The sequence below is a fragment of the Meriones unguiculatus genome (assembly GCF_030254825.1).
Source record: "Meriones unguiculatus strain TT.TT164.6M chromosome 13 unlocalized genomic scaffold, Bangor_MerUng_6.1 Chr13, whole genome shotgun sequence".
NCBI classification, from domain to species: domain Eukaryota; kingdom Metazoa; phylum Chordata; class Mammalia; order Rodentia; family Muridae; genus Meriones; species Meriones unguiculatus.
The window spans coordinates 2,288,400-2,416,503 of NW_026843580.1; the positions used below are offsets into that span (position 1 = coordinate 2,288,400).

At 38.1% G+C, this 128,104-nt stretch overlaps 3 protein-coding genes and 3 non-coding genes across 6 annotated transcripts; all 6 read right to left on the reverse strand.

The window, feature by feature from the left end:
• Positions 1-18,515: 18,515 nt before the first annotated feature.
• LOC132650512 (U6 spliceosomal RNA) lies at positions 18,516-18,622 on the reverse strand. Its single transcript, XR_009588862.1, has one exon. It is a non-coding gene; the product is annotated as a U6 spliceosomal RNA (small nuclear RNA).
• A 149-nt stretch (positions 18,623-18,771) lies between these two features.
• On the reverse strand, positions 18,772-45,539 carry LOC110566936 (vomeronasal type-2 receptor 116-like). Its single transcript, XM_021664856.2, has 6 exons — positions 45,331-45,539; positions 37,756-38,047; positions 36,598-37,404; positions 35,266-35,493; positions 32,721-32,844; positions 18,772-19,710 (listed from the first exon to the last, which is right to left on the reverse strand). Exons 1-6 carry the CDS (start codon positions 45,537-45,539, stop codon positions 18,779-18,781), a joined length of 2,592 nt encoding a protein of 863 aa, XP_021520531.1. The 3' UTR covers positions 18,772-18,778.
• A 7,152-nt stretch (positions 45,540-52,691) lies between these two features.
• LOC132650510 (U6 spliceosomal RNA) lies at positions 52,692-52,798 on the reverse strand. The gene has a single exon (XR_009588860.1). It is a non-coding gene; the product is annotated as a U6 spliceosomal RNA (small nuclear RNA).
• Positions 52,799-52,902: 104 nt separating this feature from the next.
• LOC110566937 (vomeronasal type-2 receptor 116-like) lies at positions 52,903-62,290 on the reverse strand (the record flags this gene model as incomplete). Its single annotated transcript, XM_021664857.2, is given in 7 exon segments — positions 52,903-52,938; positions 52,940-53,856; positions 54,978-55,101; positions 56,741-56,968; positions 60,817-61,103; positions 61,106-61,619; positions 62,000-62,290. Coding segments are annotated over 7 exon segments (2,397 nt in total), but the record flags the coding sequence as incomplete, so codon positions are not given.
• A 23,063-nt stretch (positions 62,291-85,353) lies between these two features.
• Positions 85,354-85,459, reverse strand: LOC132650507 (U6 spliceosomal RNA). The gene has a single exon (XR_009588857.1). It is a non-coding gene; the product is annotated as a U6 spliceosomal RNA (small nuclear RNA).
• Positions 85,460-85,615: 156 nt separating this feature from the next.
• On the reverse strand, positions 85,616-118,871 carry LOC110566938 (vomeronasal type-2 receptor 116-like). Its single transcript, XM_021664858.1, has 6 exons — positions 118,648-118,871; positions 105,989-106,280; positions 104,825-105,631; positions 103,916-104,143; positions 101,080-101,203; positions 85,616-86,547 (listed from the first exon to the last, which is right to left on the reverse strand). The coding sequence occupies exons 1-6, from the start codon at positions 118,869-118,871 to the stop codon at positions 85,616-85,618; spliced, it is 2,607 nt and encodes an 868-aa protein (XP_021520533.1).
• Between the last annotated feature and the right edge of the window lie 9,233 nt (positions 118,872-128,104).

Below are 128,104 nucleotides of genomic sequence, written 5' to 3' on the forward strand. Positions count from 1 at the left end.
AAGCAGATACTAAGACTCCTAAGCAAACCTTTCGCAGAGTGCAGGGGATTATATGAAAGAAGGGGAAGTTAGTATGATGTGGAAAATATAGGAGCTCCACAAGGACCAAATACATCTGGGCACAGGGGTCTTTTCTGAGACTGACACTCCACCAGGAACCATGTATTGTTATCCTCTAGAACCTCTGCTTGCTCAGTAACCAATTGATTTCCCATAGTAAGGGGAACAGGGACTATTTCTGACAGGAACTCAATGGCACACTCTTTGATCTCCTTACCTCCCAAGTAAGGAGCAGACCTCCTAGGCCTGAGGAGGAGGAGGACTTTGCAGCCAGTCCTGAAGTTACCTGATAAAACAGGGTCAGATAATAGTGGAGGAGGTCCTTCCCAATCAGTGGACTCGGAAAGGGGCAGGGAGAAGATGAGTGACAGAAGGAGGGATTGGGAAGGAATGAGGGAGTGGGATACAGTTGGGATACAGAGTTAATAAAATGTAATTAATAATAAAAAATAAAATAAAATAATAAAGTACAATTAGCTCTTTCTACAAGTGTTCTGTAGGACTGTGTGGTATACCAGTAATGTGCATCAGATTATAATATGCAAAAATTTCTTCATCTTACTGGACACATATGTGGATGCACTATCAGCCTTAATTTGTGTAGGTAGTCCCATAATTGCCATTATTTCCAATAATTGTTCAATTACACAATCAGCCTTTTCATAACTTAAAGGAGTTGCCTATGGAAACCCTGGGTGGGTATCAATGGTCTGATGTACATACCTTGTTTTCTAATTCTGCAAAATGAAACACATCCATCTGCCGGATTTCATTTCTTTGGTACCTTCAGGGTTACTTCCAATAGGTAATTGAGTTTGGTTATAGAGAGAACACATGGGGCATTTTTTATCACTTGGCAACAAGTAACGAAATTTTTTCTTTAAACCTTTACTGTTAACATGATATTTTTCATGAAAATTTCAGGCTTTAACACACTTCCTATTAGTAATTGCTCAATTTCCTCATTTTCTTGTGCCAATTGACCTGACAAGAGTTTATGAGACCAAATATGAGTAGTATAAACTGGACAGTTGTTACCTCTGATGGCTTGTAGCAATTGCATAAATAACAAAGTCAATTTTGAGTTATCAGGAATAAATCCAGCGGTTTCTATATGCAAAACAATTCTTTCTACATATTGAGAGGCAGTAATTATATTAAGAGATTCAGGAAAATCTAATAATACCATAAGGATTGCATAGAATTCTGTTTTTTGAACCGAGGTATATGGGCTTTTTGATCACCTTGCTTAATTTGACATATATGCGTCATTGCTATCTTGTTTGCATCATTATAGAATATGCTGCAGGTGTGGGTGTTGCTTTTACAATATGTGGAAGAATCCAATTAGTTCTTTTTATAAACTGTAGATGTTTGCTTTTAGGATATTTGTTATTAATTCTCTTTAGTAGTTATTGCAGCCTATATTTGGCAATCTATATTTATAATCCACAATGGTATAATGTGAGCATTAGTAAAAGGAACTACAATTTCAGCCATGTCTGTCCCTGACAATGGATGTGGTCTTCTTCTACCTTTTATATTTCAGAAACTTTTTCTATGTGCGTCTTAAATTTTCACTTTGTTTTTTATATATTAATTTATATTTTTATATTAATCACAGGTTATTTACTTTGCATCCCAGCCTTAGACCTCTCCCTCCTTCCCTCCCAATCTCACCTTCCCTCTCCCATCTCCTCCCTGCCCCTCTCCAAGTCCACTGATAGGGGAGGTCCTCCTCCCCTTCCATCTGACCCCAACACATTAGGTATCCTCAGGACTGGCTGCAATGTCCTCCTCTGTGACCTCTTCCCTTTGCATAATGAGTCCAGTAGGAGAATTAATTGAAGCAAAATGACTAAAATACAATCAAGATTAGGATAACATTCATTGATCCCATATTCATCTTGCAGCCTTTGTTTTACAAGAATTAACTTTTTTATCTGCTTCAGTTGTTAAATATCTTCGACTGTTTAAATCTGAATCTCCTTGTAATCTCTGAAACAAATTACTTAATTCTTAAGTACTTAATCCAATTGTAGGCCTCAGCCATTTAATATCTCACAATAATTTTTGAAATGGGAGGAGCATGCATGCAGAAAGGGGAGAAAGGGTGGAATAAGGAGGGGAGAAGGGAGGGGCTTATGGAGGATACAAAATGAATAAAATGTAATTAATAATAAAAATTTTTTAAAAAGAGAGTTTAAAATTTGTCCATAAGAGACTGTACTTTTCGTGATCGAATTTTTGTTGACTCATTTTATAATTGAAATAGCCAAGTGAATCTCTTCTTGGTATTTTTTTCTGGAGCAATCTGTAACCTTGAGTATGGAAGAATTCTTTGTGGTGTTTCCTTAAACATTTTCTCTAAAATACCTGCATTAGAATCAGCCCAAAAAATATCATCCATGTAATGATAAATGATAGAGTGAGAAAATCAGTTATGAATTATTTCTAGCGGTCATCACAGAAAATAGTGACACAAAGTTGGACTGAGAAATGGGACCATCCCAATTTAGAAAGAAAAACAACTGGACCTTGAATAAGGGCCAGCTAAAAAGAAAGAGCAAGTCAGGCAATTTAGGGGAGGACTGTCCTTGAAGCTGTAAGCGGCCTGCTACAGAACGGAGAGATGGGAGAAGAGGGGAGGACTGTCCTTGGAGCTGTGAGTTCCCCACTACAGCTGCCAACCGCATAACTGCTATCTTTTCTGCTGACTAATCAATGTAAAGGCCTGATTTTTTAGGAATAAAAACTCTGTGCTTTGTATGCTCGGGGTCGTCTCCTGCTTTGAAGGGACGACCCCCATCGCGATCGGAATAAACTGCCTCTTGCTTTTGCATAGAACCATGGTCTGTGAGTCACTTTGGGGGAGGGAGCGGTACGGACCCTGCACCGGGAGTGCAGGTTTTGCAGGACTATTTAATATTCCCCACAGAAGTACTCTCCACTGCTGGTAGACTCTGCTATATGTTGAGCCTCTTTTACCAGTTGTCAAAGTGTGTGCAATTTTTCTTTCGTTATGGGCCACTGCTCTTGCCACACAGAGACCTGTGTGACTTGTTTAGCCACTTCAGGGGTAGGGCTATTGGTATTCCAGCAGTGGCCCCTTTTATAAACTTGAAAACTCAATCCCTATGATGTCCTGTGCTTGGAGAGTGGACATAGCTTGAGATTGTTCTTGATTACACACATCAATACCTTCCCCAGGAGCATCTAACATTTCACCCTTAATTTCATCATTTGTTGTCTCTGGGATTACAGAAATATTAATTTGAGCACACCATTGTTGTAAAAGATTCCTTCCCCATGAAATTATGGGTATGTGAGCCACAGAAGGTCTCAACTTCTATGTTTGCCCTTGTGGTCCCACACATTAAATGCATCATACACTGGGTCTTATTGAGATAATTTACCAATTCCTATAAACTGTGTATAAACCTTCTGAAGGAACCAATCTGGACTCCAAGACTTTAGCAAAGTATACTGACATCAGTTCCTGTATCTTCCAAACCTTTTATTTCAACACCATTTATTTGTAATGTTAATTTGGGTTTCTGATCTTTAACCACTGTTTGCCAGAACAGACATTTTCCACTACTCCTAAATGCCCCTGTTATTTCTCTTAGAGCAGATTTACCCTTGATGTAGGTAACAGCTGAGCAATTCTATTGCCTCATTAATTTGCATCTCTTTCTCTCTCTTTCTCATATGCCATGATTGTAATTTCTTTTTTTTTGAATTTTATTTTTTTCTTATCAGTTACATTTTATTAACTCTGTGTCCCAGCCGTGTCCTGATCCCTCATTCCCTCCCAGTCCCTCCCTCCCTCCCTCATCTCCACTGTGCCCCTTTCTAAGTCTACTGATAGGGGGTTGGGACCTCCTCCCCATTCATCTGATCCTGTTTTATCAGGTATCTTCAGGACTGGCTGCAAAGCCCTCCTATGTGGCCTAACAGGACTGTTCCTCCCTTCGGGGGTGGGGAGGCCAAAGAGCCAGTCATTGAGTTCCTGTTAGAAATAGTTCTTGTTCCCCTCACTTTGGGAAACCAATTGGCTACTGAGCTAGCACAGGCTACATCTGAGCAGATATCTACCTTACAATCCCCATTTATATTCCTGGATGCACAATAAATCCTTGAGAAGTTAATCCACTTCTTACCAAGATCATTCATACTCCCCTTGAAGATAAAGGACCATAAACATGAGTTGTTGTTTTGTAATATTCAACTTTTGGAAATTGTGTAAGAGGTTTATATGTGGCCAGATCCAAAGCTGCACTGCCTTCAGTAGTGTGCATGAGATCAGCAATACTTAGTTTCAGTTTTCCTTCCTGTCTTTTACCTCCTGGCTGACCGAAGAAAAACAGCTCATAGTTTCCCTGACAGGCCCAATTGTTAATTTTTTTAAATATATTTTATTTATTTATTTATTTATTCATTCATTCATTCATTCATTCACTTTGCATCCCCTCTGTAGCCTCCTCCCTCATTCCCTCCCAATCCCACTCTCCCTCCCAGTCCCACCCTCGCTCACTTACTTCTCCTATGCCCTTTCCCTAGTCCACTAATAGGTGAGGACTATGTGTGAGTCTTTGTTTAGGAAAGACTTCAGTGGTGTATAGAATGATTGATAGAGGTAACATTTTGTGACTAGAATATAAAAGAAAGGAGACTAAAGAAAAGCCATATTACATTTTAAAGCTCTATGTCCAAGAGGATAGACAGGAGTTGGTAAAGGGTTTAAAAAATGAACATTAGGAACACTTCCTGCTTTGAAGATTAATGTGGGGCTTCTGCGTTTTGATTTTAATGTGGTCTTTATAGTATGGTAGAAAGTGTGCAGCAACTTTCATTCCCCTCAATTATCTGAATTTTCTTTTAATTATACTTTACAGAATTACCTTTAAAATTGCTGATATATTACATTTTCTATATTTTTCTCTTAATTTTATAACATGAAGCATCGTCATATATTATGACAAAATTACATTGTTACTGGCACATTCAATACAAGCAAAGCTGAGTTGTATTAGTTATAATATTGTTCATTACTTGTGCTACTCTCAAATCTGTTGTTAATTTTAGATGCTGTTATCATACTGTTGTCAGATATTCTCTTAACATTTTTCCTCTAGAGTAGAGAAAAAAACACCTGGTTCCAGAAGTAAAAAACTAATTTCATTATGCAAATGGTTACTTAGGTATATGTATACATTGCTTGTTACTGGATAGTATCTGCCAAGAATATCATGGTTTCATTATGCAATTCATAGGAAGACTTAGAGAACATTATTTATAAAGTGACTTTAGTAGGTCCATGATGAGTTATAAATGATATGAATTATTAACATTTTATATTTTTAAAAGTGTGACAGTTACTTGGCTCTATCTGGCTAATAATGAATAAAAATGGGGGATATAGACAAACAGGTGTGGGCTTATAGGAAATATTATGAGAAGCCTTAACCCCTCGTTGGAACATCCTGCGTCAGTTCTAGAACTAGCAGTGGTGGTGTCCGAGGTCTGAGTAGGTTCAGGAGACCATTGCCCCCAGGGGCGAGACGTGCTCCATGCCAATTGACTAACTCCATGTTTTCCTCCAATTTTGAAAGTCATTTAAGGTTCTTAAATTATTTTTTTCCCTTTTTTCTTAAATTTTTCATCAATTACACTTTATTCATTCTGCATCCCCCCATAATCCCCTCCCTCCTCTCCTCCCAATCCCACCCTCCCTCCTCCCTCTGCTTACATGCCACTCCCCAAGTCCACTAATAGGGGAGGTTCTCCTCTCCTTTCTGATCTTAGTCTGTCAGTTCACATCAAAAGTGGCTGTATTGTCCTCTACTGTGGCCTGGTAAGGCTGCCCCCCCCCCCCCAGAGGGAGGTGATCAAAGAGCAGGCCAATCAGATTATGTCAGAGGCAGTCCCTCTTCACATTACTATGTAACCCAATTGGACTCTGAACTGCCCTGGGCTACATCTGTGCAGGGGTTCTAGGTTATCTCCATGAATAGTCCTTGGTTGGAGTATGAGTCTCTGGGAAGTTCCCTATGTTCAAATTTTCTTGTTCTGTTGCTCTCCTTGTGGAGACCCTGTCCTCTCCAGCTCTTACAATTTAGGTATGCCCTGGTTACTCGCATGCCTCACTGGGTGCCTGTGCCCATTGATGCCCCTCATGCTATGACTCTCTTCAGACAGAAAAGGGATCTTGGAACTACAGCCACCATTGTTACTACCATCTCATTGACGGCTGTTGGAGCTACCACCAGGGCATTAGCCATGAGTCATACTGGGCAGACTGCTCAGACCCTGAATAATCATTTAGCCAATGTAGCTCATGCCTTAGTTGTACATAAAGGAATTAATGCTCAACTAAAAGGAAGCTTGATGGTGTTCAATCAGAGGATTGACCTCTTGCAGGAGCAAATTGATAACCTATGGCAAATCGCTCAACCTGGCTGTCAATGAAAGTATGCTGGACTTTGTGTCACTAGCATACAACATGAGAATTTTTCCTGTGCTGCAAATCTGTCTAAACAATTGTCAAGCTATATTTTAGGTAATTGGACTGGAGAATTCGATACTACGATGGAGCAGCTGAGAGTGGCCATTGTCACAGTAAATTCTACCAGAGTGGACGCAGGACTAGCCACAGGATTATCAACATGGATTGCTGCAGCCATGAATCATCTGAAGGAATGGGTGGGCATGGGAGTGTTAGCAGGCCTTCTGGTGTTGGTCTCCTTGGTTTGCCTGTGGTATATATGCAAGATTATAGTCTCACAACAGTGTGATGCAGCCATGATCATTCAGGCCTTTATAGCCATTGAAGCAGGACATTCTCCCCAAGCATGGTTGGATACCATAAAAAGCTAAAATGATACGCTCAGGATGTGAGGCTAAGCACTGCACTCAGGGTCAGCCGCTTTGGACCCAGAGAAGAGCATGTCTGATTGCATGCGGGTTGATGCCCCAGGTCCCGCCTCTGAGAAAAAGGTATCAGAAGGGTCTGATGCTCTTTGGGTGGATGATACCTAAATGAACATCTGTACAAAGTCCCAATTTATTTCTAATATCAGAGATCAGACCTCTACTCTTGCCTGATGCGTCTAAAACAAAAAGGGGGAACTGTAGAGAGCTGCGGAATGCTATGCCTTAAAGATGGAGCTGGTTTCCGCCTTCCACCTTCCCGATGGTGAGTGCTCTCTGTCACGAACAACTCCACATTTGGCTAAGGCCGAGGATCGGGCTTGCTTCCATGTATGTGGACCTATCTGCATTGCCCCCGTGGCACGCCTGGGTTGGCTACCCAGAGGCTATTTAAGCTGTGGGCTGGCTTTCCCCGGGGTCCGAGGATTGTTCAATGTTCCTGAATAAACTGCATTGAAAAAAAATTTTTTTTAAATGTTAAAAAAAAAAAGTGTGACAGTAGTGATATTCATTATAATAAATCTATTTCCATTGCATATTATATCACAGAAAGACAGTCATATTTATTAAATATCTTTTGACTGGTAACAACAGGATCAGATGAAAGGGGAGGGTGTCCTCCCCAATCAGTGGTCTTGGAAAGGGGCAGAGAGGAGATGAGGGAGAGAGGGAGGGTTTGGGAGAGAATGAGGGAGCAGATACAGCTGGATACAGAGTTAATAAAATGCAACTAATAATAAAAAAATTAAAAAAGTTTATATACAGCCCCAAAAGAATCCTAGTCCATGAGGAAATGAGTCTAAACTAACTACAAGGATTAATTTGAAAACAAAACCACAGTATGTCACAGCTAAGGCCTTTAAAAAAAAAGATGATGTTTTGCTTAATTTAACACAATAACTATATGTAAATAATTACATTCATATAAAATTCATAGCCATGTCTTCATACTTTTAAAGCGAGGCTTGCTTAAAAATCTGCCTTCTCCCCTAGCTAAGTTCTTACAAAAAAAATACGAGTATCCAAACATCTCACATGATTCTTTGATTCAAGCAGAAAGTTTGAACTATAGACAACTTGCAGAAACACTTTTAAGCATCTCTTACATACTCATACTATCTTGTATTAAACTAGTAGTTTAGGATAATCCTATGAAAATGAAAATTCTAATGAAATGAACTTAGTTTTAAATTTTCAATTATATGTAAGTTATCCCAACTCATGTTACCATTCAAAGATATTTAATAAATTATGTTACAGGTCAGTTGTTCATTTCTTGATGGCAAGAGTTATCTTGTGTGTCTCTCCTGACCTGCAATGCCTAGACCACTATTTTCCCTTTTCTCAGTGGCTACAACACCCTAGAAGCCTTGGCATTCCATTGTAGCCAGGAAATGCTTGTACTCATCTACAAATACTGTGTTTTTGGTTAATGGACCTGCTCTTTTGAGCTATGAAGCTTTTCACCTAGTAAGTTCTTTGTAAATGGCCAACTTCACCACAATTGAAGCACTGAGTATGTTGATATATGAGACCTCTCCCTATGACCTTTCCTATATTACTGGAATGATGCTCCTGAGAGCAAATATCATTTGTGTCTCTTATCCACTTGTCTATTGGGGCTGCTCATGCTTTCAATAGTCTACTTACTCTCTTACAGTCACTATTTGCATTCCCAAATGCCAATGTTTCTTTCAACACCTGTCTGGCGTCATTAACAGCTTTATTAACAGCTGAAGCCAATCTCTGTATGGACTCTGTGAAAGATTCTCCAGGGCCTTGTAGCATCTTAGTAAATGAAGTAAAATTTCCCAGGCTCCTCAAACATATCCCAAGCTCTTAAAGCTGCAAAATGATATTGTTGTATAACCTCATCATCAGATCAAACTTTTCTCGTAGGTCAACATAATCCCCTTCCACAGCAACTGATCTTTAAAAACCTTAGAAAACACCTTACTATATTTTGTTGTTCTATAGTGGCCTCATCCTTCCACCATGATAACTATTGTTATTATTGACCAGCTTCTAGCACAGATGACAACAATCTCTTCCAATCTTGGTGAATAATTCTATTTTTTAATAGCTCAGTTACTTAATATTTTTTAATGAATGGAGAATGCATTCTATAGGAAACAATACACTGTTTAAAATGCTTTAGATCTAACATTTCTGTTGGAAGCCATGTTACCTCATCATAATCATGATTAACATCATTAGCAGGGATATGCTGCACAATTACTGGGAAAGCTGATGGTACCTGTGCAGTCCTAAGCAACTTCTCTGGTGGTGCATATGGCTCAAGATTAACCGCCCTTCAAACCCGACCTTAGTAGAAAGGAAAGGTTAATTAGGGCAGGGGATATAGACCCTGCATTTAGTTTCTTTGGGGGTACTCCGTTCTTCTTTCTCAGGATTCCAACAGGGCAGCAAATAGCAGTGGCACAAATAGCAGCAGCCTCCTTGAAGCATTCTCTGAAACATTTCAGGAGCATTCTTTCTGTCTCTGTCCCTGTACCTATCGCTGTCTCTGTCTCTCTGTCTCAGTCTCTGCTACTATTTATATTCTTCCAGATTCTGCACAAGATTGTTTTTCAGCTGACAAAACTCATGGCCTCAGCACTAGGCAGTTTCCTGCTGACAAAGATCACACACCCTCTCACAAGACTGCTCTCAGCTTCGGATAAACTAAAAGAATTCCCACATTACACACCTGTGATTACCACAAAAACATATTTACATAGCATACCTAAGCTAAAAAAAAAAAATCTTCCTCTATAGACTGTGTCTTAGATGAAAAAGCATTTAAAAGCATTCCAGATTGTATGGAACTCATAGGCTGAATGAATTTATTGCTTGATCTCAGATGTGTTAACATCTCCTGTTTTTTAGTTTAGTTTAGTTTTGTTTTGTTTTTTTGTTTTTGTAAATGACAAATTCAGGAGAATTCCAAGAGTTGGTGGACTCTTCTATGTTGTTCCTCCAGCTGCTGTTGTACTAGTTCTTTGAATACCTGTAAGTTTTCTTTGGTCACGAGCCATAACTCTACCCAAATTGGCTTCTCAGTTAATCATTTTCGTGGTAGGGCAGAGTGTTTGATCAGCAATGACTCCCCCATATTAATTTGAATAGCCAACTCTGCTGTGTCCCGATTGTGGACAACCTGGACATAACTATCTTTGATAACATCTTTTAATATCCTTATTAGGAATGTTTTCTTTCTTTATGGCTTGTCTTTGAGTAATGCTAATTTGTAATGGAGTAATGCTAATTTGTGCTTTCCACTGTTTCAATAGCCATGAATTTTTATGGCTATATTAGTCACATATGGCCTTAATTTTCCCATATGTTCTTCTGGTCCTATGCATGTAATCCATTTTGTTACCCAAGACAATTTCTCTTTTTTAGGAGCTGTGTAGATACTCTTTAAAGTGGTCAATCTGGATTCTAGGAACCTTGTGAAATGATTGTACATCTACTTCTTTTATCCACTAAGCCTTCAATCTCAAGTTCATCCAACTGCAATTTTAATTTTGTCCTCTTATTATTTACAGTAGTTTACAAAACATTTGTTTTGGTATTTTTAGATTCTCTTGTTTTATCCTAGGGGCTGTTCTATCTGTGTTAAATGGTTTACTTAAGTTTTGAGCAGCTCTGTTTGTCCTATCAGGCTTTATTTTTGTCTTTTTCTTTTTCTTTTCTTTTCTTTTTTTTTTTTTTTTTTTTTTTTTTTTGGTAAAGAGCAACTTTATTACTAGGAAAAGATGACAAACTCCAAGTAAATAACAAAACTGCAGGAGGATCAGAGATCTTTGATGTTTGTTCCATTCACACACACAGCTCATGGTTTCCTCATGGTTTCCTCAGACCTCACTTAGCTGGGATTTTTCTAGATGCTTCCCAGAAGAGTTTTTCTTGGCTGACAGGAATGAAATGGCTCTTAAAGATTTTGCCAGGCTCTGAGCTAGATCTTTAATTATTTTTCTGACATTAAGGAATTCCCTTTTTTTTTTTTTTTTTACCTACATTCATAAGCTCTGTGTCTGTACCTTCCACATCTTCTACATTTCATAGAGAACTTTCTCCCTGAATTACTGCTAGAAAATATATTATCTTTAAATACAGTTTTAAAGTATGGCTTGATCTTTCACAGGAAAGGGCATTCTGAGTTTTACATCTTTTGTAATTGTTTGTCCAACCACAACTAATTTGTGAGCATGAGATTAAATATCTGCAGGAGTTTTAATCCATTTATAAATAGGTACAAATGTCTGATAATAGTTTTGAATTTAGCATTAGCATTTCCAAAAGCTAAAGATTCAATTAAAATTTCTCGAGCTCTGATGTTACTCTATTTAGAGCTGTAGTTAATCTTTGTAAAAAGTCAAAGAAAGATTCATTTGAACCCTGGGTTATATTTTTAAATGATTCAGATCGTCCCTATTGTTCAACCTTGTCCCAAGTGTTTAAAGCTGTTGTATGACATTGTTCTAAGATGGTTTCATGAAGCATAATCTGGTATCTTAATTCAGAATTTGTACCTTCGTCTAGTTTCTGATTCATGACAATATCAATGCTTCTAGGTGTATTTCATTGCTTCATAACTGGAGACTCATCATTCCACCATGTTAGCCACTGTAGTTGAAGGCCAAGTTCTAGGATGGCTGTCATCCATTCTTTTCAGTATTTTGGAATTCTATGATTTTCAGTGGCCTCGTTATTAAGTATCTGTTTTACCCATGATGAGTGTAAGCCATAGGTCATTACAACTTTTTAAAATCTCTTCAAGTCTTGTGCCTCCATTGGGTCTCTACTATAATTCTTCATAACCTTGTGGACTCTGTTCATCTGGTGCAAATTTCTTTATCATAGCTTGAAACATTATTTTAGGCTTTTTAATGGATTTGAACTGCAATTTGGAGACTCATAACAAGGTAGTGCTGTAGAATTTAGATTGGAGGAGCTGGAGAGATGGCTTAGTGGTTAAGAGCAGTGGCTGCTTTTCCAAAGGTCCTGAGTTCCATTTCCAGCAACCATATGGTGACTCACAACCATCTATAGTGAGATCTTGTGCCCTCCTCTGGCATGCAGGTGTATATGCAGGCACAACACTGCATACATAATAAACAATAAAATTTTAAAAAAGAATTTAGATTGGAATCTTTTGATAAATCTTTAGATTCAAAGCATTGCCTAATTTTTGTTCTATTGTTTATAACTTAGCATGGATTTTTAAACATCTTTTCTTATTTAATTATGTTTTAGTATTATCTCTCTTTAAAAGGATGTATAAAATTTCAATCATTACCAAAATATAACGATTTGTATGCTGATTAAAAAAATTAAACAGGATCCAAAGAGCCGCCATCATTGTGTTTTTCAATTTTTTAACACAGAAAAAAATATTTTTTTAAAAGTTATAATTCTTTTTTTTCTTCAGAAACTTAATTTGATTATTTACAAACAATTATTTATTTATTCGGTATATTTGTACCGAGTTTCCTTTCTTTCTCTAACACTTAAGCACAATTCCAAACATACTGGAAATGCTGTGCTCAGGCCTTCAGCTTTTCAACACGAGCTAGGATTTCTTCTGCAGCTCAGCTCAACCTGTGTTGGTGGCTTCTGGCTCTGCTTCCCTTGGGCCAGTTCAACTCTGCTCAATTCTGAATGCAGACTAGGAGGTTTGTGCCCTGCAATGCTAGGCTGTGCCAGTGCCTCTGGGTGTTACATGTGCAGAACTCCTATCTTCTTTCCCTACTGCATTTTAAGAGACCAAGCCTGCTGTGCCTAAGGCTCCACCTTGCTTGCTCTACAAGGGTCAAGCCTAAGTCATGGTGCCAGCAGCTGGGCACCATTCAGTCTTCTCCTGCTGCCCTGACTCTGGGCTGCAGTGTGCCTCAGACCTCTCTCTGCTTACGGAGTGTAGGACCTTGTGTAGCCCACCAGCTAATAGAATGGGTTGATCCATTGCATTACACTTGGGAGAACTTGTAACACCTTTGCACTGAGGCTGTGTTCTGCTTTTTCTTAAAAGATCCAAGCATCCAGCCATAGTAGCATCAGAGCAATGAGCTATTACTAGGCAAACATTTTCCCTGCTTTACAGCTGGAAATTTACTCAGGTAAGAAGCCTGGATATGACCCAATATATAGTGGACCAATTAAAAATGTTTGGTGGCAAATATAAGCAGATTTCTTGGACTGCCAGCTACCAATAATTACATGGAGAACTTTAATACTTCTTATATGATTAAGAACTATAGCTGGGTAGATTCTCAGCTATGCTAACCTAACAATACTGGCCTGACCTAAGTCCCAGCAGGTGGACCTTTACCTGTTCTCTGTACCTCAGTTCTGGCACCTTTTCCTTCTCTTGTGTCTGGCTGGCAATGTCTCCTGTGTCTGATTCTTTCCCAGAGTTGCTTTCCCTTCCTGAAAGTAACGCTTTCCTTTCCTGCCCCTTAGGTCATTTTGTTTCTTATTACAGCAATGAGAAAGTGTTGGAGGGAGTATTTAGAAAATATGATACAGCTAATAAACAACAATGCCAAAGTCCATCCTGTAATCAGATCCCCGCTGACACAGAAACTAGCATTTGAATTAATTTGAATATAATTTTTACAAAGGACACAAAACAAATCATCCCAACAATAGGTACCCATTTTTCCAATGGAGAATGTCTGTCCCTGCTTTTATCAAAGAAGAACAAAATAAGTACACCATATCAGGACATGATGATACATTTTCAGCAATTATGGGGCTAAAGCAAAATAAATAAATACATAGTAAGATTCTGTTACAGAAAAAGTATGACATAAATCTCATGCAGCCAATAAAAATGATTACAGTAGAAAGATACTTTGATAAAATTATTTAATTTTCTTTGAAATTCATTCACATTATATCCCAATTATAGCCCTACTACTTCATCTTCTCCAGGTCCTACCATCACTCCCTCTACTCCCTTATCCCCGCCTCTATCTCTCAGAAAGGGGGAGAACTCCTCCCTTATCGAGACCCATTGGGATTGCTTCCAACCTCTTCCTCTCTGACCTGGCAGTGCCCCCTACCACCAGGGGGAAGTGATCAAAGAGCAGACAACAGAGTCCATGTCTGAGATAGCCCCTCTTACTAGAAGACCCACATGGAGACTGTGCTGCCTGTCTGCTGCATCTAAGCAGGTGCCCTAGGTCCTCTCCATGCATGGTTCTTGGTCAATGCATCAGTCACTGCAGGCTCCCTTGGGCCCAGATTTGTAGGCTTTGTTGGTCTTCTCATGGAGCTCCTGTCAATTCCTGGTCTTTCTATTTGCTCCACCCTTCCATAAGACTCCATGTGCTCTGCCCAAACTTTCACTGTGAGTCTCAGCACCTGCTTCGATCTCCTGTTGGCTGGAGTCTTTAAAAGGAAATCTATGGGCAACTCTAGTCCTGTTCCCTCTCTTCAATCACTTCTGATGTCTATTCTATTTGTCTTTCCTAATGAGAATTAAGTATTCTCCCCAGGGTCCTCCTTGTTACTTAGCTTTAAGTTTGTGGATATTAGTATGGTTATTGTATATTTAATGGCTAATATCTGCTTAAGTAAGTATATACCTTGCGTGTCTTTCTACTTCTAGGTTACCTTACTCACGACGATCTTTTATAGTTCCATCATTTCTTTTACAAATTTCTTGATGTTCTTTTTATAATTAATTAATTTTTATTGATTACAGTTTATCCACTTTGTATCCTAGCTATAAACCCTCCCTCATCTCTTCCCTACCCCATCCTCTCTCCCTCATCTCCTCCCATGCCTCTTTCCAAGTCCATTGAGAGGAGAGTTACTCCTCCCCTTCCTGCTGACCCTAGCATATCAGGTCTCATCAGGACTGACTGCATTGTCTTCCTCTGTGGCCTGGTAATGCTACTTCTCCATAATGGGGAGGTGATCAAAGAACCAGTCACGGAGCTCATGTCAGAGACTGTCCCTGTTCCCTTTATTAGGGAACACACTTGGAGAATGAGCTGGGATGGGCTATATTTGTGCATGGGTTCTAGGTTATCTCTATGCATGGTCCTTGGTTGGAGTATCAGTCTCAGAAAAGTCCCCTTTGCCAAGATTTTTTGGTTCAGTTGTTCTCCTTTTGGAGCTCCTGACCCCTCCAGGTCTTTCTGTCGTCACCTTTTTTTCATAAGTTTCCCTGCACTCTGCCCAAAGTTTGGTTATGAGTCTTAGCTTCTACTTTGATACCCTGCTGGGTGGAGTCTTTCAGAAGCCCTCTGTGGTACTCTCCTGTCCTGTTCCCCATTTTCTCCTTCTTCCGATGTCCATCCAGTTTGCCTTTCTGAGTGAAGATTCATCATCTTACCCAGGGTCCTCATTCTTGCTTAGCTTCCTTAGGTTTACAGATTTTAGTATGTTTATCCTATTTTATATGTCTAGTATCCACCTCTAAATGAATATATACTCTGTGAGTCTTTCTGTATCTGGGATACCTCACTCAGGTTGATCTTTTCTAGTTCCCACCATTTGCTTACAAACTTTATGATTTCCTTATTTTTAATTGCTGAGTAGTATTCCATTGTGTAAATGTAGCATGATTTCTGTATCCATTCCTCTGTTGAAGGATATCTGAGTTGTTTCCAGGTTCTGGCTATTATGAATAAAGCTGCTATAAACATGGTTGAACAAATGTCTTTGTTGTATACTTGAACATAGTTTGGATAAAAGCCTAGGAGTGGTATGGCTGGATCTTGAGGAAGCGTTATTCTTAATCGTCTGAGAAAGTGCCAGAACCATTTGCAAAGTGGTTATACAACTTTACATTCCCACTAGCAATGAAGGAGGGTTCCTCTTTCTTTAGAATGTGTTGTCACTTGAGTTTTTGATCTTAGCTATTCTGATGGGTGTAAGGTGAAATCTCAGGGTCATTTTGATTTGCATTTTCCTAATGACTAAGGATGTTGAATATTTCTTTAAGTGTTTCTTTTAAGCCATTCAACAATCCTCTATTGAGAATTTTCTGTTTGGCTCTGTACCCCATTTTTAAAATTGGATTACTTGACTTGATTTGTTGCTTTTTATTTTCATTTTTTAATTTATTTTATATTTATAGATTTGTTGCTTTTAATTTTGTGACTTATTTATATATTCTGGATATAAGCCCTCTGTCAGATGTAGGATTGGTGAAGATCTTTTCCCAGTGTGCAGGCTGTCATTTTTTTTTTCTGTTGACAATGTCCTTTGCTTTACAGAAGCTTTTCAGTTTCATGAGATCCTACTTATTAATTGTTGACGTTAGAGCCTGAGCTCTTGGTGTTCTGTTCAGGAAGTTGTCTCCTGTGCCAATGAGTACAGGGATTTTCCCTATTTTTTCTTCTAATAGATTCGATGTGGTCTGGTGTTATCTTGGGGTCTTTGATCCATCTGGACTTGAGTTTGTGTAGCTTGATTGATAAGAATATATCTGCATTTTCTGCATGTAGACATCCAGTTAGACCAGGACTGTTTGTTGAAGATGCTTTATTTTTTCCACTGTATGGTTTTGGCACTTCTGTCAAAAATCAGGTGACAGTAGGTGTGTAGGTTTATATTTGGGTCTTTGATTAGATTCCATTGATCAGGCAGTCTGATTCCATGCCACTAAAATCAGAAACAAGAAAAGGCTACCCACTCTCTCCATATCTTTTTAATATACTACTAGAAGTCCTAGAGAAATAAGACAAGTAAAAGAGATCAAGAAGATACAAATTATTCATAGATGATATTATAGTATACACGAGTGAACCCCAAAATTCTACCAGGGATATCCTACAGCCAACAAACACTCTTCTCAAAATTACCTTAAAAATATCACTAGACAGTTTTTTAGTACTATTACTCTGTAGTACAGCTGAAATCAGGGATGGAGATCCTTTACTGTACAGGATTGTTTTACCTATTCTGTGTTTTTCTGTATGAAGTTGAGAATTTTTCTTTCAAATCTTAAATAATTTGTGTTGGTATTTTGATGAGAATTGCATTGAATGTGTAGATTGCTTTTGGTAAGATGGCCATTTTTACCATGTTAATACTACCAATCCATGAGAATGAGTGATCTTTTCATCTTCTGATATCCTCTTCAATTTCATTCTTCAGAAACTTGACAGTCCTGTCATGCAGGTCTTTTACTTTCTTGGTTATAGTTACACCAAGTTACTTCAATTCTTTTGTGGACATTCTGAAAGGTGTTATTTCCCTAATTTCTTCCTCAGCCTGGTTGCTGTTTGCATATAGGAGGTTTACTTCCTTAGGTGTTATTGGACTGTATAAACCATTCACCTGCTCTTGATTTAGATTTGGTAAGTAAAATTTATCAAGAAAATCATGCACTTTCTTTAGGTTTTCCAATTTCATGGGATACAGGCTTTGAAGTAAGACCTAATGATTCTGTGGATTTCCTCAGGGTCTGTTGTTATGCCCCACGTTTCATTTCTGATTTTGATAATTTGAGTATTCTCCCTCTGCTTTGTAGTTAGTTTGGGTAGGGATTTTTGTCTACTTTGTTGATTTTCTCAAACAACCAGCTCTTGTTTACTTGATTATTGGTCTTGCTCTCTCTGTTTCTAAGCTATTGACTTCAGTACTGAGTTTAATTATTTCCTGCCATCTACTCCTCTTGGGTTTGTTTGCTTCTTATTATTCTAGAGCTTTTAGGTGTGGTTTTAAATTGCTAGCATAAGAACTTTTGGGTTGTCTTATGACAGTCCTTGGTGTTATGAACTTTCTTCTTAGCAATACCTTTAATGTGTCCCATAAGTTTGGGGAAGTTGAGCCTTTTATTTTATAGAATCCTGGAAAGTTTTTAAGTTCTTTCCTTATTTCTTTCCTGATCAAGTGGTCATTGAGTAGGGAGTGTTCAGGTTCCATGAGTTTGTAGACTTTCTGTTGTTTCTGAGTTCCAGCATTAATCCATGATGGTCTGATAAGATACAAGGGGTTATTTCAATCTTTTTATATCTCTTGAGGATTGCTTTGTGACTGAGTATATGGTCAATTTTGGAGAAGATTCTGTGAGGTACTGAGAAGAATGTATATTCTTTTGTGTTGGATGAAATGTTCTATTGAAAATTGTTAGGTCCATTTGATTTAGGATGTCTGTTTCATTATTTCTCTGTTTGGTTTCTGTATTGACCATCTGTCCATTGATGAGAGTGGGATGATGAAGTCTCCCACTATTAACTTGTTGGGTTTGATGTGTGATTTACATTAGTAATATTTATTATATGAATATGGGTGCCCTTGTATTTGGGGCATATGTATTCAAAATTGAGATATAAAGTTGGTATACTTTCTTTTGATGACAATGAAGTGTCCTTCCCCACCTCTTTTCATTAATTTTTGTTGAAAGTCTATTTTACTAGTTACCAGATAGCTACTCCAGCTTTCTTCTTGTTTTTGTTTTTTGTTTTTCTTTTTCCTAGAAAATCTTTTTCCAGTCCTTTACTCTGAGGTAATGTCTATCATTCCTGTATCCAGCAGATTGAAGGATCCTGTTTTCAAAAAATATGGGATGCTTCACAAATTTACAAACCTTCCTTGTAGATGGGGCATACAAATCTTCTGTGTATTATTTCAATTTTAGTATACGTGCTGCCAAAGCTAGCACACTTTATTGAAATTAAATGAAGAATTATGAACCAACAAAATCACATCTTAGTATAAGAGATAAAGACATGGTGTGACACTGAAGAAGAGATTAAGCATGTTGGGACACTTGCTTCATCCATTGTATTGAATTTACTAACACAGAATAATTTAATTTTTAATTACATTTGAAATGAATATTTCTTTTTGAGGGGTTTTTGTGCCTGATGTCAAGAAAACAGTTCTTTTCTGGCCTTATCAAAATGATGTAGCATTTGGGGGCAAAGATCAAACCAAGGAGTGCTGAACTGGAAGCCAAGACAGAGAAGACTTCCATAGCCACCATGACCTTTCCCTTTGTGCTGTGGTAGACAGGGAGGAAAGTGATCCACACACAGAAGAATACCTGCATGCTGAATGACAGAAACTTGGCTTCATTGAATGTGTCAGGCAGATTCCTGGACAAGAAGGCCATGGTGTAGCTTCCAAGTGCCAAGGAGCAGAGGTATCCCAGGACACAGTGGAAAGCAACTGCTGAACCCTTGTTGCATACAATTATGATGTGGGCATGTTCTGCATGAGCATCTTGATCAACGAAGGGTGGAGAGATAAACAACCAGACTCCACAGAGAATAAATTGGATCAGTGTGCAGAAAGGAATGATGAAATTAGGGGCTCTTGATACCATTAACCACCTCACCAATCTAGCTGGAACAGTGACCTTGAATGCAATAACCACTGTGATAGCTTTGGCCAACACTGTGGAGAGAGCCACAGTGAACAAAATCCCAAACGCTGTCTGCTGCATGATGCAGGTGGCTGTGTCGGGCTTTCCAATAAAGAGCAAGGTACTGAGGAAACAGAGGATGAGTGTCAAGAGCAGCGTGTAGCTGAGAGCCCGATTATTGGCCTTGACAATGGCTGTATCCCTGTGTTTCACAAAGACCACTAGGACCGCAGCTGTGAGTGCAGAGAAGCACAGTGCTGTGGTGGTGAGAGCCATCCCCAAGGGGTCTTCATAGGCCAAAAAGCTCACAGTTTTCTCGAGACAGTGGTTCTTCTTTGGGTCTGCATAGTGACTTTCTGGACACTTCACACACTGGTCCATATCTGTTCAGAAATGAAGTGTCTGTGATTCAATCCTCAGGTACTCCCCTTCCCCCTAAGCTGTTACTCAAACTTGGCTCATTGAAATGTTTCTTGACTCACCCTCCTTTATTGTTTCAGAAACATATATTTAAATACTCTATGAATCGTTTCAAATCTATAAAACCATCTTTACCTATGGTGAGAAAAATCAAAGAAGCTCAATGCTATTCCTCTGTGTAGGTTGTATCTGTATTATAAGTCATAAGATTACCGAATTATAGTGTATAATTCTAATTGGATTCTTACAAACTCTTGTAAAAATAATCTCTAAATCTGGTCATGTATCTTGTACAATATGGTCAACAGTGTTTGTAATTAATTAACAAAATTAATTAACAAAAATGTTCTCAAATATGAGACTCACATTTACTTATTTTCTCATAATCCAATAATAGTCTAGTTTGTTTCATACTCTTAGTCATTTTATCATAAAACATACCATTTTTTCTTAAAGCTTAAATTCTATACTACTAATATGTTGTTATATTTAGCTACAGAAAATTTTAACATATGGTGAGAGAATTTTTGTAATATTTCTAGTCATTCAAAAAGAAAATCTGAATACTTTGCTCCTAAACATTTGTGTCTTTTTTTCTTGACTTAAAAACATATACACCTCTGTTTTTAATGCCATATTTCTATTACATACATCAAACCTTTGTGAATTTCTGACAACCAAGACCACATCAATGGATTTTCTCACGTTTAATATTTCAGTTAAATATTTATCAAGTGTATTTTCAGGACAATAAAATCTCTGTTTTATTCTCTTGTTCGTTTTTCTTTTCTCAAGATATTTTCTCAACTGTTTTCAAAATTCACAGCTTATTTGTTTGCTTCTGTTATGAGTGATTTCTTGTTGATTTTCTATATGTACAATGTATGCTTTAGGCATAGAATTCTATCTCTTACTTAAGCTACATGATATGTGATTATTAACTAATTCATATAAAATAGCACTTCTTTCTAAAATAGGCTTTTCTTATTCTTTAATAATGAATCAGTGAATCTTTGAATTTTTATTTTTATCATGTGTTTACCATACTTTGATTTATGTATTGTTTCAAAATATAGTCATTAAGAGAAAACTGTGAATGATTTAGTATATTCATAACTGAAGTGCTCCTACTTTGTGCATATTGAATATATTTATGGACACACAATGTAGCTAAAATGCACAGGAGGAATATTTATCAAAGAGTATTTCATTCCTGGTACTATAAGCCCACATGAAATTTCATGATTGGGGGGACAGAGGTAATATCATATAAGGAGGAACTCGATGCTGCTATTCAGCTTACTTTACTTATTGTCAAACAATCTTCTATTTTTTTGTGTTTACACACATTGCAAAGTAACACTCTCCTTCTTACTCAAAGAAGCCTTTTCACAGTGATCTGTGCTGACTGCCAAGAAGTGGGAGTGTGGATTTTCCTGAGTAGTTTTGCTTTAATCCCCATTAAGAAACAAGGACTTCTAAAGCATCTGCTCCAACACTCAAGAAAAGTTATGGAAATGAATGTAAAATGGACATAAAGTGAAGACAGTGAATTGCCTGCTTCCAGGCTACACATGTATTGCATTAACAATTATATCGACAAATAAGGATAAGTTTGCTGGTTGGTTCGGTTAAGTATGAGCTGAAGAAAAGGGATTGTCTTCCTTTCCCTGTTATATTATGTCCTGCAAAGACACCCAAATAAATGACAAGTTAAAAATTTTACTTGTGTAACAGTTGATGAGTACACTATCTTCCAAGGTATAATCTGAATTAAATGGTCATGCAGATGACCATGATGAAACCTAATAAAAAATATGAAACTGTTAAAGGGACAGTTAAGGATGAATGTTGACAAGTGTTGATAGGGGGAGCATACCTGCAATGTATTGAATACATCTGGAAAATTGTAAAGGAGTAAACTTGACACAATAAGCCAAATGGAAGCCATGCCTGCCAGAAAACCAGATGGACTGCCTGCAACATTCTTCTCTCTTGTTCCTCCAGACCCCATTCCTCAATCACATCCTTAGTGGTTCAACAGAACACCTGCTGCAAACTCTCTTGCTCCCTGTCCACATTTTCTCTGGATTCCACAGACATCCTTGTCCTATTTTACTTCTCCCCACTCTTAGCTGTATCCTAGCATCCAACTCCAACAGGAAGATCTTGGGAAAGCAGTGGTCATTCCCTCCAGAAAACCAGCTAGGCTGCCCACAGACTTCTCTTCTTTCTTTGAATTCCCATGCTCCAAAGCAGACCAGCCTTGGCAGCTTTCCATGCACCTCTTATCTCCTGTGGTTTACACAAATCTTCCCCCACTATCCTTTCTCTCCTTGCTTTTTGTTATATCTCAGATCCCATCTCAGTCAGGTAGGGCAATAAGAAGTCTAAAGCAAACCTATGTTTTTTAAAGAATAAGAGAGGGAGGACTCTTGCTAAAATGCTCAATTCCTACCCAGAAAGGCAAAGAGGCTGGACATCAGAAGAAGGAGAAAAGAGGGAACAAGTCAGAAGCCTGACACAGAGGACCTCTAAAAGTTCTGCCCTGCAGACCATCAATGTAGATGGTGAGACTTATGGACAATGTTTGGGCAGAGGGCAGGGAATCTTAGGAAAGAAGTGGGAAACAATAAGATCTGGAGAGGACAGGAACTCCATAAGGAGAGCAAAAGAACCAAAATGTCTAAGCACAGGGGTCTTTCCTGAGACTGATATTCCAACCAAGGGCTGTGCATGGAGATAACCTAAGACCCCTGCACAGATATAGCCCATGGTAGTTCAGTATCCAATTGGGTTCCATTGTAATAGGAACAGGGACTGACTCTGACATGAGCTGATTAGCCTGCTCTTTAATTACCTCCCCCTGAGGGGGAAGCAGCATTACCAGGCCACAGAGGAAGACAATGCAGCCACTCCTGATGAGACCTAATTGACTAGGATCAGAAGGAAGGAAAAGAAGTCTTCCCTATCAGTGGATTTGGGGAGGGGCATGCATGTAGAGGGTGGAGGAAGGGAGAGATTGGAATGGGAGGAGGGAGAGAACCATGGGGGGGATACAAAGTGAATAAAGTGTAATTTATAAAGAAAAAAAGAATATTTTAAATCACAAAAATAAATTATTACTACTAATAATGAAAAATGCAATCAATTCAATTTTACCAATAAAGAGGAGCCATATGCTGTTGAAATCCTTTCAGTTCAGGGAAGCAGAGACAGTACCCAGCTGACCTTTCTACACAGCCTACATTCCAGATGGAAACTAACCTTTCATACTCAGCTCATGTGCCAAAAGAAGCCCCTTATCCATTCTGTTTTTGCCTTTTCATGAAAGGATGCCATTTTCTGCTTTATTTATCTATCTATTTATTTATTTATTTATTTATTTATTTATTTATTTATTTTTCACCATACGTTCTTGTAATCCTATCATTTCTCCCCTCCCAGTTCCTCCCTTCCTCTCTTCCCCTTTCCCTACCCTTTTTCTCAAAAACAGAAATTTCTCCTTCCTCCCCTCACAGCTCATCAAACTGTATCAGGACTGAGCATGTCCTCTTCCACTGAAGCCTGGCAAGTCTGTCCTGCAAAGTGATCAAAATGGTGGCAAGTGAGTCCATGTTCAATGGCATCTCCATTTTCCTTAATAGAGGACCCACATGAGGCCTAAGCTGCATATCTACTACATCTTTGTAGGGAGCCAAGGTCCAGTTATTGCATGTTTTTTTGTTTTTTTTTTTTTTTTTTTTGATTGAAGCTTCTTCTCAGCAGGCAACTCTGGGCCCTGGTTTTTCAGCTCTGTTTGTCTTCTTGTGGCGCTCCTGTCACTCTCAGGCCCTTTTTTCTTTCTTCTCACTTTCCCCCAAGACTTCATACACATTGCCCTACGTTTGGTTGTGAGTATTGACATCTGTTTGGAGATGCTGCTAGGCAGAGCCTGTCAGAGGACAACTCTGTCAGGCTGTGGTCTCCAAGTTTATCAGAGCTTCCTTCATAGTGTCAGGGTTTGGCACTCTCTGATAGGATGAGTCTGGTTGGGCCAGGCATTGGATAGGCATTCCCTCAAACTCTGCTCTATTGTTATCCCTGCAAATCTTGTAAGGGATGGGGTGAAATTTTGGGTCACAAATTTTGTGCATGGGTTGATGTTCTCCTCCCCAAATGGAATTCTACTACTCAGTTATTAAAACCAAAGAAATAATGAAATTTGCAGGCAAATGGATGCAACTAAAAAAGAACATCCTGAGTGAGGTAACCCAGACACAGAAAGACACATATAGTATGTTCTCACTTATAAGTAGATTTTAGCCATAGTACACAGAAACTATACTATGTGGCACAGACCCAAAGACAATAAGGAGCATTGAGGACTCACAGGTGGATGCAAAAATCTCACTCAGAAGGGAGATAGAACAGACATAGAGAATGTTTGAAGACAGGGAACAATGTAGGAGACAGACAAAAAGAGTTAAGAGGGTAGAGATTAGACTTGGGGAGAACGAGAGTGAGAAGACAGAATGCTGGTAGACAAAATAGAAAAGAGGGTAGGTGTTTCTCTGTGACAAGCTGGAGTTCTAAAACTGTGTAGGCTCTTTGGAGGATATGGTATGTACTCAAACAAAAACTCCTAGTAGTACAGCTCATAGAGACAGAAGAGGACACCTACTAACTGGTCTAGTCTCTTCTCCATTCTTAAATATCCTACAACTTGAAGTCCTTTTTTTGTGTTTAATCCCCGTCAGCTGGTTTCTTTTTCTACCTCTTGACCTAGGGTTAACTTTATATAATCCTGTTTACAAAAAGCTCCTGGAATAAAATGTATGTGCTAAGGCTGAACCGCACTAGAAGTACTTTTACAGTACACAGAAAGCTCTAGCGTCAAAAATTGAGCCACATTTAAAAACAGATTTTGTTTTTCATATTTCTGAAACTTAGCATTCATGATTGGATTCAATATCCTGCAACACAGACCCACACACTGCCACTTCTTAGGACATCTAATTCCCCCCAGTCTCATTTCCAGTGGTATACCAGACATTGTTCCCCATTCTTCTCTGACTCCATCCATTACAGATCACAAGGACTTTCTCCTCCAAATTTCCTTCCCCCTACTCATTCTAGAATGGCATCCCCATAATCAGGAGGCATTCCCTGTGAACACACCAGTTGAGCAAGCAAGTAAAACGGGCAATACACAGCCCCTACACTCTCTAAAATCCAAAGAGACAACAAAAGCCAAGGAACAAAACAGTCACTTAACATAGACAAGTATCTAGAAATCCTTTCCTAGACATATAAGCACCCCATACCAAGATGCCTAGATGATGGCATAACAACAAAATCAATAACAACCAAGGCAACATGTCTACACTACCACTCAGGTATGCTAAAACAGTAGACACTGAACATTCCAACATAGCTGATACACCAGTAAAAGACCTTAATATGAACTTTGTAACGATGGTAGAGGTCCTTAAAGAGAAATAGAATAAATCCCATGAAACAATCAATGCAAACACAAACAAAAAGTTGGAGAAAATGGCCAAATCTCTCAAAGAAAGCCAAGAAATCTCAAACAGCTGAAGAAAACAAAAGTGTAAAAGAACTGAAAATGCTTTTTCGGCATCTAAGGAGATGATCATGTGTTTTTTCTCCTTCAGTTTGTTTATGTAGTGGATTACATTGATGGATTTCCGTATGTTGAACCACCCTTGCATGCCTGGGATGAAGCCTACTTGGTCATGGTGGATGATATCTTTGATGTGTTCTTGGATTCGGTTTGCAAGTATTTTATTGAGTATTTTTGCGTCAATGTTCATAAGAGAGATAGGCCTAAAGTTCTCTTTTTTTGTTGGGTCTTTGTGTGGTTTAGGTATTAAGGTGACTGTGGCTTCATAGAATGAGTTTGGTAGTGTTCCTTCTGTTTCTATTTTGTGGAATAGCTTGAGGAGAATTGGAGTTAGCACTTCTTTGAAGGTCTTGTAGAATTCTGCGCTGAAGCCATCTGGTCCAGGGCTTTTTTTGGAGGGGAGACTGTTAATGACTGCTTCGATTTCCTTGGGAGATATAGGGCTATTCAGTCTTTCTACCTGATCTTGACTTAGTTTTGGTAGATGGAATCTTTCAAGAAAATTATCCATTTCATTTAGATTCTCAAATTTTGTGGCATATAGGCTTTTGTAGTATGACCTAATAATTGTTTGGATTTCCTCAATGTCTGTGGTTATGTCCCCATTTTCATTTCTGATTTTGCTGATCTGGATAGTTTCTCTCTGCATTTTAGTTAGTTTGGCTAAGGGTTTGTCTATCTTGTTGATTTTCTCAAAGAACCAGCTTTTTGTTTCATTGATTCTTTGGATAGTTTTATTTGTTTCTAGTTGATTGATTTCAGCCCTTAGTTTGATTATCTCCAGCCATCTGCTCCTCTTGGGTGTATCTGCTTCTTTTTTTTCTAGGGTTTTCAGTTGGGCCATTAAGTTGTTTGTATGTGATGTTACGAATTTCTTCTTGCCGGCACTTAGTGCTATAAATTTTCCTCTGAGCACTGCTTTCAATGTGTCCCATAAATTTGGGTATGTTGTGCCTTCCTTTTCATTGAATTCTAGGAAGACTTTAATTTCTTCAACACCCATTCATGTTTAAAGTCTCGGACAGATCAGGGATACAAGGCACATACCTAAATATAGTAAAGGCAATATATAGCAAGCCTATAGCTAACATCAAACTCAATGGAGAGAAACTTAAATCAATCCCACTGAAATCAGGGACAAGACAAGGCTGCCCATTGTCTCCAATATCTCTTCAACATAGTACTTGAAGTCCTAGCCAGAGCAATAAGACAACTAAAGGAGATCAAGGGGATACAAATCGGAAAGGAAGAGGTCAAAGTATCACTATTTGCAGATGATATGATAGTATACATGAGCGACCCCAAAAATTCAACCAGAGAACTCCTTCAGCTGATAAACACCTTCAGCAAAGTGGCAGGATACAAAATCAACTCAAAAAAAATCAGAAGCCCTCCTATATACCAAAGACAAAAAGGCTGAGAAAGAAATTAGGGAAACAACACCCTTCACAATAGCCACTAATAACATAAAGTACCTTGGGGTGACTCTAACCAAGTAAGTGAAAGACCTGTTTGAGAAAAACTTCAAGTCTCTGAAGAAAGAAATCGAAGAAGATATCAGAAGATGGAAAGATCTCCCGTGCTCATGGATTGGTAGGATTAACATTGTGAAAATGGCCATACTGCCAAAAGCAATCTACAGATTCAATGCAATTCCCATCAAAATACCAACTCAATTCTTTACAGACCTTGAAAAAAAGATTCTCAGCTTCATATGGAGAAACAAAAAACCCAGAATCTCCAAAACGATCCTGTACGACAACAGATCATCTGGAGGTATCTCCATTCCTGATGTCAAGCTGTACTACAGGGCAATAGTAATAAAAACTGCATGGTATTGGCATAGAAACAGAAAGGAGGATCAATGGAACCGCATAAAAGACCCAGAAATAAATCCACACACCTATGAATACTCGATATTCGACAAAGAAGCCAATTCCATTCAATGGAAAAAAGACAGCATCTTCAACAAATGGTGCTGGACCAACTGGATGTCTACATGCAGAAAAATGAAAATAGATCCATATTTATCACCCTGCACAAAACTAAAGTCAAAGTGGATCAAGGACCTCAACATAAAACCAGATACCCTAAATCAATTGGAAAAAAAAGTGGGGAACAGCCTAGAACTCATTGGCACAGGAGACAACTTCCTGAACAGAACACCAACAGCACAGGCTCTAAGAGCAATAATCAATAAATGGGACCTCATGAAACTGAAAAGTTTCTGTAAAGCAAAGGATACTGTCATCAAAACAAAACGACTGCCTACAGATTGGGAAAGAATCTTCACTAACCCTTTATCTGACAGAGGACTAATATCCAGTATATACAAAGAACTAAAGAAGCTGAAAAGCAGCAATCCAAGTAATCCAATTAAAAAATGGGGAACAGAGCTAAACAGAGAATTCTCGACATAGGAATATCGAATGGCAGAAAAACACTTAAAGAAATGCTCATCCTCATTAGCCATCAGGGAAATGCAAATCAAAACGACCCTGAGATATCACCTTACACCCATCAGAATGGCCAAGATGAAAAACTCAAGCGATAACACATGCTGGAGAGGTTGTGGAGAAAGGGGAACCCTCCTCCACTGCTGGTGGGAATGTAAACTGGTACAACCACTCTGGAAAACTATCTGGCACTTCCTAAGACAAATAGGAATAGTGATTCCTCCAGACCCAGCTATACCACTGCTAGGCATATACCCAAAGTTTGTTCAAGTACACAAAAAGGACACTTGCTCAACCATGTTTATAGCAGCTCTATTTGTAATAGCCAGAACCTGGAAACAACCCAGATGTCCATCAACGCTGGAATGGGTACAGAAATTGTGGTATTTTTATACAATGGAATACTACTCAGCAATCAAAAAGGAGGAAATCATGTAATTTGCAGGCAAATGGTGGGATCTAGAAAAGATCATTCTGAGTGAAATATCCCAGAAGGAGAAAGACAAACATGGGATATACTCACTTATATAGACCTATAAGATATGATAAACATAATGAAATCTATACACCTAAAAAAGATAATCAATTGAGTGGACATGGGGTAAGATGATCAATCCTCATTTAGAAAGACAGATGGGATGTGCATTGAACGTATGACAGGAGTCTACTGAGCGCATCTGAAAGACTCTTACTAGCAGTGTTTTCAAAGCAAAGACTCATGACCAAACCTTTGGCAGAGTACAGAGAATCATAAGAAAGAAGGGGAGTTAGTCTGATGGGGAAAGGATAGGAGCTCCACAAGGACCAAATATATCTGGGCACAGGGTCTTTTCTGAGACTGACATTCAACCAAGGACCATGTATGGATATAACCTAGAACCTCCACTCAGATGTACCCTGTGGTAGCTCAGTAACCAATTGGTTTCCCAAAGTGAGGGGAACAGGGACTATTTCTAACAGGAACTCAATGACTGGCTCTTTGGTCTCCCCACCCCCGAAGGGAGGAGCAGTCCTGTTAGGCCACAGAGGAGGGCTTTGCAGCCAGTCCTGAAGATACCTGATAAAACAGGATCAGATGAATGGGGAGGAGGTCCCCCCTATCAGTGGACTTGGAAAGGGGCACGGTGGAGATGAGGGAGGGAGGGAGGGACTGGGAGGGAATGAGGGATCGGGACACGGCTGGGATACAGAGTTAATAAAATGTAACTGATAAAAAAAATAAAAAATAAAAAATAAAAAAAATAAAAAAACAACTGAAAAAAAAAAGAACTGAAAATGGAAATAAAATCAATAAAGGGAATATAAATGGAGGAAATTCTGGGAACAAGAAACAGAGGAAGAGGAAACTACAATTAAGATATCTTGTATGAAAAACAATTGTTTTCAATAAAAATCAAAATAGTCAATAAAGTTGAAACAAATTAATGAAGTGTTTATGGAATGACTGGAGAGGAGAAAAAATAACAATGGGATTATAAAATTGTAGTATAAACTTTAAAAGAAGAAATAGCAAAAATGAAAAAAAACACATTATTTGAGCAGAAGCAGAGGTCCAAAATGAGCACCAGATTACACAAAGAGATATATCTAGATGTGAAACTCCCAAGAACTTAAAAGAAACTCCACAGATCTAAAATCACAAGTCTACCTTAGTACAGTAATAATGATTGACTTCATTGCAGCACTTCTAACAAAAAGGGCCCTAGAGAACTCCCAACAACTTAGGCTATTGCCAAAGATATTTGTTGCTCTCCACAAACAGAGGATAGGCGAAATTCTGACATCCCATTTTTCATCTTTAAGAATGCTTAAGAACAAAAATATATTTATCTGCTCATAATGGCAAGGATGTAGAGTAGGAACTCTCCTTCCTTACTGGTAGGATGGAAAACTGGTACGAGGAGCACATTGTAATCTATGAGCTATTTTTCTCAGAATGATTCATCTTTACCACTCTTGGGAATATACACAAAGGATGCTTCATCCTACCACAGGGTCGCTTTATTAACCATGTTCACTGCTGCGCTATTCACAAATCCAGAAACTAGAAACAACCTAGATGTCCCTCAACAGAAGAATGAATAAAGCTTATATGATACATTCTTATATGATGGCCTCTAAATAAGCTGTTTAAAAATGACACTGTGAAATTTTCAGGCAAATGGATGGAGATAGAAAAGATTATCTGGAGTGAGGTTAGCCTAATGAAGTCCTATTGAAATCTCCTAATGAAGTCTCCAAATAGTGGGGGGACAGAAACCCAACTGGCCATCTCTTGTCAAATAATGCAGTTTCAAGTACCAGGATGGGTTCCATGATCTTGCACTGTTGCCTAAAAAGATGAAATGGAAATCCCAAGAAAACTAGGCTGCTGCCAAGACAAGAGGTTTTCCTGAATAACCTGACATCAAGGCCCTACAGTGGAAGACAATACAACAAAGCAACTCATTAAACATGAAGAGGTTAAAATGGTGCTATGTAGAACCTTCACTCTCCAGGTTCTAACTGTTTATTACAGAGAATGGTACTTTTAAGTTGCAAACAGATGTGTGTTTACACCAACGCAACTTCCAAATTTTGGTATATAACCAGCCTTGTCTACAGAATATGCTAGGTAATTAATTGTGGCACCAACCTTGAGGGAATAACCAACCAATGTCTGTTTATGCTCATGAATCTCTCCATGAGATGATACAAATTCCTGATACTATTTGAGCGACCAAGGACCAGAGACTTGATAACACAGAGACCTTTGGTCAAACCAATGTTATTGTTCGAAAAAAATGATGTTGGATTACATTCTGCAATACTCACAGATTAGTGCCTTATTCAGTGTAAAAAACCAGAAATCAAAGAGCCCACACTTTTCTTTATCAGGTCCACTGCACATATACTAGAGCTTCCAGTTTATCACTTTTATTGTACTCCTGAAAGTGTAAACAAGTGAGTCTCTGATTCCTGTGCCCTCTCTTGGGGCTTTTAATTTTCTGTTGACCTGTCTTCTCCAACTTTGATATGATGGGTTTTATTTTACCTATTTACATGTTAATTTCTTATGTTTTGTTATCATTTCTCAGAAGCCCGTTAAATTTCTAGTGAGACACAGATAAGAAGTGGATCTGGATGAGAGAGAAGGTAAGGGAAAACTGAGAGAAGCAGAGGAAGGGGAAATTTATTTGTATTATATTATGTGAGAATGAGTCTATATTTAGAGAAAGGGAGGTAGATTAAAAAGAACAAATGATAGGAAAAGATCTATTTGCAGTATGATATCTTATCATAAAGATAAAATACATGTACTTGGGAAATCAAACCCAACTCTTCAGTCACCTGCAGTGTTGAAAAACACTTGTACTAAGAATAAACATAAATGGGATGTGAGAAATCCAAGCCTTAAGTGAATCATAAATGTGACCATAAAGAAATGAGACTCAAAACACTGTGTCTATTCTGGAAAGGAATAGACTGTTAATATTCTTTAGGGAAGAATATTTGCAATGGATCAGCAATGTAAGTCAAGGATGCCTTTAATGTCTAGAGTGTTTTATCTATGTATCTATCATCTATGTATCTATGTATGCATATGTCTAATGTCTATCTATCTAAGAAAAAAATTAACAAAAATATGGAAACTGATCTTTTTTCCTTTGGTGTCTGTATGTGAATCAAGGGCAAACTGTGACTATTCTAATTATCCAAAAACCTACAAGCAGAAACTACATTGTTAAGATACAGACAGTGAAATATGGAAACAGTGAATAAAGAAGGGATGAGGCAAACAATTAAAACACAGGGGAATTTTTAGGTTTCAGAAATACTCTGGATAGACATAGGAAGGCTACCTAAGGAGTCCAGAAATGTAGTCTTTTAGCCCATCGCTGATGTTGTAAAAGAATATTAATCAGTAAATATAGGCTTCCTACTTACTTATAATATTTCTGGTAATAATTATATTTTGTTGGAATGATGTTCCAACAAAAAATTGAAAGGGACAAGATAGATGAGAAGAGAAAAGAAAAATAGTAGGCATTTTTATTTCCCCTTGAAAAGTTAACTGGATTTTCCCCAGTTTCTTGCTTTTTGCTGTTTATTGTTTTTATGTATGTGTATATAGATAGATAGATAGGTAGGTAGATAGATAGATAGATAGATAGATAGATAGATGAGAGAGATTTATGATAATGATAAATGTATGCTATATATATATACTGACAAATGTATTTATGAATATTTCTGTTCTTTCTACATGAGTCTTAGTATCTGCTTTGATACACTGCTAGGTAGAGTTTTTCAGGGGCCCTCTGAGGTAGGCTCCTGTCCTGTTACTTGTTTTCTCCTATGTCCAATGCACCTCCCATTTGTCTTTCTAAGTGAGGATTGATCATCTTACCCTGGGTCTTCTTTCTTGCTTATCTTCTTTAGGTGTATAGATTTCATTATGTTTATTATATCTTATAGGACTATATGAGTGAGTATATACCATGTGTGTCTTTCTCCTTCTGGGATACCTCACTCAGAATGATATTTTCTAGATCCAACCATTTGCCTGCAAATTTCATTATTTCCTCGTTTTTGATTGCTGAGTAATAGTCCACTGTGTAAAAATACCACAATTTCTGTATCCATTCCTCCATTGAGGGGCACCTGGATTGATTCCAGGTTCTGGCTATTACAAGTAAAGCTGCTATAAACATGGTTGAGCAAATGTCTTTCTACATGTAACCTGTAACTCTAAAATATAGATCCTTGAGAAATAAAAATGCAATTACATAGTTAAAAAAAAAAAGAAAAGAAAACAGTTTATATATTTTCTCCATTCCGGTACCATTTGCTTAGGCGTTGCAGATAACCTTTGTAGAGATAGGAAAATCCTCTGTAAGCCTGTATTTACCTGTCTCATTTGAAATCTCGTTTTCTGCACAAGGAGTGCAATCAAAGCAGCAGACAGCCTTGCCTTCCTGGGCGGCTTTCCTGAATCCTGGCCTACAGTTCTCACTGCACACAGACTGAGGAATCTGAGGGAAATAAAAGTTGTTAGCAAATGCTCAGTCTTTTGTGAAAAATCCAAGTAAGCAGAGTATTTCTGAGTATCACTGAATAGTAAATTTTCAAATGATTACACATACGATTGAAAACATTGGGTTTTGGTATTGCTGATTTTGGCAGTTTTGGGGCTACGTAGACCACATGTTTAAATCTTGGCACAATACATAAAGCTGCTGATAAGAGTAGGTCATTAAAGTAATGTTCTAGAAAGTCACAGTATGGCTCCAGAAAGCTGTCTGTATATTTGCTAATAGGGTGAACTTTTATATCCAATGTGGTTGTGAAGGCTGAGAACTTGACAGGCTTGGCTTCATCATGGAAACAAATCTTTGGGCAGTTCTGTGAAGAATTTAATGTGAGGTGGAAAGACACACCACAAAATGAGGCCAATATTTCATTGGCTACTATCACAAATAGAATAAAAAGAATATAGAAAGGGAACAACTACATTCTTTAATCTCTGATTATGTTCTGTGAATTTCATATCTTCATCTAATTTGTCTCCTAAAACATACTTTTCCTAACACGATCTACTTCATTCGCACATTGTCAGCCATGCTCAGTGTTCTCTTTTTTTTTTACTTCTTTTTTTTATTTTTTTTATCAGTTACATTTTATTAACTCTGTATCCCAGCCGTGTCCCGATCCCTCATTCCCTCCCAGTCCCTCCCTCCCTCCCTCATCTCCACCGTGCCCCTTTCCAAGTCCACTGATACGGGGGGACATCCTCCCCATTCATCTGATCCTGTTTTATCAGGTATCTTCAGGACTGGCTGCAAAGCCCTCCTCTGTGGCCTAACAGGACTGCTCCTCCCTTCGGGGGTGGGGAGACCAAAGAGCCAGTCATTGAGTTCCTGTTAGAAATAGTCCCTGTTCCCCTCACTTTGGGAAACCAATTGGTTACTGAGATACCACAGGCTACATCTGAGTGGAGGTTCTAGGTTATATCCATACATGGTCCTTGGTTGAATGTCAGTCTCAGAAAAGACCCTGTGCCCAGATATATTTGGTCCTTGTGGAGCTCCTATCCTTTCCCCATCAGACTAACTCCCCTTCTTTCTTATGATTCCCTGTACTCTGCCAAAGGTTTGGTCATGCGTCTTTGCTTTGAAAACAATGCTAGTTAGAGTCTTTCAGATGCGCTCAGTAGACTCCTGTCATACGTTCAATGCACATCCCATCTGTCTTTCTAAATGAGGATTGATCATCTTACCCCATGTCCACTCAATTGATTATCTTTTTTAGGTGTATAGATTTCATTATGTTTATCATATCTTATAGGTCTATATAAGTGAGTATATCCCATGTTTGTCTTTCTCAGTGTTCTCTCTTAGTTGCTTTTCTAAAATATTTACAAGCAAACCAAATATCACAATATCACACACACACACACACACACACACACACACACACACACACATCATGCAATTCTACTTTTGGAGTGGCTGGCAAAACAAAACGGCACATTTTCTCTCACTGAATTTTATTAGGCTGCATAATAAAATAACTTCCTTTTAATGTTTGGAGGCAATGACAAAATCTAACAGACACTCTGTTTATAAGAACTTCTTGAGATTCTACCCACCAGGGTATCAAAGGAGATAATGAGACTCATAGCCAAACTTTGGGCAGAGTGCAGTGAAACTTATGGAAGAAGAAAGAGATAGAAAATCCTGGAGGGGAAAGGAACTCCACAAGGAGACCAACAGAGTCAAAAACCTGGGCTCAGATGGACCTGCAAAGACTGATACTCCAACCAAGGACCATGCACGGACATGACTTAGACCCCCTGCTCAGAGGAAGCCCATAGACTGTTCAGTTTCCAAGTAGGATCCCTAGTAAGGGGTCACTGGACTGTCTCTGACATGAACTCATTAGCTCGATTTATGATTAACTCCCTCTTGGCGGAGGGTTGTGCAGCCTTGCCAGGATACAGTGGAAGATGATGCAGCCAGCTTTAATGACACCTGATAGGCTAGGGACAGATAGAAGGGGAGGAGTTTCTTCCCTATCAGGTGCCTAAAGAAAGGGCATAGAGAGAAAATAGGGAGAGTGGGTGAGATTAGAAGGAGATGATGGAGGAGGCTACATCAGGGCTACAAAGTGAATAAATTGTAATAGATAGATAGATAGATAGATAGATAGATAGATAGATAGATAGATAAAAGAAAAAAGAACTGCACGAGCTTTAATCAAAAGTAAAAATAAACTACTGTATTGTTCAGAGGCAGGGAAAAGGAAAGTAGTCTATATAGGCTGTAATTATGGGCAATTTCTTAGTGGTAGTTAAATATTGTTTGGTCCTGAATGACAGTCCAAGGATCATTACATCCTGAAAATTATTTTCCATTTCATGAAAAATCAAAGCAATGAGAAGAATCACATCTCACCTTTGTAAAGCTTGTAGGCCATTGAATCAACTGCTCAGATAAAGACAACTGTTGACTCTGGGGAGCATATAGAGAAAAGTTTCCTACTTTGACCTTTAATCCAAAACCCTTTGGAAAATTCCAAAAGTTGAGAATATCATACACTGAGTCTAAGTTTCTTCCCTCATCCATTTCTGTGTGACTGCTCACATGACTTTCCAGAAGTGTGTTCTTTAGGAAAGGGTGGAGCTACAAGAGATTCAGAAACATATGTTCAAATGCATCTCAGATAATAAGTAATACAATGAAATCTCAGTGTTGTTAACCCCTCATGATAAAAAGCAAATTGGAAGTAGTCATCAAATGAATGATTCTTGGATTGAAATGCATTAAGTTTTGAAAAACACATTCTGTTCCAGAGATATTCTTGTACAAAGCACAGCTAAGACAGCAGGTTATGTAAATTGAGATCATTTACATTGCTTTAAAAAGCTAACCAATGTTCGGAATATATTTAGAGATTCCATTCTTCAAATGAGGGCCCTGAAGTCTAAAATTCACTTTAAGGTGATCCTTCATTTCTTAACCCTATGATAGTGCTCAGATGTGTTCCAAACATTAAGGATTTACTTCACCTAGGTTTGCTCTGCCTAGTACAAATGGGAAAGCCCCACTTTTCACAGTGCCGAGATTATGAAGAAGACTGTGAGGCAACTTGTTATATGAATGTAATATTGACTTTTCTTTTTCTTTGTTTTTTTTGCCATGATGTTTACAAAGGACATTTACTTAGGATTTTGTACTGCCCTCTAGACAGGAAAACACATATTCGCCATTGCTTAAGAAAACATTTAAAACCTATAATGCCCAAATTTAGTCACATTACTGATATTACAACACACAAGAAGGGATATTACCTGACAGGGAATGAACTCCTTTTCTCTTCCATATATTTAGAGCTTCAATTCTTCAAATGAGGGCCCTGAAGTCTGAAGTTCACTTAAAATGATCCTTCATTTCATAACCTACTTCCTAACTCATTTAATTCACCTACTTCTGCTCTGAAGAATACAGATGGGAAAGCCCCACTCTTTAAGGTGCAGAGATTATAAAGAAGACTGTGAGGTAACTTGTCATATGAATTTGATATTGACTTTTGTTTGTTCTTTGTTCCTGGTATGTTATTTTCAAAGGATATTTACTTAGGATTTTGTACTGCCGCCTAGACAGAGAAACAAATATTCTCCCTTGCTTATGACAACATACAGAAAACTTATGATACCTAATTTGAGTGACTTAGAAAACAATAAAAATGTCACATTGCTCATCTTACCACACAAGAAGTGATACTACCTTCCAGGGGAAGAATTCCATTTCTTTTCCATTACCATATGATTGTATCTGTATTTGCTGAAGGTTCATCTCGTGGAGACTGTAGGCCACAGCATACACAGCATTGTATATATTGTAGCCCTCTTCACTCATGGTTGGGTCAAAAATGTGTCTGGGCAGTAACTCCAAAGAAGCGTTAGGTTGGCAGTTTTCCAAAAGTTGACAGTCAAGGTCAGAAAATGAACACTTGAAGAACAAATACCAAAACTTAGGAAGATAAGTGTCTTCAGGATATTTGTAGGGATTAACTGTTTGAATAAAATTTGTAAACTCAACCATCTCTTTATGATGATGTGTAAAAATGAGACTTCCATGAATTGAGTCTATCATGAAATAATCAGCATGTCTCATAGCATCCCACTGAGAGTTTAAGACCCAGACTTTCCATGTCATAAACAGGTGTCCAACGTGTTTCATTAATCCTTGTGAAGATACAATGTCCCCATATATAACTATCACATTTGCTGAGGATTCCTGAATCTCCTCCATATTTTTCCATAATTCATTGGAAAGTGAATTCATGGTGTCAGAGATCAGTTTCAAAAAGGCTATGCAGATGCCATTACTCTCCATATCTTTTCTCAAGTCTGACAGCATCTGATTCCCTCTGTGGTCATCTGGGAGGATCAGGCCAACCCAGGACCATCTGAAATGAAGCAGCAAAGAGACTATGGCAAGTGAAAGATATGTGTTCTTGGGAGCGATCTGATAGAGAGAATTAATCTGTCCTTTGGCATTCAAGGTAGAATCAAAAGGCCCAAAAGAGAGCTGTAAAAAAAAAATGAAATTGGAAATAAGAGGAAGAACATTAGCATCCAACAACATCTCAGACCTGAGTCAACAGATCAAAACATTTGGGTTGAATTTTGGATTTTCTTATTTTAAGAGTAAAGCCCAATACAGAGTTTTCCACAAAAAAATTGCTGACAGAAGTAGCTAGTCTCATCCTCCTCTCCTTCCTTTTTTATTTCAAGTAACAGAAATGTGGTACTATCATCAAGAACCTACATATTTTCCTTTCATAGCTGGTTAGTTCAAGGGCCCCAATTTTACATTTTCAGACACCAGCAATTTCAACAAAGGATGCCTGACTCCTCATTCCAACACCATATGCCTCACCTGAGGTATTTTGTAGAGTGTTAACAGTGTCCCAATGTACACAGATGTTGCCCACGATGTTCCTGTGAGAGCAGCAGCTAATTTTTTCTTCTGTCCACACTCATAATTACATGGGGGTTTGTTTATACCTGTGATCCAATGAATGGCTCCGAAAAGAACACCCTGTTCAGAAAATCCAATACTATGTAGATGAAAGCCCAAAGTTGTATTGGGTAGAAGTTGAGGATTTCTGTTGATCTCCTCAATGGCAAATACCAGGGCCAGAACAAAGTGGTAATTCTTAAGCGTATACCTGCATGGGTTTCACAAGATTACACAGGAAGAAGAAATTGACCATACAAACTTCATATTTAATGCAAGAAATTTTAAAATTCAAGTGCCAATATTTCTATAAAATCACTATCTTACTATCTTCTCATGAATGACTGGAATTACAGTGGGCATTTTAACTATATAGCATTAGCTAAGATTCCACGGTGTTAACCCTCATTAGCTACAGTCTCAGGAACTGTAATTTAATATTATATTATTTATTTTCTTTTATTTTTATATTTGGAAAATAAGTAATTGTTCATGAATAAGGTTTATGAGTGTCAGTCACTATAAATGGAAGACATCAAGGGTCAGTCCAAACTGGGCCCATAATTTTACACAGTATCTCTTAATCACTTTTTAAAATTATTGACAGACTGACTGACATATTTGATTGATTGACACAGAGTCTGACCATAAAGCACTTGCTGGCCTGGAACATGTTAACATTAACCCCACCTGGCCTTGAAATCACTAAGTTTCTTTCTGCATCCCCTGCTCCTGAGCTTTGAAGAAGAGAGAGTAGCACACCAAGTGACCCCATATGTTCTTGATTGTGCTCAGCAAATAAACCTGGCACAAGGGCTAACAAATTTGTAGAGAGTTAACTCTCCCAGTTTCTACCCTTTATATGATCACTGGATAACAAGAACACATTCAATTCTTGGGAGTTCTGAAATCAGGTCCTCACACTTGAACCTACGGTGTTTTACCTTATAAGGCAAGCCTTGATTTGTCTACTAATAAAACAGTGAGGACAGAATTCTCAATCTTAATAATCTCAAATCCCCCCACACAAAAAGACAGTATTTCATTTTAGTGTTAAAATGTCCTGTTCACAATGCTGTATTCTTTTTTTTTTTTTTTTTTTTGGTGTTCTTTTTTTTTTTTTTTTTCAATGCAGTTTATTCAGGAACCTTGAACAATCCTCGGACCCTGGGGAAAGCCAGCCCACAGCTTAAATAGCCTCTGGGTAGCCAACCCAGGCGTGCCACGTGGGCAATGCAGATAGGTCCACATACATGGAAGCAAGCCAGATCCTCGGCCTTAGCCAAATGTGGAGTTGTTCGTGACAGAGAGCACTCACCATCGGGAAGGTGGAATTCTTAAGATTAAATTTAGTAAATTGTTTTTCAGTTGTCTATAGAAATACTTGGTATTAAGACATTTTCAGGTGTTCATAGAAAAGCAATATTTATTACTTTTGGAAAGATCTATAGAGAAAGAGAATGTTTCTACACTAAACATAACCGCAAAAAGAGATTCAGCATATCTTTACATGTGGAATTTTAGTCAGAGTTCTGGCCTTTTATTCACATCCTTTTATGGTTTTCTTTTTGTCTTTGTGTCATTTTGTATTTTCCATCAGATGTTTGCATCTTTGATACTTTGTGCTTCTCTACTCCTTTTCAAAAACTTTTATTGCCCCTTTAGCATAGCTGCTGGTCTGCCCAATAACTGGTATGCATGCAAGTTCAAAGAAAAGTGTATTTTTCTTTCCTCCTCAATAGCTCTATTCTAGACTGCTGCTGAGATTTACAGATTATATGCCATTGTGCTTTTTTTTTAATCCTCATAGATTTGTCTAGAATTTTCACACAAAATGAAACAAAAGAAATCACTTAGTATATATCATAATACAACAAATAAAGAAGGATGCACTTATGTTTAGCAGGTTGAAATTATGAAAAACCCCAAACTTAGGAGCACTGTGACAGACTACAAAGACTGAAGTAGGAATACAGACACTAGCAACGGAAGTATTTTAATTAAAGTTCTATTAGAAAGACTCTTATTTGAAAAAAAAAAAAAAAAAAACAGCAAGCACCACAATTACCTAGACCAGAAAACTGTATGACTCTGTGAACTTGTATACAATTAATATAATTATTCTGAATTCTATTAAGAAAGTCAAATACAGATCTTCTGTCCTCTTGCCCTTGTTCTCCCCAGTTCGGTTCTCCATCCTCTTAACTCTCTGTGACTCTTCTCCTAACTAGTTCCCTCTCTGCAGCCACTACCTCCGTCTATTCTACTCCCCTTCTGAGTGAGAATAATGTATCATCATTTACATCCTCCTTGTTACTTATCTTTTTTATGTACCTTATAATGTGATTATGAAGCACGGAGGAGAAGTCAGAAGGACTGTAGAGAGAAAAAGAACCTGAGGGTGGGGTATCTCTATGATAAGCTTGCGACCTAAGTCTGGATAGGCTCCTGGGAGGATATGATGAGGATTCAATCAGAGGCACCTAGTATCAGAGGCCATAGAGACTGAAGGGGATGCCCTTTAATTAGACTAGTCTCAGCTAAGGGAGGGGAACACCAATATTCCCACAAATACATTGACCCCAAGTTTTTCCTGCCTACAAGGTTTGCAAGGATAAAGATAAAACAGATAGAAGAAATATTAAGAGAATTTCCAAAAAATCCCTGGCCCAACCTAAAACGCACACTATCAGAGAGTGCCAACCCCTGAGACTATGAGGTATATTCTGCTATATTTGCAATACAGGAGGAGCCTGACAGAATTGTCCTCTGAGAGGAAAAGATGGAGGGAAGGTAAAAGGACCTAAGAGTAACAGGAGCTCCACAAGAAGCCAAACAGGGTCAACTAGGCAGAACCCAGAAGGGCTTGCTGAGACTGAAGCATCAACCAAGGTTCATGCATAAAGTGACCTAGGTCTCCTACAAAGATTAGCAAGCAGATAGGCAGCTTGGATCTCATGTGAGTCCTCTAGTAAGGGAAGTGGGGACTGCATTGGATACAGACTCACTTGCTCTTTGATCACTTTTCCCACGTGGGAATGCATTACAAGGCCAAAAGAGAAGAGTAACATTCTTAGTCCTGATGAAACTTGATGAGCTGGGTGGAATTGAAAGGAAGCTTGACTATTCTGAGAAAAAGGAAAGGGGGAAAGGGGATGGAGTGTGGAACTGGAAGGAGAGGGGGATAGGGTTACAATAAGGATGCAAAAAAACAGTATATATTTCATATTCATTATCTAGAATATATATTAGCAAGTAAAATATTTGACCCTGCAAATTTGATGGTAAGAGTTAACTGATGAGTGCACTAGATACTCAAATTACAGAACATGGTGAAATCTAGCTGGTACTCACCTGGATGCTTTTTCTCTCCTGGTTAGATTCATGATGCTGAAAGGTGCAATGTATGCCACTAAATAAAACAAAAGTAGTCATCTCTCTCACTCATCTGTGAACCACAAAGGAACCAGTACTCACTTATCTTATACCACATGCCTTCTGGTACAAAAATGGCATACATGTTACATGAGGAACAAACTTTTGTCTCATTTACTATAAGATCCACTCCTTAGATCCTATATGGTGGGCAGTATAAAACTGGCCTGAGTCTGTGACTAGTTGCATCATAGAACCCAAAGGAAAATTTAATACTGTTATTCTGCTAAGTCAATAAGTATGAAATGAACTTCTAATGATTTATTGTACCCATGGATTAGTACATTGCTCTGCCTTCATCTGCAGTAGATGTCAAATAATACAGAAACCATGAGTGATCATGGTACAGGTAATATTACCCATGAGGTGTTCATCCATAAATGAGGCTTACATATAACACCCCTGCCAGCAAGCCTGAGGGATCATGGGTGAAGAGAATTGAAAAGAATGTAAGGGTTGGAGGCTACAAATGACCTCAAGAAAACAATAGTTTCTGTCTACCACAGATTAGTTGCCCCTTTGAACTCACAGTTATTATAAAAGCATATACAAGAAGATGTATACTCAAACAAAACCAAATATCAGCATGGAGAGGGAGATGGCCATGAAAAATCACCCTTAGGTTTGATGCTTCTAAGATCTGATTTTTACTGGATGGATATAGCCCTTATGGATAAGTCCCCTATCAGTGGACTTAGAGAGGAGCAGGGAGGAGATGAGTGAGAGAGTGTGGGATTGGTAGGGAATGAGAGAAGGGGCTACAGGTGGAATACAAAGTAAATAAACTGTAATTATTTAAAAAATAATTTAATTTAAAAATCAGGGAAAAATTTATGATTTCAACATTAAATATTTCAAGCTTTACTGCAGAGTAACAGTAATAAAATCTACATGGTGCTAGAATAGATACAGACTGTTAGATCAATGGAATTGAATTGGAGACCCAGAAATAAATCCACACACCTACAGAGAGGTGATTATGATAAAGAAGCCAAAACCATATAATAGATCTTCAATAAATTGTGCTGGATTTCTACATGTAGAAAAACACAAATAGAAGCTCATTTATCACACTGCACAAAACTCAAGTCTAAAAGGGTCAAGGACCTTAACATAAAAAAAAGTCACACAAAATCTATTAGAAGAGAAAGTGGGGAAGAGCCTTGAACTCATTTTTATAGGAGACAACTTCCTGTACAGAACACCAACAGCTCAGGTTCTAAGATTAACAATTAATAAAAGGTATGTCTAGAAACTAAAAACCTTCTCTAAGGCAAAGAACACTGTTAACAGGCCAAAACAGCAGCCTACAGTTTGGGAAAAGTTCTTCACTGACCCTAACTCTGATAAAGGGCTAACATCATATATATTGCTGTACTTTAAGAACCAGCTATACCATTCCACTCCTGGGCATATACACAAGAGATACTCTATCATACAAAAACATTTGCTCAAATGTGTTCATAGCAGCTGTTTTTGACAGGCACTGTCTTGCCTGATTTTCCAACACTTCCACCTGGCAGGGCTGCCTTGCCTGGCCACTGTGGTGGAGGGAGCACTTAGTCCTGATAGACCTGATGTGCTGGGATGGCCAGGCTCTCCTTTTCTGAGGAGGCAAGGAAGGGGGATACAGGAAAGAAGGTAGGAGTGTGGGACTTGGAGCAAAAGAGGGAGGAGATATTATTGGGACATAGTGTTAAGAAATGAATTAAAAAAGATACTCAGAACTATTTACTTATACAGTTAGCGTAGAGAAAAAAATGAACCATTATAAAACTAAATAATCTCTTAACCCATTGGCTTATAAAACGTTTAATCTAGGAAGTTCTGAATTCACAACTATTTCTGTAAGTAAGAGTTTGAAATAAATGGTAGAACACTCCCCATCCTGCTGACAATGACTGCCATCAGCACTCACTTCAGCACTTGCATTTGCACTCACTCACAATGCAAAATCCATTACAACTTGATGGGTTAGTGTTGTGTTTCTGGTTGTGCTGGAAAATACCTCTGTGTCTTACATCTCCTTTGTCCTGAGAAAAGAAAAACTAGCAAATACAACCCAATTTTGAATTAAAAGAACAATCTGGAGATGACAAAAGATCAGTGGACGCAGAAGAGCAGACACCAAAATTGTACTGTTCAAGCAGATGAATGAAGTCCAGACATATGATAGTCCTCCATGAAAGGATTTAGAGGACACTCAGGGGCCAATCTGACTATGTACAAGAAAAGACCACAGGCCTGCTGTTCACAGAATTGGAGAGCTAAATTACAAGGCTACCAGCAAGAGCAAAGAAATTTGCTCAGGATCAAGATAGAGTTAAGGGAGAAACCATTTTCACTGCTAATACTCAGAAAGATAAAAATGAATAAGGACATTCAAGGATGATTTTTAGACAATGCAGCAATGTTCTAGAAAACTTGCAGTTGCTCTATTTTACCTGTTTTCCCCAGAAAAATATAATTTAAATATTTTAAGTTTATTCAAAAATATGATTGGGCATTGCATTGAATAAGATAATATTATTAAACTTTTATAATAAAAATACTGTTTTCATGTCATGAACTACTTTGATTTCATTTTTGACTTGTAAAAAATTGAGTAATTTTTACAGGATACAATCCTTTCGTTCATCATGGACAAGCAAGACACTCATGGCACATGTAACTGCAAGTATAATCTTTTCCCATATGGGATTGTTGCTACATGATAAGGAGAAAAGATGTATAGTTGTGCCTGAGCCACTGAAAGTAGAGAGCAGAAGGAGAGTAACAAGTGGCATTTTTTTTTTATAATGAAGTAAAAGGTGTCCACCCAACAACAAATGTTCCCAGTCTGCTGGGACAAATTTGTGATTTTAGCTGAGATAAAATATGATCTTTTAATGATTAAATCTACCTCGAATTACTGCATCAAGATCTGAATTATTGCCTTAGATATGAAATTTTAGATATGTACTCATCTATGCTGTTAGTTTTAAAGTAATTTTGTTACCACTGCAAAATATTTTAAGCATTTTTATATCTGAACGTATTTGTTCCTCCACTATTCTTGATGTTTGATTTAACACCCCACCAACATTTTAAGAAATATTAAGTAATGCCACACTAAACACAATTTACCTTCACAACTATATTTTATTTTGTAAATTTTTACCTATTGTCTTCTTACTGATTTCTCAAGTGTTCAGATATTTGCAAGGTTCATTGCTTTACTTTAGAGTCGTTTTTAATTAATTCGTACAAATCTAGACTGTCTTTATGGTATGAGCACAGTTTATTTTCGCTATAAAGACACATACTTGAATATTTGTCACTAATTTTCAAGGAAACTATGCTTACAGGACATCATCCCTTAATTTTCATATTTCAGAAAAAAATAGGAAAAAATAAAACAAAACATCTTTAAGTGACCACCCTCAAAGAAAGAGCATCCTAGTGAGCACACAAATATGAATGGGAAAAAGCAATGGAAACATATATGGCAAAAAGGTAACCATTTACCATCAGTCTCAGCATATGAAGGACGAGCAACGAAACATTGAATTGGGGAATAAATAGACAAACAAAGACATGTGTTGAGAAGAAATGTGATCCCCAAGTTTAATTGTGACAGTCTTGTTGAGAAATCAGCTGCATTAACACAGTCAATCCTTGTCACTCAAGCATCATTCTAGGTACTCAGAGAACTCTGCATTCAGTGACATCATCTCTTCTCACAAGAGCACATCTGAACTTAAAGAAAGTACAGAGGTACCATTCATACTTACATTGAATAATCCACACTCTGAAATCATAACACTGAAAATATTAAATACATCTGGCATTGCAAGAATGTAAAATATATACCATGAAACTGCAATATCATATGAGTGAGAAAAGCAAAATGAATAAAACCAAAATTATCACTTTTACTTTGAAAGAGGAAAGGAAGAGAAAATATACTTAAAAAGATTTGAGAGTGAGAAAGTGATTGTTGATAACAGAGCAATTTTAATCCATACATTCTTTAAAACACAAGAAATCTGAACTCTGAAAATCAATAACTTTACTTACTGTATGTGAAGGTCCCGGGAAAAGTATGTGTACTTTGTATTAGGAATATTGTCGCTTCTATAGTAAACATGAAGGGGGAAAAATGCACCAATCATTACATCTCCTCCACGGTGAAAACTTTGTTTGATTCTTACATAGCAGTCATTGTCAGTAAAGGTATACACAAGGTTCGGAATATACAGGAGCCCAGCAATAAAGATCCAGAACATCTTATTGACACACATGTATGTCCAGCAAAAGACTGGTGGATACATATCTAAGGATGTCCATCAGGTATATATTAAACTCAAGTGTTTGTGAACATGTGTGCTTCTCAATTTGTTAATGAGCACAGCTGTCACACTTATGACCCCAAGTTCTTCTTGAAACTTCCTCCACTGCAATTGAGAGTTCTGAAACTCTTCCCTTAGGCTCTGCATCTGAGGCCCTGTGTTCTGCTTGAAAAACAAGTAGGAAAAATATGTTTGAATCTTCTTCTCTAGCTTGAGGCAACATGATTTCAGCCAACAAGATGGACAGCAAGAGCTTAGGGATCAACTTCCCCATTTGGGCTGTTTTGGACAAGTTTGAAGTGAGAAACTTTCCACAGAATAACAATTTCTCATACGAAAACCTGTTATACCAGGTTTGCCATGGTAGGGGAATTATGAGAAGGCCTGAAAATGTCCATTCATTGTACACACAGGCAAAATAACTGGTCCATGCTTTCCCAAAGCAAAAGTAACCAGTGGAATCTACTCTTCATACTGGACTATTAAGTGTCTCAGAATTTTCTTTTATGATGCATATGTAATCTGTATCTGGAGAACAATGTGATATCTGTACCCAACACAATCAGCTTATTGGAAAAGCCAATAGACCTGACACATTCCTCACTTCCAAGTCACCTACTTAATTTCAGTGCAAAACTCAAATTCCTCTTTACATTCTGAGATTTGACCTTCTCCACTCCTACTCTTTTCTTTTATCCTGGGTTAACCGTGAAGTAGAACTGCCAATGTAACCCATTCTGGCATCTAGAGCAGTGTATTCATCCACTACTTACCCTGCATTAAGGTGTGTGAGAGATCCTTTTCCTTTCTGTAAAAAGTATACTAATTCAAAGGCTTTGCAGTGTGTCTTTTTCCCTTATCTTCAGAGGAAAGCTATCCTGAGCAGAATTGTCTTCCCTAGCCACTGGGACTTTAGGGTAATGAATGTACTGTGTACTGTGATATGGTAGTGATAGAATGCCCCATAAAATAAATCAAATACCCTAAGAATAAGTTGGGTTAATAGGGTGAACAAAACTCTAAATGATACAACAATAATAAAAAAACTATAATAAGAAATATTAACATGTCAAACTGTAGCTTATTTGGTCTTTTCTTTTATGTTTCAATTTAACAGTATTCAATAAGTACATAATACACAGAACCTGTATATTATAAGACTGTATGGAATATAATGGATCAGGGAAACCTACTTCTCAGTAAATCACAGTTCAGTGCAGTCCTGTGTAATAAAGCAAAACTGTTTGTCATTTACCTCAAAGCTGCTTGTCCCTTATACACAGAAAACTAAATATGTAGAATACAAAGATCATTGACAAATTCAACAAGATTCTTTGAAGCAGGATAAAAACAAGTGGTTTTGTGGGAAATTTCTGTAACAGGACTGGACATTTTTAAAATCTTTTATTTCTTGGCGTTTTCTAACAAAAATTATTGTTACCATGTATGAAGTGAGTGATTATGAAAATGGATTCTCTTCATTGTTGACACAGAAATTTTGGTCCAAGAGGATCATAATGTACATCAAACAAGTTTCTCACAGTATTTAAGGAAAAACGTTGAAGAAAATTAAGTTATTTTGTTAATAAAAACATAAGATAGACTGTAAAAACTGAGCTCATGTTTTGACTTTCAAGGTGTAACTGTGCAGTCTTGTATCCTATGTCCTCTTCTCTAGGTATATATAAGAGACTGTATTAACACTATGCTTACTTTCATATCTTTCCATTTCTGAGTTATGAGAGTAAAGTTAAAAAATTAAATCTCAACCTGTATTCTTTGGGGTCTCACTCAAAACTTTATGAAATTATAGGTCCTGTAGTAACTATAACTGGCAGATTCAGGGAATCTGTAGGTATCTTGTATGACCCAGAGTCAAATATAACTTCAAGATGTCTTACTAACATTCTTTAGTTACCTTATTCACATGTGAGAGACAGGAACTCTCTACATTGCCAGAGGAAAAAAAATGCTAATTCTTTTTCTTAACTCTTGAAAGCACTGGGCTGTAGCCATGAAAGAGAAGAGCTAAATCAAAGTTGTATCCTCACATACCAGACAGAATAAATCAAGGCCCCAACATTATTGTTGGAGATGTTGTTCAGTATAGAAAGTATCTGGCTCTTGTTCCATAAGATTTGGGATCTACTCCCAGCACTAACATGATGACTACAAGGTTTTGTAATTTCAGTTGCAGATTATCCAATGCTTATTTCAGACTTCTGCAGGCAACATTCATGCATGTTCAATGCAGACATACATTTGGGAGAAAACAGTTGAAAAAAATTAAAATATTAAAAAATATTTAAATGTGCCTAAGAGTTGTATGAATTGGCCCATTCTGAACACTGTAAACACTTCTGGTGAAAGACCAACAGTGATTTGAAAAAAAAATTGCAGCCAACAAACTAACTTGAGATGTAAAATTCCCAACGCAGAACTTATATCATTCTGTTTTAACTACTGTGTAACCCATTTTTAATACATGTAAAACCATGTTAGCATGTCTCGTTCAGAAATTGAAAATGCTGTTGAAATGACTCCCTAATGAGAATGACATGGACGTTATTCCTAACAAAGCATTCAAAACCTAATTGTAAATATGGTCAAAGTACTGGAAGAACACAAAAGTAACAAAAATTAAATGAGGAAGTCAATCCATGACATGAAAATTGGTTTGAATTTTCCAAGAAAACCCACACTGAAACAGTGCTGGAAAGGAAAACCCAGTAAGCAAATACAAACTTCAGTGTAACACTAACAGAACTATGTTGAAAACACAGTTGAAAATAGGAGACCTGTAGGCATAGGTTTTCCTAAACATACCTTGGGGGTCCTAAATGTCTCTACATTCCTACTGTCCCCCCGACCTAAGTTAGGAGAGAAATCCGGATACATGGAAAGGAAACGTCGACATCTTTAGCTTCTTCCTGCTGGTTGGGTTCTTTGGGGCAATACCAATCTCAGTCACCTGGATTCCAGCAGTCCAATTGAAAATTAAATGGCAGCAGCAATCTCAAAACGTTCTCTGGCGCGTTTCTCTCTTGGAGAGTCCAGAAGTGAAGCTTTGTAAAGGGAAGAAAGTGTAGCAAAGCAATGTGAAGTGATGTGAAGCAATGCAAAACGAAGCGATGCAAAGTGAAGTGATGCAACGCAAAGAGAAGCGATACAAAATGTCTTCTTTTTCTCTGTGGGCGTTTATACTTTCTCAGAGTCCACACCAGGATGTTTTCCAACTGGCCAAAACCATACCCCTTGCACTAGACAGTTTGTAGCAGACAAAGATCAGGAGCCCACTCAGGAGTCTGTTTTCAGTAGTGGATAAAGCACTTCCACATCCCACATTTGGAACCAAAAGGAAAAGCATATTTAGATAACAGAACTGAGGTTTTTTTTAACTTTATTTTTATTAATTACAGTTTATTTACTTTGTATTCCCCCTATAGCTTCCTCCCCGCTCCCCCTCCTAATCCCATCCTTTTTCCCCTTCTCCACCCATGTCTCTCCCCAATTCCACTGATAGGGGAGGTCCTCCTCTCCTTCCTTATTATCCTAGTCTATCAGGTCTCTTCAGGAGTGGCTGCATTGTTTTACTGTGTGGCCTGGATACAAAGGAAGACACATATGGTATAGATTCACTCATATAGACCTATAAGATATGATTAACATAATGCAATCTATACACTTAAAGAAGATAAACAAGAAAGAGGACATGGGGAAGATGATCAATCCTCACTTAGAAATACAAATGGGATGTGCATTAGACGTAGGAGAAAACAAGTAACAGGACAGGAGCCTACCACAGAGGGCCTCTGAAAGACTCTACCTAGCAGAGTATCAAAGCAGATACTAAGACTCATAAGCAAACCTTTGGCAGAGTGCAGGGAATTGTATGAAAGAAGGGAAAGTTAGTATGACATGGAAATGATAGGAGCACTGCAAGGACCAAATATATCTGGGCACAGGGGTCTTTTCTGAGACTGATACTCCACCAGGGACTGTGTATGTATAAACTCTAGAACCTCTGCTTGGATGTAGCCTGTGGTAGCTCAGTAACCAATTGATTTCTCATAGTAAGGGGAACAGGGACTATTTCTGACAGGAACTTAATGGTAGGCCTCTTTGACCTCCCCACCTCCCAAGGGAGGAGCAGTCCTCCTAAGCCACAGAGGAGGACTTTGCAGCCAGTCCTGAAGTTACCTGATAAAACAGGGTTAGATAAAAGGGGAGGAGGTCCTTTCCAATCAATGGACTCTGAAAGGGGCAGGAAGGAGATGAGTGATGGAGGGAGGGATTGGGAAGGAATGAGGAAGCAGGATACAGTTGGGATACAGAGTTCATAAGATGTAACTAATAATAAAAAATAAAATTAAATAAAATAAAAAATAAAGTACAATTATCTCTTTCTAAAACTGTTCTGTATGATTGTGTGGTATAACAGGAATGTGCTTTAGATTATAATATACAAAAATTTCTTCATCTTACTTGACACATATTCGCGTGCACTATCAGCCTTAATTTGTGTAGGTATTCCCATAATTGCCATTATTTCCAATAATTTTTCAATTACACCATCAGCCTTTTCAGAATTTAAAGGAGTTGCCTATGGAAACCCTGAGTGTGTATCAATAGTATGATGTACATACCTTGTTTTCTAATTCTGCAAAATGAAACACATCTATCTGCCGGATTTCATTTATTTGGTACCTCCAGGGTTACTTCAATAGTTAATGGAGTTTGTTTATTGAGAGAACACATGAGACATTTTTTTATCACTTGGCAACAAGTGATAGATTTTTTTTCTTTAAACCTTTACTGTTAACATGATGTTTTTCATGAAATTTTGAGGCTTCTAACACACTTCCTATTAGTAATTGCTCAATTACCTCATTTTCTTGTGCCAATCGACCTGACAAGAATTTATGAGATCAAATATGAGCAATATAAACTGGATAGAAACTACCTCTGATGGCTTGTAGCAATTGCATGAATAACAAAGTCAATTCTGTGTTATCAGGAATAAATTTTGCGGTTTCTATATGGAAAACATTTCTTTCTACATATTGAGAGGCAGTAATTATATTAAGAGATTCAGAAAAATCTAATAATACTATAAAGATTGGATAGAATTCTATTTTTTGAACTGAGGTATATGGGCTTTTGATCACCTTGCTTAATTTGTCTGACATATATCCTGTCATTGCCATCTTGTTTACATCATTATAGAATGTGCCTCAGGTATGGGTGTTGCTTTTACAATATGTGGAAGAATCCAATTACTTCTTTTAAAAGCTGTAGATGTTTGCATATTTGTTGTAGGATATTTGTTATTAATTTCTCTTGTGTAGTTATTGCAATCCCTTTGCCAATCTACATTTATAATCCACAATGACATAATCTGAGCATTAGTAAGAGGAACTACAATTTCAGTCATGTCTGTTCCTGACAATGGATGTGATCTTGTTCTACCTTTTATACTTCAGAAACTTTTTCTATGTACATCTTAAATTTTCTCTTTGTTTTTTTATATATTGATTTTTACTTTTTATATTAATCACAAGTTATTTACTTTGCATCCCAACTGTCACCTCCTCCCTCATTTCCTCCCAAACCCACCCTCCCTCCCCCATCTCCTCCTTGCTCCTCTCCAAGTCCACTGATATGAGATGTCCTCCTCCCCTTCCATCTGACCCCAGTACCTCAGGTATCCTCAGGACTGGCTGCAATGTCCTCCTCTGTGGCTTCCTCTCTTTGCATAATGAGCCCAGTAGGAGAATTAATTGAAACAAAATGACTAAAATACAATCAAGATTAGGATAATGTTCGTTGATCCACATATGCATCTTGCAGCCTTTGTTCTACAAGAATTAACTTTTTTTTTCTGCTTCAGTTGTTAAACATCTTGGACTGTTTATATCTGAATCTCCTTGTAATGTTCAAAATAAATTACTTAATTCATTAGTACTTAATCTAATTGTAGGTCTCAGTAACTTAATGTCTCACAATAATTTTTGAAATTTGTTAAGAGTTTGAAATTTGTCCATATGTAACTGTATCTTATGTGGTCAAATTTTTTGTTGACTTATTTTATAACTTAAATATCTATGTGAATCTCCTTGTTGTAATTTTTGTTCTGGAGCAATATGTAACCCCGAGTACGGAAGAATACTTTGTAGTGTTTTCTTAAACATTTTCTCTAAAATATCTTCCTTAGACTCAGCCAACAAGATATCATCCATGTAACGATAAATGATAGACTGAGAAAATCGCTTATGAATCATTTTTGCTCTGGTCACAGAAAATAGTGACACAAAGTTGGACAATTTAATATTCCCCGCGGAAGCACTCTCCAGTGGTATGTCTTTCTTGGACCACTATTGCTCAGAGTGGGTACTGAGAAAGCTTTCCCTATCTTGCTCTTGCAAGGGTATCGTGAAAAAGCAATCTTTTAAATCAATTATTATTACAGACCAAGAGATAGGTAACAAAGAAGGTAAAGGAATCCCAGTTTGTAAAGGTGACATTGGTTGGATGACTCTTTTCACTGTCCTTAAATCTGTTATCATCCTCCATATCCCTGATTTCTTTTTTGTAACAAACACAGGGGAATTCCATGGGCTCGTAGACTCTGCTATATGTTGAGCCTCTTCTACCAGTGGGTCAAGTGTGTGCAATTTTTCTTTGTTATGGGCCACTGCTCTCACCACACAGAGACCTATGTGACGTGATTGCAACTTCAGGGGTAGGGCTATTGGTATTCCAGCAGTGGCCCCTAGTATAAATTTGAAAACCCAATCCCTGTGATACCCTGTGCTTGGACAGTAGGCACAGCTTGGGATCGTTCTTGATTACACACATCAATACCTTCCCCAGGAGCATCTAACATTTCACCCTCAATTTCATCATTTGTTGGCTCTGGGATTACAGAAATATTAATTTGATCACACCATTGCTGTAAACGATTTCTTCCCCATGAAATTTTGGGTATATCAGCCACAGAAGGTCTCGACTTGCATGTTTGCCCTTGTGGTCCTACACATTAAATGCATCATACACTTGCTCTTATTTGAGAAAGTGTCCTGTTTTCAAAATAATATGGAGTGCTTTACAAATTTACCAGTCATCTTTGTGCATGGGCCATGCGAATCTTCTGAGTATTATTCCAATTTTAGTATATGTGCTGCCAAAACTAGCATAATTTATTGAAATTAAATGAAGAATTTTATGCCAACAAAAATCACAATCATATAAGAGATAAAGAGATAGTGGGAGACTTGCTTCCGCCATTGTATTTAATTCACTAACATAGAATAATTTTATTTTTAATTACATTTGAAATGAATATTCTGTCTTGAACGGGTTTTGTACCTGATGTCAACACAGCAGTTCTTATCTGGCCTTATCAAAATGATGTAGCATTTGTGGGCAAAGATCAAGCCAAGCAGAGCTGCACTGGAAGCCAAGATAGAGAATACTTCCATAGCCACCATGACCTTCCCCTTTGTGCTGTGGTAGACAGGGAGCAACGTGACCCACACACAGAAGAATACCTGCATGCTGAATGACAGAAACTTGGTTTCATTGAATGTGTCAGGCAGATTCCTGGAAAAGAAAGCCATGGTGTAACTCCCAAGTGCCAAGGAGCAGAGGTATCCCAAGACACAGTGGAAAGCAACTGCTGAACCCTTGTTGCACACAATGATGATGTGGGCATGTTCTGCATGAGCATCTTGTTCAACGAAGGGTGGAGAGGAAAACAACCAGACTCCACAGAGAATAAGTTGGATCAGTGTGCAAAAAGGAATGATGAAATTAGGGGCTCTTGATACCATTAACCACCTCACCAGTCTAGCTGGAACAGTGACCTTGAATGCAATAACCACTGTGATAGCTTTGGCCATCACTGTGGAGAGAGCCACAGTGAAGAAAATCCCAAATGCTGTCTGCTGCATGATGCAGGTGGTTGTGTTGGGCCGGCCAATAAAGAGCAAGGAACTGAGGAAACAGATGATGAGTGTCAACAGCAGGGTGTAGCTGAGAGCCCGATTATTGGCCTTGACAATGGCTGTGTCTCTGTATTTCACAAAGACTACTAGGACCGCAGCTGTGAGTGCAGAGAAGCACAGTGCTGTGATGGTGAGAGCCATCCCCAAGGGGTCTTTGTAGGTCAAAAAGCTCACAGTTTTCTTGAGACAGTGGTTATTGTTTGGGTCTGCATAGTGACTTTCTGGACACTTCACACACTGGTCCATATCTGTTCAGAAATGAAGTATCTGTGATTCAATCCTCAGGTAGTCCCCTTTACCCTAAGCTGTTACTCAGCCTCAGCTCTTTGAAATGTTCCTTGACTCTGATTTTTTAGATTTGATTTTGTATTCAGGCACTTTTCTCAAGTAGTCTGTCAGTTGAAGGAGTTCTCTGGTTGAATTTTTGGGGTCACTCATATATACTATCATATCATCCGTGAATAGTGAAACTTTAACCTCTTCCTTTCTGATTTGTATCCCTTATATATCCTTTAGTTGTCTTATTGCTCTAGCTAAAACTTCAAGTATTATTTTGAAAAGATATGGAGAGAGTGGTCAGCCTTGCTTTTTCCCTGATTTTCAGTTGGATTGATTTAATTTTCTCTCCATTGAGTTTGATGTTGGCTTTAGGCTTGCTATATATTGCTTTTACTTTTCTAGTGAGACACAGATAAGGAGTGGATCACATGAGAGAGAAGGTAAGGAGAAACTCAGGAAGTAGGGGGAGGGGAAATTTGTTCATATTATATTGTATGAGAAAGAGTCTATGTGTAGGAAAAGAAAGGCAGATTCAAAAGGACAATTTATATGAAATAATCGACTTTCCATAAGAAACTTTATCATAAAGATAAAATACATGTACGAGGGAATTCAAACCCATCTCTTGAGTCAGCTGCAGTGTTGAAAAACACTTGTACTAAGAATAAACAAAAATAGGATATGAGAAATCTAAGCCTTAAGTGATTCATAAATGTGAGTATAAAGAAATGGGGCTCGAAATACTGTGTCTAAGGTGGAAATAAATAGACCATTAATTTCTGTGCAATGTGGGTCATTTTAAGGAAGAATATTTGCAATGGATCAGCAATGTGAGTCAAGGATGACTTTAATGTCTAGAGTGCTTTATCTATGCATAGTCTGTCTACTTATCATCTGTGTATCTATGTATCCAGGTATGTATCTATGTATGTGTTACCTATCTTTCTAAAAGAAAATAAAAATAACAACAATACTTAAGTTTCTAATCAAGGAAAAAGTTCATATCTTCTCTCCTGTCCTGTTGCATTTGCCTAGGTATTGCAGATAACCTGTGTATAAATAAGAAGATCCTCTGTAAGCCTGTATTTACCTGTCTCATTTGAAATCTCATTTTCTACACAAGGAGTGCAATCAAAGCAGCAGACAGCCTTGCCTTCCTGGGCAGCTTTTCTGAATCCTGGTCTACAGCTCTCACTGCACACAGACTGAGGAATCTGAGGGAAATAAAAGTTATTAGCAACAGCTTAGTCTGGGTAAGTAGAGTATTTCTTAGTATCACAGAACAGTAAATGTGCAAATGATTACACATACTATTTTAAACATTGGATTTGAGTATTGTTGATTTTGGCAGCTTTGGGGCTACCTAAACCACATGTTTAAATCTTGGTACAATACATAAAGCTGCTGTTAAGAGTAGGTCATTAAAGTAATGTTCTAGAAAGTCACAGCATGGCTCTAGAAAGCTGTCTGTGTATTTGCCAATAGGGTGAGCTTTTATATCCAATGCGGTTGTGCATGCTGAGAATTTGACAAGCTTGGCTTCATCATGGAAACAAATCTTTGGGCATTTCTGTGAAGCGTTTTATGTGAGATGAAAGATCCACCACAAAATGAGGCCAATATTTCATTGGCTACTATCACAAATAGAATCAAAAGAAGATAGAAGGGGAACAACTACATTCTTTAATCTCTGATTTTGTTCTGTGAATCTGATGTCATCATCTAATTTGTCTCCTAAAACGTACTTTTCCCAACACGATCTACTTCATGTTCACAGTGTCAGCCATGCTTGGAGTTCTCTCTTCAGTTGCTTTTCTAAACTATTTACCTGTACCAGCAAACCAAATATCACGATATCACATACACACACACACACACACACACACACACACACCTGTCATGCAATTCTACCTTTGGATTGGCTGGCAAAAAAAAAGCCACATTTTCTCTCACTGAATTTTCTTAGGGTGCATAACCAAATAACTTTCTTTTAATGTTTGGAGGCAATGACAAAAATGTAACAGACACTCTGGTTATAAGACTTGCATGAGCTGCTACCTACTAGGGTATCAAAGGTGTTAATGAGACTCGTATCCGTATCCAAACTTTGGGCAGAGTGTAGTGAATCTTATGGAAGAAGAGAGAGATAGAAATATGCGGAGGGGACAGGAACTGCACAAAGAGACAAACAGATCCAAAAAACCAGAGCCCAGGGGGACCTGCAAAGACTGATATTCCAACCAAGGAGCATGCATGGAGAGGACTTAGATGCCTTGCTAAGAGGAAGACCATAGACTGCTCACATTCCAAGTAGTTTCCCTACTAAGGGGTCATGGGCTGTCTCTGTCATGAACTGAGTGGCCAGCTCTTTGATCACCTCCCCTTTGTGGGTGGTGTGCAGTCTGAGAAAGATGATGCAGCCAGCCCTGATGATACCTGATAGGCTAGGGTCTGATAGAAGAGGAGCAGGTCCTTCCTTCTCAGGTGCCTAAAGAAAGGTCATAGAGAGAAAATAGAGGGGGTGGGGGGGATTAAGAAGAGATGAGTGAGAAGGCTACATCAGGGATAGAAACTGACCAAATTGTATAGATAGATAGATAGATAGATAGATAGATAGATAGATAGATAGAAGAATAAAGAACTGCATGAGCTTTATTCAAATGTTAAAATAAGTTTTTAATTGATCAGAGACAAGGAATGAGAAAGCAGTCTATATTGGCTGTAATTATGAGTGGTTCCTTAATTGTAGTTAGATATTGGTTGGTACTGAATGACTGTCCAATGGTTATTACATCCTGAAAATTATTTTAGTTTTCATGAAAAGTCAAAGCAGTGAGATGAAACACAAGTCACCTTTGTAAACCTTGTTGGCCATTGAGTCAACTGCTCAGATAAAGACAACTGTTGACTCTCGGGAGCATATGGAGAAAAGTTTCCTACTTTCACCCTTAATCCAAGACTCTTTGGAAAATTCCAAAAGTTGAGAATATCATACACTGAGTCTAAGTTTCTTCCCTCATCCATTACTGTGTGACTGCTCACATGATTTTCCAGAAGGGTGTTCTTTAGGAAAGGGTGGAGCTAGGAGAGAGTCAAAAACATGTCTTGAAATACATCTCAGAAAATGCAAATATTTTTAAAAGGTAACACAATGAAATCTCAGTGTTTTTAATCCCTCATGGTAAAAAGCATATTTGAAAGAAATTCTTTCAAAGAAATTCGAGACAGCTCATTCAAGCAACTTAATGGCTCACTTAAAAACCTTAGTGTGTGTGGGGGAAACAAAGCAGACACACCAAAAAGGAGTAGACCGCTGGAAATAATCAAACTCAGGGCTGAAATCAATCAAGTAGAAACAAATAAAACAATTCAAAGAATGAATGAAACTAAGAGCTAGTTCTTTGAGAAAATATACAAGGTAGACAAACCCTTAGCCAAGCTTACTAAAAGCCAGAGAGGTACCATCCAAATCAACAAAATCAGAAATGAAAAAGGGGACATAATTACAGACACTGAGGAAATCCAAACAATCATTAGGACTTACTTCAAAAGTCGATATGACACAAAATTTGAAAATCTAAATGAAATGGACAGAGTTCTTGACAGATTCCACTTACCAAAACTGAATCAAAACCAGGTAAATCAATTAATTAGTCCTATGTCCCCTAAGGAAATAGAAGTGTTCATCAAAAGTTTCTCATCCAAAAAAAAAAAAAAAAAAAAAAAAAAAAACAGGACCAGATGGTTTCATTGCAAAATTCTACCAGACCCTCAAAGAAGAGCTAACTCAAGTTCTCTTCAAACTATTCAACAAAATAGAAACAGAAGGAACACTGCCAAACTCATTCTATGAAGCACATTCACCTTGGTACCTAAAGCTCACAAAGACCCAACAAAGAAAGAAAATTTCAGGCCAATCTCCCTTATGAACATTGATGCAAAAATACTCAACAAAATACTTGGAAACCGAATACAAGAACACATCAAAGATATCATCCAGTATGACCAAGTAAGCTTCATCCCAGGTATGCAGGGTTGGTTCAATATACAGAAATCCATAAATGTGATCCACCATATTAACAAATTGAAAGAAAAAAAAACCACACATGATAATCTCCTTAGATGCTGAAAAATCATTTGACATAATCCAACATCCATTCATGTTTCAAATATTGGAGATATCAGGGAAACAAGGCAGATACCTAAACATAGTAAGGACAATATACAGCAAGACTATAGCCAACCATAAAATACATGGAGAGAAACTTAAAGCAATCCCACTGAAATCAGGGACAAGGCAAACCTGCCTACTCTTTTCATATGCCCTAAACATATTTCTAGAAGACCTTGCTAGAGGAATAAAATAATTAAAGTTGATCAAGGGGATACAAATTGGAAAGGAAGAAGTCACATTATCACTATTTGGAGACAATATGATAGTATACCTGAGTGACCCCAAAAATTCTACCAGGGAACCTACGGCTGATATACACCTTCAGCAACGTGGACAGATACAACTTTAACTCAAAAAATCAGTAGCGCTCCAGTATACAAAAGACAAAAGGGCTGAGAAAGAAATTAGGGAAACAACACCCTTCACAATAGCCATAAAGGATATAAAGTATCTTGGTGTAACCCTAATCAAGCAAGTCAAAGAATTGTATGAATAAAAATTTGAAGTCTCTGAAGAAAGAATTAGAAGAAAATATCAGAAATTTGAAAGATCTCCCATGCTCCTGGCTTGTCAGGATTGACATAGATAAATGGCCATCTTACCAAAATCAGTCTACAGATTCAACACAATTCACATCAAATTACCAACACAATTCTTTGTAGACCTAGAAAGAAAAATTCTCAACTTCATATGGAATAACAAGAAAATCAGAACTGTTATGAACAATCCTCTACAATAAAAGATCTTCTGGAGGTATCTCTATCCCTAAACTTAAGCTATACTATAGAGCATCAGTAATAAAAACTGCATGGTACTGATATAGAAACAGAATGGTGGATCAATGGACCCGCACAGAAGACCCAGAAATAAACCCACAACCTTATGGACCCCTGATCTTTGACAAAGATGCTAAAACCATTCAGTGGAAAAAAGACAGCATCTTCAACAAATGGTGCTGATCTAACTAGATATCTACATGTAGAAAAATGCATATAGAAGCATACTTATCACCCTGCACAAAACGAAATTCCAAGTGGATCAAAGACCTCTAATAAAACCAGAGGCACATTAAATCGTTAAGGAGTAAAAGTGGGGAATACCCTTGAACTCATTGGCACAGGAGACAACATTCTGAACAGAACACCAACAGCACAGGCTCTAAGAGCAACAATCCATAAATGGGGCCTCATGAAACTGAAAAGCTTCTGTAAAGCAAAGGACACCATCATCAAAACAAAACAAATGCCTACAGATTGGGAAAAAATCTTCACCAAATCTATATCTGACAGAGGGCTAATATCCAGTATATATAAAAAACTAGAGAAGCTGAAAAGCAACAAACCAAGTAATCCAATTAAAAAATGGGGAACAGAGCTAAACAGAGAATTCTCGATTGAGGAATATTGAATGGCAGAGAAACACTTAAAGAAATGCTCGATGTCATTAGCCATCATCAAAATACGAATCAAAATGACCCTGAGATTTCACCTCACACCCATCAGAATGGCCAAGATGAAAAATTCAAGTGACAACACATGCTGGAGAGGTTGTGGAGAAAGGGGAACACTTCTCCACTGCTGGTGGGAATGTAAGCTTGTACAATCACTTGGGAATTCAATCTGGTGGTTTCTCAGACAACTAGGAATAGTGCTTCCTCAAGATCCAGCTATACCACTCCTAGGCATATATCCAAAAGAGGCTCAAGTACACAATAAGGACATTTGCTCAACCATGTTTGCAGCAGCCTTATTTGTAATAGCCAGAAGATGGAAACAACCCATATGCCCCTCTACTGAAGAACGGATACAGAAATTGTGGTACATCTACACAATGGAGTATTACTCTGCAAAGAAAAGCAAGGAAATCATGAAATTTGCAGGTAAATTGTGGGACCTGGAAAGGATCATCCTGAGTGAGACATCCCAGAAAGAGAATAACACACACGGTATATACTCACTCATATTGGTATATAATATAGGAGAAACCTATTAAAATCTGTACACCTAAGAAGAAACTAATCAAGAGGGAGGACTCTGGCTAAAATGCTCAATCCCCATCCCACAAGGCAAAGTAGATGGACATCAGAAGAAGAAGAAAACAGGAAACAAATTAGGAATCTGCCACAGAGGGCCTCTGAAAGGCTCTGCCCTGCAGACTATGAAAGTAGATGCTGAGACTTATGGCCAACTGTTGGGCCGAGTGCAGGGAATCTTAGGAAAGAAGTGGGAAACAGTAAGATCTGGAGAGGACAGGACATCCACAAGGAGAGCCACGGAATCAAAATATCTGAGCACAGGGGTCTTTTCTGTGACTGATACTCCAACCAAGGACCATGCATGGAGAATACCTAGAACCCCTGGACAGATGTAGCCCATGGCAGTTCAGAAATCAAATGGGTTCCATAGTAATAGGAACAGGGACTATCTCTGACATGAACTGATTGGCCTGCTCTTTAATTACCTCCTCCTGAGGGGAAAGCAGCATTACCAGGCCACAGAAGAAGACAATGCAGCCATTCCTGAAGAGACCTAATTGACTAGGATCAGAAGGAAGGAAAAAAAGACCTCCCCTAACAGTGGACTTGGGGAGGGGCATGCATGCAGAGGGTAGAAGAAGGGAGTGATTGGGTAGGGAGGAGGGAGGGAACCACAGGGAGGATACAAAGTGAATAAAGTGTAATTAATAAAAAAAGAAAAAAGTTTAAATAAAAAAATGTCACATTGCTGATATTACAACACACAAGAAGCGATATTACATGCCAGGGGAAGAATTCCATTTCTTTTCCATTAGCATATGGTTGCTTCTGTATTTGCTGAAGGTTCATCTCATGGAGACTGTAGGCCACAGCATACATAGCATTGTATATATTGTAGCTCTCTTCACTCAGGGCTGCGTCAAAAATATTTTTGGTCAGGAAATCCAAAGAAGCATTGGGTTGGCAGTTTTCCAAAAGTTGACAGTCAAGCTCAGAAAATGAGCACTTGAAGAACAAATACCAAAACTTAGGAAGATAAGTGTCTTCAGGGTATTTGTAGGGATTAACTGAATAAAATTTGTAAACTCAACCATCTCTTTATGATGGTGTGTAAAAAGGAGACTCCCATGAAATGAGTCTACCATGAAATAATCAGCATGGCTGACAGCATCCCACTGAGAGTTTAAGACCCAGACTTTCCATGTCAAAAACAGGTGCCCAATGTGTCGCATTAAACCTTGTAAAGAACCAATGTCCCCATATATAACTATCACATTTACTGAGGATTCCTGAATCTCCTCCAGATTTTTCCATAATTCATTGGAAAGTGAATTCATGGTGCCAGAGATCAATTTCATAAAGGCTATGCAGATGCCATTACTCTCCGTATCTTTTCTCAAGTCTGACAGCATCTGATTCCCTCTGTGGTCATCTGGGAGAATCAGACCAACCCAGGACCATCTGAAATGAAGCAGCAAAGAGACTATGGCAAGTGATAAATATGTGTCCTTGGGCGCCATCTGATAGAGAGAATTAAACTGACCTTGATCATTCAAGGTCCAATCAAAAGGCCCAAAAGAGATCTGTAGAAAAACAAAATTGGTAACCAGATAAAGAACACTCACATTAAACACAATTTCCATCTTGAATCAACAGATGTAAACAGTCAGGATGGAGATAGTTTTGCCATGTTTTAAAAGACAAATAAATAAATAAATAAACAAAATCAAAACCAGAGTTTTTCACAAAAATTTCTGCCAGGTCTCCAGTTTCAATACGCTAAATGGTCTGACCCACCTGTTCTTCCTTTTTATTTCAAGTACTGGAAATATGGATCTATCATCAAGGACCTTCATACTTTCCTTTGATATTGGATTATCTAGTGCCTCTTTTTTACATTTTCAGACACTTGTACTGTTAACAAAGAATACATGACTCCTCGTTTTCACTCCCCATCCCTCACCTGAGGTATTCTGTAGATTTGTAGTACTGTCCCAATGTGAGCAGATGTTGCCCATGATGTTCCTGTGAGTGCAGCAGGTGACATTCTCTTCCTTACACAGTTGTAATTAAGTGCATGATTCCTTGTCAGCCAATGAAAGGGGCGAATAAGGATACTCTTTTCAGCAAATCCAATATTATGTGGCTCAAAGCCCAGAGTTGTGTTGGGTAGTAGATGAGGATTTCTATTGATCTCCTCAATGGCAAATACCAGGGCCAGAACAAACTGGTAGTTCTTAAACTTATACCTAAATAGATTTCATAAAATCACAAAGGAGAAAAACAGACCATACAACCTTCGTACTTAGTTCAATAGCTTTTATATTCAAATGTCAATGTCTCTATAAAATCCATATTTTAATATCTTTTTATGAGTGACTGAAAGTGGAAAAGGAATTTTAAGTAGAATCAGGTGAGCTCCTACAGTATGAACACTCATTAATTATGGTCACCATAATTAAATATGTAATTGTTTTATTTATCTTTTATGTGAGGAAAAACATTTAAAAAACTGTCCAGGAGGATCAATCCTCACTCAGAAAGACAAACAGGATGGACATCGGAGGAAGAAGAGAACAGGAAGCAGGACAGGAGCCTACCACAAAGGGCCTCTGAAAGAGTCTACCCAGCAGTGTATCAAAGCAGATGCTGAAGCTCTTAACCAAACTTTGTGCAGAGTGTAGTGAAACTCAGGAAAGAGCAGGGAGATAGCAAGACCTGGAGAGGAAAGGAGCTCCACAGGGAAAGCAACAGAACCTAAAACTCTGGACACATATATCTAATGTGAAACTGATACTCCAACCAAGGACCATTCATGGATATTAGTTAGAACCCCTGCTCATATGTATCCCATGGCAGCTCAGTATCTAAATGGGTTCCTTAGAAAGGGCACTGTCTTTGATGTGAACTCAGTGGCTGGCTCTTTGATCACCTTCCCCTGATGGGTGAGTAGCCTTACCAGGCCACATAGGAATACAATGCATCTAGTTCTGATGAGACCTGATAGGCTAGTGTCAGATGGAATGAGAGGAAGTCCTCCGCTATCAGTGGGCTTAAAGAGGGGCAAGGGAGGAGATGAGGGAAGGAGGGTGGATGAAGAGGGAATATAGGAGGGGGCTACAGCTGGGATACAGAATGAAAAAAAGTGTAATTAATATACAAAAAATAAAAATGAAATTGAAAATTTAAATGATATGATTAATATTGAAATGTATTTAATTTCACATTAAATATGGGATAAATTTTATGCAACCCAAGATCATTCAGAGAGAAGTGATGAACAGTCTTCAACTTGCTTGGTGTTTGGGTTGCCTGTAATCAGTAGGATTTTGCAAAGCATATTTTAAAAGCAAATTTTTTTTTCTTTAAAAATTAAGTTAATGGGTTCATTTTGAAGGGAAAAATCTGTTCATGTATATAAGGAAATAAGTTCTGACAAATCATCAGAACTCCTTATATCTGGAGTTGATATGAAAAGAGATTATATCTCTTTCAGCCTCCGTGATTATGAAAAGAGATTATATCTTGATTCAATCACCCAGTTTTTTTTTTGGGAGAACATTATATGTAAAGAATAACACAAATTTAATTCAAATCATATTATGATTTGTCATTTTATGATATTTTTAATGAGGTGTCCAAGATAACACTATATAGACTAGTCTGGCCTTGAACTCAAAGATATTTTACTGTCTTCCCCTCTGAATTTCTGGGATTAATCCATGTGTATTATCACCTGAATTTATTTTACCTTAGTGTGTATTTATGAGATGTGTGCATCACTTATGAGGTTGTAAGACTCTTTTCAGGTACAGGTTCAGGAGTCTCAAGAACTTTAAGTGCAAAACATAGAAAGCCATCCAGTGTCAGTCCAAGCTATCCACATTTATTCACACAGTGTCTCTCCATCACTCATTTCATTAATGAGAGACTGACTGGCTTATTTGATTGGCAGAGACAGTTTGACCATTTAGATCTGGTTTCTCAGGAACACATTCTTTAAAGCAATCTGGTCTTTCAATTACTAATTTATTTTTCTGTATCTCCTTTCCCAGTGCTATGAGGAGGAGAATGTTCCATAACGACTGGTGTGGCATTCTGGTCAGCAAACTTGTAGGGAGTCATCTCTCCCTAGATGATCACCTTCCATGTGATCACTGGATTACAAGAGTAGGTTCATGCTCTTTGAGAGATCTGACCTCAGGTCCTCATACTTACAACTAAGGCATTTTACCTTACTAGGCAACTCTTGATTTGTTTAATAATGTTGTGAAGAAAAACTACACTCTTAATGATACCAAAAGCCCCCTATACAAAGGAATATCATCTCATTTTAGTGTCAAAGTGTGCTGTTCACAAGCTCTTTCTTTCAGGTTATACTTAGTAAATTGTTCTTCAGTTGAATATAGAAATACTTTATATTAAGACATTTTCAGGGATTTATAGAAAAGAAATAATATTTTGTATAATTTATAAAATATATAGGGAAGTAAATTATTTCTACATTAAGCATACTTGGAAAGGAAAGAAACAGGGCATCTTTAGATGTAGAATTTTACTGCAGAATTTTGGCCTTTTAGTCACAAGTTTTTTTTTCTCTCCATGATGTGTTTGCATATCTGATTCTTTTTCTTCCTTACTCTTTTTCCAACAATATATTTTCCTTTAGCACAGCTGCTGGTCTGACAAAAATCTGATATGCCTGTTGGCTCAAATAACCTTGTCTTATTTTCCTTTCTCCTCTAAACTTCTTCTTTGAGATGCTTCTGAAATTTATAACTTGCATACTCAAGTGGATTTCTTTTAAACCAAATGGATTTTTCAAGAAACTTCACATATAAAGATTTCGTATATAAAAATTATAGCCAATTGGTAAATCGTATTAGCAATTAGCAATTGTATTTAGCATGGGGAATTATTAAAATCACACAAAATTTAAGAGCAGTGTTACCTTTTATGAAGAATAAAGAAGGAATACAAAGGCTACCAATGAAAATATTTTAGTTAAAAAATCCATCACAAAGAACTCTCAAATCAACAACATGAGTCGCTAAAATTAATCAGACCAGGAGTCTGTACCTCTCAGTGAACTTGTATTAAATTATAATAATGATTCAAATCATTTTAAGAAAATCAAATACCTCAGTGTCCAAGTGGGTTCCATAGTAATGGGAAGAGGGACTGCCTCTGACAGAAACTGATTGGCCTGCTTTTTGATCACCTCCTCCTGAGGGGAGAGCAGCCTTACCAGGCCACAGAAGATGACAATGCACTCACTTCTGATGAGATCTGATAGACTAAGATCAGAAGGAAAGAGAGGGGGACCTCCCCTATCAGTCATCTTGGGGAGGCGCATGTGTGAAGAAGGGAGAGGGAAGGTGGGATTAAGAGGAGAGGAGACAGGGGTTTATGGGGGGATACAAAGTAAATAAAGTGTAATTAATAAAAGTTTAAAAAAAAGCAACTGTATTTGCTTACACAGGCTCAGAACAAGTAATGGAATTTTTAACAATATTACTTGTCATGATGTCAGAAGAATGTTATATTTAAATTTAGAAATGTATTTTTAAAACATGTGGAAAAAATTAAAATATTATTCTTAAGCCTTTAAAAAAAGAAAATCAAATACCATACATCTTTCATATTCATTATCTAGAATATATATCAATAAGGTCTAATATTGGCTCTTGCAGAACTTGATGGTATGACTCCTTTCTGAGGACACTACATACTTGAATTACAGAACATGGAGAAATCCAGCTGGTCCTCACCTGGATGTTTTATCTATGCTGGCTAGATTCATAGTGCTCAAAGGTGTTATGCATGCTACCAAACTAAATAAAAGCAAGCATCGCTCTCACTCACCTGTGAACCATGGGGTATCCACTAATGACTGGCTTTATATGATATGTTCTCTGGTATAAAAATGGGCACACTTGTTATAAGAAAATGAATAAGATAGACATATCCTTAGCCAAACTAACTCAAAAGCAGAAAGACATTATCCTAATCAACAATGAAAAGGGTGACATAACAACAAACACTGAGGAAATAAAAAGAATGATTAGGCTTTACTTCACAAGCCTATAGGCCAGAAAATTTGAAAATCTAAATGAAATGGCCAATTTCTTGATAGATACCACTTGCCATGAATCCAGATCAGTTAAACAAATTAAATAGTTGTGTATCCCCTAAGGAAACAGAAGTAGTCACCAAAAGTCTCCCATCTAAAAATTGTCCAAGGCCAAATGGTTTTAGCACAGAATTCTGCCAGACCTTCCAAAATAGCTCATACCAATATTCTTGAAAATACACTTCTATTCCACAAAATAGAAACAAACAGACATTAACAAAGTCATCTGTGAGGCCACAGTCTCCTTGTTATCTAAACTACACAAAGACCCAACAAAGAAAGGTTCAGACCAATCTCCCATATGAACATTGATGAGAAAATTCTCAATGTGTGTAAACCAAAAGCAAGGACACATCGAAAACACTCTTCATGATGAGCAAGTAGGCTTCATCCCAAGCATGGAGCTGTGGCTCAATATACAGAAAACCATCAATGTAATTCACTGTATAAACAAACAAACAAACAAAAAACCCCACAGGATCATCTCCTTAGAAACTAAAAAGCACTTGACACAATACAACATCCATTTATGTTTAAAGTCTCGAGTCTTCAGGGATACAAGGAACATACCTAAATATAGTAAAGGTAATATACAACAAGTCTATAGCCAACATCAAACTAACTGGGAGAAACTTAAATCAATCCTGCTGAAATCAGGGACAAAGCAAGGCTGCCCACTCTTTTTTTATTTTTTCAGCAGAGTACCTGAGTCCTAGCTAGAGCAGTAAGACAACTGAAGGAGATCAAAGGAATATTAATTGGAAAAAAGTCAAAGTATCACTATTTGCAGATGATATGGTCGTATACCTAAGGGATGCAAAATACTGTACTAGAGAACTCCTTCAGATCATAAACAGCCTCATAAAGGGGCTGGAAAAATACTTAACTAGAAAGAAAGAAAGAAAGAAAGAAAGAAAGAAAGAGAAGAAGAAAGAAAGAAAGAAAGAAAGAAAGAAAGAAAGAAAGAAAGAAAGAAAAGAAAGGAAAGAAAAAAACAGTAACCTTGCTGCACACAAAAGACAAATGGGCTGGGAAAGAAATTGGGTCAACAACACCCTTCACTACAGCCACAAAAATCAGAATATGACTTGGTGTAACTCTAACCAAACAAGCAAAAGACATGTATGAAAAAGAAATTCAAGTCATTGAATGAAGAAATAATAGAGAATATTAAAAGATCTCCCATGTTCAAGGATACACATTACTAAGGCATTACTCAATTGAGTCTTCCTCCACTCCAATGGCTCAGATTTGAGTCTAGTTCACAGAAAACATTCCAGGACACAAGTAAATATGAGACCAAAAGTCAACAAATGTTTTAGACCATCTGAAAATGTTAAGAAAGAGGTAGTTATGAATGAACATTCATGAGCTAATGAATATTCTTATTAAGATAATGATTGTCACAGAATAGGCAGACAAATCAGTTTTAAAGAACATAAATCGGAGAAATTTCCTGTGTTAATTCTAAATTTCTACTCATCAGATAATTTAGATTAAAATAAGAGCACACTTCATAGCTTATTTACTCATTTAAGTAAAGTTGAAATAGAATCTATAGAAATGATATCTTAATCCACTACTTTAAGAGAAAATTAATGTGCAGGGTTCTGCATTCACATTTGTTTCTGTGAGGGAGGGTCTGTGAGAAGCTGTAGAACAATCACCACAGTGCTGCACTCACCTCAGCCTGACTCAGACTAAAACTATCATTTCAGAGAAATTGGTGTAAAGGTGATGGGCTGCTTGTGTTTGTGTCTCTGGCGGTGTTCAAAATATATCTGTATATCACATCTTCTTTGTTAATTGTCCCAAGAAAAGGGGAGTTATCAAATATAAACAGAATGCAAATTCAAAGAAAATTTTGGACATGAATAAAGATCAGTGGAAACAGTAAAACAGACACCAAAGATGTACTTCTCAGTTAAATGATTGCCGGCCAGACACATTATAGACCTTCCTGAAATGATTTAGAAGACTCTCAGTGGCCATTCTGACTCTGTACAAAGAAAAGGCCACATGGCTATAATTTGTGGAGAGAGAGACCTCAACTATAAGGATACAGGCAAGAATGGAGTAAAGTGCTCAGGATCAAGATATCATTAGGGGTGGAACCATTTTTACTACTGACAAACATAAGAATAAAACAATGGAAAACACAATGCAGGATACTTTTTAGACATCAAATCAACATTTTAGAATACTTTTAGTTGCTCCATTTGATCTACTTTTGTATTCCAGAAACAAATATAGAATACAGATTTGTTTAAGTGTATTGAGAAAAAATGAGTTTGGGAACTGCACTGTATATGACAAGATTGTAAATCTTTCATAGTAAAAAAAAAATGTTTTCTTGACATGAAAGGCTTTGACTTTTTTAGCTATATAAAAAGTTGCATGTTTTACATGATATAATCATTTGATTCATTATGGACAAACCATATATACATAGCTCATGTAATCAAAAGTATAGTCTTGTCACATATGGGCTTGTTGCTTCATCATATAAAGAAAAACACATATACATCTACATTGATGCCTTAGCAGAGCAGAGAAAGAGGAGAGTAAAAAAGGTTTAGCTATGATGAAGTGAAAAGGGTTCTGTCCAGTATCCAAAGTCCCCAGGCTTCTATGAGACAAATTTGTGATTTTATGAGATAAATTATGATTCTTAAAAATTATATTTACCTTGAATTACTGCATCAAGATATGAATAATTGAATCTAGATATCAAAGTTTGAATCTGTGTTGGTCTATGCTATGTTATGTAAAAACTAAATGTGTCACCACCCTCAAATATTTGATGATTTTTAATATCTGAAAATATGTCTTCCTCCACTGTCCTTGATTTTTTTATTAACACCCCATGATGGCTTTAAGAAATACACAATAATGTCACAACAAGTACAATTCACCTTCATAAATATATTTTGTGTTGTAAATTTCTACCATTTGTGTTTCTACTGGTTTTCTTGGGTGTTCATATATTTACAAGCTCTATTGCTCTATTTCAGAGTGTTTTTGAACTGATTTATTTATTTATTTATTTATTTATTTATTTTATTTTTATCAGTTACATTTTATTAACTCTGTATCCCAGCTGTGTCCCGATCCCTCATTCCCTCCCAGTCCCTCCCTCCCTCCCTCATCTCCACCGTGCCCCTTTCCAAGTCCACTGATGGGGGGACCTCCTCCCCATTCATCTGATCCTGTTTTATCAGGTATCTTCAGGACTGGCTGCAAAGCCCTCCTCTGTGGCCTAACAGGACTGCTCCTCCCTTCGGGGGTGGGGAGACCAAAGAGCCAGTCATTGAGTTCCTGTTAGAAATAGTCCCTGTTCCCCTCACTTTGGGAAACCAATTGGTTACTGAGCTACCACAGGCTACATCTGAGTGGAGGTTCTAGGTTATATCCATACATTGTCCTTGGTTGAATGTCAGTCTCAGAAAAGACCCTGTGCCCAGATATATTTGGTCCTTGTGGAGCTCCTATCCTTTCCCCATCAGACTAACTCCCCTTCTTTCTTATGATTTTTGAACTGATTTATAAAGATTCAGGATGGCTGTATGGGTAGGATCACTTTATTTCCTCTATAGAGAGACACACTTGAATATTTGTCATTAATTTATATAAGAGAACCAGCCTTTTCTGATATTATTCCATAATCTTGCATATTTATGAAAAGTAAAACACGCTTAAGTGGCCACCCTCACAGAAAGACCGTCTTGGTGAGCACATCCATGTAAATGAGACAAAGCACTGAAAACATGGCAAACAGGTAAACTTTAAAAATCAGTCTGAGACTCATTAGCCATGAGTCATACTGTGCAGACTGCTCAGACCCTGAATAATCTTTTAGCCAATGTAGCTCATGCCTTAGATGTACATAAAGGAATTAATGCTCAACTAAAAGGAGGCTTGATGGTGTTCAATCAGAGGATTGACCTCGTGCAGGAGCAAATTGATACCCTTTGGCAAATCGCTCAACCTGGCTGTCAATGAAAGTATGCTGGACTTTGTGTCACTAGCATACAACATTTGAATTTTTCCTGTGCTGCAAATCTGTCTAAACAATTGTTGAGCTATATTTTAGGTAATTGGACTGGAGAATTCGATACTATGATGGAGCAGCTGAGAGTGGTCATTGTCACAGTAAATTCTACCCGAGTGGACGCAGGACTAGCCACAGGATTATCACCATGGATTGCTGCAGCTATGAATCATCTGAAAAAATGGGTGGGCATGGGAGCGTTAGCAGGCCTTCTGGTGTTGGTCTCCTTGGTTTGCCTGTAGTGTATATGCAAGATTAGAGTCTCACAACAGTGTAATGCCGCCATGATCATTCTGGCCTTTACAGCCATTGAAGCAGGACAGTCTCCCCAAGCATGGTTGGCTACCATAAAAAGCCAAAATGTTACGCTCAGGATGCGAGGCTAAGCACTGCATTCAGGGTCAGCCGCTTTGGACCCAGAGAAGAGCATGTCTGATTGCATGCGGGTTGATGCCCCAGGTCCCACCTCTGAGAAAAAGGTATCGGACGGGTCTGATGCTCTTTGGGTGGATGACACCTAAATGAACATCAGTACAAAGTCCCAATTTATTTCTAATATCAGAGATCAGACCTCTACTCTTGCCTGATGCGTCCAAAACAAAAAGGGGGAACTGTAGAGAGCTGCGTAATGCCGTGCCTTAAAGATGGAGCTGGTTTCTGCCTTCCACCTTCCTGATGGTGAGTGCTCTCTGTCACAAACAACTCCACATTTGGCTAAGGCTGAGGATCTGGCTTGCTTCCATGTATGTGGACTTATCTGCATTGCCCACGTAGCACGCTGGGGTTGGCTACCCAGAGGCTATTTAAAGTGGGCTGGCTTTACCCAGGGTCAGATGATTGTTCAAAGTTCCTGAATAAACTGCATTGAAAAAAAAAAAAAGAAAGAAGAGGAGTTAGTCTGATGGGGACAGGATAGGAGCTCCACAAGGACCAAATATATCTGGGCACAGGGTCTTTTTTGAGACTGACATTCAACCAAGGACCATGTATGGATATAACCTAGAACCTCCACTCAGATGTAGCCTGTGGTAGCTCAGTAACCAATTGGTTTCCCAAAGTGAGGGGAACAAGGACTATTTATAACAGGAACTCAATGACTGGCTCTTTGGCCTCCCCACCCCCAAGGGAGAAGCAGTCCTGTTAGGCCACAGAGGAGGGCTTTTCAGCCAGTCCTGAAGATACCTGATAAAACAGGATCAGATGAATGGGGAGGATGTCCCCCCGTATCAGTGGACTTGGAAAGAGGCAAGGTGGAGATGAAGGAGGGAGGGAGGGACTGGGAGGGAATGAGGGATCAGGACACGGCTGGGATACAGAGTTAATAAAATATAACTGATAAGAAAAAAATAAAATTAAATAAAAAAAGATTAAAAAATTGAAGGTTAGGAAAGTAAAAGAAAAAAGAGCACATTTTATTTTTAAAAATATCACTAGAAAGTTTTAAGAAGGAAGAACTCATCAGCAAGGTGGAGTACAACAAAAGTCAGAAAGATAAAAAAATAAAAAAGAGGCACAGCATTTGTCAGGGTTAGTATTTGAGGGATCAGGGGAAACTACAATAAAATTGTCAAAAGTCATGTCACCATTGGTTGGAAAGTGAGTGGAAGGTTAACGGATATAGGTGACATCTACCAGAAAGCCAGGAAGTAAGCACAATTGGACAATGAAAGAAGAGTGCTGGCTATGGGGTTGAGGACACAGAATGATGTCTGGCAAGCAGAAGACTTAATCACTACTACTTATATGAAATGTCTCTCCGAATGTATGAATGAATTCAGTGAGAACGGCCTGGCTGGAAGGAGGAAATTACAGAAACATAAGAGACACTTACAGTGATGACACTACCTTTTGCTCATTAATATACTTCAAATCCTTTTCAGGATGAGAGATTAATTATTTAGCAACCCAGATAGTATCAAATCTTCCCACATTTTCTTAGACGGGTGCCCACAGGAAGGGGTTGCAAATAAGGGAACCGAGCCAGCATTATTCATTGACAGCACTTTGCTTGCATTATTGCGTTTGATCATCAAACAGCCCTGTGAGGCAGTATTATCATTTTATCATCCTACAAATGAGGAAACTGAAGTTCAGGGGGGTTAAGCGATTTGCCTGAGGTCTTACATCTTTATTTATATGCTACTATTTAAGCTACCAAAATCAGCTGCTATAATTCTGTATAAAAGAAAAAAAAACAGGTCTGTGAGTGTGGCTTAAACACTTTACTGATGGGGAAAAAAAAATGAGTCACAAGACAATGTATTTGTAAAACCACTCAGGAAGCATAAAATTCTCCAAATTCTACCATATAGAGAGATGAGAGTGTAGGTTTTCCAATCAGATTGAATGTAATGACCTTGGGTGTGTTATTAAATCCACTAATATCCTAAATTTCTCATGTGACAAATGGGTGTTAGAAGCTCCATGCTCTCTTGTGTGACGTAATGTATATAAAATTCTCAGTACAGCACCTTCTGTATTGTAAACACATCATTAAAATCAGAGACCTTGATCCATATTGCTACTAGTATCCTTAGCATATAGGTAGCCTGCCTCTGGGTCCCCTACTCACCTATGACGTAATCAGGGGGTCACCCAGTAACCTATGATGCCATCATGTGTCGTCAACCAGGTGTATGGCAGACTCACCCGGAAGACTTGGTTCAGCTGCGCAAAAGACATAAAAGGACCAACCTGCCACTCGTTGGTCTCTTGTTCTCCCTTGCTCTCTCTGCTTGTTTTCTTTGTCTGGGCACGCTACTTGCTCCATCTCTGTCTCTGTCTCTCTGTCTCTCTGTCTCTCTGTCTCTCTGTCTCTCTCTCTCTCTGTGCCTCATGGCTAACTCAGGCCCAAACTCCCTTCCGCTTCCGTTCGATGGAATAAAACTCTTTCATGTCAGATCTGTTGTACGCGTGGCATTTTTAAAATAAATGCTAACATTGGCGGCCCGCACGGGGAGTGCTCTTCTGGTAACGTTTAGACATGCTGAAACCCCTCTTCACATGCCTGCCTTAAACAAATCTTATTCTTGCACCCTCATCTCCTGCGCCTCCTTTCACCATCGCTCGTACCTGTCCGTGCTGCTGCCGCTCTGCCACCGTATGCATCTTTCCTGTTTCAGGTGGCCACTCAGACTCTGAGCAGCCCTACCATTGCCGCTGCCTCCGCCATGTGCTCTGTGTACAGGGGACAAGACAGCCGGCACATTGGCTTGGTCTAGGACCTATAGATGCTGCCCTAGAACCACCGGGAGGAGGCTGAGACCCTATAGCACAGGCATTAGCATGTTGGAATTGAATAAGGATAGTGGCTGCACCAGTCACTCCTAAGGTCTGTCTGTTATCCCAAATTCTTACCTTTGGTTAAATTCTACCATATGGCTTCTTCCCACGTGGACTCGCTCACCCCTCCCCTCTCCTGTAGGATTCCCAAAGCTAAGCGCTCTTTCCCACCCCCTTCTAAACTTTAAACCTTAAGATGACCACACAATATGAAACATTAGTAAAACTTCATAGTCATAATTAACTTTCTGTTTGTTATTTTATGTCCCTTTAGACTAACTAGGAAAACAAGCCTCATTTTTAATTGTTACGGATTTTTATATAAATTCAAAGCTATACCTTTACACCATGCTATATATATGACTTAACCCTAGTTCGAAATAATTTTTATATGATGCTGAAATTTCAAGGTTATAAATTAGATTAACAAGCTAATTTAAAATGGACAGGGTCTCCACAAGGAAAGCAACAGAACAAGAAAATTTGAACATAGGGAACTTCCCAGAGACTCATACTCCAACCAAGGACTATTCATGGAGATAACCCAGAACCCCTGCACAGATGTAGCCCAGGGCAGTTCAGAGTCCAATTGGGTTACATAGTAATGTGAAGAGGGACTGCCTCTGACATAATCTGATTGGCCTGCTCTTTGATCACCTCCCTCTGGGGGGGGGGGGGGAGCAGCCTTACCAGGCCACAGTAGAGGACAATACAGCCACTTTTGAGGTGAACTGACAGATTAAGATCAGAAAGGAGAGGAGAACCTCCCCTATTAGTGGACTTGGGGAGTGGCATGCAAGCAGAGGGAGGAGGGAGGGTGGGATTGGGAGGAGAGGAGGGAGGGGCTTATGGGGGGATGCAGAATGAATAAAGTGTAATTGATGAAAAATTTAGAAAAAAAATAAAAAATAATTTAAGAACCTTAAATGACTTTCAAAATTGGAGGAAAACATGGAGTTAGTCAATTGGCATGGAGCACATCTCGCCCCTGGGGGCAATGGTCTCCTGAACCTACTCAGACCTCGGACACCACCACTGCTAGTTCTAGAACTGACGCAGGATGTTCCAACGAAGGGTTAAGGCTTCTCATAATATTTCCTATAAGCCCACACCTGTTTGTCTATATCCCCCATTTTTATTCATTATTAGCCAGATAGAGCCAAGTAATTGTGGTAATGATACTTGCTTTTTTGCCCAATGCTGGAATGCTAGTAAATTTAGGTATGCCCTGGTTACTCGCATGCCTCACTGGGTGCCTGTGCCCATTGATGCCCCTCACGCTATGACTCTCTTCAGACAGAAAAGGGATCTTGGAACTACAGCCACCATTGTTACTACCATCTCATTGACGGCTGTTGGAGCTACCACCAGGGCATTAGCCATGAGTCATACTGGGCAGACTGCTCAGACCCTGAAAAATCATTTAGCCAATGTAGCTCATGCCTTAGTTGTACATAAAGGAATTAATGCTCAACTAAAAGGAAGCTTGATGGTGTTCAATCAGAGGATTGACCTCTTGCAGGAGCAAATTGATACCCTATGGCAAATCGCTCAACCTGGCTGTCAATGAAAGTATGCTGGACTTTGTGTCACTAGCATACAACATGAGAATTTTTCCTGTGCTGCAAATCTGTCTAAACAATTGTCGAGCTATATTTTAGGTAATTGGACTGGAGAATTCGATACTACGATGGAGCAGCTGAGAGTGGCCATTGTCACAGTAAATTCTACCGGAGTGGACGCAGGACTAGCCACAGGATTATCAACATGGATTGCTGCAGCCATGAATCATCTGAAGGAATGGGCGGGCATGGGAGTGTTAGCAGGCCTTCTGGTGTTGGTCTCCTTGGTTTGCCTGTGGTATATATGCAAGATTAGAGTCTCACAACAGTGTGATGCAGCCATGATCATTCAGGCCTTTACAGCCATTGAAGCAGGACATTCTCCCCAAGCATGGTTGGATACCATAAAAAGCTAAAATGTTACGCTCATGATACGAGGCTAAGCACTGCACTCAGGGTCAGCCGCTTTGGATCCAGAGAAGAGCAAGTCTGATTGCATGCGGGTTGATGCCCCAGGTCCCGCCTCTGAGAAAAAGGTATCGGACGGGTCTGATGCTCTTTGGGTGGATGACACCTAAATGAACATCTGTACAAAGTCCCAATTTATTTCTAATATCAGAGATCAGACCTCTACTCTTGCCTGATGCGTCTAAAACAAAAAGGGGGAACTGTAGAGAGCTGCGGAATGCTATGCCTTAAAGATGGAGCTGGTTTCCGCCTTCCACCTTCCCGATGGTGAGTGCTCTCTGTCACGAACAACTCCACATTTGGCTAAGGCCTAGGATCTGGCTTGCTTCCATGTATGTGGACCTATCTTCATTGCCCCCGTGGCACGCCTGGGTTGGCTACCCAGAGGCTATTTAAGCTGTGGGCTGGCTTTCCCCGGGGTCCGAGGATTGTTCAATGTTCCTGAATAAACTGCATTGAAAAAAAAAGTATATCTAACTGCCTATGTCTTTACCAGTTCCTAAATGAATGAATGAATGAATGAATGAATGCTGTTTCTCTTGCCATCAGCTGCCTATGTTCTGGATTCACCACTAGGCTTTCTGGCTAATAGATTTAGTATAATAAATTCAAATTTTAAAGTTATTTTAAATTGCTCTACTATATTGTTGGTTCTAAAACTAATAACTCATGAGTTAATAGATAAAAGTTTTTGCCTAGATACCCTTTAACTATGTGAAATATTGATTTTAGAGACATTCATTTGTTTGCAATGCTAAAACTTGGACATTATGTTCTATCTTCACTCTCAAAAAGGTTAAAAAATCACTGCCTCATAAATGTGTTTAGTCTTGTTTTCTGAATTATAGCCGTGGACTTTTATAAACTATGGATTTTTTATAAACTAAGTCATAGAGGAAACTGTTAAACTCCGTCTTTATGGACTATGTTTATGTTTTTTTTTAAGGTTCCAACTTAACAGGGATGAAACTTAAAGTCCTAATATTTGATAATTAAGAAATGCAATTTAATAGTCATCTTGTAGATGATCAAGTCCTCTAAAATGTCCAAAAATATATTCATACTCCTACAGATGCAGACACAGTCTCACTGCCATCATAACTAAACAGCTGATGATGATTCCTGAGCCCCCATACAGAAGTTTGTAAAAATGATTTTTTTAAAGTCTTTAAAGCCCAAGAGGAGCCTTCCCAACAGACTCTGCGACAGCAGAAAACTATGCGCCAGGCCTTGGCTGCTGCCCTGAGGCTGTCAGCATTCCCACAGAGGAAACAAAATGGCTGTGATGCCCCATCCCACAGGGATCCAACCTAAGTCAGTTTTGTTAGGGTCCTGGTTTAAATGCAGCCAGGAAGGATACCCGTCCTGCAGCTGCCTCAACAAGATTTTAAATCTCCTTTGGTTTGTCTTTTAAGTGTAGACTTTAAAGTCGTCTCTTACTGTGCTAGCCTTATATATATCCAGTCTTCTGGATAGAGAGAAGCCTCCTTTCTATGATGTGCATTCATACTGAAAGTTGAGATCATGTGAGCTTTTGCCCCTTCTACTTTATGGATGGCTTCTGCCTTTCCAGAGCTCACCTTAAATAAGAGTGTTTATGCTGGTAAGACAAAGGTGAACATCTACTGCCTTTTCTACAATGTATATTTCACTGCACATTACAATGATCATGCCAACAAGTCTAAAGTTTATCTGCTTTGTAAAACTTAGCAGGAATTCTTGTTAGCTGCAGAAAATCCACCTGAATCCACCTCTCAGCTCAAATGGAATCCAGATAAGTACTACCAATCAACAGCCTCAGTCTCACACCTACTGCCTGTCTCAGAGGGTGAGATTCCTCCCCTTTTCCCTAGTTTTCAGACTTCTCTTTTCTAGGCTGATTGCTACATTCCTGTCCCCAACACCAGCTGATTAGTGAGTCTTCCTGTCTGCTTGGCATAAATGCTTCCTACCATTCTCACCAACCTACATCCTAAACCCTTCATCTAGGACCTTCTCCCTTGAGTGAGATTTTTCTCTCTACCAGCACTGTTTCACTCCCTCCCCTGCTCAAATGACTATGCAAAAAAAAAAAAAAAAAAAAAAAAGACTAGTGAATACAAATTTAACAATGTCCAGCAGGTATATATTCACCTCAAGTTTTTGTGATCATGTGTGTTTCTCCCTTTGTTAATGAGGGCAGCTGTCACATTAATCACCCCAAGTTCTTCCTGACACTTCCTCCACTGCCATTAAGAGTTCTGAAATTCTTTCTTTCCTTAGGCTCTGCATCTGAGGTCCTGGTTTATGCTTGAAAACAAGTTGAAAAATTTGTTTTGGATCTTCTGTTCTAACCACAGGCAGCATGATTTCAGCCAAGAAAGTAGACATCTGTAATTCAGGGATCAACTTTCTAATTGGGCTGTTTTGGCCAAGTTTGGAACAAGGAACTTTTCTTAGGAAAACACCTTCAGCTGATGAAAACATGCTACAGCAGAGGTTCCTGTGATAAGGGAATCAGGAGAAGGCCTGAAAATGTTCCTATCTACACACAAAGAAAATAAGGGGTTCATGCTTTTTCAGTATAAGACAATCAATGGAGTCTACTCTTTGTACTGACTATATGTGCCTCAGAAATTTCTTCTATTACACATTCGTTTTTTTTTTTTCTTATTACATGTTTTTTTTTTTAAGATTCATTTCTTACTTATGTATACAGTGTTCTGCATGTGTGTATGCTGACATGCCAGAAGAGGGCAACATATCTCATCATAGATGGTTGTGAACCACTATATGGTTGCTGGGAATTGAACTCAGGATCTTTGGTAGAACCCCTAGTCCTCTTAACCTCTTACCCTCTAAGCCATCTGTCCAGCCCCAACACACCTGTACATGCAGAACAATATGATTAATGCACACAACATAATCAGCTTATTTATCACTTTGGAAAAAAATAGTCCTGCAGTATTACTCATTTTAAATTATCTACTTAATTTCAGTAAAAATAATCAAGTCCCCTATTTACTTTCTGAGATTTGAGCTTCTGGACACTTAGACTTTTTTTTAAATTTCCTTTCGGGGTTAATCTTTGAGTAGAGGCATCATTGTAATCCATCCCTGCACCTAAGTCAGTGTGCTCACCAACTGCTTACCAAGCTCTGAAATTATCAAGGTGTGTTAGAAATCCTTCTCTTTTTTAAAAAAAAAAGTATAATAATTTAAAAGCATTACCCTGTCTTCTTTTACCTAGTACTCTGAGGAAAGCTATCTTGAGTAGGACTCTATTTTCTAGCCACCAGTAGTTTAGGGCAGTGAATGTACTGTGTATTGTGATGTAGTAATGAAAGATTGGCCCCCTAAATAAATTGACTCATCTAAGAAAAGGATGGGTGAGTAGAGTGACAATAACACAAAATGAAACAAAAAGTACTACATTAAGAAATGTTAACACGTTAACTCTTATGCCAGGATCACGAGACCCCCAGAGACAACCAGGAGATGACTAGATGAAAAGGCAAGAGAGCTTTATTACAAGAGAGATCCAAGTCGGGACCCAAGTGTCACTGATGCAGCAGTAGAAAAGTGGGACCCTGAGCCCTGGGTGAAAAGGGCCTTTAAAGGGAAAAAATGTAAGCAGGATATTTCCATGACATCAAACTGGTTGTTCATGCCTTGGTGTTACAGGATTGGGTAAAAGCCATACAGCTCAGTGACCCTCTATGTGAGGCACATAATCACAATTGCCATTCTTCTAAACTACATCTGGAACGTTGGGGAGAATTTTCCCAACTGATTCTCATTGATTGTTGCCAGGGAGATTTTGGATGATTTCTACCAAGTACTTATTCTGTGATAATTCCTGGAAGCTATTGCTGGGAGAGTTAACTTTGTTTTCTGTCAAGTGCACATTCTGTGATATTTCCTGGTACCTGAGTTCAGCCCTCAGTCAAGATGGTTTCTCATTTCAAATTGGAGTCAACCAAGCTAACTTAAAGTCTTCAAAACTATAGTTTGTTGGGACTTTATTTTTTGTTTCAGATTAACAACATGCAATGAGTTGAAAATAGCAGAAACTGTCTAGTATAAAACTGTATGTTATGAAAATGCATAGAAAAACCTGGTGTTCAGTAAGTCACATTTCAGTGCAATCCTGGATAATAAAGCAAACTTGTGATTCAATCAAGGCAAAACTGCTCCTCCCTTAGACACAGAGAACTCAGTCTGAAAAATAAGAAGTTTATTGACAAATTATGAAACAATATTCTTTGGTTCAGAATATTCATGACACTTAAACACATGGGTTTGAGAAAATGTCCTGGTAAACAGGAGTAGACATTTAAAATATCTTTTTATTCTTGTTATTTTCTGACATAAATCATATTTATAATGTGTGAAGTGAGTGATTATAAAAATACAATCACTTAATGGATGATACAGACATCACAGTCTGAAAAGAAGATAAGGTGAAGAAAATTAGTTTCTCACAAGTATTTAAGGATAAACATTGAAGAAAATGAGGTAAACATTGAAGAAAATAAGAAAATAATCTTAGTAAGCAGATGATATTAATAGAAAAAATAGGTATGCTAATATTTCAATCTGATGTGAAGGATAAACACAACCACGATGTCAGAAGTGACAAATAATATTGCCAGCATAATCTGTATTTATTAAAATAAATCCAAGAAACCAGCATGAAATCAAATAAATGATAAGACTATGGTAGTTTTCTGGTTCCATTTGCTTGGAATAAATTTTTGTCCATTTACTGTAGGTATCTATGTCTGTTGTTGAGGGGAGGTTCTCAGGCACAGAAAACACGTGGACGCTGTTTCTTAATGTGTTAGTTTGTGTGTCTTTAGTGAGAAACTGAGACCAGTAATATAGTTATTATTGAAAGATGTGTATTGATTCTTTTCATTTATTTGACTTCATGCTGTTTTCTGGATCTATTTTAATAAATACAGATTGTGTTGGCAATTTTTTTATTTTTATTTTTTTTATCAGTTATATTTTATTAACTCTGTATCCCCGACGTGTCCCGATCCCTCATTCCCTCTCTCCCTCCCTCCCTCATCTCCACCGTGCCCCTTTCCAAGTCCACTGATGGGGGGGACCTCCTCCCCATTCGTCTGATCCTGTTTCATCAGGTATCTTCAGGACTGGCTGCAAAGCCCTCCTCTGTGGCCTAACAGGACTGCTCCTCCCTTCGTGGGTGGGGAGGCCAAAGAGCCAGTCATTGAGTTCCTTTTAGAAATAGTCCTTGTTCCCCTCACTTTGGGAAACCAATTGGTTACTGAGCTACCACAGGCTACATCTGAGTGGAGGTTCTAGGTTATATCCATACATGGTCCTTGGTTGAATGTCAGTCTCAGAAAAGACCCTGTGCCCAGATAAATTTTTTTTAATTTTGACATATTGGGTGTGTTTATCCTTCGTTCAGATTGAAATAATAGCATTCTTCCAATTTTTTTCAGTCAATATCATCTGCTTACTAAGGAACTAAACTATTTTTCTTCAATGTTTCTCTCCATAAATGGTCCTTGGTTGGAGAATCAGTCTCAGAAAAAAAAAAAAAAAAACAAACCTGTGCCCAGGTGCCCAGATGTTTTTGTTCTCTTGCTCTCCTGGTGGAGCTCCTGTCCTCTCCAGGTTTTACTATTTCCCACTTCTTTCATAAGATTCTCTGCACTCTGCCCAATGTTTGGCTTTAAGTCTCAGAATCTGCTTTGATACCCTACAGTGTAGACTCTTTCAGAGGCCCTCTGTGATAAGCTCCTGTCCTGTTTCCTGTGTTCTCCCTCTTCTGATGTACATCCTCTTTGCATTTCTGGATGAGGATTGAGCATCTTACACAGCGTCCTCCTTCTTGATTAGTTTACTTAGGTACGTAGATTTTAGTATGTTTTTCCTATATTATATGTTTAATATCCACTAAAGATTGAGTGTATATCCTGTGTGTCTTTCTCCTTCTGGGATACCACACTCAGGATGATCTTTTCTAGATCTCACCATTTGCCTGCAAATTCCATGGTTTCCTTGTTTTTAATTGCTAGGTAGTACTACATTGTGTAAAGGTACCACAAATTTTGTATCCATTCCTCAAATGAGGGGCATCTGGGTTGTTTGCAGCTTCTGGCTATTACAAATAAAGCTGCTACGAACTTCATTGAGCAAATGTCCTTGCATACTTGAGCATCTTTTGGATATATGGCAAGGAGTGCCATCGCTGAATCTTGAGGTAGCAATATTCCTGATTTTCTGAGAAAGTGCCAGATTGATTTCCAAAGTGTCTGTAGAAGTTTATATTCCCACCAGCTGTGGAGGGGGGTTCCTCTTTCTCCATTTCCTCTGCAGCATGTGTTTTCACTTGAGTTTTTAATCTTAGCCATTCTGATGGGTGTAAGCTGAAATCTCAGGGTTGTTTTAATGTGCATTTCCCTGATGACTAAAGATGTTGAGCATTTCTTTAAGTGTTTCTCTACAATTGGACTTTTCTCTATTGAGAATTCTTTGGTTAGTTCTTTACCCCGTTTTTTTAATGGGATTACTGATTTGTTGCTGCTTAACTTTTTGAGTTCTTCATATGTTCTGGATATTAGCCCTCTGTCAGATAGAGGGTTGGTGAAGATCCTTTCCCAATCTGTAGACAGTCTTTCTGTTCTGACAACATTGCCCCCTCCTTTACAGAAGCTTTTCATTTTCATAAGGTCCCACTTATTGATTGTTGATCTTAGAGGCAATGCTGTTGGTGTTCTGTTCAGGAAGTTGTCTCCTGTGCCAATGAGTTCAAGGCTCTTCACCACTGTTTATTCTAACAGTTTTAGGGTGTCTGGTTTATATTGAAGTCTTTGATTCTCTTGGATTTTAGTTTTATGCAGGGTGATAAATATGGATGTACATTCTTTTTTTTTTTCTTTTTCTTTTTTTTTACATGTAGACATCCAGTTAGACCAGCACCATTGGTTGAAGGTGCTGTTTTTTTTTCCACTGCATCCTTTTGGCTCCTTTGTAAAATATCAGATGATAGTAGTTGTGTGGGTTCATATTTGAGTGTTCGTTTAGATTCCATTGATCAATTGATCAGCCAATCTAATTCTATGCCAGTACTATATAGTTTTTAGTACTATTCCTCTGTAGTAAAGCTTCAAATCAAGGATGGGGATACCTCCAGATGATCTTTTATTGTACAGGATTGTCTTACCTCTTCTGTTTTTTTGGTGTTTTTTAAGTATGAAATTGAGAATTTTTCTTTCAAATATGTATATAAATTTTGTTGGTATTTTGATGGGAATTGTATTGAATCTGTAGATTGCTTTTGGTAAGATGGCAATTTTTACTATGTTAATACTACCAATCCATGAGCATGAAAGATCTTTTCATCTTCTGATATCCTCTTCAGTTTCATTCTTTAGAGACTTGACATTCTTGACCTACAGGTCTTTCACTGGCTTGGTTAGAGTTACATCAAGTGACTTCATTTCTCCTCAGACATTGTGAAAGGTGTTGTTTCCCTAATTTCTTTCTCAGGCTGTTTGTTCTTTGTACAGGAGGACAACAGATGATTTTCAAAATTTGTATGCAGCCAATTGTGGAAGATATTTGTCAGCTGTAGGATTTCCCTAATAGAATTTTGTGTTTCACTCATGCAGACTATTATATCATCTGTGAATAATGATACTTTGACTTCTTTTTCTCTAATTTGTTTCTTCATGATCTCTTTTCCTTGTCTTATTGCTCTACCTAGAATTTCAAGTACTATATTGAAAAGATATGGAGAGAGTGGGTAGCCTTTCCTTGTCTATCTTTTTAGTGGAATTGCTTTGAATGTCTTTCTATGTAATTTGATGTTGTCTATTGGCTTGCTGTATATTGACTTTATTCAGTTAGGTATTCACCTTGTATCCCTGATCCCTTCAAGACTTTTAACATGAAAAAGGTTTTGGTTTTGGTTAAAGGTTTGTGGGTTTGTTTTTTTTTTTTTTTTTTGCATCTAATGAGTTCATCATGTGATTATTTTTTCTTTCACTTTGTTAACATTTTCAATTACATTGATGGATATTTAAAGTATTTTTAATTTATTGTGTATACAATGTTCTGTCTGCATGTAGAAAAACACACCAGAAGAGGGCATGAGATCAAATTATATATGGTTATCAGCCACCCTGTGGTTGTTGGGAATTGAAAGCAGGACCTGTGGAATAGCAGCTAATGCTCTGAAACTAGAGCTATCTTTCCAGCCCCTGATGGTGTTTCATGTACTGAACCATCCCTGCATCTTTGGGTTGAAGGTTCCTTGATCATGATAGACGATGTATTTAATATGTTCTTGGATTCAGTTTGCAAGAATATCATTGAGTATTTCTGCATCAATGCTCATGAGGGTGATTGCTCTGAAATTATCTTTCTTTGTTGAGTATTTGTGTGGTTTCGGTATTATAGTGACTGTGGCTTCATAGGATGACTATGACAACGTTCTTTCTGTTTCTATTTTGTGGAATGACTTGAGGAAAATTGTTATTATCTCTTCTATAAAAGTCAGATAGAAATCTGAGCTGAAACCCTCTGGACCTGGGCTTTGTTTTGTTTGGAAGACTTTTGATGACTGTTTCTATTTCCTTAGGTGTTTCCTTTGGTATTTTTGGACAGTGGAAATCTTTTACCTGCTCTTGATTTAGCTTTGGTAAGTGAAATCTTTTGAGAAAATAATTCATTTTCTTTAGGTTTTCATATTTCATGGAATACAGGCTTTTGAAGTAAGACCTAATGATTCTGTGGATTTCCCCAGGGTCTGTTGTTATGCTCCACATTTCATTTCTGATTTTGATAATTTGAATACTTTCCTTCTGCTTTGTAGTTATTGGCTAGGGGTCTATCTTGTTGATTTTCTCAAAGAATAAGTGCTTGGTTTATTTGATTGTATTGTTCTCTCTGTTTCTAAGTTATAGATTTCAGCCCTGAGTTTGATTATTTCCTGAAATCTGCTCCTCTTGGGTTTGTTTGCTTTTAGGTGAGGTTTTACATTGCTAGTAAAAGAACTTTCCAGTTGTCTTATGAAGGCATTTGATATTATGAAATTTCCTCCTAGCAATGCCTTTAATGTGGCCCATAATTTTGGGTAAGTTGAGTCTTTATTTTCATTGGACCCTAGAAAATTTTTAAGTCCTTTCCTCATTTCTTTCCTGAACCAGTGGTGATTGAGTAGGGAGTGTTCATTTTCCATGAGTTTGCAGACTATCTGTTGTTTCTGAGGTCCAGCTTTAATCCATGGTGATCTGATAAGATCCAAGGGGTTATTTCAATTTTTTTATATCTCTTGAGTCTTGCTTTGTGACCAGGTATATGGTCAGTTTTGGAAAATATACCCTGACGTGCTGAGAAGAATGTATATTCTTTTGTGTTGGGTAAAAAGTTCTGTAGATAAATGTTAGGTCCATTTGATTCATGATGTCTGTTATTTTCATTATTTCTCTGTTTAGTTTCAGAACTGATGATCTGTCCATTGGTGAGAGCGGAATGATGAAATCTCCGACTATTAACTTGTGTGAATTGATGCGTGATTTATATTAGTAATGTTTCTTTTATGAATGTGGATGCCCTTGTGTATGGGGCATAGATATGCAGAATTGAGACCTCAGCTTGGTATGTTACAGTTGATGACAATGAAGTGCCCTTCCCATCTCTTTTGATTATTTTGTTTGAAAGTCTATTTTACTAAATACCAGAATGTCTACTTTAACTTGCTCCTTGTGTCTGTTAGCTTAGAAAACCTTTTCCAGCCCTTTACTCTGAGGTAATGTTTATCTTTATTATATCCAGCAAATTGAAGGATCCTGTATTCAAAAAATATGGAATGCTCCACAAATTTGCATGTCATCTTTGTGGATGGGCCATGGGAATCTTCTATATATATTCCAATTTTAGCATATATGCTTTCAAAACTAGCACACTTTATTGAAATTAAATGAAGAATTATGAACCAACAAAATCACATCATATTATTAGAGATTAAGAGACGGTGAGACACTGAATAATATATTAGAATGGTGGGATACTTGCTTCATCCATTATATTTAATTCACTAACATAGAATAATTTTAATTATTAATTACATTTGAAATGAATATTCCTTCTTGAATGAGTTTTGTGCCTTATGTCAACACAGCAGTTCTTATCTGGCCTTATCAAAATGATGTAGCACTTGGGGGCAAAGATCAAGCCAAGGAGTGCTGCACTGGAAGCCAAGATAGAGAAGACTTCCATAGCCACCATGACCTTCCCCTTTGTGCTGTGGTAGACTGGGAGGAAGGTGACCCACACACAGAAGAATACCTGCATGCTGAATGACAGAAACTTGGCTTCATTGAATGTGTCAGGCAGATTCCTGGACAAGAAGGCCATGGTGTAACTCCCAAGTGCCAAGGAGCAGAGGTATCCCAGGACACAGTGGAAAGCAACTGCTGAACCCTTGTTGCACACAATGATGATGTGGGCATGTTCTGCATTTGCATCTTGATCAAGGAAGGGTGGAGAGATAAACAACCAGACTCCACAGAGAATAAGTTGGATCAGTGTGCAGAAAGGAATGATGAAATTAGGGGCTCTTGATACCATTAACCACCTTACCAGTCTAGCTGGTACAGTGACCTTGAATGCAATAACCACTGTGATAGCTTTGGCCAACACTGTGGAGAGAGCCACAGTGAACAAAATCCCAAATGCTGTCTGCTGCATTATGCAGGTGGCTGTGTTGGGGTGGCCAATAAAGAGCAAGGAACTGAGGAAACAGATGATGAGTGTCAAGAGCAGGGTGTAGCTGAGAGCCCGATTATTGGCCTTGACAATGGCTGTGTCTCTGTATTTCACAAAGACTACTAGGACCGCAGCTGTGAGTGCAGAGAAGCACAGTGCTGTGATGGTGAGAGCCATCCCCAAGGGGTCTTTGTAGGCCAAAAAGCTCACAGTTTTCTTGAGACAGTGGTTCTTCTTTGGGTCTGCATAGTGACTTTCTGGACACTTCACACACTGGTCCATATCTGTTCAGAAATGAAGTGTTTGTGATTCAATCCTCAGTCCCCTTCACCCTAAGTTGTTACTCAGCCTCAGCTCATTAAAATGATCCCTGACTCACCTTACTTTTTTTTTCAGAAACATATATTTAAGTCCTCTATGAATCATTTCAAATCTATAAAACTCTTTATCTATGATGACAAAAATTAAAGAAGCTCAATTCTATTCATAAGATTAGTGAATAATAGTGTATACTAATAATTTGCATAGTACCTCTCCTTATGAAAATACTCCCTAATTCTGGACATGTATTATGTACAATATGGATAATAGTGTTTGAAATTAATTAACAAAACTAATTACCAAAAAATTTTGTTCTCAAACTTGGGATTCACATTTACTTTTTTCTTATAATCCAATGATACTGTAGTTTGTTCCATATGCTTAATAATTTTGAAATGTAACATACCATTTTGTTCTTGAAGCTTGAGTTATGCACTACTATTATGTTGTTATATTTTGATATAGAAAATTTTAACATACAGGGAGAGAACTTTTGAAATATTTAGACACATTCAAAAAAGAAACTTTGAATACTTTGCTCCTAAACATTTTTGTCTTTTATCTTGAATTAAAAACAAACACACCTTGGTTTCTAATGCCATATTTCTGTCACATACATTAAACCCTTGTATATGTCTGACAACCATGAACACATCAATGGATTTTCTCGTATTTAATATTTCACCTAATATTTATCAAGTTTATTTTCAGGACAATAAAATTTTTTTAAGTATCTTGTTTTTCTTTTCTCAAGATGTTTTCTCAACTTTTTTCAACATTCACAGCTTATCTGTTTGCTTCTGTTATGAGTGATTTGTTGTTGATTTCCTATTATAAAATGTATGCTTTAAGCATAGAATTCTATCTCTGACTTAATTAACCTACAAGATATATGAATATTATCTAATTTATATAAAAATAACACATCTTTCTAAAAACAGGCTTTGCTTATTCTTTAAAATTAATCAGTGAAATTTTGAATTTTAATTTTTATCATGTGTTTATCATACTTTGATTTCTGTATTGTTTCAAAATATAGTCACTAAAAAAACTGAATGATTTAGTATATTCATGACTGAAGTACTCTTACTTTGTGCATATTGAATATATTCATGGACAAACTATGTAGCTAAAATGCATGGAAGGAATATTTATCAAAGACTATTTCATTCTTTGTATTATAAGCCCACATGAAATTTCATGGTTGTGAGGAGGGAGGTAATATCATATAAAGAGTAATCGGTGCTGCCATTTAGATTAATCTCCTTACTGTTAAACAACCTTCTAAATGTTGTTGTTTACACACATTGCAAAGTAACCCTCTCCTTCTTCCTCAAAGAAGCCTTTTCACAGTGATCTGTGCTGAAGGCCAAGAAGTGTGACTGTGCTTTAAAAATTATATCAATGATTAAGGATATGATTCCTGGTTGATTCTGTTAAGCATGAGTTGAAAAAAATGAGGGGATTGTCTTCCTTTCTGTGCTAAACTATGTCCTGCAAAGATATCCAAAGAAAGGATGAGTTAATGATTTTCCTTGTGTAAAAAATGATGACTATACTATGTTCCAAGGTACAGCCTAAATCCAATGGTCATGGAGATGACCATGATGAAACCAAATAGGACACACACAAAATGATGAAAATTTGAAACTATTAAAGGGATGGTTAAGGATTCGTATTGACAGGTGTTGGTAGGGGGCACATACCTGCGATATAGTGAATACATGTGGAAAATTGCAAGGGAGTGAACATGACCAAAAAAAGACAAATGAAAGCCACGCCTTCCAGAAAAGCAGAGAGATTGCCTGCAACATTCCTCTCTCCCTGTTTCTCCAGACCCAATTCCTCAACCTCATCCTTAGTGGTGTAACAGAACAGCTGCTGCAACCTCTCTTTCTACCTGCCCCATTTTCTGTGGATTCCACAGACATTCCTCTCTTTTTTTTTACCTCTCCCTACTCCTTGCTATATGCCAGCTTCCAACTGCCAGTGGTTTCCCAAGGTGTTCTTCCTGGAGATTCTGGCAATTCCTGCCAGAATACTAGGTAGGCTGCCCACAGACTTCTCTCTCTGATTTCCTAGACCAAATGCCCCACTGTCATTCCAAGCAACCAATGTCTGATTTCCCTCATGAATCTCTCCATGACATGGAACAAATTCCTGATACTATTTGACCTACCAAGGATCAGACTAGATAATACAGAGGCTTTTAATAAAACCAATACTATTGTTCTAAAAAAATTTATGCTTAATTATATTCTGCCATACTCACAGACCAGGCCCTTATTCAGTCTCTAAATCAGGAATCTCAGACCCATGTTTGTCTACATTAGGTCCACGGCACATATGCTATACCTTCCATTTTAGTACTTTTATTGTACTCCTGAAAGTGTAAACAAGTGAGTCTCTGATTCCTGTGCCCTCTCTTGAGGCTTTTACTTTTCTATTGTCTTGTCTTCTCCAACTTTGATATTATAGGTTTTAGTTTACCTATTTATATGTTAATTTGCTATGTTTTGTTACTATTTCTCTGAAGCCTCTTCTTTTCTTTCTTTCTCTTTTTTAATATTAGTTACAGTTCATTCACTTTGTATCCCAGCTGTATCCCTCCTCCTCATTCCCTCCTAATCCCACCCTCCCTTCTCAAATCCTCCCTGCCCCTTTCCAAGTCTACTGCTAAGGGAGGACCTCCTCCCCTTTTATCTGACCCAGGTTTTAACCTCCTCTGTGGCCTAGCAGGGCTGCTCCTCCTTTGGGGGTTGAGGTCAAAGAGTCAGCAATTGAATTCATGTCATAAATAGTCCCTGTTCTTTCTAGGGTACTCGCTTGGATACTGAGCTATCATGGGCTATGTCTGAGCAGGGATTCTAGGTTATATCTATACATGGTTCTTGTTTGGAAAAGCAGTCTCATAAAAGACTTCTGTGACCATATATATTTGGTCCTTATGGAGCTTCTGTCCTCTCCAGGTCATACTAATTCTTCCTTACTTAATATGATATCCTGCACTCTGCAAAGGTTTGGTTATGAGTCTCAGTGTCTGCTTTGATACACTGCTAGGTAGAGTCTTTCAGAGGCCTTCTGTGGTAGGCTCTCATCCTATTCCTTGTTTTCTCCAACATCCAATGTCCATCCCATTTGTCTTTCTAAATGAGGAGTGAGCATGTTACCCCTGTTTCTCCTTCTTGTTTATCTTTTTTAGGTGTATAGATTTCAGTATGTTTATCCTATTTTATAGGTGAGTATATAACATGTGCGCCATTCTCATTCTGGTATACCTCACTCACAGTGATCTTTTCTAGATCCCACAATTTTCTGCACATTTCATGATTTCCTTGTTTTTCATTGCTGAGTAGTATTCCATTGTGTAAAAATACCACAATTTCTATATTCATTTTTCCGTTGAGGGGCATCTGGGTTGTTTCCAGGTTCTGTCTATTACAAATAAAGCTGCTACAAACATGGTTGAGCAAATGTCCTTGTTGTGTACTTGAGCAAATTTTGAGTATATACCTAGCAGTGGTATAGCTGGGTCTTGAGGAAGCACTATTCCTAATTGTCTGAGAAAGTGCCAGATTGACTTCCAAAATGGTTGTACCAGTTTACATTCCCACCAGCAAGGGAGGAGGGTTACTCTCTCTCCACAACCTCTCCAGCATGTGTTGTCACTTGAATTTTTTATCTTAGCATTTTGATGGGTATAAGTTGAAATCTCAAGGTCGTTTTGATTTGTATCTCCCTGGTGGATAAGGATATTGCACATCTCATTAAATGTTTCTCTGGCATTCTATATTCCTCTACAGAGAATTCTGTTTAGCTCTGTACCCCATTTTTAATTAGATTACTTGATTAATTGCTTTTTAACATCTTTAGTTCTTTATATATTCTGGATATAAGCCCTCTGTTAGATATAGGGTTGGTGAAGATCCTTTCCCACTATGTAGGCTGTCGTTTTGTTCTGATGACAGTGTCTTTTGCTTTACATTCACTTTTCAGTTTCATGAGGTCCCATTTATGGATTGTTGCTCTTAGAGACTGTGCTGTTGGTGTTCTGTTCAAGAAGTTGTCTCCTGTGTCAATGAGTTCTAGGCTCTTCTCCACTTTTTCTTCTAAGCAGTTTAGAGAATCTGGTATTATGTTAACGTTTTTGATCTACTTGGTCTTTATTTTTATGCAGGGTGATAAGTATGGATCTATTTTCATTTTTTTGGCACAAAAACATCCAGTTGTACCAGCTATTGAAGATGCTTTTTTTTTTCCATTGAAAGGTTCTGGCTTCTTTGCCAAAAATCAAGTATCCGTAGGTGTGTGGGTTTATTTCTGGATCTTCTATATGGTTCCAGTGATCCTCCTTTCTGTTTCTATGCCAATACCATGCTGTTTTTAATACTATTGCTATGTATTATAGCTTGAGATCAGGGATTCAGATACCTCTAGATGATCTGTTGTTGTACAGGATCATTTTGGAAATTCTGGGTTTTTATTTCTCCATATATAGCTGAGAATTTTTCTTTCAAGTTCTGTAAAGAATTTTGTTGGTATTTTGAAGGGAATTGCATTGAATCTATAGATTGCTTTTGGGAGGATGGTCATTTTCTCTATATTAATCCTACCAATCCATAAGCACGGGAGCTCTTTCTATCTTCTCATAGCTTCTTCAATTTCTTTCTTCAGAGACTTGAAGTTTTTTTGAAATAGATCTTTCACTTCTTTGGTTAGAGTCACCCCAACGTACTTTATGTTATTAGTGGCTATTGTGAAGGGTATTGTTTTCCTTATTTCTTTCTTGGCCCTTTTGTTTTTGATATACAGGGGGGCTTCTGATTTTTTTTTTTCAATGCAGTTTATTCAGGAACATTGAACAATCATCAGACCCTGGGGAAAGCTAGCCCACAGCTTATATAGCCTCTGGGTAGCCAACCCCAGCGTGCCACATGGGCAATGCAGATAGGTCCACATACATGGAAGCAAGCCAGATCCTCAGCCTTAGCCAAATGTGGAGTTGTTCGTGACAGAGAGCACTCACTATCAGGAAGGTGGAAGGTGTAAACCAGCTCCATCTTTAAGGCAAGGCATTACACAGCTCTCTACAGTTCCCCCTTTTTGTTTTAGACGCATCAGGCAAGAGTAGAGGTCTGATCTCTGATATTAGAAATAAATTGGGACTTTGTACTGATGTTCATTTAGGTGTCATCCACCCAAAGAGCATCAGACTCGTCCGATACCTTTTTCTCAGAGGCGGGACCTGGGGCATCAACCCGCATGCAATCAGACTTGCTCTTCTCTGGGTCGAAATCGGCTGACTCTGAGTGCAGCGCTTAGCCTCACATCCTGAGCATAACATTTTAGCTTTTTATGGTAGCCAACCATGCTTGGGGAGACTGTCCTGCTTCAATGGCTGTAAAGGCCAGAATGATCATGGCGGCATTACACTGTTGTGAGACTCTAATCTTGCATATACATCACAGGCAAACCAAGGAGACCAACACCAGAAGGCCTGCTAACGTTTCCATGCCCGCCCATTCCTTCAGATGATTTATGGCTGCAGCAATCCATGGTGATAATCCTGTGGCTAGTCCTGTGTCCACTCTGGTAGAATTTACTGTGATAATGGCCACTCTCAGCTGCTCCATTGTAGTATCGAATTCTCCAGTCCAATTACCTAAAATATAGCTCGACAATTGTTTAGACAGATTTGCAGCACAGGAAAAATTCTCATGTTGTATGCTAGTGACACAAAGTCCAGCATACTCTCATTGACAGCCAGGTTGAGCGATTTGCCAAAGGGTATCAATTTGCTCCTGCACGAGGTCAATCCTCTGATTGAACACCATCAAGCCTCCTTTTAGTTGAGCATTAATTCCTTTTTGTACATCTAAGGCATGAGCTACATTGGCTAAAAGATTATTCAGGGTCTGAGCAGTCTGCACAGTATGACTCATGGCTAATGCCGTGGTGGTAGCTCCAACAGCCACCAAAGAGATGGCAGTAACAGTGGTGGCTGTAGTTCCAAGATACCTTTTCTGTCTGAAGAGAGTCATAGCATGAGGGGCATCAACGGGAACAGGAACCCAGCGAGGCATGCGAGTAAGCAGGGCTTACCGAAATTCACTAGCATTCCAGCATTGAGCAAAAAAGCAAGTATCATCACCACAATTACTTGGCTCTATCTGGCTAATAATGAATAAAAATAGGGGATATAAACAAACAGGTGTGGGTTTGTAGGAAATATTATGAGAAGCCTTAACCCCTTCGTTGGAACATCTTGCATCAGTTCTAGAACTAGCAGTGGTGGTGTCCGAGGTCTGAGTAGGTTCAGGAGACCATTGCCCCCAGGGGCGAGACGTGCTCCATGTAAATTGACTAACTCCTTGTTTTGCTTCACTTTTGGAAGTCATTTAAGATTCTTAAATTATTTTTTCCCTTTTTTTTCTTAATTTTTCCTCAATTACACTTTATTCATTCTGCATCCCCCTATAAGCCCCTCCCTCCTCCCCTCCCAATCCCACCCTACCTCCTCCCTCTGCATGCATGACACTCCCCAAGTCCACTGATAGGGGAGGTTCTCCTCTCCTTTCTGATCTTAGTCCATCAGTTCACATCAAAAGTGGCTGTATTGTCCTCTACTATGGCCTGGTAAGGCTGCTCCCCCCCAGGGGGAGGTGATCAAAGAGCAGGCCAATCAGATTATGTCAGAGGCAGTCCCTCCTCACATTACTATGTAACCCAATTGGACTCTGAACTGCCCTGGGCTACATCTGTGCAGGGGTTCTGGGTTATCTCCAAGAATAGACCTTGGTTGGAGTATGAGTCTCTGGGAGGTTCCCTGTGTTCAAATTTTCTTGTTCTGTTGTTCTCCTTGAGGAGACCCTGTCCTCTCCAGCTCTTACTATTTCCCAGTTCTTACATAAAATTCCATTCACTCTGCCCAACAGTTGCCCATCAGGCTCAGCATCTGCTTTGATAGTCTGTAGGGCAGAGGCTTTCAGAGGCCCTCTGTGGTAGGTTCCTAGGTTGTTTCTGTTTTCTTCTTCTTCTGATGTCCATCCTCTTTGCCTTTCCGGATGGGGATTGGACATTTTAGTTAGGGTCCTCTCTCTTGCTTAGTTTCTTTAGATGCACAGGTTATAGTGGGTTTGTCCTATGTTGTATGTCTTTATGAGTGAGTAAATACCATGTGTGTCTTTTTGCTTCTGGGACAACTCACTCAGGATGATCCTTTCCAGATCCCACCATTTTCCTGCAAATTTCATGATTTCCTTATTTTTCATTGCTGATTAATATTCCATTGTGTAGATGTACCACAATTTCTGCATCCATTCTTCAGTTGAGGGGCACCTGGGTTGTTTCCAGCTTCTGGCTATTACAAATAAAGCTGCTACAAACATGGTTGAGCAAATGTCCTTTTTGTGTACTTGAGCCTCTTTTGGATATATGCCTAGGAATGGGAAGGCTGGATCATGGGGAAGCCCTATTCCTAGTTGTCCGAGAAAGCACCAGATTGATTTCCAGAGTAGTTGTATAAGTTTACATTCCCACCAGCAGTGGAAAAGGGTTCCCCTTTCTCCACAACCTCTCCAGCATGTGTTGTCACTTGAGTTTTTGATCTTGGCCATTCTCATGGGTATAAGGTGAAATGTCAGGGTTGTTTTGATTTGCATTTCCCTAATGGCTAGTGAGGTTGAGCATTTCTTTAAGTGCTTCTCTGCGATTCGGTATTCCTCTCTGTTTAGCTCTCTTCCCCATTTTGTAAGTGGATTACTTGGTTTGCTGCTTTTCAGCTTCTTTAGTTCTTTATATATACTGGATATGAGTCCTCTGTCAGATAAAGGGTTGGTGAAGATTCTTTCCCAATCTGTAGGCAGTTGCTTTGTTTTGGTGATGGTCTCCTTTGCTTTGCAGAAGCTTTTCAGTTTCATGAGGTCCCATTTATTGATTGTTGCTCTTAGAGCCTGTGCTGTTGGTGTTCTGTGCAAAAAGTTTTCTCCTGTACCAATGAGTTCTAGGGTATTCCCCAATTTTTTTTCTAGCTGATTTAATGTGTCAGGTTTTATGTTGAGGTCTTTGATCCACTTGGACTTCAGTTTTGTTCAGGGTGATAAGTATGGATCTATTTTCATTTTTCTACATGTAGACATCCAGTTGGACCAGCACTGTTTTTTGAAGATGCTATCTTTTTTCCATTGTATGGTTTTGGCGCCTTTGTCAAAGATCAGGTGTTCATAAGTGTGTGGGTTTATTTCTGGGTCCTCTGTTCAGTTCCATTGATCCACTATTCTGTTATTATGCCAGTACCATGCAGTTTTTAAAACTGTTGCTCTATAGTACAACTTAAGATCAGGGATGGAGATACCTCCAGAAGATCTTTTATTGTAGAGGATTGTTTTAGCAATTCTGGGTTTCTTTTTATTCCATATGAAGTTGAGAATTTTTCTTTCCAGGTCTGTAAAGAATTGTGTTGGTAATTTGATGGGAATTGCATTGAATCTGTAGATTGCTTTTGGTAAAATGGCCATTTTTACTATGTTAATCCTGCCAAGCCATGAACATGGGAGATCTTTCCATCTTCTCATATCTTCTTCTAATTCTTTCTTCAGAGACTTGAATTTTTTTTTCATACAAGTCTTGTCTTCCTTGGTTAGGGTTACTCCGAGGTACCTTATGTCATTTGTGGCTATTGTGAAGGGTGTTGTTTCCCTAATTTCTTTCTCAGCCCTTTTGTCTTTTGTATAGAGGAGGGCTACTGATTTTTTTTGAGTTAATTTTGTATCCAGCCACATTGCTGAAATTGTTTATCAGCTGTAGGAGTTCCCTGGTAGAGTTTTTGGGGTCACTCACGTATACTATCATATCATCTGCAAATAGCGATAATTTGACTTCTTCCTTTCCAATTTGTATCCCCTTGATCTCCTTCAACTGTCTTATTGCTCTAGCAAGAACTTCCAGAACTATGTTGAAGAGATATGGAGAGAGTGGGCAGCCTTGTCTTGTCCCTGATTTCAGTGGGATTGCTTAAAGTTTCTCTCCATTCAGTTTGATGTTGGCTATAGGTTTGCTGTATATTGCCTTTATTATGTTTAGATATGTGCCTTGTATCCCTGATCTCTCTAATACTTTAAACATGAATGGATGTTGGGTTTTGTCAAATGCTTTTTCAGCATCTAGGTAGATTATCATGAGTTTTTTTTTTCTTTCAGTTTGTTAATATGGTGGATCACATTGATGGATTTCCATATATTGAACCACCCCTGCATACCTGGGATGAAGCCTACTTGCTCATGGTGGATGATATCTTTGATGTGTTCTTGTATTCGGTTTGGGAGTATTTTGTTGAGTATTTTTGCATCAATGTTCATAAGGGAGATTGGCCTGAAGTTCTCTTTTTTTGTTGGGTCTTTGTGAGGTTTTGGTATCAAGGTGACTGTGGCTTCATAGAATGCGTTTGGTAATGTTGCTTCTGTTTCGATTTTGTGGAATAGTTCGAAGAGAACTGGAGTTAGCTCTTTTTTGAATGTTTGGTAGAATTCTGCACTGAAACCATCAGGTCCTGGGCTTTTTTTGGATGGGAGACTTTCGATGACTGCTTCTATTTCTTTGGGGGATATAGGACTATTTAGTTGATTTACCTGGTCCTGATTTAGCTTTGGTAAGTGGAATCAATCAAGAAAATTGTCCATTTAATTTGGATTTTCAAATTTTGTGGCATATAGACTTTTGAAGTAAGTCCTAATGATTGTTTGGATTTCCTCAGTATCTGTAGTTATGTCCCCCTTTTCATTTCTGATTTTGTTGATTTGGATGGTGTCTCGCTGCCTTTTAGTTAGCTTGGCTAAGGGTTTGTCTATCTTGTTGATTTTCTCAAAGAACCAGCTCTTGTTTTCATTGGTTCTTTGAATTGTTTTATTTGTTTCTAATTGATTGATTTCAGCCCTGAGTTTGATTATTTTCAGCCATCTGCTCCTTCTTGGTGTGTCTGCTTCTTGTTTTTCTAGGGTTTTTAAGTGAGCCATTAAGTTGCTTGAATGCGCTGTCTCAAATTTCTTCTTGAAGGCACTTAGTGCTATGAACTTTCCTCTTTGCACTGCTTTCATTGTGTCTCACAAGTTTGGGTATGTTGTGTCTTCATTTTCATTGAGTTCTAGGAAGATTTTAATTTCTTTATTTCTTCCCTGACCCAGCTGTCCTTTAGTAGCAAGTTGTTCAGTTTCCATGTATGTGTAGGCTTTTTGCTATTTTTGTTGTTACTGAGGTCCAACTTTATTCCATGGTGATCAGACAGGATACAAGGGATTATTTCAATCTTCTTGTATCTGTTGAGGCTTGCTTTGTGACCAACCATGTGGTCTATTTTGGAGAAGGTTCCATGAGGTGCTGAGAAGAAGGTAAATTCTTTTGTGTTTGGGTGTAAGGTTCTGTAAATTTCTGTTAGGTCCATTTGATTCATGACCTCTGTTAGAGATATTGTTTCTTTGTTTAATTTCTGTTTATTTGACTTGTCCTTTGTTGAGAGTGGGGTGTTGAAGTGTCCCACTATTAGTGTGTGGGGATCTATGTGTGGTTTATGTTTTATTAATGTTTGTTTCACAAATGTGGGTACCCTTGTATTTGGGGCATAGATGTTCAGGATTGTAATGTCTTCTTGGTGGAATTTTCCCTTGATGAGTATGAAGTGTCCTTCCCCATCTCTTTTGATTAATTTTGCTTGAAATATTATTTTATCAGATATTAGAATGGCTATTTCTGCTTGCTTCTTGCATCCATTTGCTTGAAAAGCCGTCTTCCATCCCTTTACCCTCAGGTAATATCTATCTTTGTGACTTAGGTGTGTTTCTTGTATTCAACATATTGCTGGGTTTTGTTTACGCATCCATTCTGATGGTCTGTGTCTTTTTATTGGAGAATTAAGTCCATTGATATTGAGAGAGATTAATGACCAGTGGCTGTTAGATCCTTTGAATTTGATGTTGGCTGTGGTCATCAGGTTGTGTGCTTGGTTACTTTTTGTTTTACTGTAGTGGGGTTATTTATTTTCTGTGTATTCCTGAATGTAGCTAGCTTTCTTGGGTTGTATTTTCCCTTCCAGTGTATTCTGTAATGCTGGATTTGTTTGTAGGTGTTGTTGAAATTTGTTTTTGTCATTGAATATCTTGTTTTCTCCATCTATGAGGACTGAGAGTTTTGCAGGGTATAGTAGCCTGGGCTGACATCTTTGTTCTCTTAGGGTCTGCATGATATCTTTCCAGGCCCTTCTGGCTTTCATAGTCTCTGTTGAAAAGTCAGATGTGATTCTAATGGGTTTGCCATTATATGTTACTTGGCCTTTTTCTCTTGCAGCTTTTAGAATTTTTTCTTTGTTCTGTATACTTACGGTTTTGATTATTATGTGGCGGGAGGATTTTCTTTTCTGGTCTAATTTATTGGGTGTTCTATAGGCCTCTTGTATCCTTATTGGTCTCTCCTTTAAGTTGGGGAAATTTTCTTCAATGATTTTGTTGAAAATATTTTCTGGGCCTTGGTGCAGGGAATCTTCTTTTTCCTCTATTCCTATTATTCTTAGGTTTTGTCTTTTTATGTTGTCTTGAATTTCTTGGACGGTCTGTGTCAGGAATTTTTTAGATTTAACATTTTCTTTGACAGATACATCTATTTCTTCCATTGTATCTTCCACACCTGAGATTCTTTCTTCTATTTCTTGTAGCCTATTAGTTATGCTAACCTCTGTAGTTCCTGCTTTCTTCCCTAAGTTCTTTCTCTCCACAATTTCTTCCATTTGTGTTTTTTTTTAATTTTTCCAATTCTATCTTCAGGTCTTGAGCTATTTTGTTGGTTTCCTTCCCCTGTCTGACTGTATTTTCATGTTTTTCCGTCAATTCCTTCAGCTGTTTGTTTGAACAATCCACTGTTTCTTTTATTTCATTCAGTGATTTTAGCATTTCCTCTCTAAAGGCCACAGACTGTTCGGCTGCAGCTTCCTGTATTTCTTCACGGATGGCCATAATCTCCTTGTCTTTAATTTCCTCCATTTCTTTACGGATAGCCTTGATCTGTTTGTTTTTATTTTCCTCTAATTCTTTTTGTATTTTATTTGTTTTCTCTGTTATCTTCTTCATGAGCATAGATGTTAGGTCATCTCCTTGAATTTCATTTATGCTGGGATGTTCAGGCCTATTTGCCCATGGATAACTGGGTTCTGGAGATGCCATATTGCTCTGGCTTTTGTTGGTTGAACTTTTATGCTGTCCTCTATCCATTGGACTATCTTAGTTGTTTGAATTTAGTTTCTGGTTGTTCCTGGACTCTTGTAGTGGAGAGAATTCCTATGGCAGGAAGACGGTTTTTCCTGAAGGAAGCCTTTCCAGCTTTTTGGGTATAATCACTGGATGTCCGGTGTTTTCAGGAGTTGCTACAGCTCACCTCAGGCATAGAGACCTGGGTAGTAACTGTGGTCCTGATTAGCCGAGAGGGCTCTCCTCTCACTGGGAGAAAGCCTGAAGACAGCTGCCCTCCTTCTGGGTTTCTTGCTGTAAATTTAGTGATCAACTGCTATAACCTGTGTGTCCCGTGGTTTGGTCAGTTTTGTTAGGGATAACTGGTTGCCCCTTGGAGCAGTATCTGGGGGTTTGATCTCAGGGTTCCCAGTCTTTTGTAGGTCTGAGGTTGGGGCTCTGTGCCCCAGTACCCAAGAGGTAATCTGTGGCGGGTGAGTACTGCTCTGGTGTCTTGGGGTGCACATTTCTGCCTGTAAGGTGTATTTGGTACAATGCAGGCCTCTGGGCTGGTGGAGCATGTGCCCCCCTGCTAGTCTGCAGGAGCTGAGTTTCCGATCACTCTGTGCTCCCTGTTTGGGCCCAGATCTGTGATGACTGGGCGTACTCACCTGTCTGCGATCTGCAGGCTGCTAGACTTTCCCTAGGTGACCACAGCAGCATGGTTTCTTCCTTCCCTGTGGGGTCCTCTCTGGACAGGGGTTCCCAGTCCCTGTTGTACTGGGGCGCGCAGCTTGTCTGTACCACTGAGCTGAACGAGTAGCTCTCTGAGCAGCAGGAGCTCAGTTGTGTTGGCGGTGGGTACCCACCATCCTAGAGACCTTCTGGGGAAAGACTGGGTGACCCGTGATCAGTCTGGCAACTTTGCTTCCCAGTGGGGTCCCCCCGTGACTGGGACACCCAGCCTCAGGCACCCTTGTGCTCACGGATCAGCCTGGGAAAGTGATTGGGACACGAACGTTTGCGGCTCAAGCCCGGAGACACAAAGCCAGCATTACCCAGGATTTCTTCTGGGTTCTGGCTGGGTAGCATGAGTGGACCCGACCGATTCCCACACCATGGGAGCCTCCCCTCACCTGGGAAACACGATTTATGTAGTTTCAGGGCCCAGAGTTCAGTCTCCTGGTCTCTGCAAGGCGAGTGCTGTCCTGCTTCTGAAACGCGGTGCTCTACCGGTGCCGCCATCTTGGCTCCCTCCGGGCTTCTGATTTTTTAGAGTTGATTTTGTATCCAGACACTTTTCTCAAGTAGTCTGTCAGCTGAAGGAGTTCTCTGGTTGAATTTTTGGGGTCACTCATATTTACTATCATATCATCTGGGAATAGTGAAACTTTGACCTCTTCCTTTCTGATTTGTATCCCTTATATATCCTTTAGTTGTCTTATTGCTCTAGCTAGAACTTCAAGTATTATTTTGAAAAGATAGAGAGAGAGTGGTCAGCCTTGCCTTGTCCCTGATTTCAGTGGGATTGATTTAATTTTCTCTCCATTGAGTTTGATGTTGGCTATAGGCTTGCTATATATTGCTTTTACTTTTCTAGTGAGACACAGATAAGGAGTGGATCTGCATGAGAGAGAGTGTAAGGAGAAAATCAGGGAGGAGGGGGAGGGGAAATTTATTCATATTATATCGTCTGAGAAAGAGTCTATGTTTAGGAAAAGAGAGGCAGATTCAAAAGGACAAATTATATGAAATAATTGATTTTCTGTAAGAAACTTTATCATAAAGATAAAGTACATGTACGAGAAAATTCAAATCCATCACTTCAGTCAGCTGCAGTGTTGAAAAACACTTGTACTAAGAATAAACAAAAATAGGATATGAGAAATCCAAGCCTTAAGTGATTCATAAATGTGACTATAAAGAAATGGTGCTCAAAATACTGTGCCTATGGTGGAAATAAATAGACCGTTAATTTCTGGGCAATGTGGGTCTTTTTAAGGAAGAATATTTGCAATGGATCAGCAATGTGAGTCAAGGATGGCTTTATTGTCTAGAGTGCTTTATCTATGCATCATCTGTGTACCTATCATCTGTGCATCTATGTATCTAGGTATGTGCCTATGTATATGCTATCTATCTATCTAAAAGAAAAGAAAAATAACAGCAATACTTAAATTTCTAATGAAGGAAAAAGTTCATATCTTCTCTCCAGTACTGTTGCATTTGCCTAGGTATTGCAGATAACCTGTGTATAAATAAGAAGATCCTCTGTAAGCCTGTATTTACCTGTCTCATTTGAAATCTCATTTTCTGCACAAGGAGTGCAATCAAAGCAGCAGACAGCCTTGCCTTCCTGGGCAGCTTTTCTGAATCCTGGTTTACAGCTCTCACTGCACACAGACTGAGGAATCTGAGGGAAATAAAAGTTACTAGCAAATGCTTAGTCCAGGTATGTAGAGTTTTTCTTAGTATCACTGAACAGTAAATTTGCAAATGATTACACATACTATTGAAAACATTGGGTTTGGGTATTGCTGATTTTGGCAGCTTTGGGACTACCTAGACAACATGTTTAAATCTTGATACAATACATAAAGCTGCTGATAAGAGTAGGTCATTAATGTAATGTTTTAGAATGTCACAGTATGGCTCTTGAAAGCTGACTGTATACTTGCTAATAGGGAGAGCTCTTATATCCCATGTGGTTGTGAATGCTGAGAACTTGGCAGGGCTTGGCTTCATCATGGAAACAAATCTTTGGACATTTCTGTGAAGAGCTTTATGTGAGGTGAAAGATCCATCCCAAAATGAGGCCAATATTTCCTTGGCTACTATCACAAATAGAATAAAAAGAAGATAGAAGGGGAACAACTACATTCTTTAATCTCTGATTTTGTTCTGTGAATCTGATGTCATCATCCAATTTGTCTCCTAAAACATACTTTTCCCAACACGATCTACTTCATGCTCACAGTTCAGCCATGCTCAGTGTTCTCTCTTCAGTTGGTTTTCTCAACTATTTACCTGTACAAGCAAACCAAATATCACAATATCACACACACACACACACACACACGCACACACACACACACACCTGTCATGCAATTCTATCTTTGGAGTGGCTGGCAAAAAAAGCGCCACATTTTCTCTCACTGAATTTTCTTAGTCTGCATAACCAAATAACTTCCTTTTAATGTTTGGAGGCAATGACAAAAATGTAACAGACACTCTGTTCATAAAAACTTCATGAGCTTCTACCCACTAGGGTATCAAAGGAGATAATGAGACTCATATCCAAACTTTGGGCAGAGTGTAGTGAAACTTATAGAAAAAGAGAGAGATAGAAAGACCTGGAGGCAACAGGAACTGCACAACGAGACCAACAGAGCCACAAAAGCAGGGGCCCAAGGGGACCTGCAAAGACTGGTATTCCAACCAAGGAGCATGCATGGAGAGGACTTAGATGTCCTGCTCAGAGGAAGCCCATAGACTGCTCAGTTTCCAAGTAGGTTCCCTAGTAACAGGTCATGGGCTGTCTCTGACATGAACTCAGTGGCTGGCTTCATGATTACCTTCACCTTGGGGGAGTGTGCAGCCATGCCAGGACACAGAGTAAGAGGATGCAGACAGCCCTAATGACACCTGATAGGCTAGGGACAGATAAAAGAGGAGGAGTTCCTTCCCTATCAGGAGCCGAAAGAAAAGGCATAGAGAGAAAATAGGGTGTGTGAGTGGGATTAGAAAGAGATGAGGGAGAGGGCTACATCAGGGTTACAAAGTGAATAAATTGTAATAAATAAATAGATAGATAGATAAAAGAAAAAACGAACTGATTGAGCTTTAATCAAATGTAATCTCCATGGAAGAAATAGATGTATCTGTCAAGGAAAATGTTAAATCCAACATTTAACAGACACAGATCATCCAATGACACAGATCATCCAAGAAATCCAAGACAATATGAAAAGTCAAAACCTAACAATAATAGGAATAAAGGAAAAAGAATACTCCCTGCTCCAAGGAAGAGAAAATATTTTTAACAAAATCATAGTAGTAAATTCCCCCAACTTAAAGGAGAGGTCTATAAGAATACAAGAGGCCTACAGAACACCTAATAAATTAGACGAGAAAAGAAAACCCTCCTGTCACATAATAATCAAAATAGGAACAAAGAAAAAAATACTAAAAGCTGTGAGAGAAAAATGCCTAGTAACATATAATGGCAAACCCATCAGAAAATCACACCTGACTTCTCAACAGAGACTATGAAAGCAAGAAGGGCCTGGACGGATATAATACAGACCATAAGAAAACCCAGATGTCAGCCCAGGCTACTATATCCAGCAAAACTCTCAGTCATCCTAAATGGAGAAAACAAGATATTCAATGACAAAAACAAATTCAAACAATACCTACACAACCAAGTAGTATGCATTCAGATAACCTAGAACCCCTGCACAGATGGCAGTTCAGTGTCCAACTGGGTTCCATAGTAATGGGAACAGGGACTGTCTCTGACATGAATTGATTACCCTACTCTTTGATCACCTCCCCCTGAGGGGAGAGCAGCCTTACCAGGTCACAGAGGAATACAGTACAGACACTCTTGATGAGACCTAACAGACTAGGATCAGAAGGAAGGAAAAGAAGACCTCCCCTACAGTGGACTTGGGGAGGGGCATGTGTGGAGAAGAAGGAGGAAGAGAGGGATTGAGAGGTGAGAGAAGTACAGGGGTGATACAAAGTAAATAAAATGTAATTAATAAAAAACTTAAAAGAAAAAAGAATATAAAAGAAAAAACAAACATGAAAATTCATTTAATAATCTGCATGCTTATTGACTTGCAGAGCATTATTTACAATACAGAGGTTCTGTTTACTTTTAACTTGAATAATTTTTAAAAAGAAAGCTTATCTTGAAGTCTGTTTTATAAACATAAGCTTTTCTATTGATCTGAGGCAGGGAATGTGAAAATAGTCTATATTGGCTGTAATTATGGGAAGTTCTTTAATGGTAGTTAAATATAGATTGGTACTGAAAGAATGTCTAAAAATCATTACATCCTGAAAATTATTTTAGTTTTCATGAAAAATCAAAGCAATGAGATAAATCACAACTCACCTTTGTAAACCTTGTTGGCCATTGAATCAACTGTTCAGATAAAGACAATTGTTGTCTCTGGGGAGCATGTGGAGAAAAGTTTCCTACTTTCACCTTTAATCCAAGACCCTTTGGAAAATTCCAAAAGTTGAGAATGTCATACACTGAGTCTAAGTTTCTTCCCTCAACCATAAATGTGTGACTGCTCACATGATTTTCCAGAAGGGTGTTCTTTAGGAAAGGGTGAAGCTATAAGAGATTCAGAAACATATGTTGAAATACATCTGAGATAATACAAATGTTTTTAAAAAAGTAATACAATGAAATCTCCGTGTTTTTAACCCCTCAGGATAAAAAACAAATTTGAAGGAGGCATCAAATGAATGATACTTGGAATGAAATGCATTAAGCTTTGAAAATTCCATTCTGTTCAGAGAAATCACTGAACAAGGCATGGCTAAGACAACATGAAATGTAAATTGAGATCACTCACATTGCTTTAAAAAGCTATGCAGTGTTTAGAATATATTTTGATCTTCCAGTCTTCAAACGAGGGTCCTGAAATCTAAGATTCACTTTAAAGTGGCCCTTCATTACATATCCAATTTCATAACTCATTTACTTCACCTGCTTCTGCTCTGAGGAATGCAAATGGGGAATCCCCACTTTTCACAGTGCAGAGATTATGATGAAGACTATGAGGCAACTTGTTATATGCATTTAATATTGAATTTGTTTTTCTTTGTTCCTGGCATGACATTTACAAAGTACATTTACTTAGGATTTTGCACTGCCCTCTAGAAAGGGAAACTAATATTCTCCCTTGCTTATGACAACATATGTAAACCCTGTAATATCCAATTTGAGTGACTTAAAAAATAATAAAAATGTTACATGACTGATATTACAACACAGAAGAAGGGATATTACCTTCCAGGGGAAGAATTCCATTTCTTTTCCATTAGCATATGGTTGCATCTGTATTTGCTGAAGGTTCATCTTATGGAGACTGTAGGCCAGAGCATACACAGCATTGTATATATTGTAGCTCTCTTCACTCATGGCTGGGTCAAAAATGTGTCTAGGCAGTAACTCCAAAGACGCATTGGGCAGGCAGTTTTCCAAAAGTTGACAGTCACGTTTAGAAAATGAGCACTTGAAGAACAAATACCAAAACTTGGGAAGATAAGTGTCTTCAGGGTATTTGTAGGGATTAACTGTTTGAATAAAATTTGTAAACTCAACCATCTCTTTATGATGGTGTGTAAAAAGGAGACTCCCATGAAATGAGTCTACCATGAAATAATCAGCATGGCTGACAGCATCCCACTGAGAGTTTAAGACCCAGACTTTCCCTGTCATAAACAGATGCCCAATGTGTCGCATTAAGCCTTGTGAAGATCCAATGTCTCCATAAATAACTATCACATTTGCTGAGGATTCCTGAATCTCCTCTAGATTTTTCCATAATTCCTTAGAAAGTGAATTCATGGTGCCAGAGATCAATTTCAAAAAGGCTATGCAGATGCCATTACTCTCCATATCTTTTCTCAAGTCTGACAGCATCTGATTCCCTCTGTGGTCATCTGGGAGGATCAGACCAACCCAGGACCATCTGAAATGAAGCAGCAAAGAGACTATGGCAAGTGAAAGATATGTGTCCTTGGGAGCCATCTGATAGAGAGAATTAAACTGACCTTGGTCATTCAAGGTAGAATCAAAAGGCCCAAAAGTGAACTGTAGAAAAAAGAAATTGGAAACCAGATAAAGAACACTGGTATCAAACGCAATCTCCATCTTTAATCAACAGGTGTAAACAGTCAAGATGAAGATAGTTTTGCCATATTTTAAAAGGAAAAAAATACACAGTTTTCCACAAAATTTACTGACAGGTCTCCAGTTTAAATAAGCTAGATGGGCTCATCCACCTCTTCTTCCTCTTTATTTCAAGTACTGGAAGTATGGATCTCTCATCAAGGACCTTCATACTTTCCTTTGATATTGGATTATCTAGTGCCTCCTTTTTGCATTTTCAGACACTTGTACTGTTAACAAAGAATACATGAATCCTAGTTTTCACGCCCCATCCCTCACCTGAGGTATTCTGTAGATTTGTAGTAGTGTCCCAATGTGAGCAGATGTTGCCCATGATGTTCCTGTGAGTGCAGCAGGTGACATTCTCTTCCTTACACAATTGTAATTAAGTAGAGGTTTGCTCATCCTTGTGATCCAAAAAAAGGGGCCAAGAAGTATACTCTTTTCAATAAATCCAATGTTACGTAGCTCAAAGCCCAGAGTTGTGTTGGGTAGTAGATGAGGATTTCTGTTGATCTCCTCAATGGCAAATACCAGGGCCAGAACAAACTGGTAGTTCTTAAATTTATACCTGCATAGTTTTCATAAAGTCACAAAAGAGAAAAACATAAGCCATACAACTTTCATACTTAGTGTAATGGCTTTTATAACTCAACTGAAATGTCAATGTCTGTATAAAATCCATATTTTAATACCTTTTTAGGAGTGGTTGAAAGTAGGGCAGGAATTTTATCTCGAATCAGGTAAGATCCTATATTATTAACACTCATTAATTATGGTCAGCATAATTAATTATTTAATTGTTTTATTTATCTTTTATGTGAGGAAAAACATTCAAAAAACTGTCCATGAGGATCAATCCTCACTCAGAAAGACAGACAGGCAGGACATTGGAGGAAGAAGAGAACAGAACGCAGGACAGGAGAAAGATTCTGCCCAGCAGTGTATCAAAGCAGATGCTGAGGTTTGTAACCAAACTTTGGACAGAGTACAGTGAATCTTATTAAGGAACAGGTTGGTAGTAAGACCTGGAGAGGTAAGGATCTCCACAGGGAAAGCAACAGAACCAAAAAATCTGGACACAGGGGTTTTCTCTGAGAATGATACTCCAACCATTTATGGATATTAGCTAGAACCCCTGCTCAGATGTAGCCCATGGCAGCTCAGTATGCGAATGGGTTCCTTAGTAAGGGGAAAAGGGACTGTCTCTGATGTGAACTCAGTGGCTGGCTCTTTGATCACCTTCTCCTGATGGGGGAGCAGCCTTATCAGGCCACATAGGAAGATAATAAAGCCAGTCCTGATAAGACCTGATAGGCTAGTGTCAGATGGAATGTGAGGACCTGCCCTATCAGTGGACTTGTAGAGGGAAATTGTAGGAGATGAGGGATGGTAGGTTGAACAGGGATTAAAGGAGGGGCTACAGCTGGGATACAAAATGAATAAACTGTAATTAATATATAAAAAATAAAAATGTATTTAAAAACTTAAATGGTATGATTTATATTGAAAAGTATTTAATCTCATATGGGATATATTTTATGCGACCTAACATCATTTAGAGAGAAGTGTGAACAGTCTTCAAGTTGCTTGGTCTTTGGGTTGCCTATAATCACTAGGATTTTACGAAGCATATTTTAAAAGCAAAATAATTTTTTTTCTTTAGAAATTAAGTTAATGTGTTCATTTTGAAGGGAAAACTCTTCATGTATAAGGAATTAGGTTCTGACAATTCATCAGAACTCCTGATGTCTGGACCTTGGTCTTTCAGCCTCCATGATTATGAAAAGAGATTATATCTTGATTATTCAATCACCCAGTGTTTTGGGGAGAACATCATATGTAAGGAATATCACAAATTTAATTCAAATCATATAATACTATAGTTGTCATTTTATGATATTTTTAATGGGGTGTCCAAGAGCACACTATGTAGACTAGGCTGGGCTTGGACTCAAGGGTCTTTTACTATCTTCCCCTCTGCATTTCTGGGATAAATCAAGTGTATTATCACTTGAGTTTATTTTACCTTAGTGTGTATTTATGAGCTGTGTGCATCATTTACGAGGCTGTGAGCCTCTTTTCAGGTACAGGTTCAGGAGTCTCAAGAACTTTAAGTGCAAGACATTAAAGCCCTCCAGTGTCAGTCCAAGCTATCCACATTTATTCACACAGTGTCTCTTCATCACTTATTTCATTAATCAGAGACTGAGTGACTTTTTTTTTTTTATTGACAGAGACAGTTTGACCATATAGATATTGTTGTCCGGGAATAAATTCTTTAAAAAAATCTGGTCTTTCAATCACTAATTTTTTTCTGCATCTCCTTCCCCAGCACTGCAAGGAGGAGAATGTACCATAACAACTGGTGTGGCATTCTGGTCAGCAAAAATGTAGGGAGTCATCTCTCCCTGGCTCTGCCTTCCATATGATTACTGGATTATAAGAGTAGGTTCATGTTCTTTGAGAGATCTGACCTCAGGTCCTCATTTTTGCACCTAAAGCCTTTTGCCTTATTAGGCAACTCTTGATCTGTGTAATAATGTTGTGAAGAAAAACTACACTCTTTTTTCCCTGTACCCCATTTTCTTTTACTGTTTATTATTAGTTACATTTTATTAACTCTGTTTCCCAGCTATATCCCACTCCCTCATTCCCTCTCAATCCCACCTTCCTTCCCTCATCTCCTCCCTGCCCCTTTCCAAGTCCACTGATTGGGGAGGACACCCTCCCCTTTCATCTTACCCTGGTTTATCAGGTGTCTTCACGACTGGCTGCAAAGTCCTCCTCTGTGGCCTAGGAGGACTGCTCCTCCCTTGGGAGGTGGGGAGGTCAAAGAGCCTGCCATTGAGTTCATGTCAGGAATCATCCCTGTTCCCCTTACTATGGAAATCCAATTTGTTACTGAGCTACCATGGGCTACATCTGAGCAGAGGCTATAGTTTACATCCATACATGGTCCTTGGTGGAATATCAGTCTCAGAAAAGACCCCTGTGCCCAGATATATCCTATCCTCTTTATGTCATACTAACTCCCCCTTCCTTCACATGATTCCCTGCACTCTGCCTAAGGTTTGGTTATGAGTGTTAGTATCTGCTTTGATGCACTGCTAGGTAGAGTGTTTCAGAGGCCCTCTGTGGTAGGCTCCTGTGCTGTTACTTGTTTTCTCTTACGTCCAGTGTCCATCCCATTTGATTTTGTAAGTGAGGATTGATCATCTTACCCCGGGTACTCTTTCTTGTTTAATTTCTTTGGGTGTATAGATTTCATTATGTTTATCATACCTTATAGGTCTCTATAAGTGAGTATATACCATGTGTGTCTTTCTCATTCTGGGATACCTCACTCAGAATGATCTTTTACCACCATTTTCCTGCAAAATTCATGATTTACTCGGAAAAACTACACACTTAATGATACCAAAAGCCCCCTACACAAAGGAATATAATTTCATTTTAGTCTCAATATGTGCTGTTCCCAAGCTCTTTCTTTCAGTTTATACTTAGTAAATTGTTCTTCACTTGGATATAGAAATACTTTATATTAAGACATTTTTTAGGGATTTATAGAGAAGAAATATTGTTTTGTATAATTTATATAACAATTAGGGAAGTAGACTAATGTTACATTAAGCATACTTGGAAAGGAAAGGAAACAAACAGGGCATCTTTAGATGGGGATTTTTACTGCAGAGTTCTGGCCTTTTAGTCACATAGGTTTTTCTTGTTTTTGTTTTGTTTTGTTTGTTTTGTTTTGTTTTTGGTCATTATATGCTTGCATATCTGTCTCTTTTTCTTCCTTACTCTTTTTCCAAAACTTTTTTTTCCTTTAGCACAGCTGCTGGTCTGCCAAAAATCTGATATGCATGTTGGCTCAAAGAACCTTGTATTATTTTCTTTTCTCCTCTACACTTCTTCTTTGAGATGCTTCTGAAATTTATAACTTGCATACTCAGGTGTATTTCTTTTAAACCAAATGGATTTATCAAGAAACTTCACACAATCTCAAAGAAACAAAAGACTTCGTATATATAAATTATAGCCAATTAGTAAAAATGCAATTGTATTTAACATGGGGAATTAATAAAATCACACAAAATTTAGGAGCAGCATAATCTTCTACAAAGAAGAAAGACGGAATACAAAGGCTACCAATAAAAATATTTTAGTTAAAAAATTCATCAGAAAGAACGTTCAAATCAACATGAGATGCCAAAATTAATCAGACCAGAAGTCTGTACATCTCAGTGGACTTGTATAAAATTATAATAACAATTCCAAATCACATTAACAAAATCAAATACAATATATCTTTCATATTCATTATCTAGAATATGTATCAAGAAGGTCTAAGATTGGATCCTGCAGAACTTGATGGTATGACTCCTTTGCTGAGGTCACTACATACTTGAATTACAGAACATGGAGAAATCTAGCTGGTACTCACCTGGAAGTTTTATCTCTCCTGGCTAGATTCATAGTGCATAAAGGTGTTATACATGCTACCAAACTAAATAAAAGCAATCATCGCTCTCACTCACCTGTGAACCATGGGGTATCCAGTAATGACTGGCTTTATATGATATGTTCTCTGGTACAAAAATGGCATGCACTCATGTTATGTGGAGCTGCCCTTTGTCTTATTGACATAAGGTCCCCTCCATGGTATGGAGTACATAGTTGTGCACTATAAAAATGGCCAGTGCTTTTGACTAAGGAATAGACACAAAGAGAAGAACCTAATGCTGTTATTCTACTAAGTGGACCCATTATGAAATCAACTAATGACTGATTGCTGTGCCCACGAATTAGTACATCCCTCAGCTCTCATCATAGGAGTTTCTTCTTGTGGTAAATGTCACATAATACAAAAACAAATCACTGATCATGGTACAGACAATAACAGACTATGAAGTTCATTCTTAAATGAGACATATATATCATAAACCCTATCATGAAGCCTGAAGTATCCTATCTGAAGAGAAGTTGGACTTTCTATGATAGGCTAGTTGCACATTTGAACTCAGAGTGTTTATAAAATCATGTACAAGACCATTCTCAAACAATAGAAAATACCAGCATGTGAGGGGAATGGGTAGGAAATTTCTCCCCTAGCTGAGATACTAGGAGACAAAGAAAAAGAGAGAGAGAGATACAGTTTCTTCACTATTGTAACCACTAAGAAAGCAACCACACTTAAGGGAAGGCTCAAGTTACAGTAGCAATTGTAGAACACAGACTGCAGTTGAAATTCAAAGTTAGCTGAGTAAGGGGTTAAAGATGGAGAGAGTGAATCTGGGAAGATATGGTGGTATTGGTGAATATGATCAAAATATTTGTGTATGAAACAATTAAAAAGTAATGAATACTTTAAATTAAAAAATGAAATTAAATTATATCTAATTGAGGGTAATTTTCAGAACAGTGAGAAAGAAGAAATAAAGTTTTCCAATAGACAGAATAAATTAAATTGCATTTGTGTATACGATGATATGTGTCATTTTCACAACTTTATGCACATAAGCAAAGGCTTGAAACACATTTTAGACTACAGTCTCTAGTACACTTTTCATGAAAAAGCAGAAGAGGGGCTCCAAGCCTCCAAACACAAAGCAATGATAAGGACATGGAAACATTAAAACCAAGATTTCATGACTTTATGAATTTATATTATATTCATATTTTAAACTCTGTTTAAAATGCAACACAATTTTATTTGATTCTTTCTTATTTTTTCACGTAGTCAATTTGAAATCTGCATTTCATAAATTGTTTAAACATTCATTTTGATTAATATATATTCTATAGGTTCATGAACATGTATAATATCTTTTTTGTATAATGAAAGGATTTTTTTATTTTTTCTTCTTTTTGTTTTTCCTGCCATCTTCTAACCCATCCAAATTCACACCCCTTCTCTTTTTTACAAAATAAACAGGCAAATTTAAAAGCACTAAAAAGCCATTATCTTTTAAAAACATAGAATGCTACACTATTTATTCTAGGCCTCAAAAGGCAAAGGCAGTTGTATAGCTGAGTTCAAGGCCAGCTTGGTGTATATAGTAAGTTTCACAAGGAAACCCTGCCTCAAGGAAAGAAAAAAGACAAACAGGAAGGAAGGAAGCAAGAAAGCAAGGAAGAAAACAAGTTTCACAGGGAAATCCTGTCTCAATTAAAGAAAGAAAGAAAGAAAGAAAGAAAGAAAGAAAGAAAGAAAGAAAGAAAGAAAGAAAGAAAAGACAGATAGATAGACAGCATGGAAGGAAGGTAGCAGTCAAGGAAGAAAGCAAGGAAGGAAACAGAAATCAAGGGAAAGAAAAAGAAAGGAAGGCAAGAAGGAAGAAAGTAAAGAGAAATAAAAAAGAAAGAGTAAAAATCATTTAGCTTGGAATGATTCAGCATTCCTTTAATTCCAGCATTCATGAGGCAGGAATCTCTGAGAGCTGTAGGTCAGCCTAGTCTGACCTACAGCCCAGGACTGTCAGGACTACATTATGTTAGAGATCCTGTCTCAAAAATAAAATAAAATAAAATAAAATAAAATAAAAAATGAAACAGGACATGAAACACATAAAGTAAAAGAAAGGAACCTAAACAAAGTGTATTAGATTAGATTATTATTTCTTAGATGAAAGAGCATGACCAAAAGCAAACTGGTGAGAAAAGTGTTTATTTGGTGTATTTTTAATATTTACTATTGCCATGATGAAATAATGGAATGGTAGTGGATGCATTTAATCCCAGCACTCAGGAGACAGAGGCAGGCAGTTCTCAGAAAGGGTTTGGCCAGCTTGGTCTACATAGTAATTTCTAGGACTGTCAGAGCTGGAATTTAGATAATATTAAAATGAGCAAAAGAAAGATGTGGAGGAAAATTTTTGTTAGGCTTCTACTTCCACATCATAGTCCATTACTGAAAGAAGTTTGGTAGGGAACTCAAACAGGGCAAAAATGTGGAAGAAGGTAGTAAAACAGATGCAACAGAGGGCTTCCTCTTCCTGGCTTGCTCATAATGGATTTCTCAGCCTGCTTTCTTGTAGAAGTCAGAACTACCAGTCCATGAATGGCCCCTCTCACAATGAGCTGGGCCATCCTCCATCAATAACTAATAGAGAATTTGCCCTATAAGCTTCCTTACAGCCCAATATTATGGAAGCATTTTCTTCATTACTTCATTGAATGTTACTTCCTTCACACAACATTGGGTATCAGAAAATGATATAAAATTATCAGACTACTCATTATACCTAGCAAACCTTTCATTCACCCCAGATGGAGAAAAGAACCAAAATCAAATATCTATGCACAAAGTCAGCCCTAGAGAGGATACCAGAAAGAAAACTCCCACCCAAGAAGGTAACTACACCCCTCAAAAGTACAGTATATAAATACAAAGACACAAAGTAACAAAATGCATATGTAAACAGGACACATCATTCTGTGCATACAAGAAATAAAACTCAGCCACAAAGACATTTACATGAAAGTAAAGAGCTGTAAAAATGCATTTCCAAGGAAACAGATACAAAAAGCAAGATGGAATAGCCACTCTAATATCTAACAAAATAGACTTTCAACCAAAATTAGTCAAGAGATGGAAGACATTTCATACTCACCAAAAGAAGAATAAACCACGATGACATCTCAGTTCAGAACACCTATGTCCCAAATACAAGGGCACCGGCATTTGTACAAGAAACATAGTTAAACTTAACCCACACATCAATTTCTACACATTAATAGTTGGAGACTTCAACACCCCACTCTCATCAAAAGAGAAATCAATGAAACAGAAATTAAATAGAGAAACAATGAGAATAACAGGTCATAAATCAAATGGGCCCAACAGATAGCTACAGAACTTTTCACCCAAACACAAAGGGACACACCTTCTTCTAAGCAGCTTATAGAACCATCTCCAAAATTGACCATATTGTAGGTCACAAAGCATGCCCCAACAGATACAAGACTGAAATAATATGTTGTATCTTATCAGACCACCATGGACTAAAGCTGGACTTCAAAAACAACAGAAATAACAAAGAGCCTACACACACATGAAAATGGAACAACTCTCTACTCAATGAAAGCTGTGTTAGGGAAGAAATAAAGAAAAAAATTAATGATTTCCTATAATTCAATGAAACTGAAGGCAAAATGTACCAAAATTTATAGGACACAATGAAAGCAGTGCTAAGAAGAAAGTACACAGCCCAAAGTACCTTAATAAAGAAACTGGAAACACCTCCCACAAGCAACTTAATGTCACACCTGAAAGCCCTAGAAAAAAAGGAGACATATTCAGAAGAAGTAGACAGCTGGACATAATCAAACTCAGAGATGAAATCAATAAATTAGAAACAAAGAGAACAACTCAAAGAATAAATTACAGCAGGAGCTGGTTCTTTGAGAAAATCAACAAGATAGACATACCTTTAGCCAAACTAACCAAAAGCAGAAAGACATTATGCAAATCAACAACATCAGAAATGAAAAGGGGATATAACAACAGACACTGAGGAAATAAAAAAGATGATTAGGTTTTACTTCACAAGCCTATATGCCAGGAAATTTGAAAATCTAAATGAAATGGCCAATTTCTTTTTTTACTTTAATTTTATTTTTATATTAATTACAGTTTATTTACTTTGTGCTCCAGCTGTAACTCCTTCAATCATTCCTTCCCAATCCCACCCTCCCTCCCTCCCTCATCTCCTCTTTGTCCCTCTCTAAATCCACTGATAGGAGAGGTCCTCCTCCATTTCCATCTGACCCTAGCTTATCAGGTCTCAATAGGACTGGTTGCAATATCCTCCTCTGTGGCCTAGGAAGGCTGCTCCTCCCTTGGGGGAGAGAGAGCAAAGAGCCAGCCACTGAGTTCATGTCTGAGACAGTCCTTATTCCCCTTACTGGGAACACACTTGGGTACTGAGCTGCCATGAGCTATGTCTGAGCATAAGTTATATCCATGTATGGTCCTTGGTTGGAGAATTAGTCTCACAAAGACCCCTATGCCCAGATATATTTAGTCCTTGTGGAGCTCCTGTCTTCTCCTGGTCTTACTAACTTCCCCTTCTTCCATACAATTCCCTGCACTCTGCCAATTTCTTGATAGATTCCACTTGCCATGAATCCAGATCAGTTAAACAAATTAAACAGTCCTGTATCCTTAAAGGAAATAGAATAAGTCTCCAAAAGTCTCCCATCCAAAAATTGTCCAGGGCCAAATGGTTTTAGCACAGAATTCTACCAGACTTTCAAAAATAGCTAATATCAATACTCTTCAAATTATTTCACAAAATAGAAACAGAAGGAGCATTCGCAAACTCATCTAGTTTATGTCACCTTGTTACCTAAACTACACAAAGACCCAACAAAGAAAGAGTTTCAGAGTTTCAGACCAATCTCCCTTATGAACATTGATGATCAAATACTCAATGAAATACACACAAACCAAAACCAAGGACACATCAAAAATAGTATTCATGATGATCAAGTAGGCTTCATCCTAGGCATTCAAGGATGGCTCAATAGACAGAAAACCATCAATGCAAACCACTGTATAAACAAACTAAAAAAAAAACCCACAGGATCATTTTCCTAGATACTGAAAAAAGCACTTGACGAAATACAAGACCAATTTATGTTTAAAGTCCTGGAGACATCAGAGATACAAAGCAGGTACCTAAAAAAATAGTAAAGAAGCCAACATCGAATGGAGAGAAACTTAAATCAATCCTACTGAAATCAGGGACAAAGAAAGGCTGCCCACTCTCTTTCTATCTTTTCAACAGAGTACTTGAAGTCCTAGCTAGAGCAGTAAGACAACTGAAGATCAAAGGGATGCAAATTGGAAAGAAGTGAAAGTATCACTATTTGCAGATGATATGGTAGTATACATAAGTGATGCAAAAAATTCTACCAGAGAACTCCTTCAGCGGATAAACACCCTCATAAAAGTGGCTGTATAAAAAAAATTAACTCAAGAAAGAAAGAAAGGACAAGTGAAACAGTAGCCTTGCTGCACACAAAAGACAAATGAGCTGGGAAAGAAATTGGGGCAACAATACCCTTAAACTATAGCCACAAAAATCATGAAGTGTCTTGGTGTAACTCTAACCAAACAAGTGAAAGACTTGTATGAAAAAAAATTCAAGTCACTGAATGAAGAAATATTAGAAGATATTAGAAGATGGAAAGATCTCCCATGTTCAATGATATACCTTACTAGCTTGCCAATTGAGTAATGCTACTTTAGGGCATTACTCAGTTGAGTCTTCCTCCACTCCAATGCCTCATATTTGTGTCTATTTCACAGAAAACTTTCCAGAAGGGTGAATAAATATGAGACAAAAAGTCTACAAATGTTTTAGGCTATATGAAAATGTTAAGAAAGTGGTAGTAATATTTTTATAAAAGTATGAGCTAATGAATGCCCCAAAACTCTCAGTAAGTGGCTATTTACAATATTCTTATTAGGATAATGAAGGTCCAGAATAGGCAGACAAGTCAGTTTTGAAGAACATAAATCTGAGAAATTTTCTGTGTTATTTCTAAATGTCTACTCATCAGATAATTTAGAATGAAAATCAGAGATTATTTTACAAATTATTTACTCATTCAATTAACGTTGAAATAGCATATGATTAAATAATGTCTTAATCCAGTAATTGAATAGAAAATTGATCTTCAGGGTTCTGGGTTCACATCTATTTCTGTAAGTGAGGGTCTGCAAGAAGCTGTAGAACAATCCGCACAGTGCTGACAATAACTGCCGTCTGCACTCACCTCAGCCAGACTGACTAAAACCCTTATATCAGAGAAGTTATAAAATTGATGAGCTGCTTGTGTCTCTGGTGGTGCTGAAAATATGTCTGTATATTACATAATCTTTGTTAGTTGTCCCAAGAAAAGGCAAGTTATCAAATAAGAACAGAATGCCAATTCAAAGATGATTCTGGAGATGAATAAAGATCAGTGGAAACAGAAGAACAGACACCAATGGTATATTTCTCAGTTAAATAAATGAAGGCCAGTTACACTATAGACCTTCATGAAATGATTTAGAAGACACTCAGTGGCCATTCTGACTGTGTACAAAGAAAAGGTCACATGGTTATAATTCTTAGAAAGATCTCAATTAATAAGGCTACAGGCAAGAATGGAGGAAAGTGCTCAGGATCAACATAGAGTTAGAGAAGGAACCATTTTCACTGCTAATATACAAGAGAATTGAACAATGGAAAACACAATCCAGGATGATTTTTAGACATTGGATCAACATCCTAGAACACTTGAAGTTGCTCCGTTTGATCTATTTTGCATATTCTAGAAACAAATATATAATACGAAAAATTTTTAAGTTTATTCAAAAAAATAAGATTGAGAACTGCATTGTATAAGACAAGATTTTTAAACTTCCATAGTAAAAATGCTGTTTTGTTGACATGAACCACTTTGACTCCTTTTTTCTATATAAAAATTTGAATTTTTTTACATGTTATAATCATTTCATTCATCATGGACAAGCCAGATAACCAAAAGTATAGTCATGTAACCAAAAGTATAGTCTTTTCACATACAGGCTTGTTGCTGCATCATATAAAGAAAAACACATATACACGTACATTGACACCTGAGCAGAGCAGATAAAGAGGAAAGTAACAAAGGGTTAGTTATGATGAAGTAAAAGAAGTTCTGTTCAGCATCCAAAGCCCATAGTCTTCTATGAGACAAATTTGTGTTTTTATGAGATAAAATATGATTCTTAAAAAATTATATTTACCTTGCACTACTGCATCAAGATATGAATTATTAAATTTATATATCAAATTTTGAATCTGTGTTGGTCTGTGCTATTTTATTTAAAAACTAATGTGTCACCACCCTCAAATTTTTGATGATTTCTTTATTATCTGAAAATATTTCTTCCTCCACTGTCCTTGATTTTTTTATTAACGCCCCACAATGGCTTTAACAAATACACAATAATGTCACACCAAGCACAATTCACCTTCATAAGTATATTTTATGTTGTAAATTTCTTTCTACTGGTTTTCTTGGGTATTCATATATTTACAAACTCTATTGCTCTATTTCAAAGTGTTTTGAACTGATTTATAAAGATTCAGGATGGTTATAAGGGTAATCTCATTTTATTTCCTCTATAGAGAGACACACTTGAATATTTGTCATTAAATTGTGTAAGAGAACCACCCATTTCTGATACTATTCCATAATCTTGCATATTTATGAAAAGTAAAACACACTTAAGTTGCCACCCTCACAGAAAGACAGTCTTGGTGAGCACATCCATGTAAATGAGATAAAGCACTGAAAACATGGCAAACAGGTAAACTTTAAAAATCAGTCTGAGAATAAAAAGATTAGCAAAAAAATAAAAAAAAGATAGAAAACCAAAACCAAAACATGCAAAAAAGATATCAGATATACAAAGATATTTGTGGAGTAGAAAATTGCTCCCAAAATTTCATGGTGGCTGTCTTGTTGTGAAATCAGCTGCATGAAACATAATCAAGGCTTGTCAGTCTAGCAATATTCCAGGCACTCAGGAGTCTCTGCATTTAGCAACATTGACTCTTCTCACAAGAGCATATTTACACTTAAAGAAAGCCTAGAAGTACCAGGTCATTATTATATTAAATTATCCACACTCTAATATCACAACACTGAAAATATTTAACTAGTCTGGCATTACAAGTATGAAAAAAAGATCATGAAATTCCACTATCATATGAAAAAAGCAAAATGAATACCATGAAAGTTATTTCTTTTCCTTTGAAACAAAAAGTGGAAAATATACTTGAAGAGATTTGAGAATGGGAAACAGTGAATTTGCAAAAAAGAAAGAAGTTTCAATCTATAAATCCTTTAAGTCACAAGATTTCTGCACTTGTACAATGAATACTTGTACTTACTGTACATGAATATCCTGAAAAAAATATGGGTTCTTTATATCAGGAACATGATTCCGTGTGTAATAAATATGAAGAGGAAAAAATGCACCAATCATCAGATCTCCTTGATGGTAAAAATTGTCCTTTATGGCTACATAGCAATCATTGTCAGAAAAGGCTGAGACAAAATTGGGAATATACAAGAGCCAGAAGATAAAAATCCAGAACATCATGTTAACATACATATAGACTCAGCATAAGAGTAGTGAATACAAATTTAACAATGTCCAGCAGGTATATATTCACCTCAAGTTTTTGTGATCATGTGTGTTTTTCCCTTTGTTTTGAGTGCAGCTGTCACACTAATCACCCCAAGTTCTTCCTGACACTTCCTGCACTGCCTTTTAGAGTTCTGAAATTCTTTCTTCCCTTAGGCTCTGCATCTGGGATCCTGGTTTATGCTTGAAAACAAATTGGAAAATATGTTTTGGATCTTCTGTTCTAACCACAGGCACCATGATTCAGCCAAGAATGTAGACAGCTGTACTTAAGGGATCAACTTTCTGATTGGGCTGTTTTGGCCAAGTTTGAAACAAGGAACTTTTCTTATGAAAACACCTTCAGCTGATGAAAACATGCTACATCAGAGGTTCCTGTGATAAGGGAATCAGGAGAAGGCCTGAAAATGTTCCTGCCATGTACAAAAAAACAATAAGGGGTCCAATCTTTTTTAGTATAAGACAACCAATGCAGTCTACTCTTTGTGCTGACTATATGTGCCTCAGAACTTTCTTCTATTACACATTCATTTTTTTTCTTATTACAAATTTTTAAGATTTATTTATTACTTATGTATACAGTGTTCTGCATGGTAGAAGAGGGCAACATATCTCATTATAAATGGTTGTGAACCACCATATGGTTGCTGGGAATTGAACTCAGGACCCTTGGTAGAAAAGCCAGTCCTCTTAAAGTCTTACCCTCTAAGCCATCTGTCCAGCCCCAACACACTTGTACATGCAGAACAATATGATTAATGCACACAACACAATCAGCTTATTTATCACTTTGGAAAAAAAATAGTCCTGCTGTATTCCCCATTTCCAAATTATCTACTTAATTTGAGATTTAAACTTCTGGACTCTTAGACTTTTTTTTTAAATTCCTTTCGGGGTTAATCTTTGAGTAGAGGCATCATTGTAATCAATCCCTGCACCTAAGTCAGTGTGCTCACCAACTGCTTACCATGCTCTGAAATCCTCAGGGTGTTTTAGAAATCCTTCTCTATTTAAAAATGTATAATAATTTGAAAGCATTACCCTGTCTTCTTTTACCTAGTACTCTGAGGAAAGCTATCTTGAGTAGGACTCTATTTTCTAGCCACCAGTAGTTTAGGGCAGTGAATGTACTGCAGTGTATTGTGATGTAGTAACGAATGATTGGCCCCCAAAATAAATTCACTCATCTGAGAAAAGGATGGGTGAGTAGAGTGACAATAACACAAAATGAAACAAAAAGCACTATATCAAGAAATGTTAACAGGTCAAACTGTTATGCCAGGATCACGAGACCCTCAGAGACCACCAGGAGATGACTAGATGAAAAGGCAAGAGAGCTTTATTACAAGAGAGATCCAACTTGGGACCTAAATCTCACTGATGCAGCAGTAGAAAAGTGGGACCCTGAGCCCTGGGTGAAAAGGGCTTTTAAAGGGAAAAAAAATGCAAGCAGGATATTTCCATGACAGCAAACAGGGGGTTCATGCCTTGGTGTTACAGGATTGGGTAAAATTCATACTGCTAGATAACCCTCTATCTAAGGCACATAATCATTGATTGTCATTGATTGTTGCCAGGGAGATTGTCGATGTTTTTTGTTTCTTTGTTTGTTTGTTTTTACCAAGTATTTATTCTGTGATATTTCCTGGAAGATATTGCTGGGAGATTTAACTTTGTTTTCTGTCAAGTGCACATTCTGTGATAGTTCCCAGTACCTGAGTTCAGCCCTTGGTCAAAATGGTTTCTCATTTCAAATTGGAGTCATCCAAGCTAACTTAAAGTCTTCAAAACCGTAGTTTGTTGGGACTCTATTTTTTTGCTTCAGATTAACAACATGCATTGAGTAGATAATAGCAGAAACTATCTATTATAAAACTGTATGTTATGAAAATGCATAGAAAAACCTGGTGTTCAGTAAGTCACATTTCAGTGCAATCCTGGATAACAAAGCAAACTAGTGATTCAATCAAGGCAAAACTGCTCCTCTCTTAGACACAGAGAACTCAGTCTGAGAAATAAGAAGTTTATTGACAAATTATGCAACAATATTCTTTCGTTCAGAATATCCATGACACTTAAACACATGGGTTTGAGAAAATGTCCTGGTAACAGGACTGGACATTTAAAATAGCTTTTTATTCTTGTTAATTTCTGACATAAATCATTTTTATAATGTGTGAAATGAGTGATTATAAAAATACAGATGATTCATGGCTGCAGCAATCCATGATGATAATCCTGCGGCTAGTCCTGCGTCCACTCTGGTAGAATTTACTGTGACAATGGCCACTCTCAGCTGCTCCATCGTAGTATCGAATTCTCCAGTCCAATTACCTAAAATATAGCTCGACAATTGTTTAGACAGATTTGCAGCACAGGAAAAATTCTCATGTTATATGCTAGTGACTCAAAGTCCAGCATATTTTCATTGACAGCCAAGTTGAGCGATTTGCCATAGGGTATCAATTTGCTCCTGCAAGAGGTCAATCCTCTGATTGAACACCATCAAGCTTCCTTTTAGTTGAGCATTAATTCCTTTATGTACAACTAAGGCATGAGCTACATTGGCTAAATGATTGTTCAGGGTCTGAGCAGTCTGCCCAGTATGACTCATGGCTAGTGCCCCGGTGGTAGCTCCACCAGCCGCCAATGAGATGGTAGTAACAATGGTGGCTGTAGTTCCAAGATCCCTTTTCTGTCTGAAGAGAGTCATAGCGTGAGGGGCATCAATGGGCACAGGTACGCAGTGAGGCATGCGAGTAACCAGGGCATACCTAAATTTACTAGCATTCCAGCATTGGGCAAAAAAGCAAGTATCATCACCACAATTACTTGGCTCTATCTGGCTAATAATGAATAAAAATGGGGGATATAGACAAACAGGTGTGGGCTTATAGGAAATATTATGAGAAGCCTTAACCCCCTCGTTGGAACTTCCTGCATCAGTTCTAGAACTAGCAGTGGTGGTGTCCGAGGTCTGAGTAGGTTCAGGAGACCATTGCCCCCAGGGGCAAGACGTGCTCCATGCCAATTGACTAACTCCATGTTTTCCTCCACTTTTGAAAGTCATTTAGGGTTCTTAAATTATTTTTTCCCTTTTTTTCTAAATTTTTCATCAATTACACTTTATTCATTCTGCATCCCCCCATAAGCCCCTCCCTCCTCCCCTCCCAATCCCACCCTCCCTCCTCCCTCTGCTTGCATGCCACTCCCCAAGTCCACTAATAGGGGAGGTTCTCCTCTCCTTTCTGATCTTAGTCTGTCAGTTCACATCAAAAGTGGCTGCATTGTCCTCTACTATGGCCTGGTAAGGCTGCTCCCCCCCCCCTCCAGGGGGAGGTGATCAAAGAGCAGGCCAATCAGAAGGAATGGGCGGGCATGGGAGCGTTAGCAGGCCTTCTGGTGTTGGTCTCCTTGGTTTGCCTGTGGTATATATGCAAGATTAGAGTCTCACAACAGTGTGATGCAGCCTTGATCATTCAGGCCTTTACAGCCATTGAAGCAGGACATTCTCCCCAAACATGGTTGGATACCATAAAAAGCTAAAATGTTACGCTCAGGATGCGAGGCTAAGCACTGCACTCAGGGTCAGCCGCTTTGGACCCAGAGAAGAGCATGTCTGGTTGCATGCAGGTTGATGCCCCAGGTCCCGCCTCTGAGAAAAAGGTATCGGCCGGGTCTGATGCTCTTTGGGTGGATGACACCCAAACGAACATCGGTACAAAGTCCCAATTTATTTCTAATATCAGAGATCAGACCTCTACTCTTACCTGATGCATCTAAAACAAAAAGGGGGAACTGTAGAGAGCTGCGGAATGCTATGCCTTAAAGATGGAGCTGGTGTCCGCCTTCCACCTTCCCGATGGTGAGTGCTCTCTGTCACGAACAATTCCACATTTGGCTAAGGCTGAGGATCTGGCTTGCTTCCATGTATGTGGACCTATCTGCATTGCCCACGTGGCACGCCTGGGTTGGCTACCCAGAGGCTATTTAAGCTGTGGGCTGGCTTTCCCCAGGGTCCGAGGATTGTTCAAGGTTTCTGAATAAACTGCATTGAAAAAAAAAATACAATCACTTAATGGATAATACAGACATCACAGTCTGAAAAGAAGATAAGGTGAAGAAAATTAGTTTCTCACAAGTATTTAAGGATAAACATGGAAGAAAATAAGTTAGTTTCTTAGTAAGCAGATGATATTAATAGAAAAAATAGGTATGCTAATTTATTTCAATCTGATGTGAAGGATAAACACACCCAAGATGTCACAAGTGACAAATAACATTGCCAGCACAATCTGTATTTATTAAAATAAATCCAAGAAACCAGCATGAAATCAAATACATGATAAGACTATGGTAGTTTTCTGGTTCCATTTGCTTGGAAAAAATATTGTCCATTTACTGTAGGTATCTATGTCTGTTGTTGAGGGGAGGTTATTAGGCACAGAAAACACATGGACCCTGTTTCTAAATGTGTTAGTGTGTCTTCAGTGAGAAACTGAGACCAGTAATATAGTTATTATTGAAAGATGTGTATTGATTCTTTTCATTTATTTGACTTCATGCTGTTTTCTGGATCTATTTTAATAAATACAGATTGTGTTTGCAAAATTTATTTTTCACTTTTGACATATTGGGTGTGTTTATCCTTGAGTTCAGATTGAAATATTTGCATTCCTCCAATTTTTTTCAGTCAATATCATGTGCTTACTAAGGAACTAAATTATTTTTCTTCAATGTTTCTCTCCATAAATGGTGCTTGGTTGGAAAATCAGTCTCGGAAAAAAAAAAAAAAACAGAAAAACAAAACCTTTGCCCAGATGTTTTGGTTCTGTTGCTCTCCTGGTGGAGCTGCTGTCCTCTCCAGGTTTTACTATTTCCCACTTCTTTCATAAGATTCTCTGTACTCTGCCCAATGTTTGGCTTTAAGTCTCAGAATCTGCTTTGATACCCTACAGTGCAGACTCTTTCAGAGGCCCTCTGTGGTAGGCTCCTGTCCTGTTTCCTGTGTTCTCCCTCTTCTGATGTACATCCTCTTTGCCTTTCTGGATGAGGATTGAGCATCTTACTCAGAGTCCTCCTTCTTGATTAGTTTACTTAGGTATACAGATTTTAGTATGTTTTCCCTATATTATATGTTTAATATCCACTAAAGATTGATTGTAAACCCTGGGTTTACAAACTGCTTCTGGGATACTTCACTCAGGATGATCTTTTCTAGATCCTACCATTTGCCTGCAAATTCCATGGTTTCCTTGTTTTTAATTGCTTAGTAGTACTACATTGTGGAAACGTACCACAAATTTTGTATCCATTCCTCAAATGAGGGGAATCTGGGTTGTTTCCAACTTGTGGCTATTACAAATAAAGTTGCTACGAACATCATTGAGCAAATGTCCTTGTCATATACTTGAGCATCTTTTGGATATAGGGCGAGGGGTGCCATAGCTGAATCTTGAGGTAGCAATATTCCTGATTGTCTGAGAAAGTGCCAGATTGATTTCCAAAGTGTCTGTAGAAGTTTATATTCCCACCAGCTGTGAAGGAAGGTTCCCCTTTCTCCACATCCTCTGCAGCATGTGTTTTCACTTGAGTTTTAATCTTAGCCATTCTGATGGGTGTAAGCTGAAATCTCAGGGTCGTTTTGACGTGCATTTCCCTGATGACTAAAGATGTTGAGCATTTCTTTAAGTGTTTCTCTACCATTTGATTTTTCTCTATTGAGAATTCTTTGTTTAGCTCTATACCCCGTTTTTTAATGGGATTACTGATTTGTTGCTGTTTAACTTTTTGAGTTCTTTATATGTTCTGGATATTAGCCCTCTGTCAGATAGAGGGTTGGTGAAGATCCTTTCCCAACCTCTAGTCAAGCTTTTTGTTCTGACAACATTGCCCCTTCCTGTACAGAAGCTTTTCATTTTCATATGGTCCCACTTATTGATTGTTGAACTTAGAAGCTATGCTGTTGGTGTTCTCTTCAGGAAGTTGTCTCCTGTGCCAATGAGTCCAAGGCTCTTCACAATTTTTCTTCTAACAGTTTTAGGGTGTCTGGTTCATATTGAAGTCTTTGATTCTCTTGTATTTTAGTTTTATGCAGGGTGATAAATATGGATGTACTTTTTTTTCTTTTCTTTTTTTTTTTTTTACATGTAGACATCCAGTTAGACCAGCACCATTGGTTGAAGATGCTGTTTTTTTTTCCACTGCATCCTTTTGGCTCCTTTGTAAAAAATCAGGTGATAGTAGTTGTGTGGGTTCATATTTGTGTTTTCTTTTAGATTCCATTGATCAGCCAGTCCTATTCTATGCCAGTACTATATAGATTTTAGTACTATTCCTCTGTACTAAAGCTTCAAATCAGGGATGGGGATACCTCCAGAAGATCTTTTATTGTACAATATTGTTTTTCTTCTACTGGTTTTTTTGGTGTTTTTTACATATGAAATTGAGAATTTTTCTTTCAAATCTGTAAATAAATTGTGTTGGTATTTTGATGGGAATTACATTGAATTTGTAGATTGCTTTTGGTAAGATAGCAATTTTTACTATTTTAATACTACCAATCCATGAGCATGAAAGATTTTTCTGGTTGAATTTTTGGGGTCACTCATGTATACTATCATATCATCTGCGAATCGTGACACTTTGACCTCTTCTTTTCCAATTTGTATCCCCTTGATCTCCTTTAGTTGTCTTATTGCTCTGGCTAAGACTTCAAGGACTATGTTGAAGAGATATGGGGAGAGTGGGCAGCCTTGTCTTGTCCCTGATTTCTGTGGGATTGATTTATGTTTCTCTCCATTGAGTTTGACGTTGGCTGTAGGCTTGCTGTATATTGCCTTTACTATGTTTAGGTATGTGCCTTGTATCCCTGATCTCTCCAATACTTTAAACATGAATGGGTGTTGGACTTTGTCAAATGTATACATGAGTGACCCCAAAAATTCAACCAGAGAACTCGTTCAGCTGATGAAAACCTTCAGCAAAGTGGCTGGATACAAAATCAATTCAAAAAAATCAGAAGCCCTCCTGTTTACCAAAGACAAAAGGGCCTAGAAAGAAATTAGGGAAACAACACCCTTCACAATAGCCACTAATAACATAAAGTACATTGGGGTGACACTAACCAAGCAAGTGAAAGACCTGTTTGAGAAAAACTTCAAGTCTCTGAAGAAAGAAATTGAAGAAGATCTCAGAAGATGGAAAGATCTCCCGTGCTCATGGATTGGTAGGATTAACATTGTGAAAATGGCCTTCCTGCCAAAAGCAATCTACAGATTCAAAGCAATTCCCATCAAAATATCAACTCAATTCTTTTCAGACCTTGAAAAAAAGATTCTCAGCTTCATATGGAGAAACAAAAAACCTAGAATCTTCAAAACAACCCCGTACAACAACAGATCATCTGGAAGTATCTCCATTCCCGATCTCAAGCTGTACTACAGAGCAATAGTAATAAAAACTGCATGGTATTGGCATAGAATCAGAAAGGAGGATCAATGGAACCGAATAGAAGACCCAGAAATAAACCCACTTACCTATGAATACTCAATTTTTGACAAAACAGCCAAAACCATTCAATGGAAAAAAGATAGCATCTTCAACAGATGGTGCTGGTCTAATTGGATTTCTATATGCAGAAAAATGAAAATAGATCCACATTTATCACCCAGCACAAAACTAAAGTCCAAGTGGATCAAAGACCTCAACATAAAACCAGATACGCTAAATCTGTTAGAAGAAAAAGTGGGGAACAGCCTAGAACTCATTGGCACAGGAGACAACTTCCTGAACAGAACTCCAACAGCACAGGCTCTAAGAGCAACAATCAATAAATGGGACCTCATGAAACTGAAAAGTTTCTGTAAAGCAAAGGTCACCGTCATCAAAACCAAACGACTGCCTACAGATTGGGAAAGAATCTTCACCAACCCTTTATCTGACAGAGGGCTAATATCCAGTATATACAAAGAACTAAAGAAACTGAAAAACGGCAAACTAAGTAATCCAATTAAAAAATGGGGAACGGAGCTAAACAGAGAATTCTCTGTAGAGGAATATAGAATGGCAGAGACAAACACTTAAAGAAGATAATCAGGAAAGCTGACATGGGGTATCATGATCTATCCTCATTTAGAAAGACAAATGGGATATGCATTGAACCAATGACAGGAGTCTACCGCAGAAAGCATCTGAAAGACTCTACCTAACAGTGTTCCAAAGTAGATACTAAGACTCATAACCAAACCTTCGGCAGAGTGCAGGGAATCATATGAAAGAAGGGGAGTTTGATGTGGAAAGGGTAGGAGCTCCACAAGGACCAAACGTATCTCGGCACAGGATCTTTTCTGAGATGGACACTCAACCAAAGTCCATGAAAGGATAAAACCTAGAACCTCTGCTCCGATGTGACCCCTGATAGCTCAGTAATCAATTGGTTTCCCATAGTAAGGGGAACAAGGACTATTTCTAACAGGAACTCAATGACTGGCTCTTTGACCTCCCCACCTCCCAAAGGAGGAGCAGTACTGTTAGGCCACAGAGGAGGACTTTGCAGCCAGTCCCGAAAATACCTGACAAAAGGGAGTCATATGAAAGGGGAGGAGGTCCTCCCCTATCAGTGGACTTGGAAAGGGGCAGGGAGGAGATGAGGGAGGGAGGGTGAGATTGGGGAGGGAATGAGGGATACAGCTGGGATACAGAATTAACAAAATTTAACTAATGAGAAAAATAAAATTATAAAAAAAAGAAAGATCTTTTCATCTTCTGATATCCTCTTCAGTTTCATTCTTTAGAGACTTGACATTCTTGACCTACAGGTCTTTCACTTGCTTGGTTAGAGTTACATCAAGTTACTTCATTTCTTCTCAGACATTGTAAAAGGTGTTGTTTCCCTAATTTCTTTCTCAGCTCGGTTGTTGTTTGTACAGGAGGACTACTGATGTTTTTAAAAATTTATATGCAGCCAATTGTGGAAGATATTTGTCAGCTGTAGGATTTCCCTCATAGAATTTTGGAGTTCACTCATATAGACTATTATATCATCTGTGAATAATGATACTTTGACTTCTTTTCTCCAATTTGTATCTTCTTGATCTCTTTTCCTTGTCTTATTGCTCTAGCTAGAATTTCAAGTACTATATTGAAAAGATATGGAGAGAGTGGGTAGCCTTTTCTTGTCTCTGATTTTAGTGGAATTG

Coding starts and splice junctions, on each gene's coding strand:
- LOC110566936 (XM_021664856.2), bottom strand. CDS start 45,539: ATGTTCTGGATCTTTATTGCTGGGCTCCTGTATATTCCGAACCTTGTG. Junction 38,048..45,330: donor TCCCGGGACCTTCACATACA/GTAAGTAAAGTT, acceptor AAACCCATGCAG/GTATACGCTTAAGAATTACC. Junction 35,494..36,597: donor TGGAATTCTTCCCCTGGAAG/GTAGTATCACTT, acceptor AATCTCTTGTAG/CTCCACCCTTTCCTAAAGAA.
- LOC110566938 (XM_021664858.1), bottom strand. CDS start 118,871: ATGTATGTTAACATGATGTTCTGGATTTTTATCTTCTGGCTCTTGTAT. Junction 104,144..104,824: donor TGGAATTCTTCCCCTGGAAG/GTAATATCCCTT, acceptor AATCTCTTATAG/CTTCACCCTTTCCTAAAGAA. Junction 101,204..103,915: donor GGCCAACAAGGTTTACAAAG/GTGAGTTGTGAT, acceptor TATTTCCCTCAG/ATTCCTCAGTCTGTGTGCAG.